General features: G+C 39.7%; 2 protein-coding genes across 5 annotated transcripts; one reads left to right on the forward strand and one right to left on the reverse strand.

Moving 5' to 3' along the window:
* Positions 1–15639: 15639 nt before the first annotated feature.
* On the reverse strand, positions 15640–77584 carry MOSPD2 (motile sperm domain containing 2). The gene is made up of 15 exons (XM_060087879.1): positions 77482–77584; positions 77249–77318; positions 61975–62130; positions 60254–60340; positions 58458–58612; positions 55035–55095; positions 52751–52789; positions 46900–47024; positions 35731–35907; positions 31100–31212; positions 28514–28610; positions 27629–27725; positions 26873–27002; positions 18634–18736; positions 15640–18031 (listed from the first exon to the last, which is right to left on the reverse strand). The coding sequence occupies exons 1-15, from the start codon at positions 77488–77490 to the stop codon at positions 17894–17896; spliced, it is 1557 nt and encodes a 518-aa protein (XP_059943862.1). The 5' UTR covers positions 77491–77584; the 3' UTR covers positions 15640–17893.
* Positions 77585–77980: 396 nt separating this feature from the next.
* On the forward strand, positions 77981–119432 carry FANCB (FA complementation group B). Of its 4 annotated transcripts, XM_060087613.1 has the most exons (10): positions 77981–78056; positions 85271–86323; positions 95410–95562; positions 96409–96495; positions 101881–102009; positions 104374–104540; positions 105011–105453; positions 105575–105812; positions 106484–106805; positions 119352–119432. In XM_060087613.1, exons 2-10 carry the CDS (start codon positions 85388–85390, stop codon positions 119367–119369), a joined length of 2493 nt encoding a protein of 830 aa, XP_059943596.1. In that variant the 5' UTR covers positions 77981–78056; positions 85271–85387; the 3' UTR covers positions 119370–119432. The 4 variants fall into 4 exon arrangements, with proteins under 4 accessions (XP_059943596.1, XP_059943594.1, XP_059943597.1 ...); XM_060087611.1 differs by lacking the exon at positions 119352–119432 and having other exon boundaries at positions 106484–109209; XM_060087614.1 differs by lacking the exon at positions 119352–119432 and having other exon boundaries at positions 105575–105666; positions 106484–106616.
* The last annotated feature ends 24747 nt before the right edge of the window (positions 119433–144179 follow it).

Here is a 144179-nt window from a genome sequence, read left to right on the forward strand (position 1 = left end):
ACGAACCCATGTCCCCTGCACCGGCAGGTGGACTCTCAACCACCGCACCACCAGGGAAGCCCTGCTGTCTTGTTTTGAACAGTTCAAAACTATTCTGAGGATTTATGGGAGGTGCCTGGATTTGCACAGAACTATGTGAACTTCAAAGGTCCTGTATTTCCTAACGTGGAGAGACACGTCCCCCACATAATATCCTGAACATCCCACCATCTACTCCAAGGGCTTTTTGAGCCAAGAGCCCTTTCCAGTACAACCAAGCACTTTCCTCACTTGGGAAGAAGGAATCTAATCCTTGTGTTGGCAGCGAAGCCTGCGAGTTGCTACTTTTGTTCAGTGGCTATTTGTAGAACCTATTCGTAGATGCAGACTTGCCCTTTTACTCTCCCCTTACGAGTGACAGGCAGGGTTGCTATAGTGTGCACAACAACTCTTCTTTCCCCATCTGCCTTCCAGTGACATTTCTTGGCTCTAATCATAATTTAAAAGCCCTGCCTTTCTCTCCAGTCCTGGCAATACTTGGTAGCTAGCCCTAGATTCAGGAATCCCTCCCTTTTAAAAAACATTTATTCTTTATTTATTTATTTTTGGGGTCTTAGTTGCAGCTCAGGTCTTAGTTGCGGCACGCAGGGTCTTCGTTGAGGCGCGTGGCTTTCTCTCTCGTTGTGGCGTGCGGGTTTTCTCTTCACTAGTTGTGGCGGGAGAGCTCCAGGGCACATGGGCTCTATAGCCGTGGCACGCGAGCTTAGTTGCCCTGAAGCATGTGGGATCTTAGTCTCCCGACGAGGTATCGAGCCTGCATCCCCTTCATTGGAAGGTGGATTCTTTACCACTGGACCACCAGGAAAGTCCCTGGGAATCCCTTTTTGATATAAAGAAAATAAAGGAGACAAAGTAGTGGAGTCACGGGTTATCTAAAGGAGCTAAATAAGAAAGGGAGTAATTTCACAGATCCGGGAAAGCAAAAATCCATTTAATTAGCACCCAAAGGAAACATACTTAATAGGAGCGATTGCCAGGAGAGGATTCGGTTAGTATTTTCTGTTTCCGAGGACCATCTTAGAGGGTAGAAAGTTGTTAATGGCACCTGTTAAGGTGTCTCTTTTATAGGTGCTTTGGAGAGCCTCAGAATGTTGAATAATGGTCCCCAGAATAAACTCTGTTTAGCTCATGGGTTTCGAACATTAGACGAATCCATTAATTCTCAGTGGAGCATTAAACATCTGAATTCGTTTTGCAAAGCTGAATATCAAAGTAATTTTTGAAATGAGAATAAACCTAGAGCCATTTATTACTAGTGATTACACCAGCAGTTCTAACAACTAGACCCAACCAAATAGAGGTCAGGCCATACCCTGCCTTTTTCTCTTTTTTTTGGCGGTACGCGGGCCTCTCACTGTTGTGGCCTCTCCCGTTGCGGAGCACAGGCTCCGGACGCGCAGGCTCAGCGGCCATGGCTCACGGGCCCAGCCGCTCCGTGGCATGTGGGATCTTCCCGGACCAGGGCACGAACCTGTGTCCCCTGCATCGGCAGGCGGACTCGCAACCACTACGCCACCAGGGAAGCCCCCCTGCCTGTTTTTTTTTTTTTTACTGTGCAAGGTGAACCCTGCACAAGGGGTATGCTTCCACCAGTGTGGAAGAGGGTAATCATTAATTGCCTCAAGACCAGTGCAGAGATGTGTTATGGTTAGTGTTCTAAGCTCTTTCCCCTAAGGCAGATTTACATTTTCATTCATTCAGCAAATATTTATTGAATGCCTCCCCTGCTTCAGATGCTACATTTCCAGGATGAGTTTTGTTAGAATAAGGTCAACTCTTCTCCACATAAGTCTTTTAGAAATTTGCCTCTCCTGTCCTTCTGCTTCTGAAAAGCCCACACTCTCTAAGCAGTGTGCTTCATTAGCCAGCTCCCAGCATGACACAGCTGTATAAGTGGGAAGGAAAGAGTTAACAGCTGATCTGCAATCCAGCTTTTCCCACCTTGGGGTCACACCAGGGGAAAATGACCTGAGTAAATCTTGTAGATTTGGACTTCATGGTGGTATTTGGACTTCATGATGGTATTTGCTAATGGGGAGTCCTTACCTATGGAATGTTTTTGTCAGGATATACCAGGTTTGTATAGGATTACTTATGGTAAATGTACCTGGAATGTGTGGATTTCAGGGCCAGCTGGAAAATGTCAGTGTCATCCTTTTAATTATCAGAGCATACAATGAATAAGTTTCTTGACAAAAATGGCTCCTTTTGTGTAAGTGATACCCCATATGTTAAACCTGGGCCAGGGCCACCCCATCCGAAGGCTGTGATTCCCTGAGGATATAGAGCCCATGTTTTATTCCTCTTTGTAACACTGTGCACAGCACAGTACCCAGTACCTAGAGAACAGTCAATAAATGCTTAACTTATTTTAAAGAATATACATACGTAGCCCACTTATAAATGGCCGCAAACGATTTAGCTAGCAAAATCCATAAAAAGAGCATAACAGCTTCTAACCAAAACTGTTGCAGCCAAGGGAATGATGGAAAGTCAAATAAACTGGGAAGGCCCTTAGGAAAAAGGACTTTGGAGCAAAAGGAAGGAGTTGTTTAGATCAGTGTTCTTTAAACTTTAATGTGCATATGAACCACCTGAGATGGTGTCTATATGCAATTTTTTTAACATCTTTATTGGAGTATAATTGCTTTACAATGGTGTGTTAGTTTCTGCTTTATAACAAAGTGAATCAGTTATACATATACATATGTTCCCATATCTTTTCCCTCTTGCGTCTCCCTCCCTCCCACCCTCCCTATCCCACCACCCCTCTAGGTGGTCACAAAGCACCGAGCTGATCTCCCTGTGCTATGCAGCTGCTTCCCACTAGCTATCTACCTTACGTTTGGTAGTGTATATATGTCCATGCCTCTCTCTCGCTTCGTCACAGCTTACCCTTCCCCCTCCCCGTATCCTCAAGTCCATTCTCTAGTAGGTCTGTGTCTTCATAGGTTCTTTTTTTTTTTTTTTTTTTTTTTTTTTTGCGGTATGCGGGCCTCTCACTGTTGTGGCCTCCCCCGTTGCGGAGCACAGGCTCCGGACGCGCAGGCTCAGCGGCCATGGCTCATGGGCCCAGCCGCTCCGCAGCATATGGGATCCTCCCAGACCGGGGCACGAACCCGTATCCCCTGCATCGGCAGGCGGACTCTCAACCACTTGCGCCACCAGGGAGGCCCTTCATAGGTTCTTGATTCCTTCGAACTCACTCTTTGAAAAGGGCCAAGGACTCTCTATTGTGCTTGCTGTCTCTGTCTCTCTCTGTCTCTCTGTCTCTGTCTCTCAGGTTACCAGGTCCTTCTTGAGAAGTGATATTTTCTTTGGTGCCTCTATAGCTCCTTCATAATTGATTGGCTTTTCCAAGCCTACGTTTGAGGGGCAACAAAGCAGATTTCTATCTCTTGGAACTTCCTGAAACTGTAAAACTTTGAACTTGCAGTCCATTTGATTCAAGCCGTGTTTGTTTAGGGGCTGCCTGGCAAACAGTCTAGTACTATTATGCATGCTCTTTACTGGAGGACAGGCAAATCCAATATTGAATAAAATGAGTCCTGTGGGCAAGGAAATTTCACCTATAATTGAGTCAAAGAACAGTAGATTCAACAGCTAGAGAAAAATGTACCTGGAGTAAATAAAATGCATTTGTATTTAGGTACCTCACAGGAGTCAGTCACCTTTTTATTCTCCCCTGAACCTTGATCAAAAAATGTATACTGATTTTTGTTTTTTTACATATTTATTTATTTTGGCTGAGTTAGGTCTTCGTTGCTGCACACGGGCTTTCTCTAGCTGCGGCGAGCGGGGGCTACTCTTCGTTGCAGTGCGCAGGCTTATTGCAGTGGCTTCTCTTGTTGCGGAGCGTGGGCTCTAGGTGCGTGGGCTTCAGTAGCTGTGGCACATGAGCCTAGTTGCTCCGCGGCATGTGGGATCCTCCTGGACCAGGGCTCGAACCTATGTCCCCTGCATTGGCAGGCAGACTCCCAACCACTGCACCACCAGGGAAGCCCCTGTATACTGATTTTTAAGCCATGAAATGGAAGGGTTAATAGGTATAAGTAGCCAAAGATCAGTGCCAGAACCTTTGAAATTCAAAGATGTAAGTGAAGAAGAAACTACTACTGGCATGAAGTGAAGTACTCAGTAGAATTTCTGTCTTCAGAGAAACATCAAGATGGAAAAGAAGACTCAAAAAGGAAATGCCATTAACACAGGGAGAGGCAGGCTGAGATGATAGGATTATATGCAGTTATATCCAAGTCTGTCAATACTTAGAAAATGCCATTAACTTGAAACATACTTACATTTAATGGCTGTAATGAAATCCCCTAAATTAGGATTCTCATAATGGCCTTGAGGTCTATTTGGATTTGCCTTTAGTGAAGGAAAGCCAACAAAAGCGGGTGTGTTTCCCGGAGGTAATAGCTGCCTATGGGCTATGAGCTGGGGCCCAAAGTCATGCATGGGTTGGCTGAAATCCTGCCGAGCAGAGAGCAACAATGGCTGCCATTCATGGTAAGCTTCCATCTAAGGGAGTCAGAAACACGTTTCACATATTTGATCCACAGAAAGGTAGCAGACAAATATTGGTCCAGATAGGGTTAGGAAGGAAGGGAGAGTCAGACATAGGCAGTCTGGTCATGACTAAAATATAAACTAGCTATAGGGGGGAAAGTGGACATCGAAATGCAAATCCACAGGAAGGTCTTGGAGCGTGCAGGTAGCATTGAGTTAAAATAGACTTTCTGCCGTATTCAGTTACTTTTACAAATGGAATTTAGAAAATGAGAGTCTGAAGAGCTATACCAGGCTGAGCAGTATAGATCTTTATATTTACATGGGTCATGGCATTTTAACTTGGAAGCATCACCTTTGGCTCTGACAAATTTCTGTTGCAGGCTGGGCTTACAGGCATACAGGATCCCTTCAACATGAGTTAATACTCCTAACACAATGTTTTCCCAAGTGTATTCTTAGGATACTTAGTCCCAAAATATATTGCTTGAAAAGAGGATTCCACGGTTATAAAAATTGAGGAAATACATAATATTCTCAGAGATTTGTCAGGCACATTAGTACACTAAAGAGACTGAGAAAGTTTATGGGGGAGAACTTCAGTTTTGTTTAATACAGTGTTTCTCAAAATTGTATGACGATGGAAGCCTTTTGGCCCAGAGTAAACTGTAGAATTAGTATTCTAAGGGATCTCCTTGGGGGGAAATGCAGGCCTATGGAGAGAGAAAGCAGCACTTAAGAAACTGCTTGGGCATGATATTAATGAAGCTATAGTCATTTCTGCTGAGATGCGAGTAAGGTAAGAAAAGCTGGGGGAAGCTTCCTGCTCACTCAACATCTGGGTGAGCCTGAACACTGTCCGGCCCTAGTGAGCCCATGACGCATGACGGAAGGAATTCCATCATTGTGAGGCTTGGAAAGACAATGGCCTTGCTGACCCATAATTCCCCTCAGGGCTGCAAACCAGCTATTCTAGGTTCTTTGAGAACAGCCACTGTCTCTTTTACTTGATATTTTTCCTACGCCACCAAGTTACATGCTTTGCCTAAAGCTGTGCTTGGTAAATGTTAATTAATTGACATTAATAATTAATTAATTCTTAATTAACAAAAGCTAGAAACGAGGAAGGGGAAGGCTAACCTTGAACTTCAGAAGAGTCTATTTTTTAAAACTAAGGAATTAATTCCTTCATTAAGTAGGCTCCACCCGTGTGGCAGGTATGTGCTAGGTGCTAGGGACTCGATGGTGAATGTCATCCCTTCCCCTTGTGGAGTTTATAGTCTAATGGGGAGAAAGGCATTAATAAATGTCACACAAGCAACAACATGGATGGACCTAGGGATTATCATATTAAGTGAAATAAATGAGAGAAAGACAAATATACGATATCACTTATATGTGGAATCTAAAAATATGATACAAATGAACTTATTTACCAAACAGAAATGGATTCACAGACATAGAAAACAAATTTATGGTTACCAAAGTGGTGGGGGGGAGATAAATTAGGAGTTTGGGGTTAACATATACACAGTACTATAGGGTTTCCCTAGTGGTGCAGTGGTTAAGAATCTGCCTGCCAAAGCAGGGGACAAGGGTTCGAGCCCTGGTCCGGGAAGATCCCACATGCCATGGAGCAACTAAGCCCATGCGCCACAACTACTGAGCCTGCGTTCTAGAGCCCGCGAGCCACGACTACTGAAGCCCAAGTGCCTGGAGCCCGTGCTCCGCAACAAGAGAAGCCACTGCACTGAGAAGCCTGCGCACCGCAACGAAGAGCAGCCCCCTCTTGCGGCAACTAGAAGAAAGCCCGCGCGCAGCAACGAAGGCCCAAAACAGCCAAAAATTTAAAAAAACAAAAAAAAATATACACACTAATATATATAAAATAGATACACAACGAGGACCTACTGTATAGCACAGGGAACTATACTCAGTATCTTGTAATAACCTATAGAAAAGAATCTGAAAAAGAATATATATATGTGCATATATATATGTATAACTGAATCACTTTGCTGTACATTTGAAACTAACATAGCATTGTAAATTAAATATACTTCAATTAAAAAAAAGTCACATAAATATCTAAATATAAGCAGCAATAAGTGCTATGAAGAAAACATGGTGGTATCATGGGAACATCTGATAGTGGAAACTGATCAACCATGTCCTTGGAAAGAGAGAGGCCTTTTCTTTTTGAGATATCATTGATATAGAACATTATATTAGTTTTAGGTGTAAAACATAAGGATTCAATATTGATATATATTGCAAAATGATCACAACAAATCTAGTTAACATCTATCACCACATGTAGTTACAGAATTTTTTTTTCTTGTGTTGAGAACTTTAAAGATCAACTCTCTTAGCAACTTTCAAATATCCAGTACAGTATTATTGACTGTAGTCACCATGTTGTACATTACATCCCCAGAACTTATTTATTTTATAACTAGAACTTTGTACCTTTTGACCCCTGCACCCATTTCGCCCACCCTCCACCTCCATGCTCTGTAGCTATGAGCTCATTTTTTGGTGATTCTTTTTAAGAGTCCAGAAATAAGTGAGATCATATGGTATTTGTCTTTCTCTATCTGATTTATTTCACTTAGCATAATGTCCTCAAGGTCCATCCATGTTGGCATTAATAGCAAGATTTCTTATTTTTTATGGTTAAATAATATTCTGTTGTGTATATATTGTGTATTTATCCATTCATCCATCAGTGGACACAGGTTGTTTCCATGTCTTGGCTATTGTAAATAATGCTGCAGTGAACATGGGGGTGCATATATCTTTTTGAATTAGTATTTTTGTTCTCTTTGGATAAATACCCAGGAGAGGAATTGCTGGATCATATGGTAGTTCTGTTTTTAGTCTTTTTTTTTTTTTTTTTTCGGTACCCGGGCCTCTCACTCTTGTGGCCTCTCCCGTTGTGGAGCACAGGCTCCGGATGTGCAGGCTCAGCGGCCATGGCTCATGGGCCTAGCCGCTCTGCGGCATGTGGGATCTTCCCAGACCAGGGCACGAACCCATGTCCCCTGCATTGGCAGGTGGACTCTCAACCACTGCGCCACCAGGGAAGCCCTGTTTTTAGTCTTTTTGAGGAACCTCCGTACTGTTTTCCGTAGTGGTTGCACTAATTTACATTCCCACCAACAGTGCACAAGTGTTCTCTTTTCTGTACATCCTCGCTAACACTTGTTATTACTTGTCTTTTTGGTGATAGCCATTCTGACAAGTGTGCGGTGATATCTCATTGTGGTTTTGATTTGCATGTCCCTGATGATTAGTGATGTTGATCATCTTTTCATGTGCCTTATACAGTTGACCTAAGGTACCTTGCTTACTGGCCATCTGTATGTCATCTTTGAAAAAATGTCTCTTCAGATCTGCCTATTTTTTAACTGTATTGTTTTGTTTGTTTGTTTGCTATTGAGTTGTATGAGTTCTTTATGTATTTTGGATATTAGCCCCTTATCAGATATATGATTTGCAAATATTTTCTCCCATTCTGCTAGTTGCCTTTTTTGTTATTGTTGTCTGTGCAGAAGCTTTTTAGCTTGATGTTGTCCCACTTGCTTATTTTTACTTTTATTGCCTTTGATTCTTGGTGTTAAATCCAAAAAATCATAGGCAAGACCACTGTCAAGGAGCTTACCCTCATGTATTCTAAGAGTTTTATGATTTCAGGTCTTACATTCAAGTCTTTCAGGTCTTACATTCAATTTGGAGTTAACTTTTGTGTATGGTGTAAGGTAGTGGTCCAGTTTCAGTCTTTTGCATGTGCCTATCTAATTTTTCCAACACAGTCTACTCAAGAGACTATCCTTTTCCCATTACATATTCTTGGCTTCTTTGTCATAAATTAATTGACCATATATGCATGGTTTTTTTTCTAGGCTCTCTATTCTTTTCCATTGATCTATATGTCTGTTTTTATGCCAATACCATACCGTTTTGATTACTATAGCTTTATAGTAGAGTTTGAAATCGGGAAGCATGATGCCTCCGCTTTTTTCTTCATTCTCAGGATTGCTTTGGCTACTCAGGGTCTTTGTGGTTCCATACAAATTTTAGGATTGCTTGTTCAATTTCTGTGAAAAAATGGATGGGAATTTTGGTAGGGATTACATTGAATCTGTAGGTTGCTTTGGGCAATATGGACCATTTTAACAGTATTAATTCTTCTAATCCATGAGCAGAGAATATCTTTTCATTTATTTGTGTCTTCTTCAGTTTCTTTCACTAATATTGCTTCACTGTACATGTCTTTCACCTCCTTGGTTAAACTTGTTCCTTGGTATTTTATTCTTTTTGATGCACTTGTGTATGAGATTATTTTCTTAATTTCTCTGATAGTTCATTATTAGTGTATAGAAATGCAACATATTTTTGTATATTGATTTTGTATCCTGCCAGTTTATTGAATTCATATGTTAGTTCTAACAGTTTTTGGTGGGGTCTTTAGGGTTTTCTATATATAATATCATGTCATCTGACAGTTTTATTCTTCATTTACAACTTGGCTGCCTTTTATTTTATTTGTTTTTTTGCCTAATTGCTCTGGCTAGGACTTCCAATACCATGTTGAAGAAGAGTGGTGAGGGTGTGCAGAGAGGTACCTTTTATGAACAAATGAGGAGCTGAGAGCCACCTTGAAGGTGGGAGGTTGGGATGGGGGGAAGTTCCAGGCATAGAGATGGAACCAGACTATTTAGAGGGAGAGAGAGGGGGGAAATGAGGCTGGGAAGGTCGGCCTTCAGCAGCTTGCAGGCCAAGTTAGGAAATTTAATCATGGGCTGAGAGCCATGGAAGACACTTAAGGTTTTAACCTGGGGAGTGATATGATAGGATGTGCATTTTCAAAGAGTCCTCAATGTCCCTGACTACAGTATGAAAGAATGACTGCAGAGAGTCAGAGGGGAGGCCCGGACACTGCCTGAGATTGTTGCAGAAGTCCAGGTGAGAGATGCTGTGGATTGAAGAAGGGGGATGGCAGTGGAGAGGGGAGGAACCCTGTACGGTCAGTGATGAAGGTCAGGTTTCTAGCTGGTGTAAATGTGTTACTGAACCAAACTGGGTTCTGCTCGCTCACGTGCAGTAAAGCCGATCTATTGACACTGGGCTGTGGTGAAGGAAAGTGCAGCATTTATTGCAAGGCCAAGCAGGGAGTATGGGTGGCTAAGGCTCAAAAGACCTGTTGGCTTTCAGGGAAAGGGTTTTAAAGATGAGGTGAGGGAGAAGGTTCTAGGGTATGTGATCAGCTTGTGGACATTCTTCTGATTGGTCGGTGGTGAGGTAATTGGGACTCAGCATCATCAACCTTCTGGTTCCAATTGGTCTAGGGTCTATGTGCTTGTGGCTAACATGCAGTTAACTTCTTCCACCTGGTGGGAGTTTCAGTATTTGCAAAACAGCTCAAGGATATGGCTCAGAATATTATCTGTAGTCCTTGAGGAGGAACTAAATTTGTTCCGTAGCTAAACTATTGTTATTTTGTCTTGCTTGTTTTCCTTTGTTTCTGCTTTTTCTCACTCCTCTGATTAAATTTGCTCTTTTTAACTCGGGGAAGGCCTAAAAGGGTAAAGTTTTTCTATAAACAGGAGGCAGGCAGAGGACCTGGCAGGGGGAAGGTCTGTCCCAGGAAGGCCCCATAGGGTCCTGCTTGATTACCATCCTCCCTTTTCCTTGATAGTCCTAAATCTTGAGGGGGAATAGGTGTGGAACAAGAAAGGGAATAAAGTTTTGGATAGAGAGGTTAATCAGAAACTCAGCAGAGGAACTCAGTTTTAGGGGTACTTGGTTTTACATGGATGGAGGGTGGTACCATCCATTGAGATAGGAACTGGAAAACTAGGTCTGGGGGAGGATCATGAGTTGTTTTTGACATTTTGTGATGGACACATGGGACTGCTGAGTTGATGGTGGATACATATATCTAGACCTAGAACAGGAGGTACGGTTAGAATATCGAAGGGTCAGTGGCTTGCTGGTGCTAATTGCAGCCCTGGGTGTAGAGGAGATCACCTATGGAGAGAAAGGAAAGAGAGCCCAGTTCTAACTTTAACGTCTTGAAGACCTGGTGGAGGAAGGTGAGCCAGTAAAGGACAGTAAAGTGGGAGAAAAGAAAAGCAGGAGTTTGTTGTCTCAGAAACCTAGTGGTTGATACAGCCAAATGCTGCTGCAAGAACTCACTTCAGATTCAGGCTGAAGCAAGTCCAATGGAAGAAGTGATACGGAGGTCGTTGCTGGACCTTAGCAAGTACTGTTTTGCTAGAATGATGGAAGTAGACACTAGAATGGAGTGGGACAGCAGGGAGCAAGGTGGAAGTGGAGACGTGGTGAGGATCCTTCTTAAAGAGGTTTGTCTAAGAGGAAGCCCCTATTTTACTTCTGATTTTGGCCTTAACTGTGTGAGCAACCTCACTTATATCTGGCTCTCAACTCTTAGAATCAAAATGGTCTATTGCACTGTACATAGAATGGTAAATGTGAATGTTTTCCTTTCATTCATTCCCAATTCTCTTGTGTCTCTTAAGAGAATCTTGCTGACGGTGATTCTAGTTTTAAAGACAATACATATATTTATTATACTACATGACCCCCCCCAATACATATATTTATTATACTACATGACCCCCCCCACACACACACTCTATGAAGCAAACCAAATGCTTTATCTGGTGTTAGAAAGGTTTGGACTCACCAAGATATGGTTACTATATCCATCTCTATTTTGGCACCTTCCCAGTGAATTTAGGAAAGAAAATTCTGACTATACTCAATTCTGCCCTAAGCACTGAGTTTAGGATATAATTCCTCTATAAGATACACCTCCACCTTTAAAGACTAAGATCTTAAGTGGTTTAGGAGATCTCAGAGCAGTAAATACTGGGTTTACAAGGAAGCTTTGCTTTTTACATCAGTTTCCTTTTAAGCAACGTATTAGTTCAGCCACATGAAAAAAATTTAAATTTTGGTAGACTGCATCATACTATTGTTATTCCCCCTAATTATAACCTTCTCCCTCTCCACCCCTGCAAAAGGAAGTAGCTGGAGTCACGGAGTATTGGAAAAGTACCTAAAACACATTTTTGACATTTAGTTTATGACTGAGAACAGTGATTTGGTATTTGACTCAAGCACATTTGCCTGTTAGTGGGTGAAAGCAGTTCAGGGCAAATTTAACTGCAAATAGTAAGTTCTACTGAATGAATCTGTATGACAATATTAGGGTGAGGGTTTGCTGCAGAAAAGAGAGAGGAATATTGGCATGGGAAAGACAAATGATTCACGTCTTAGTTTGTTATAGTCCCAGATCCTGCAAAAGGGGACAGTCATAATATTAGTAGTTTTAAAGTTTCTTGCAGTCAGAAACAAACATACATAGAAGGTAAAATCAAGTTTGAATTCATGGGGCAATAGCAAATCCATGCAGAAGGAGTTTTGGGTGACTTAAAAAAGCTAGTGACATTTTCAACACACATATACATACACTGCTCTATAATGACCTGAAAATTTGCAGGGGACTTTTTGGAATAATAGAATTCAAGGCACTGGACTTTGATACAAAGTAAATTAGATGGAAAATATGCTGGGAATCATGATGCAAGTCTCCATAAGAAAAGGATTTTTTTCCTTTCTTAGTTTTAATCTTTTCTCATAGCTACCTTAACAGAGCATATGTATGTCCGAGAACACTAATTTAAATAAACTAACTGAAATGGATTATTCAGAAAAAAAAAAGGAAAGTTAAAAAAGACTAATTGTTTTTCACTACAGCTTCGTTTACAAAGGCACACAATTACTGGAAGTGCTCTTTGCCCTAGCACATTAACTCATCATGAGAATGTTTCTTGAGTGTTTATGATTGAATCAATGTTTAAAATAGTGGAGACATACTTTCCCTTAACAAATGACTTATAAAAGTTTGAGTATTTGTGTGCACTGAAGTTATGAGACTGGAGAAAGCCAACCGGGATAGAGACATACTGTCCTCCGCGACTCTCATTTGATGCCTAACACAGAAGTTCTAGTCTATTTCTTTTCATGTGAGGACACCTGTGAATTCAAAGCAATCAGTCAGACTGGGTAAGATTGGGTTCAGCTTTCTGACCCTCTGTCTCCTGGTCTGCAAAGTGAGGGGACCAGATTGGATGAGCTTGCAGGTTCTACCCAATACACACTCTGTATAACCCTTTCCCTTGAGTGGGGGCTGGGGCTAGTGAATGTGATGGGATAACACTCCCATGATTTAGGTAAGCTTACACAGCAGGAGGGATTTGTCAGATGTAAAGTTTCTAAAGAGTTATCTTTGAGTTCATCAGAAGGGAGATTTGTCCTGGGTGGATCTGATCTAATCAGGTGAGCCCTTGGAAGTGGATCTTTATCCAGTTGAGCCCCCACGGAGGATGCCATTGGCTGACAGTGTTGTGAGACCTTGACCAGAGAACCCAGCCATGCGGTACCAGACTCAGCCCACACAAACTATGAAATAATTTGGGTGGTTTTAAGATGCTCACTTTGTGGTAATTTGTTACGTGGCAATAGAAAACTTCTATGATCTGATTGTATTAAACACATGACTCCTTGAGGTGACTAGACTATGGCTGAGACAACTAGCAGCTGCACACCCTACTAGGTGCCCTTCTGCAGAGTGATGGATAAACCTCTCAGAAGGTTGATGCTGCACAACACAGCCCTCCATCAAAGTAAACAGTACATTAACCTGTAGGTTTCAAACCTTTCACAAAGTAAGTTCTGTCTGTAGCTTAGAATTCCAAGTAAGTTTCCAACCAAGGGTCTTGAGTGGTTATTTGTGTTTTGTCACCTCTGCTTCTCAAGTATTCCATCTTCTCTTTTGCCTCTCCTGCTGTTTAGGGTAGGTAAAGTTCTCAGAGCTGTCCTTTCAACATTGTAACCTGTTACTCAGATGTGGCAGTTCTGAGTGGTTGTAACAAGCAGTGGACTTGGGAGACTAGTTCAACTCTTGGCTCTGAAACCAATTAGCCTGTGACCTTGGGAAAAAGAATTATTTCTCAGGCTCTTGGTTTCCTTATCTGTAAAGCACAAGGTCTTATCATGTATTCTCACATTGTTCAGACAAAGGAACACGAACAACTGGTATTTGCAAGGATCACTCACATTCTCTAGAAAGACCTGAAAGTGTGCATGATCTTGTTCCTATGGGTCAGAGAGATGTTCCTCTGTATTCTTGCCAGTTGAACCAGTTGTCTCAAATATTTTAACACGTGCAAGAGACTGGCTTTACTTTGCATGGCAGGGGACATGAGTAGGGTAGGGAAGAGAATCTTTGGACATTAGAGGGAAGTAATTATATTCAGTGTTAAGAATGAAATTGTTATGAAGATGTGAAAGATCCTATGTGATATTTTTATGGAATTGTTAAAAATGTAAGGGGAAACTGTTATGAGTGGAATATTGCAAGATGAATTCCAGGTGTGGGTGTGCTGTTATGACGGGGTGTGGGTGCAATGGTGGAAGGAAGCATCAAACCAAGTCTTCCTCAGACTGGTAAGGGATACTCCTTTACAGGATTCAAGGCAGTTGATCATCACTGGCCATCTACATGCGTCCCTTGACCTGGGCACCAGAATTCAGAGTGAAGTACCAAGAAGGCAAGGATGGGAGTACAAAGCAGGGAAAAGTTTGGAGAACTGACATTTGGCTTTGAGTGAGATGGGATATTCAGGATATCAACCCAAGTGTGAAAAGTTCTAGGGAGCTGGAATGGAAGGTGGTGGAGGCAACATCAGGAAAGCCAGGCTAGCCTCTCCGGGGCTGCTTTTAAATGCAAGATTTCCTCTCACTCTCACACTCATCCTGGGAAGTTGTACTTTGATATCAGAGGCACTTAGGGATGAGGAAACTGAGGCTGAAAGAGGTTAATTAACATTCCTGGGTCACACAGGTAGCAAATGTCAGAGAGGGGACTGGAACCCGGGCATTCTTTGTTCAGAGCCCTCACTCCTGACCACCACTCCCTCAGCTGGGACAAATGGGAGGACTTCCATTCCGTGCCCTTGGGCCAGGAAGAAAAGGGGAGCCCTATGCTTCTGGGGACCCATGTTGTTCTGACATCAAGAAACCTCAAGTTGCTGGTAAAATTTAGAGAAGAGCTGAGTTGCTGTAAAGTTAACTGATCCTTTTCTAGCTGGAGCTTTCCCCACACAGGAGCTCTTTCCTAGAAAATTGCATCTTTGGGGAAAGGAGGCCACACCCTCAGAGGCCTGGGTAGGTGTGGGGCTCCTTTGTAGGTTACCGGTCTGTCTCTGTGGCTCTGTTTTGAATTTCTCCCATGGTTTTGTATCTCAACCTCTTTTGCAGTTTAGAAGATGGACCTGTCCTTTTCGTTCTATTTTATGGAGCTGCACTTGGGAGTTGTGTCTTCCAGTGGCAAGGGGAACCACACAAACAATCCCCAGGGCCTTTGCCATCACTATCCGGGGCCGCCCCTCCTGAACCACATACACGTCCCGTGCTCTGGTGCCTTCTCGCCGGGACCACCTGCCATGCGCCCAGCAGCCAGGTAGGACTTCTTGTCAGCCTGCTTCCTGCAGGTTCCTGTCGGCAGGCAGGTGTATAGGTACTAGGATTGAGGGATGTAGGGCAATTCTGACATGTGTGGCCACTCTAGTGATAGGTTCTGTGATGGAGCCCCCAGCTGTGACAGTGAGGCCAATGCTAAGTTGGGAAAATGGAGAGCTCCCCTGAAGAGCAGTCAGACCCTGACCCAAGGGCGAGGAGAAACGGGACACACTAAGGACGGGTTCACCTGATGACACAATTGTGTCTTTGGAAGTTTGTGGTGCCGTCCTTATAAAAAGGTAAGTAGGTCCAGAAGAAATTAATGCGATCTTTGAAAGGTCAGAGTGAACCCTGAGCATTGATTTTTAAGATGCTTTATCAATTAGAGACCAGAGGTTTTTCCTGATGATATTTATTGCATAAATGTAATTATTTTTCTAAAACATATTAAAATAGAAAACATGTTCTTTTGATCAATTTATACAAAGAAAATACCAATATAGTAATAAAAATACTGAAAATATATGAAAAGCACCAGAACATTAGAGAAATTACACCGGCAACAATTCTAGGAATATATTTTTTTTTGCAGTTGTACAATAAAGTGCTATTAAATCCAGTCAAAATTAGTGGCAAGATATAAAAACCGTTATGGTATATTATGAAATTTGAGGCTAGGTTTACCAGCAATTTTATTTTTAGTCTACTTGCCTATAATGATATTTCATTAATGTTTTCATGGAAACTCTATGAATTTCCATTCCAAGTGAAGATAATTTAAATCTGAACGTTGGTCCTTGGTAATTTGGTCATGAACAGGTAATGACATATTAAAAAATAAAATTATTAATTATAGCATACTCAGTCATACAAACATGATTAAATAAAATCAAACGAAGACACAATAAAATCAAATGTAAATATACGTGATCAATTAAGACAAGTACAAAAGTTTAGATGCCTTTGATTTTATGGTTAATTTTCAGTAAATTTTGCTTAGTCACATTTAATAGACACACAAATGTTAACAAGAAATGTTATTATATTCAACTGGCCAGACATCAGGGAAAAACATTTTAGTGAGTCAATGTAATTTTCATGTGAAACATTAAAGGGACACCGTCAGGACAATACATTTCCAATTTTGACTATTTCCTCGCTTATTTGCTGAAGAACAAAACACATACAGATACTTCGGGATTAGATTATAACAAAGCCAGGAATCTAACATATAAGGGGAAATCGCTGTGCACACACACAGGGACATACTATGGACAGTACTTAGGGTGGGCTGCAGTCACTTTAATATCTGAAGGTGGGAAACTGAAACAGAAAAACCCAAATTAAGACAAAGTATCAGACCAGTGTCCATTTAAGGTTTTATTTCCTAGGCCAATTTTGAAGGAACTCTATTTTTTCATTCTTCATAACGCCATTTTGGAATCATCACGTTCTCAAGATGAAAGCCGCCAACACTACAACCTCAGAATAAAACATTCTGCAAACATGGCTCAATCAAAACTCAAAATTTATTTTACAGGCAGACTATTTTTTTCTTTCATATAAAGTATTTATATGTGAACCAACATGGACCAAACCTGTTTATATTAAATGAGAAAACAAACTACTTTCATTAGGCCCTGCTCGCGCGAGGTGTATCACGTTACGAATTGAGGAACCGTCCTCAGTATTGCTGTGACAAAGGCAGAATATATCAGGTGAGTCAGTTAACCCTGGTCTGAAGTTTTTACAGTATTTTTCACTCTTAAACGGAGAAGTGACACTTTGGATTTATTTTTTTCACCCCTACCGATACTCCAGTCTTTCGTCAAGTTCCCTTCTCATGGCTGATTTTAGCAAGGAATTGAAAGGTAAATGAATTATACTGCTATGCATCTCAAAAACTAACTTTTCAAAAAAATTTTATCTAACTCCTTTCATTTAGAAAGGAGGGTGAAGATGGTCCACTGGAGGATCAGGCCTTTAAAATAAGTGAAGCAAAAGGGTCCGTGTCCAGCCAGAGAGAGCAACGTGACACTGTGTAAAAAAAAGACTGGAGAGGTTCTTCTTCTGGACGTTACTGACTGACAGAATTTAGAGAAAATCCAACCAGACTTAGTTCCCCAAATCCTAGCTAAATGAGAGTGTGAGTGTTCATTAAAAAGTCTGAGAGTAATAAAAGGCAGGCAGGCCGTTACGGAAGACGGATAAGAAACAAAGGCTAAAGGTAGTTTGGCATTAAGTAGTTGTACATTCCAAAAGAACATCGACTAGCATCTGTTAGTAGTTCTCAAAATTACAAAGTCATGGTTACAGAAATTACTCTGTATGTTTTTTCAATATACATGTTCTTCTATATACATAGAATAGAAAAGCTAATAAGTGGGCTCAGTTATAATAATTCTGTCCAAAAAAAAGCAGATGACAGTTTTTGGCTGCAACAAAGCATGTTACTTTTCCGTTCAGCTAACATATATACACGATAAAACAAGCTTTAAAAGTATTAAAAGGGAAAAATAAATTATCTCTATTAAGTCACACAACAGATACACCTTTACTTACTTGACTAACTACCTATAGTCTCTTATAATCATTATCTTCAGCGTTTCCTTATTCTAACAGTTTATTTTCAAGACATGTTTCAGTTCCCCCCGAATGCCATACATGTCCTTGGAGGAAGGAAGCACAGATGTGCACCCCTTTCCGCACGGTGGAGAAGTTCCGGGTTCCGGGTGTTACTTCTTCCAACTAATGAACGGAAAAGCCGTGTTTCCTACCGAGCACCACTGCTTTAACTGTACAACAGATAGAAGAAAGAGATGACCAAAGCAAGCGAGAGCACTGTTAAGGAAAGCAGCCACTGCTGGAACCAGATACAACGCTGAACTTGGTCTTCAAGCTTCCTGTTGCTTTCTAGTAAACGATTGAGCTAAAGAGGGGAAACAAGGACGAAAGGTTTGTATCAATAAAACAGTACAATAATCACGTGCGTGACAAACAGGAATACGAGAAATCCCACAAACGTTTATGGGATACAGCCCATCTACTCTGAAAGGCTGGGAGCTGGAAACACAATGCAGAATTAGGTTTGGTTGGTGAACGGATGTGTATCTGTTTCTTCTCATTCTGAAAAGGTCTAATCCTCTTGTTGAGAAAGGAACAAAGCAATCATTTCCTGGAGGTACTGAAACCAGCTATTCAGAAAGAGAGCCCCTGTACCTTTTTCAAATTTAAATGCACTACATGGTACCTTTTCCATGAGATCAAGTTCTTCGATACCCCCCAAAGCACCATGCGCTTTGCTATAAGGTCCCTAGTCCAAATTGAAATAGCCGGAGCTTTCAGAAAGTTAGTTAGAAGATCTCCAGAAGTAACTCACCACTTACCATTTCCGATCTGGCTTCCCTTCACAAAGAAGAGCGCATTCCTGTCGTGTCTATGCCAAAGGTTTGCTTTATGTCAGTGGGGAAAAATGGATTTCTAATATTGATTAACATTAAAGACTTTTAGTTAGGAAGAAAGAACACTTACTTGTAGATAGAGATCTTCACTGGTTTTATCTGACATGTTAAAGGCATGGTCTTTTAATGTAAGAGTGGTTGGCTTAGTGCTCTCAACAATATGGCATCTTAACCTATGAAAGTACAAAGGAAACATAACTTCTTAAAGTTTTTAATGAATTTTTGAAAAAAAAAATGAAAACAGCTAAACACAGAAGTGTATGTAACAGAGGTGAAAGTACTCATTCCTCTCCCCAGATATATCTAAGGGAGCAGCTAGCTCAATGTGTGTTTATCTTTGAAGGCGAGCAGAATTTGCCACCCCAAAACGTGCCTCTGTGGCACAAGGTTTATCTTGAGCTGGTTATTTTTTTAAGAAAAAGCAGACAGAAGTGGAAACCTTTTTCACTTTTCAGTAAAAGCTCTGAAAAGTGAATAGAAGTTACCTTTTTGTGAGACATGCACAGTTACAAGGGAAATTTCCATCTGTAAGGGTATCTCCCTCTCTGCCAGGTAGAGGAGGATGACTTTGTGTCTCTAGAAACTCTTATCAATGGAGAAGGCAGAGACTTAAATCCGCAGGACAACCTTAGCCATGTATGTTGTACTTTTCCCACCATCCTCCCAGAACTGGCTCCCTCACCACCAACATCATCTTTTCCCTTTAGCTGGGGTGGTATTTAAGGTGGTGTCATGGGCCATTGCGGGAAGTTTTACTGTTTTCCTGGGTCTCTCAAGTATACAGGAGGTATACATGCTATTAAACTTCTGTTTTTTTCCTGTTTTCTTCTGTTCATCTGTCTATGATTACGGGGGTATGGCGGGGCGGGGGGATCTTAGCCAAGAACATAGAAAAATAAAGGGAAAATTATTTTTCCTCTCCTATAGTTTGGCAACCTACCATGGGAGCTGCTGAGATGCCATACTCACTTGGGAGCCTGCAGATGGGATTCTGGAAAACTGGCAGAAGCCCGAGAAGGGTAAGAATTCTTACCAAAGTCAGCTCTCCTGGATCTCAGTCTGGTGCAGTTGAGAGAGGAAGGTAAAAATTTCACCTTGTCCCTTCTTTTCCAAATTGAGATTAGCAGGAGAAAATATTTGTGTCAGCCAGTTCCTTAGGTATTGTGACTTTGGTAGAGATTATTGTTACGAGTATTTTTGTCTTCTACTGGTCCTCTTTCCTCCCAGAGATGGTCACTGTTTTCTGTCTTTTGTGTTGCCATAAGGAGAACCATAGGACAGGTGAGATTTTCCTTTTGTTTTATCCTGTCTTGGGAGCTTGGCTTTATGACCAGTGAGAATAGTCTCTCTGGTCTCTGCCGGCTGGATGATGCATATGTCTGCATCCATCTGGCGACCACCTGAATAGGCTGGGGATCCGAGACACTAACTGGGAAGCAGCATTCTCTGATGGTACCGGCCCTCGTGGGCATCTGTCATAAGGGCCCCTTGTCGTCTCAAACTTGTCGTCTTATTTAGGGCTGGAAAAGTCCTATTCCACTAGTGCTTACCCAGTGTCGCAGGTTTGTAACTGAAGGCATATCACATTCTTAGGGGAAACTGGAGACACTTTTCACGACCCCATTCTTACCACCTGTGACAATGAAGGTCTTTGCTTTCTTAGGCTAACGCTGGGAGTGAGCTTTCTGAATCGTGTGAGGGCTGCATCTTTTGCACCCCCTTTCGGGATGCCTCTTGCATCCATGGTTAAGCCATAAAAAGGCTTATAAGTTTGAGTTGCTATTGAGATTAATATAAGATCCTACTACTCATCAATGGCCAAGTGGTGGATCTTTTGAATTGGAAAAATTTCTGTGTTTAAACATTTTTTAGAGAGCTCTCAGCCTAAACAATTATCTTGGTATCTATGGAAAGACCAACTTGAAAGGAGGACATGAAGGAGTATGGTGGCCAGCCTTAGGGACGTCCTTAGTAAGATGAAATTACAAAGCTCTTTTTACCTCCACTTTCAGAAGATATCTACCAGATTTAGAGAAGAGTTAAAAAGATTAGTGGCCAATCAGTTCCCCACTCATAGGGACCTTGATTGGCTGCTAAGGGGTGTTCTTCACACCCATGATTCTACTGTAGTTATCAGACAAGCCAGATGGCCCCCTAGGGAAAACAGGCACACTCACACGGGCAGCATGACCAGAATTCCTCCCAAATATCAGGAAATGGATCAGCTGAAGGCCAATATTCAGGGGCTGACAGAAGCAATAGTAGGGGCTTTTTCCCCCTAAAGGTGAATTGGTCCAAGGTTGAACTGTGCACTCAGAAAAAGGAGAACATTCAAAGGCCTTTGTTGAACGCTTTGTACAGACTTTGTAAAGGCATGCTGCATTAAGCCCTGAAACTCCAGAACACAGAAATCATTGGATTTCCATCTTAATTGGAAATCTCCCTGATATAAAGCAAATTGAAGAAAATGTAGTTGGATGGGTAGGTCAGTCCCTTGATGCCATTCAGGCTGCAATCCAATTTTTTGAGGAATTAACAGCAACTGTCTTTGTCTTGCAAATCTTCACAAAACCAGAAATTCGGCTCTAGAAGCAATTCAAAGTTCACCTATTCTAGCCATTCCAAAACCTGCCCTATTTATCTCAAAATTACTTGTAGGTATTATAAATACCTGCCCTATTTATCTCAAAATTACTTGTAGGTATTATAAATAGACCAGGTCACTGGAAACAGAACTGTCCTGTACTTAGAAAAGTAAGACAAAATTTAAATGGTAATTACTCTAAACCTCTGATAATAGGTAAAGTACCCCCAAAACGCCAGGAAAAAAACTTACTTTCTCTGTCCCTTTGAGGTGTAAATTTTCTACCCCACCTTCTCTAGGACCTGGTAGCCAGCTCTTAGAAATGCAAACTTTAGGAAAATGAAGCTCATCAGAAGTTAAAGAAAAGGAACTATTTTGAAATTGGGCAAATGAAAAAAGCAAAACAACACCCCCACACACGAATATTAGTTTTTTTAAAAAAAAGCTTTAGCACTCTGAGCAGGTAAACCAGAAACACAGTTCAGATCCAACTGTTCTTTTATAAGCTAGTGAGTTTTGTGTCATTGTACCTAATTCATGGCTAAAATATTGGAACCAGAGCTATAAGGTCTCTGGTTTGCATCTGTATGTTTACATGTGTGTATATATGTATGTTATAAATGTGTGATATTTTTCTACCTCTGAATGGTACTGCCAAGATTAATTCATAAAAACTATTCAACTGGCTTAAAGAAAAATAAGCGCTTTTCAAATTGAATATTCCTAAAACTCTCAGAAATATAGAAACTAACCCCCAATTTTTTTCATGTTCACACGATCTGGGATAACCTTTCGTAAATAAAAGCTAGGTTAAATCAAGACAGTATGGTACTGGCACAAAAACAGAAATAGGGATAGAAAGCCCAGAAATAAACCCACGCACATATGGTCACCTTGTCTTTGATAAAGGAGGCAAGACTATACAACGGAGAAAAGACAGCCTCTTCAATAAGTGGTGCTGGGAAAACTGGACAGCTCCATGTAAAAGAATGAAATTAGAACACTCCCTAACACCATACACAAAAATAAACTCCAAATGGATTAGAGACCTAAATGTAAGGCCAGACACTGTAGAACTCTTAGAGGAAAACATAGGCAGAACACTCTTATGACAAAATCACAGCAAGGTCCTTTTTGACCCACCTCCTAGAGAAACAAAAATAAAAACAAACAAATGGGACCTAATGAAACTTTTGCACAGCAAAGGAAACCATAAACAAGATGAAAAGACAACCCTCAGAATGCAAGAAAATATTTGCAAACGAAGCAACTGACAAAGACAATCTCCAAAATTTACAAGCAGCTCAATATCAAAAAAACAACCCAATCCAAAAATGGGCAGAAGACCTAAATAGACATTTCTCCAAAGAAGACATACAGATTGCCAACAAACACATGAAAGGATCCTCAACATCCTTAATCATTAGAGAAATGCAAATCAAAACTACAATGAGATATCATCTCACACCAGTCAGAATGGCCATCATCAAAAAAAAAAAAATCTACAAACAGTAAATGCTGGAGAGGGTGTGGAGAAAAGGGAACCCTCTTGCACTGTTGGTGGGAATGTAAATTGATACAGCCACTATAGAGAACAGTATGGGGGTTCCTTAAAAAACTAAAAATAGAACTACCAAACGACCCAGCAGTCCCACTACTGGGCATATACCCTGAGAAAACCATAATTCAAAAAGAGTCATGTACCACAATGTTCATTGCAGCTCTATTTACAATAGCCAGGACATGGAAGCAACCTAAGTGTCCATCAACAGATGAATGGATAAAGATGTGGCACATATATACAACGGAATATTCTTCAGCCATAAAAAGAAATGAAATTGAGTTATTTGTAGTGAGGTGGATGGACCTAGAGTCTGTCATACAGAGTGAAGTAAGTCAGAAAGAGAAAAACAAATACCGTATGCTAACACATATATATGGCATCTAAAAAAAAATGGTTCTGAAGAACATAGGGGCAGGACAGGAATAAAGATGCAGATGTAGAGAATGGACTTGAGGACACGGGGAAGGGCAAGCTGGGACGAAGTGAGAGTGGCATGGACATATATACACTACCAAACGTAAAATCGATAGCTAGTGGGAAGCACCCGCATAGCACAGGGAGATCAGCTCGGTGCTGGGTGACCACCTAGAGGGGTGGGATAGGGAGGGTGGGAGGGAGACGCAAGAGGGAGGGGATATGGGGATATATGTATATGTGTAGCTGATTCACTTTGTTATACAGCAGAAACTAACACACCATTGTAAAGCAATTATACTCCAATAAAGATGTTGTTAAAAAAATAAATAAGATACAAGGATGTAATGTATAGCACAGAGAATACAAGCATTATTTGATATTAACTTTAAATGGAGTATAATCTATAAAAATATCAAATCACTATGTTGAATACCTGAAACTAATATAATGGAGTATAATCTATAAAAATATCAAATCACTATGTTGAATACCTGAAACTAATATAATGTAATCAATTATACTTCAATAGAAAACAAACAAACTGGGTTAACTGGCAGGTCTTCAGAGTTAGCAACATTAGATATAATAGAGACATGCAACCTTTATTCTACCTGGGCTTACTATTCAAATAAGTTCATGTTATCTCTGTTACAAAATCTGTCAGCAAGAAGAACACCTTGGCATGATGGCTGATTTTGTGTAATGTCTCCTGGCATTTGTATGAAGAGTCTAAACAATTGTTGGTAGCAAGCGATTTAGATAAATGTCAGTGAGATAAACGTTAGGTGAACTTATCAGCAATGAGTATATTTGTATGAAGAGTCTAAACAATTGTTGGTAGCAAGCGATTTAGATAAATGTCAGTGAGATAAACGTTAGGTGAACTTATCAGCAATGAGTATATTTTATGGTATATCTCTTACAAAGAGTTTTCCAAATGTCTTTGGTAACTTGAAACTTTAGAGTTTTGCTAAGTTAAATGATAGGAAATTCACTGAATATCTAGATCATTTCCAAATAAGATAAAATACTGAAACAAAATTCACTGAATATCTAGATCATTTCCAAATAAGATAAAATACTGAAACATTAATTACTACACATAGGTTTATCTACTTCTGGCTTCTTATTACAGGATGAAAGATACTTGGGTATATTAGTAAACATATCTTGTGCCACAATGAAAAACTATACTGTGAGGAAGTATCTATTTCTAGAAATTATGAAGTATATCCATAAATTTGCCAATCTAAAGAATGCTGGTGTAACAGACTGCAAGTGCTTATTTATTAGTTTTCACTAGAAAGTAAGGTTTCTAAGGATTATTAAAATGACTAGATAAGTATATCAACCCTATACATAAGAATTAGGATATGTTTTTGGGCAAGAGAAGTAGGGAGGTGCATTTTTGTTAAGGGAAGTGAAAGTGATTTTATCCTAAAGTAAAGCTATAGTTATTTCAGAGTAGCAAGTAGGAGAATAAAGGACAAACCAAAAAGAAAGAAAAACACCCCATAATTTTGAGGTACTGTTTGATAAGAACTTCAAAAGTAGGCCCTCCTGAAACGTAACTTGAAAGTTTAAACGTCTACAAACATGTCACAACTGCCACGAGCCTTATCTAGATCTGTGTTCCTTCTAACTTCCTCAGGAATTTCACTGTCAATGGTTTATTGTGTAAGGTCAGCCTCTCCTTCTGAAATGGTCCTTACTGTGGTTTTAAACAACGCTCAAATATCTCCAATTACAAAATCCCACACAACCCCTTCTCAACACAGTCTTCCTTCCAACTGTGACGCTGGTCCCTCCCCAGCAAGCCATACCTCCAGAAGTCTTACTACCTCGGTTTCTTTGGCATCTGGCTCCTACCAACTGAAAGTGTTCCCCGTGAGGTCATCAATTACCTCCATCACGTCACCAGCACCGGCCACCTCTCACACCTCATCCCTGACCGACATGGGCAGCACTTGGCTCCTCTTTTGTGAAACACACTCTAACCTGGGCCTTACTGACACAGCTCACCGACTGCTTTCCCTCCCGACTCCCTGTATTGTCCTCCTTCATTTGGCTACTAAATATTCCTCTGAGCTGTGCCTAACTTTCACCCTCTCTCGCTGGGTACAAGTTAGACCTAGCCTAGAGGAAATAAAGCTCGTCTTCCCAGGCCCATTCTTATTCTTCTTGTTCTCCTACCCTCTCCGAATTGCCCACAAAGGGTAATCGTTCTCCCAGTGGTTTTACAATGGTACCCAAGCTGCTCCTCTGGGCGCTGTCTGCCCCCAACATTCTTTCTTACCATGGATCCTCTCACACTCTGTTCCAGCCACATCTGTATTCTTTCAACTCCTTATTTGAAGATGCAACTTAACCACAACCCTTACTAGGTTTCTCAGCTTCTCATCTACAAAATGGGGAGAATAACTACCTATGACCTAGGGTTGTTTTAGTGACTAAATAAATAAATGAGAGTAACACACTTAAATGGAACTTGCTACATGCCAGTACTAGTCTAAGTGTTGTTAACTCACTATCACTCTTTCACCTATGTCTGCCCACAGTCTACTTTTCTACAAAGCCTCCCAGAGTAATCCTTTAAAAAAAAAACAAGCTGGTCACCTCATGGCTCTGCTCAGCACCAACTAATGGTTTCTCCTCTCAGAATCAGAAGTTCTCACTATGGCAATGATCTGGCATCCCTTACTGGATTCAGGCTCCACTGATCTCCTTGCTGTTCCTCACCCAGGCCAAGCACACATCTTTCTCATTTATGGTTCCCTCTACCTGCAAAGCTCTTTTCCCCGTTATCTAGGTGGCCTTCTCTCATTTCCTTCAGGTCCTACTCAAATGTCATCAGTGTGGCCATCCTTAACTACCCTCAACGGAGCTTTCTCAATCTTGATACCACTGACATTTTGGGCTGGATCATTCTTCGTCATGGGGCGCTGTCCTGTGCATGGTGGGACATGCAGTAGCATCCCTGGTCTCTACCTACTAGAAGCCCACGGCACCCCACTGTCCAGTTATGACAACCAACAACGTCTCCAGGTACTGACAACCGTCCCTTGGGGGGCAAAACTGGACACACTCCGAAAAAAACCCACAATCAACCTTCTTCTCTATTCTCCTCCTCTTTTCTATACATCTTTTTTGCACACATGCACAGACATACATGTATGTGCCTATATAGTCACAGGGTTTTCTCTTAAATAGGATAATTGTCATACATATTTTTCTGTGAGTAGGTTTTTTTCTTTTCCTAATAGTATATCACAGATGTCTTTTTCCTGTATCAGAAAAAACAGATGTACTACACTCTTTTGAATGGCTTCAGAGTACTCCTTCGCAAATGCATTTCACTATTACTTTACTGATGAACATTTACATTCTTTTCCATTTTTCACTACTGCAAACAATTTCTGTGAAAGTGTTTCACTGCAGCAAACATTCTAGTACATAAGGTGAGCATTCCTACAAAGGTAACTGCTGTAAGAGAAAATCTGTGTTTGTAATTTTGACACATCCAGATTCTTGCATTGGCCAGCAAGCAAATCTCTGCTATTAGCAATCTCCTAGAGAAACTCCAGGTCTTGTACCCCAGAGCCTTGTAGGGGTTGGGGCCCAGAGTGTAAGCCTAGATGTCTGCCAAATGCCAGGAGGAAAGGATGCCTACTTACCCATGTAGGCGCATTCCTCTTTGGGATTTTTCCCATTGCAATTTGAGAGCCTGTAAGGGAAAAAGCATACCTATGCTCCATTACTTTGTTTCTGGGAACTTCTTTCCAGAACTGAGTCAATTCTGCTGGGCCTGTGCCAGATGACTGTTCCATTTCTGCAGCCATGATCAGAAAACGGTCTTGGGCAGAGACTGTTAAACCTGCATTCCAAAAGGGTAACTTATTATATAATAAACAGGAACCTTTACAAAGGGACAAAGGGTTGGCTATGTGGCTTAAGCATTATTCTAGAAAACAACACTAAGGAAAAAGAATAATATGGAACTTTTTTTTTTTTTTTCCCTGGTACGCAGGCCTTTCACTGTTGTGGCCTCTCCCGTTGCGGAACACAGGCTCCGGACGCGCAAGCTCAGCGGCCATGGCTCATGGGCCCAGCCGCTCCACGGCATGTGGGATCTTCCCGGACCGGGGCACGAACCCATGTCCCCTGCATCGGCAGGCAGACTCTCAACCACTGGACCACCAGGGAAGCCCGGAATGATCTTAAAAAAGGAAAAAGTTCTCCTAAAGATGAAGCATTTTTTTGTTTGAAATTCAATTTTAACTGGCATCAGTTTAAACAATTTTACTTCTTAAAAAATTTTTGTTTTAATGGGAGCCATTCACCCGTCTCATTTTACAGGTGAGAAAACAGATGCCCAGAGTGTGGTGAGGTGACTTGCTGATACCCTGCTAATTTCTAGATTCCAGTCCAGCTTTGCTGAGTCATCACCCAGCCCCAGGCCCCCCATAACACCCCACTGTGGCCAGCCAGGTGACAACTCACCCCCATGGGGAGACACAACTATATCAACTGATGCACCCGGATCACAACTGCTGTTGCTTGGCTTGACTCTGTACTTTTCTGGAGCAGTTGTCCTCACCTGTTTACAAAAAACAGTAGTCATATAACCTTTATGCTCTTTGGGGGGAAATGGCTTTAAAATGACTTAAAAATCATTAATAAAGTGTATAAAACAATCTTGGTGGTTATGTATAGAATATATCTTTTCCCATCTGCAGGAAAAAAGCATCTCAATCTACTAGAAAAAAACACTCATCAGTCTATTACTTAGCCTTCCTCTTAAATTAAAAAAAGAAATCCAACCATTAAATATTTATCCTGTTAATCACCTGAATTTAATAAATCATGTTCAAAAAACAACACACGTTAGAACACATTACAATAGTGTCCAGAAATTTAAAAGCAGTAATCAAAGGACATCTAGGAAGTAGATGATTTAAGGAAGTAATACCCTACAATAGGGGGCGCAGTGGTGGACTCAGTCCTGTTATACTTAATGCTCAGTGTCAGGTTAGTATCCAGTATAAACTATACTCCAGAATATACCACATATGGGGGAAAATGCACTTTAGATTTTATAGTTTTATTTTTTCACTCTCTCTATGAATTAAATTATTCATACAATGGAAAGTGATTGTCTTTTTTTTTTTTTTAAACAAACAAACCCTGGGACTAATTTGGACTACCCTATTACTGCACATTAAAGACTAAGATACAGACCTCAGGGAAAATTTTAGATAAGCTGTGACACACAGTTAGAGATAGAAGGCAGTATAACAAGCCTAAAAGTAGAAACAAAAACACTGTGCAAGTTCAAAATTATCAATCTTTCAATTTTCACATAATTTATATCTTTCAGATATTTACCTTAAATGCCACTATGTTTTTCGTTACATTTGTCAACATTATTAAAGCTTTCTTCTCTTCAGATTCTGTACTTCCAAAATACAGTTCTTCCGCTGGGCTAGGTGGCAACAAAAGCATAAGACAACGGTATTGCTCAGAATAAATGACAATCTAATCATCAGCTTGAAGAAAAACATTTGGTTAATATTTTACACTCATTTGTATAAAGAGATTTCATCAAAGAAGATTACAAAACAATACCTAATATATTTTGTATTTTAATCTTACTGATTCAATGCACACTAAAAAGTCCTATGGTTTCCCCCAAGATCTAAAAGCAAAATAGGAAAGAACAGGAGCGAATTAGGAAGATTCTGAATTAGTCCTATAATCAGCACCATCTTAAGGTTTATTTTATTAAAACTCTTTGGTAGGTGATAGATAAAAATCAAGAGAAGAAATTGCTGCTTCAACTTTACCTAATTACAAACATTAGAATGGGGCACATTTTTATACATCAACAGAAAAGAGTATAACTTAAAATGATCATCAGGGATATATTTAAGTAACAGAATAAGTCCTGACTATAGAAAGGTGTTTTCTAAATAATATGGAAGGAGAAAAACACAAAATATGGGGCGGGAACTACAGGAAAAAACTGTCAAAAAAATCAGTGAGGCTCAAAATGCAAATTTTACTATTATTGGCCACTGTATTTTAAAAATAAAAAGACTCAAGCAAAGTTCGTGTAGTTTAATTACATGAGCCAAATCAGGTGCCTCCAAATGATGCAATGGACTGTGATTTTTATTTATTTATTTACTTTTAAAAAAATCTATTTTTATTTTTGGCTGCATTGGGTCTTTGTTGCTGCACATGGGCTTTTCTCTAGTTGCAGCAAGCTGGGGCTACTCTTTGTTGTGGTGCATGGGCTTCTCATTGGGTGGCTTCTCTTGTTGCAGAGCAGGGGCTCTAGGTCCACGGGCTCAGTAGTTGTGGCTCTCGGGCTCTAGAGCGCAGGCCCAGTAGTTGTGGCGCATGGGCTTAGTTGCTCCGCAGCATGTGGGATCTTACCAGAGCAGGGCTTGAACCCGTGTCCCCTGCATCGGCAGGCGGATTCTTAACCACTGCGCCACCAAGGAAGCCTGGACTGTGATTTTTAGATAAAAAGGTGAATTCTTCAGATAGCCCTTGACTTTGAGCTCCACCTTTAAATAGATTCATTTTATATCAGGAATATCTGCATATCAGAGATATTTATTCATGTAAAGAACACACATGTTAAAATAAGCGCTCTCCCAGGAGAGCTGTGCCCAGCTTTGGACAAGACATAAATTAGCATGGTTGCTGGCATCTTTTTAAAACCCAATCTGAAATATAACACAGAAAAGACAGGAAGGTTATGGATCTCAGAACTGCTCTCAGTATCCAGCACAAAAACCATGAAAAGCTCTAGGGAGACAGAGGTTGGGAGAGACAGAGAAAGAGAGACAGACAGAGAGAGAGAGAGAGAGAGAGAGAGAGAGAGAGAGAGAGAGAGAGAGAGAGAGAGAGAGAGAGTGTGTGTATGTGTGTGCGCGCGCGCACGTGTGTGTAGGATAAGCACTGATGTTCTGGAGAGATGGGTGGGCATTGCAGAGTTGGCTTTCTCCCTACCCGGATCTTCTAGCCATACCTTGATAGTTACAAGCCAGGACCTATGGTTTTGACAGGCCTCCAGAGAAAAAACAGTAACTTCCAAACTACTAGAGGGAAAAATGGGAAACAAACAAATTCCAAAGTGGGGGAAACGACAAAGAAAAACCACAGAAAAGAACATGCACATGTGTTTCCCTCCTTCCCTCTCACACACAGACTCACGCAGATGGTGAAGATAAATCTAGATACAACAGTATTCAAAATATATGTAAACAAACCAATCTTGTCAGACAATTTCAGATTTGATGTTTAAAATGTCTGGCTCTATTGTTAATGAGTCTTTAACAGTTACATAGAAAGGTTTCAAGTAAAGGGATAGAAAATGATACAGTAGGCCATTACTAAATAAAGTTGGTAAAGCAGTATTAACATAAGGCTGTATAGATTTACCAACCAAAAGCATCATTAGTAAGAAAGGTCTTTACATAAGGATAAGGAAACAATACTGAATTTTTTGGATTGAACAACCTAGAAAGAAAAACAGATGTGCTGAAATTTGGATTTGGTAAAAACCCTATTATTCTGGTTAAGCTTTAGCTTTTGGAAGGTCAAATTGATAAATGGCTACTTCAGTGTCATTTCTGGCAACTTCAAACTTGTGCAAGTCAAACACTATCAGTAAAATGAGAAAAATGTATGTCATTCAGATTTGTTGTTAATATATGAATATTCACTCTTATTACCTGATGTGGGATAAAGGCTCTTTAAACACACTCAACAGAATAAATAACAAAAAGGTAGCTACAAATATCCACTATATCTGGAAACCAAGGAGAGTCTTCAGATAACCCTTAATTTTATATTTCCACAGTTTCAAAAACAGGCCAGAACTTTTCTTAATTTTGCAGTTCCCTCAAAATGATCAAGATATATTATGAAAGCATAGCTAATAAAATCTTGAACTAGTACCTGATGTGTAATAAGGGCCCTTTAAACACACTCAGTGGTTTCTTGAAAGCTTTCATTTTGGAATCAACTTTTTCATTCTCTTCTGCTTTGGAAGTAGGTTCCGTTATGTTAACCTAAAGACAAAAAATATATATATATATATATGAGGAAAGAAAGATAAATTGAATTTCACACTGACAGGCAGTTCATTAGGTCAAAAAGTAAGCATTACAGTGACTCAATCCAAATTACAATCTTTAACATAGGTTTATTATATCTAAATTATATACTTGACATATAGTAACCTGATGATTGACCTATATTTGAGTGCCTACTATGTAAATAGGCCCCTTTGCAAAATGTAACATGGTCATTCCCTTAAGAGTTTTTATTTTTATTTTTTATTTTTTTGGCCGCCCCACATGGCTTGTGGGACCTTAGTTCCCCAGCCAGGGATTGAACCCAGGCTCTCAGCAGTGAGAGCGCAGAGTCCTAACCACTTGACCACCCGGGAATTCCCCTCCCTTTTAAGCATTTTAAAATCTGTTCTACATTGCAATATATTTATCCCTCTACCAAGTCCCTGATATCTCATAAAAACATAACTGTTCTTTAAAAATGAAAGAGAGAAAGTAGATCAAGGTAATGTTCTGAGTTAATTACTTTTATTTATTTTAGATACATAAAAAATATTTTAGATAAAAGGATTTTTTTTAAGATGTGTTTAGCCAATTTTTATACAAAAGCATGGAATCAACCTTTTCTATACTGTAGCACACTACCAGTCAACTAGTGCCATGCTTCCTCTTTCCTTTGACGTACAAAGATGTAGAAGGGCAGCAAGTTGAGTGAATTACCTAAAATTACACAGCCAGCTAGTGGGAGAACTGGGGCTACGTCACAGCTTTTGTCTCAATTTCATTTTTTTTGTGAAAATTAACTTTTTCAGGGGAAATCGACAGTAACACAATCATAGTCGGGGACTTTAACACCCCACTTTCACCAATGGACAGATCATCCAAAAACAACAGAATACACATTTTTCTCATGTGCTCATGGAACATTCTCCAGGATAGATCATATCTTGGGTCACAAATCAAGCCTTGGTAAATTTAAGAAAATTGAAATCGTACCAAGTATCTTTTCCGACCACAACGCTATGAGACTAGATATCAATTACAGGAAAAGATCTGTAAAAAATACAAACACATGGAGGCTAAACAATACACTACTTAATAACCAAGTGATCACTGAAGAAATCAAAGAGGAAATCAAAAAATACCTAGAAACAAATGACAATGGAGACACGACGACCCAAAACCTGTGGGACGCACCAAAAGCAGTTCTAAGGGGGAAGTTTATAGCAATACAATCCCACCATAAGAAACAGGAAACATCTCGAGTAAACAACCTGACCCTGCACCTAAAGCAATTAGAGAAAGAAGAACAAAAAAACCCCAAAGTTAGCAGAAGGAAAGAAATCATAAAGATCAGATCAGAAATAAATGAAAAAGAAATGAAGGAAACGATAGCAAAGATCAATAAAACTAAAAGCTGGTTCTTTGAGAAGATAAACAAAATTGATAAACCATTAGCCAGACTCATCAAGAAAAAAAAGAGAAGACTCAAATCAATAGAATTAGAAATGAAAAAGGAGAAGTAGCAACTGACACTGCAGAAATACAAAAGATCATGAGAGATTACTACAAGAAACTCTATGCCAATAAAATGGACAACCTGAAAGAAATGGACAAATTCTTACAAATGCACAACCTGCCAAGACTGAATCAGGAAGAAATGCGAAGTATGAATAGACCAATCACAAGCACTGAAATTGAAACTGTGATTAAAAATCTTCCAACAAACAAAAGCCCAGGACCAGATGGCTTCACAGGCGAATTCTATCAAACATTTAGAGAAGAGCTAACACCTATCTTTCTCAAACTCTTCCAAAATACAGCAGAGGGAGGAACACTCCCAAACTCATTCTACAAGGTCACCATCACCTTGATACCAAAACCAGGCAAGGATGTCACAAAGAAAGAAAACTACAGGCCAATATCACTGATGAACATAGATGCAAAAATCCTCAACAAAATACTAGCAAACAGAATCCAACAGCACATTAAAAGGATCATACACCATGATCAAGTGGGGTTTATCCCAGGAATGCAAGGATTCTTCAATATACTCAAATCAGTCAATGTGATACACCATATTAACAAATTGAAGGAGGAAAATCATATAATTATCTCAATAGATGCAGAGAAAGCTTTCAACAAAGTTCAACACCCATTTATAATAAAAACCCTCCAGAAAGTAGGCATAGAGGGAACTTTCCTCAACATAATAAAGGCCATACATGACAAACCCACAGCCAACATCATACTCAGTGGTGAAAAACTGCAACCATTCCCACTAAGATCAAGACAAGGTTGCCCACTCTCACCACTATTATTCAACACAGTTTTGGAAGTTTTAGCCACAGCAGTCAGAGAAGAAAAAGAAAGAAAAGGAATCCAAATCGGAAAAGAAGAAGTAAAGCTGTCAGTATTTGCAGATGACATGATACTCTACATAGAGAATCCTAAAGATGCTACCAGAAAACTACTAGAGCTAATCAATGAATTTGGTAAAGTAGCAGGATTCAAAATTAGTGCACAGAAATCTCTGGCATTCCTATACACTAGTGATGAAAAATCTGAAAGTGAAATTACGAAAACACTCCCATTTACCATTGCAACAAAAAGAATAAAATATTTAGGAATAAACCTACCTAAGGAGAAAAAAGACCTGTATGCAGAAAATTGTAAGACACTGATGAACGAAATTAAAGATGATACAAATAGAGGGAGAGATATACCATGTTCTTGGATGGGAAGAATCAACATTGTGAAAATGACTCTACTACCCAAAGCAATCTACAGATTCAATGCAATCCCTATCAAACTACCACTGGCATTTTTCACAGAACTAGAACAAAAAATTTCACAATTTGTATGGAAACACAAAAGACCCCGAATAGCCGAAGCAATCTTGAGAAAGAAAAATGGAGCTAGAGGAATCAGGCTCCCTGACTTCAGACTACACTACAAAGCTACAGTAATCAAGACAGTATGGTACTGGCACCAAAACAGAAATATAGATCAATGGAACAGGATAGAAAGCCCAGAGATAAACCCACGCACATATGGTCACCTTATCTTTGATAAAGGAGGCAAGAATATACAGTGGAGAAAAGACAGCCTCTTCAATAAGTGGTGCTGGGAAAACTGGACAGGTACATGTATAAGTATGAAATTAGATCACTCCCTAACACCATACACAAAAATAAACTCAAAATGGATTAAAGACCTAAAAGTAAGGCCAGACACTATCAAACTCCTAGAGAAAAACATAGGCAGAACACTCTATGACATAAATCGCAGCAAGATCCTTTTTGACCCACCTCCTAGAGAAATGGAAATAAAAGCAAAAATAAACAAATGGGACCTAATGAAACTTCAAAGCTTTTGCACAGCAAAGGAAACCATAAATAAGACCAAAAGACAACCCTCAGAATGGGAGAAAATATTTGCAAATGAAGCAACTGACAAAGGATTAATCTCCAAAATTTACAAGCAGCTCATGCAGCTCAATAACAAAAAAAACAAACAACCCAATCCAAAAATGGGCAGAAGACCTAAACAGACATTTCTCCAAAGAAGATATACAGATTGCCAACAAACACATGAAAGAATGCTCAACATCATTAATCATTAGAGAAATGCAAATCAAAACTACAATGAGATATCATCTCACACCAGTCAGAATGGCCATCATCAAAAAATCTAGAAACAATAAATGCTGGAGAGGGTGTGGAGAAAAGGGAACCCTCTTGCACTGTTGGTGGGAATGTAAATTGATACAGCCACTATGGAGAACAGTATGGAGGCTCCTTAAAAAACTAAAAATAGAAGTACCATACGACCCAGCAATCTCACTACTCAGCATATACTCTGAGATACCATAATTCAAAAAGTCATGTACCACAATGTTCAATGCAGCTCTATTTACAATAGCCAGGATATGGAAGCAACCTAAGTGCCCATCAACGTATGAATGGATAAAGAAGATGTGGCACATATATACAATGGAATATTATTCAGCCATAAAAAGAAATGAAATTGAGTTATTTGTAGTGAGGTGGATAGACCTAAGTCTGTCATACAGAGTGAAGCAAGTCAGAAAGAGAAAAACAAATACCGTATGCTAACACATATATATGGAATCTAAGAAGAAAAAAAAAGGTCATGAAGAACCTAGGGGTAAGATGGGAATAAAGACACAAACCTAGTAGAGAATGGACTTGAGGATATGGGGAGGGGGAAGGGTAAGCTGTGACAAAGTGAGAGAGTGGCATGGACATATATACATTATCAAACGTAAAACAGATAGCTAGTGGGAAGCAGTTGCACAGCACAGGGAAATCAGCTCGGTGGTTTGTGACCACCTAGAGGGGTGGGATAGGGAGCATGGGAGGGAGGGAGACGAAAGAGGGAAGAGATATGGGAACATATGTATGTGTATAACTGATTCACTCTGTTATAAAGCAGAAACTAACACACCATTGTAAACCAATTATACTCCAATAAAGATGTTAAAAAAATTACCTTTTTAAGAAGAGCTGTTTGTTCTTCATTACAAATTGTTTCCAAGGTTTCTTTGCCATCACTTTCTATATCTTCTTTACTTGAAGCTTCATCCTCACTGGCAATAGGCCCATTTTCACACAAAGGTGTCTGGAAGTCATCATCTACAAGTGGTGGATAGCTATACTTGAAAGGATCCTGAGAGAAAAGAATTTTGCATCAGCTTGCTAAGAGGTTGGTGGAGAAATAATTCTCTTAGTAAAGTGAAAATCCATTCCTCTGGCCAAGAAAACAGAGTTGATTAGATAGTGAAATTTAAAACAAAGCAAGCATTTCGAAACAGCAAGGGAAAAAGCAGGATGTGGTGTGGGACAACTGGCCAGCCATCTGTAAAAGAACCAAATTGGATCTTCAGCTCATTCTTTTTTTTTTTTTTAATTTACTTTTTGTTTTTTTGGCTATGTCAGGTCTTAGTTGTGGCATGTGGGACCTTTCATTGCAGCACACGGACTTCTCTCTAGTTGTGGCATGTGGGTTTTCTCTCTCCAGCTGTGGTGCACGGGCTCCAGGGTGCATGGGCTCTGCAGTTGTGGTGCGCTGGCTCCAGAGTGCATGGGCTGTGTAGTTTGCGGCATGTGGGCTCTCTCATCAAGGCACACGAGCTCAGTAGTTGTGGCGCGTGGTCTTAGATGCCCTGCAGCACGTGGGATCTTAGTCCCCCGACCAGGGATTGAACCTGTATCCTCTGCACTGGAAGGCAGATTCTTTACCACTGGACCACCAGGGAAGTCCCTAGCTCATTCTTTATACCAAAAAGAATTTCAGATGAATAAAAGCTTTAAATGTATGTGTATATCTTTAAAAAATGACATAAGCTCCAGAACAACACATAGGAGGATTAAAAAAACAACAAGAAAACCCCAAAAACACAAAACTTAAGTAAGGGAAGCCCTTTTCTAAGTAAAACATGAAACCTAGAAGGCATAAAAATGTTGACAAAAATTGAGCACGCCAAAATGAAACATTTCTGATTGAGGGCAGAGACAAGATGGTAGAGTAGAAGGACATGAGCTCACCTCCTCTCATGAAAACACCAAAATCACAACTAACTGCTAAACAAACATTGACAAAATAAAACAGTGGAACCTACCAAAAAAGATATTCTACATCCAAAGACAAGAAGCCATAACGAGACGATAGAAGGGTTGCAATCATGATAAAAATCAAATTCCATACTTGCTGGGTGGGCTACCCACAAACTGGAAAATAATTAGATGGCAGAAGTTCTCCCACAGGAATGAAAGTCCCGAGCCCCACAACAGGCTGCCAGCCTGAGGGTCTGGCATCAGGAGGAGCCCCCAAGAGCATCTGGCTTTGAAGGCCAACAGGGTTTGATCACAGAATTCCACAGGACTGGGGGAAACAGAAACTCCACTCTTGGAGGATGCACATAAGGTCTGATGAGCACCAGGACCCACAGGAAAAAGCAGTGACCTCATAGGAGCCTGGGCCAGACCTACCTGCTAGTATTGGAGGGTCTCCTTATGAGGTGGGGGGAGCTGTGGCTCACTGTGAGGACAAACACACAACTGGTGGTAGTTCTTGGATGCGCTCATTGGCGTGAGCTCTCCTGGAGGCTGCCATTTTCTCACCAAGACCTGGCCCCACCCAACACCCTGCAGGCTCCAGTGCTGGAATGCCTCGGGCCACACAACCAACACAGTGGGAACACAGCCCCACCCATCAGCAGACATTCTGCCTGAAGTCTTCCTGAGCCCACAGCTGCTCACCAGAGGGACAAGACCCAGCTCCGTATACCAATGGGCAGGAACTAGTACCTCCCACCAGGAAACCTGCACAAGCCTCTTAAATAAATGGTTTTTTGTTTTTGGCCACACCGTGTGGCTTGAAAGATCTTAGTTTCCCCAACCAGGGACTGAATGTGGACCCTCAGCAGTGAAAGCATGGACTCCTAACCACCGGACCGCCAGGGAATTCCGTGAAAAAGCCTCTTAGAGTGGCCTCATCCACCAGGGGGCAGACAGCAGAAGCAAGAAGAACTACAACCCTGTAGGCTGCGGAACAGAAACCACAATTACAGCATGTTAGACAAAATGAGACCAGCAGAGGATTATGTCCCAGATGAAGGAACAAGATAACAACCCCAGAAGAACAACTACATGAAGTGCAGATAGGCAATCTACCCGAAAAAGAATGCAGAGTAATGATAGTAAAGTTGATCTAAGATCTCGGAAAAAGAATGGAAGCACAGACCGAGAAGATACAAGAAATGTTTAATAAAGAGCTAGAAGATCTAAAGAAAAAACAAACACAGATGAACAATATGATAACTGGAATGAAAAATACACTAGAAGGAATCAAGAGCAGAATGAGGCAGAAGAACAGATGAGCTGGAAGACAGATGGTGGAAATCACTGCCACGAAACAGAATAGAGAAAAAAGAACAAAAAGAATTGAGGACAGTCTAAGAGACCTCTGTGACAACATTAAATGACCAACATTCACATTAAAGGGGTGCCAGAAGGACGAGAGAGAAAGGACCTAAGAAAATGTTTGAAGAGATAATAGCTGAAAACTTCCCTAACATGGGAAAGGAAATAGTCACCCATGTCCAGGAAGTGCAGAGAGTCCCATGCAGGATAAACCCAAGGAGGAACACCCCGAGACACATATTAATCAAGCTGACAAAAATTAAACACAAAGAAAAAATATTAAAAGCAATGAATAACATACAAGGGAACTCCCAGAAGGTTATCAGCTGATTTTTCAGCAGAAACTCTGCAGACCAGAAGGGAGTGGCACAATATATTTAAAGAGATGAAAGGGAAAAACCTACAACCAAGATTACTCTATCCAGCAAGGATCTCATTCAGATTCAATGGAGAAATCAAAAGCATTACAGACAAGCAAAAGCTAAGAGAATTCTGCACCAGCAGACCAGCTTTGCAACAAATGCTAAAGGAACTTCTCTAGATGGGGGTAAAAAGGCCACGACTAGAAACAAGAAAAATATGAATGGAAAAGCTCACTGGTAAAGGCAAACTAACAGTAAAGGTAGGAAATAATCCACACACAAATACGCTATCAAAACCATCAATCATGAGAAGAGGGAAGTACAAATGCAGGATATTGGAAATGCATTTGAAATTAAAAGACCAGCAACTTAAAACAATCTTATTTGTATATAGACTGCTATATCAAAACATGGTAACCGCAAACCAAAAATCTGCAATAGACACACAAAAAGGAATCCAAACACACACTAAAGTAAGTCATCATATCACAAGAGAACAAAAGAGGAAGGGGAGAAAAAAGACATACAAATGGAAAAAACAATTAAAATGGCATTAAGGAGGGAATTCCCTGATGGTCGAGTGCATAGGACTTGGTGCTTTCACTGCCATGGCCTGGGTTCAAACCCTGGTTGGGGAACTAAGATCCTGCAAGTCATGCAGCATGGCCAAAAAAATAAAATAAAAAATGGCAATAAGAACATACATACAGATAATTACCTTAAATGTAAATGGATTAAATGCTCAAACCAAAACACATAGACTGGCTGAATGGATACAAACCCATATATATGCTGTCTACAAGAGACCCACTTCAGGGCTTCCCTGGTAGTGCAGTGGTTGAGAGTCCGCCTGCCGATGCAGGGGACACGGGTTCGTGCCCCAGTCCGGGAAGATCCCACATGCCACGGAGCAGCTGGGCCCGTGAGCCATGGCCGCTGAGCCTGCACGTCCGGAGCCTGTGCTCCGCAATGGGAGAGGCCACAACAGTGAGAGGCCCGCGTACCACAAAAAAAAAAAAAAAAAAAAAAAAAAGACCCACTTCAAATCTAGGGACATACAGACTGAAAGTGAGGGGACTGAAAAAGGTATTCCATGCAAATGGAAGTCAAAAGAAAGCTGGAGTTCCAATGCTCATATCAGACAAAATAGACTTTAAACTAAAGACTGTTACAAGACACAAAGAAGGACACTACATAATGATCAATGGATCAATCAAAGAAGAAGATATAACAATTGTAAATATATATGCACCCAACTTAGGAGCACCTCAATACATAAGGCAAATGTTAACAGATATAAAAGGAGAAATTGACAGTAACACAATAATCGTGGGGGACTTTTAACACCTCACATCAATGGACAGATCATCCAGACAGAAAATCAATAAGGAAACACAGGCCTTAAATGACAGATTAGACCAGATAGACTTAACTGATATTTATAGAGCATTCCATCCAAAAGCAGCAGAATACACATTCTTCTCAAGTACACGGGAAACATTCTCCAGGACTGATCACATGCTGGACCACAAAGTGAGCCTTGGTAAATTTAAGAAAACTGAAATCATATCAACAATCTTCTCCAACCACAATGCTATGAGACAGACATCAACTACAAGAAAAAAACCATAAAAAACACAAACACGTGGAAGTTGAACAATATGCTAATAAACCACCAATGGATCACTGAATTAATCAACGAGGAAACCAAAAAATACCTAGAGACAATGACAATGGAAACACAAAGATCCAAAACCTATGGGAAGCGGCAAAGCAATTCTAAGAGGGAAGTTCACAGCAATACAATCTTACCTTAATGAAGCAAGAAAAATCTCAAAGGAACAACCTAACCTTACCCCTAAAGCAACTAGAAAGAGAAGAACAAACAAAACCCAAAGCTAATAGAAGGAAACAAATCATAAAGATCAGAGCAGAAATAAATGAAATAGAGATGAAGACAACAATAGAAAAGATCAATGAAACTAAAAGATGGTTCTTTGAGAAAATAAACAAAATTGATAAATAAAATTAGAAATGAAAAAGGAGAAATTACAACAAACACCACAGAAATACAAAGGATCACAAGAGACTATTACAAGCAACTATATGCCAATAAAATGGACAACCTAGAAGAAATGGACAAATTCTTAGAAATGTACAATCTCCAAAGAATGAACCAGGAAGAAATAGAAAATATAAACAGACCAATCACAAGTACTGAAATGGAAACTGTGATTTAAAAATTCCCAAGAAACAAAACTCCAGGACCAGATGGCTTCATAGGTGAATTCTATAAAACATTTAGAGAAGAGTTAAACCTATCCTTCTGAAACTATTCCAAAATATTGCACAGGAAGAAACACTCCCAAACTCATTCTATGAGGCCACCATCACCCTAGTACCAAAACCAGACAAAGATATCAAAAAAAGAAAATTACAGGCCAATATCACTGATGAACATTGATGTAAAAATCCTCAACAAAATACTAGGAAACTGAATCCAGCAATACATTAAAAGGATCATACACCAAGATCAAGTAGGATTTATCCAAAGGGATGCAAGGATTTTTAATATCCACAAATCAATAAGTGTGATACACCAAATTGACAAACCAAAGAATAAAAACCATATGATCATCTCAATAGATGCACAAAAAGCTTTTGACAAAATTCAACACCCATTTATGATAAAAAAACTCTCCAGAAGGTGGGCATAAAGGGAACATACCTCAACATAATAAAAGGCCTTTATGACAAACCTACAGCTAACATCATACTCATTGGTGAAAAGCTGAAAGCATTACCTCTAAGATCAGGAACAAGACAAGGGTGTGCACTCTCACCACTTTTATACAACACTGCTGTGTATAGGACTTCCAAAACTATCAGAGAAGATATAAAAGGAATCCAAAATGGAAAAGAAGTAAAACTGTCACTGTTTGCAGATGACATGATACTATACATAGAAAATCCTAAACGTGCTACTAGAAAACTTACTAGAGCTCATCCATGAATCCAGTAAAGGTGCAGGATACAAAATTAATACACAGAAATGTCTTGCATCCCTATACAGTAACAATGAAAGATCAGAAAGAGAAATTAAGGAAACAATCCCATTTACCATTACATCAAAAAGAATACCTAGGAATAAACCTATGTAAGGAAGCAAAAGACGTGTACTCTGAAAACTATAAGACGCTAATAAAAGAAACTGAAGATGACACAAACAGATGGAAAGATATACCATGTTTTTGGACTGGAAGAATCAATATTGTCAAAATGACTTACACTACTCAAGGCAATCTACAGATTCAATGCAATTCATATCAAATTACCAATGGCATTTTCCACAGAAGTAGAACAAAAAATTTAAAAATTTGAATGGATACACAAAAGACCCCAAATATCCAAAGCAATCTGGAGACTATACTACAAAGCTACAGTAATCAAAACATTATGGCACTGGCACAAAAACAGAAATATAGATCAATGCAATAGGATAGGAAGTCCAGAAGTAAACACACCAACCTATGGTCAACTAAACTAGGACAAAGGAGGCAAGACAGTCTCTTGAGTAAATGGTGCTGGGAAAACTGGACAGCTACATGTAAAAGAACGAAATTAGAACACTCTCTAACACCATACACAAAAGTAAACTCAAAATGGATCAAAGACCTAAATGTAAGACCAGATACCATAAAACTCTTAGAAGAAAACATAGGCTGAACACTCTCTGACATAAACTGCAGCGATATCTTTTTTGTTCCACCACCTAGAGTAATAAAAATGAAAATAAAAATAAAGAAATGGGACCTGCTTAAACTTACAAGCTTTTGCACAGCAAAGGAAACCATAAACAAAACAGACAACCCACAGATTGGGAGTAAATATTTGTAAACAAAGCGACCAACAAAGGATTAATGTGCAAAATATACAAACAGTTCATGCAGTTAAAACAAAACAAAACAACCAATCAAAAACTGGGCAGAAGATCTAAATAGACATTTCTCCAAAGAAAATATACACATGGCCAAGAAGTACATTAAAAGATGCTCAACATAACTAATTATTAGAGAAATGCAAATCAAAACTACAATGAGGGGGCTTCCCTGGTGGCGCAGTGGTTGAGAGTCTGCCTGCCGATGCAGGGGACACGGGTTCGTGCCCTGGTCCGGGAAGATCCCACATGCCGCGGAGCAGCTGTGCCCGTGAGCCATGGCCGTTGAGCCTGCGCGTCCGGAGCCTGTGCTCCGCAAGTGGAGAGGCCCACATACCGCAAAAAAACCCCAAAAAACAAAAACAAAAAACAAAAAAAAAAACAACCTAACCTTGCACCTAAAGCAATTAGAGAAAGAAGAACAAAAACACCCCAAAGTTAGCAGAAGGAAAGAAATTATAAAAATCACATCGGAGATAAATGAAAAAGAAATGAAGGAAATGATAGCAAAGATCAGTAAAACTAAAAGCTGGTTCTTTGAGAAGACAAACAAAATTGATAAACCATTAGGCAGACTCATCAAGAAAAAAAGGGAGAAGACTCAAATCGATAGAATTAGAAATGAAAAAGGAGAAGTAATAACTGACACTGCAGAAATACAAAAGATCATGAGAGATTACTACAAGCAACTCTATGCCAATAAAATGGACAACCTGGAAGAAATGGACAAATTCTTAGAAATGCACAATCTGCCAAGACTGAAACAGGAAGAAATAGAAAATATGAACAGACCAATCACAAGCACTGAAATTGAAACTGTGATAAAAAATCTTCCAAGAAACAAAAGCCCAGGAACAGATGGCTTCACAGGCGAATTCTATCAAACATTTAGAGAAGAGCTAACACCTATCCTTCTCAAACTCTTCCAAAATATAGCAGAGGGAGGAACACTACCAAACTCATTCTATGAGGCCACCATCACCTTGATACCAAAACCAGGCAAGGATGTCACAAAGAAAGAAAACTACAGGCCAATATCACTGATGAACATAGATGCAAAAATCCTCAACAAAATACTAGCAAACAGAATCCAACAGCACATTAAAAGGATCATACACCATGATCAAGTGGGGTTTATTCCAGGAATGCAAGGATTCTTCAATATACGCAAATCAATCAACGGGATAAACCATATTAACAAACTGAAGGAGAAAAACCATATGATCATCTCAATAGACGCAGAGAAAGCTTTCGACAAAATTCAACACCCATTTATGATAAAAACCCTGCAGAAAGTAGGCATAGAGGGAACTTTCCTCAACATAATAAAGGCCATATATGACAAACCCACAGCCAACATTGTCCTCAATGGTGAAAAATTGAAACCATTTCCACTAAGATCAGGAACAAGAGAAGGTTGCCCACTCTCACCAGTCTTATTCAACATAGTCTTGGACGTTTTAGCCACAGCAATCAGAGAAGAAAAGGAAATAAAAGGAATCCAAATCGGAAAAGAAGAAGTAAAGCTGTCACTGTTTGCAGATGACATGATACTCTACATTGAGAATCCTAAAGATGCTACCAGAAAACTACTAGAGCTAATCAATGAATTTGGTAAAGTAGCAGGATACAAAATTAATGCACAGAAATCTCTGGCATTCCTATACACTAGTGATGAAAAATCTGAAAGTGAAATCAAGGAAACACTCCCATTTACCATTGCAACAAAAAGAATAAAATATCTAGGAATAAACCTACCTAAGGAGACAAAAGACCTGTATGCAGAAAATTATAAGACACTGATGAACGAAATTAAAGATGATACAAATAGATGGAGAGATATACCATGTTCCTGGATTGGAAGAATCAATATTGTGAAAATGACTCTACTACCCAAAGCAATCTACAGATTCAATGCAATCCCTATCAAACTACCACTGGCATTTTTCACAGAACTAGAACAAAAAATTTCACAATTTGTATGGAAATACAAAAGACCCCGAATAGCCAAAGCAATCTTGAGAACGAAAAATGGAGCTGGAGGAATCAGCCTCCCTGACTTCAGACTATACTACAAAGCTACAGTAATCAAGACAGTATGGTACTGGCACAAAAACAGAAAGATAGATGAATGGAACAGGATAGAAAGCCCAGAGATAAACCCACGCACATATGGTCACCTTATCTTTGATAAAGGAGGCCGGAATGTACAGTGGTGAAAGGACAGCCTCTTCCATAAGTGGTGCTTGGAAAACTGGGCAGGGACATGTAAAAGTATGAGATTAGATCATTCCCTAACACCATACACCAAAATAAGCTCAAAATGGATTAAAGACCTAAATGTAAGGCGAGAAACTATCAAACTCTTAGAGGAAAACATAGGCAGAACACTCTATGACATAAACCACAGCAAGATCCTTTTTGACCCACCTCCTAGAGAAATGGAAATAAAGACAAAAATAAACACATGGGACCTAATGAAACTTCAAAGCTTTTGAACAGCAAAGGAAACCATAAACAAGACCAAAAGACAACCCTCAGAATGGGAGAAAATATTTGCAAATGAAGCAACTGACAAAGGATTAATCTCCAAAATTTATAAGCAGCTCATGCAGCTCAATAACAAAAACACAAACAACCCAATCCAAAAATGGGCAGAAGACCTAAATAGACATTTCTCCACAGAAGATATACAGACTGCCAACAAACACATGAAAGAATGCTCAGCATCTTTAATCATTAGAGAAATGCAAATCAAAACTACAATGAGATATCATCTCACACCAGTCAGAATGGCCATCATCAAAAAATCTAGAAACAATAAATGCTTGAGAGGGTGTGGATAAAAGGGAACCCTCTTGCACTGCTGGTGGGAACATGAATTGGTACAGCCACTATGGAGAACAGTATGGAGGTTCCTGAAAAAACTACAAATAGAACTACCATATGACCCAGCAATCCCACTACTGGGCATATACCCTGAGAAAACCATAATTTAAAATGAGTCATGTACCAAAATGTTCATTGCAGTCCTATTTACAATAGCTCGGAGATGGAAACAACCTAAGTGTCCATCATCTGATGAATGGATAAAGTAGATGTGGCACATATATACAATGGAATATTACTCAGCCATAAAAAGAGATGAAATTGAGCTATTTGTAATGAGGTGGATAGACCTAGAGTCTGTCATACAGAGTGAAGCAAGTCAGAAAGAGAAAGACAAATACCGTATGCTAACACATATATATGGAATTTAAAAAGAAAAAAAATGTCATGAAGAACCTAGCAGTAAGATAGGAATAAAGACAAAGACCTAGTAGAGAATGGACTTGAGGATATGGGGAGGGGGAAGGGTAAGCTGTGACAAAGCGAAAGAGAAGCATGGACATATATACACTACCAAACGTAAGGTAGATAGCTAGTGGGAAGCAGCCGCATAGCACAGGGAGATCAGCTCGGTGCTTTGTGACCGCCTGGAGGGGTGGGATAGGGAGGGTGGGAGGGAGACGCAAGAGGGAGGGGATATGGGAACATATGTGTATGTATAACTGATTCACTTTGTTATAAAGCAGAAACTAACACACCATTGTTAAGCAATTATACTCCAATAAAGATGTAAAAACAACACCAAAAAACAAAAAAAACAAATATGTTTCATTGTTATGGAGTATTAAAAATTTAACACATAACTACTTACTCCTGGTCTCTTACTTCTAAGTAGTAAGATCATTTCCAAAAAATGGAAATGACAGTATATATTACCTTTTAAATTAAAAACTGTTCAACAGCAAACAACTGGAAGCAAACTAAAGACACATCAAAAGGAAATTAAATAACTTATTGTTATTTCTTAAACAATTTATGGTTCATCTCTAGACACTGGAATACTATGCAGCCATAAACAAGAGTTAGACAGCTTATCACATATTGATTTAGAATGATCTGTAAGTCGTGAAGAAAAAAGCAGGATACACAATAGTGTATAAACACACTACTTTTTTAAAAGAGATGGGAGGGAGAAAGAATTACATATATACTATAGTTGCTTATATATGTATTGCATATTTACTATAGTTGCTTATATAGGTAACAAAGATCCCTGGAAAGAAAAATAATAAATGAAACTACGGAGGGGAACAGTGTGGTTGGCATAGCAGTCCAAAGACTTTTTACTGAATACCTGTTTCTGAATACTTTTACTCCATAGGTTTCAGTTTAGAACCATGTAAAGACATGAACTATTCACAAATAAAAATTTAACAACTTGAAAACTTAAATAAAAAATATCTGTAACACTGCTTGCTATTTTAGGATATCTATGATTTTTCTTAGGATGGTAAGATATTGCTTTTCCTTTTTCCTTGAGGAAAGAATACAGCCTCATGTGCCATGACCCAGTCTTATTTTAGAAACAGGTTTCAAGTACTGTACTTACAGTTCCGCCCATGTGAAGAGGCAGGTATTCTACACTGACATAGTCTTGGACGTCATTTTTACTTGTAAACTTCAACAAACTCACTGCTTCTGGACCAAGCCAGGATTTCACAATTTTGAAAGCAGCTGAAGAAAAAACAGTCACTTCATTAAATTCCTTTCATTCTCTTTCTCGATTTACTTACTGTATGTGCTAACCCACGTCCTCTGAAATTAGTTCAGGCTAAAATCTATTAATATGCATTTTTCCATGGCACAGTACTTAATTCACATTCTCTAATCTCTGTAGGCATCTACATTTTGACTGTCCCTTGTGGGTTTCAAATGTTCCAGGAAGATTCAGGAAGATTAAATTATCCTGATGCTCATTAATAAACCTATCAGGGTTTTGGCCTCTGTACAAATCCATCAATGATCCCAACTACTAAGATTTCCAGACAATGAATCAAACAGCACTGTGATTCACTAATATGTACAATAGTATGAGAAGAGTCGTTTCCCTTATGCCTCTGTGATAAACCCCCACCTGAAAAACCTTCTCAACTGAGAAGTCAGGAAGAGAAAAAAGCAGGCTTCCTCATTATGCATAAGCCAGACCCAGACTTTCCATCCTAAGCCTGTACTTCTGTGCCTTTCTCCCAAGCCCTGCAGCTTAGAACTGTGACGATTTTATAGAATCTGAAAAAATAAACTGTTATCAAACACAGCTGTTTATTAATTACAATTTTGTTCTGTCATGCCATTCTGATTTATACTTAAACTTTTTTTTTTTTTTTTTTTTTTTTTTGCGGTACGCGGGCCTCTCACTGTTGTGGCCGCTCCCGTTGCGGAGCACAGGCTCCAGACGCGCAGGCTCAGGGGCCATGGATCACGGGCCCAGCCGCTCCACGGCATGTGGGATCTTCCCGGACCGGGGCACGAACCCGTGTCCCCTGCATCGGCAGGCGGACTCTCAAGCACTGCGCCACCAGGGAAGTCCTATACTTAAACTTTTAAACCTCATTTCCATCATGACTTTCTAAGCACATTTTAAAGGAATTAAAAGAGAAATCCAGCATTAAATTTTCAAAAGCGTCAATGAAAAAAAAATCAGGAAATAAAACAGCATGATAAAGATTAAACAGTAGTTCAGAAAACTGCATTTTTACTTTGGCTAATTATGCTTAAAATTTTTTTACATAACATTTTCATTAATTTCAATTTAAAAAGTCTGAGTTGACATGTTTGAAGCTATGCTACTTGAATTAACTGAAGTGCAAAATCTGACTTTTTTTTTTTTTTTTTTTTTTTTTTGCGGTATGCGGGCCTCTCACTGTTGTGGCCTCCCCCGTTGCGGAGCACAGGCTCCGGACGCGCAGGCTCAGCGGCCATGGCTCACGGGCCCAGCCGCTCCGCGGCATATGGGATCCTCCCAGACCGGGGCACGAACCCGTATCCCCTGCATCGGCAGGCGGACTCTCAACCACTTGCGCCACCAGGGAGGCCCAAAATCTGACTTTTTATAACAGCTTTATGGAGATAAAACTTACATACCATAAAATTCACCCTTTTAAAGTATACACATCAATGTTTTTTATTTAGTATATTCACAGAGTTGTGTAACCCATCACCACTATCTAATTTTAGAACACTGTCATCACACCAAAAAGGAATCTGCACCCACTGGCAATCTCTCCTTATCCTCCTTTCTCCTATTCCCTGGCAACCACTAATCTAGTTTCTGTCTTTATGGATTTGCCCATTTTGTATAAATGGAATCATGCAACGTGTTTTTTTTCATACTGGCTTTGTTCACTCAGCATGTTGAGGTTCATCTGTGATGTAGCATGTATCAGTATTTAATTCCTTTTTATGGCTGAATAACTTTCCATTTTATGGATATGTAACATTTGTTTATCCATTTATCAATTGATAAACTTTGGATTATTTCCACTTTTCACTACTATGAATAATGCTACCATGAACATTTGTGTACAACTCTTTGTGTAGACATGTTTTCAATTCCCTTGGGGATATACCTAGGAGTGGAATTGCCGGGTCATATGGTAATTCTAGGTTTAATGTTTTCAGGAACTGCCAAACTGTTTTTCCACAGTGGCTGCACCATTTAACATTCTCACCAGCAACGTACGAGGGTTCTAATTTCTCCACATCATTATCAACACTTGTTACTTTAGTCTTTTTGATTACAGCCATCCTAGTAGGTGTGAAGTAGTATCTCATTTGGTTTTTACTTGCATTTCTCTAATGACTAATGATGTTGATCATCTTTTATGTATTTATTGCCCATTTGCATATCTTCTTTGGAAAAATGTCTATTAAAATCTTTCACCATTTTTAATTTGGCCATTTGTCATTTTATTGTTGCATTATAAAAGTTATTTATGTATTCTAGACCTAAGTCCCTCATCAGATGTCTTATTTGTAAATATTTTCTTCCATTCTGAGAGTTTTCTTTTTACCTTCTTGATGGTGTCCCTTGAGGTACAAAAGTTTTCAATTTTAATGAAGTACAATATATCTATTCTTCTGTTGCTTGTGCTTTCTTGGTGTCGTACCTAAGAAACCACTGCCTACTCCAAAGTCATATAGATTTACTCCTATGTTTTTTTCTAAGAGTTTTATAATTTTAACTCTGACCCATTTTAAGTTAATTTTTGTATATGATGGAAAGTAGAGGTCCAACTTCATTCTTTTGAATGTGGATATTCAGTTGTCCCAGTACCATTTATTAAAAAGACTAATCTTTCTCCACCTAATTGTCTGGGCACCATTGTTAACAAATCAATCATAAATGTTAGGGTTTATTTCTGGACTTTCAATTCTGTTTTACTGATCTATGTGTCTATTCTGATGTCCACACCACAACATCTTAATTATTATAGCTTTGTAGTCAGTTTTAAAACCAAGAGGTACAGGACCTCCCTGGTGGTCCAGTCGTTAAGAACCTATATTGCAATGCAAGGGACGCTGGTTCAACCCCTGTTTAGGGAACTAAGATCCCACATGCTGTGGGGCGACTAAGCCCACACATCACAACTAGAGAGCCTGTATGCTGCAACTACAAAGCCCATGAGCTCTGGAGCCGGCATGCCACAACTAGAGAGAAGCCCGTGCACTCCAACAAAGAGCCCGTGCACTGCAATGAGAATAAAAGATCCTGTGTGCCTCAACTAAGACCCAATCCAGCCAAAAAAAAAAAAAAAAATCAAGAGGTGTGAGTCCTTCCATTTCACTGTTTTTTTTCAAGATTATTTTTACTACTCTGGGTCTCTTGCATTTCCATATGAATTTAAGGACAAACTTGACAATTTCTGTAAAAAAAAAAAAAAGTGGGGGAGGCAGCTGGGATTTTGACAGGGACTGCATTGAATCTTAGCAATATTAGGTCTTCTAATCTATGAACAAGAGATGAGTATTTACTTAGGTCTTGAATTTCCTTCGATGGTGTTTTGTAGTTTTCAGCATGAGTCTTCAACTTTTTTTATTATTTCTGAGTATTTTGTTCTTTGTGATGCTATTATAGATGGAATTGTTTAATTTCATTTTTGTATTATTGATTGCCAGTGTACAGAAATACAACTGGTTTTGTGTATTGACTTTGTATCATGCCACCTTGCTGAACTCATTTATTAGTTCTAATAGGCTTGTGTGTGTGTATATTCCTTAAAATTTTCCATATAGAAGATGTCACCTGCATATATAGATAGTATGACTTCTTCTTTTCCCATCTGGATGCTTTTTATTTATTTTTCTTGCCAAAGTGTCCTGGCAATGTAAGTGGTAAAAGCTGACAACCTTGTCTTGTTCCCGACCTTAGGGGGGAAAATATTCATTCTTTTACTGCTAAGTGTGATGTTAGCCGTGGGTTTTCATAGATGTTGGTTTTACATAGATGCCCTTTATTGGGGTGAGGAAATTCTCTTCTGTGGTGAGGAAATTCTCTTCTGTGAAAAATTAACTTTACCCAAAGAAAGGTCTAGCCTTTACCCTCAGCTTCTGGAGGTAACCTTCATGCCTGTTGGAGTGTCTTTGTTTGCCTAGGGAGCCTGAGTCATACTGGAACAATACAATTTAGGGTGGGGGCTTTGGGTCACACAGTATCTGTAGACCTCTGGAGAGACTGGAGACTGAGATGAACCATGTGATAAACTGGTCAGGCCTAGGAAATGGAGCCCCAATAAAAACTCTGAACACTGAGGTTTGGGTGAGCTTCCCTGTTTGAAAATACTTCATGAGCATTGTCACATATTGATGACGGGAAAGTAACACACTCCACATTTGGTACTTCCCTGGATTCTACCATATGTTTTTTTGTTTTTTTTTTTTTACCCTTGGCTGATTTTAATCTGAATTGTTTCCTGGTAATAAACCATCACTGTGAGTACAATAGCTTTCAGTGAGCTCTGTGAATGATTCCAGTAAACCTGAGGGTAGTTTTGGAAAACCCTTGAACTTACAATTAGTGTCATAAGTGAGGGTAGTCTTGTGTGAACTACTGTGATCCGACTAACTTTGCAGTTGTCCCAACTCTTTGAACCTTCTATTCCTAGTTGCTTGGGTGCTTTTATCAGGAGAGTGTAGTGGATTTTGTCAAATACTTTTTGTGTCTATTAAGATGATCATGTGGTTTTTTTTCTTTAGTCTATTAATATGTTGGATAACTGGTTGATTTTCATATGTTGAACCAACTTTGCATTTCTGAGATAACTCCCACTTGATCATAGTATATAATCCTTTTTATATGCTGGTAGATTCAGTTTGTTACTTTATTGAGGGGCTGGTCCATTTATATTCATAAAGGATATTAGTCTGATATTAGTTTTCTTTTCCTGTGATGTTTGTTATTAGGGATATACTTGCCTCATAAAATGAGTTGGGAAGTGTTTTCTATTTTTTGGAAGAGTTTGAGAAGAATTGGTGTTGATTCTTCTTTATATGTTTAGTAGAATTTACTAGTGAAGCCATTTGGGGTCTTAGCTTTTCTTTGTGAGAAATTTTTTGATTACTAATTCAATTTCTTTTGTTATACTTCTATTCAGAATCTTGAGTCCATTTCGATAGTTTGTGTCTTTCTAGAAACTTGCCCATTTCATCTAGGCTATCTAATTTCTTGGCACACAACTGTTCACAGTATTCCCTTATAATCCTTTACATTTCTGTAAGGTCAGTAGTAATGTCTCTTATTTTATTCCTGATTTTAATAATTTGAGTCTTTTTTTCTTCATTAGTTTAGCTAAAGTTTTGTCAGTTTTGTTGAACTTTTCAAAGAACCGAGTTTTGATTTCATTGGTTTTCTCTACTGCTTTCTATGTAACAACTGATTGGCAAACACAAATGAAAATGCACATTCTGAAAATAACATTAAATTTACAACCACATCCAAGTTGGTAAAGAATGTTTTTCAATGGTTTAAATCTTTTTTTGCCAAAAAAATATACCATGACTGTCCTAAGGATTATGTGACTATAGAGATTTGGACTAAATTTTAGACTCATCCCATTTTCTTCCTCAACACCTGAAGCCCATGAGAGAACCTAGCCAAGGTCTGCATTCTGTGACATATCCCATCTGTAGATGACAAATAGGCTTCTGGCTATAGTTTTACCTGAATGACTGAACATTTTAAAACTGTTTTTAGACAAGACTAATGGGTATCCCCAGAGCCTGGGGGTACAATGTTAGCCCAGTTTGCTTAGTAACAGCCTTTGCGTGTTCTAGCTCCAGCCTCTTAAAATTACACACCAAACACAGTAACATTCTTTTTTAAACAACCACAGAAATATGGCTAAATTGGCAAAGAAAAAAAAATCAGACGTTTTATGTTAGGAAAGTATAAGTAATATACTCACCGTTCATTATCCAAGGCATATCAAAGATCACCATTTTTGCTGAAAGATGAAAAAAAATTCATTGTCTGTGACTTAGTACCACAATAGTAGTCACTTATACCTGGCCTAAAATAAACGAGTGATCTAAATGTATCTAAAAACTGAGATGGATGACTCAGTTTTAATTCCATAAAGTGTGAGTGGTGCTAGAACTAAACTGACTTCTCACAATGGTGAGGGGCTCACCTAGGAGGATGGCTTGTGTGAAATGAATAATGTACTATCACTGCCCTTTGGCAAATAGCGTGTTCTTTTATTCATTTATTGTTTTTGCTGTTTGCAGAAAGGTACCAAAAAATAGTAAGTGGGTAAGTGGAAACTCTGGATGTGGCATGTCATATTAGTGCTAAAGTCCACTGAGCTTTAAAATGATTTCAATGTCTAATTTATGGCTTCAATTCTAGTTTTCTAGATATTATATTGTTAAACCCACTCTGACAGTTGCCCCATTTTTAATAAATCATTATGTTTTAAGAAACAAAAATTATTTCAACTTTTCTTAATATTATGAGCCTCAGGAAGCCAATAATTCCAAAGTATACAGGAATTTTATTTGTATACTTAGGTGAAGATATTAAGCAGCCCTATTAACAACTGTGAGAAAGAATCAGAACCCACAGAGGGGATTTTTGATAACAAATTCATTCTTCTATTCCAGATGAATCAAAACATAATTTCATTCTTCCCTGAACAGAGAACTTCCTAGAATGATTATAGGACAAATAATGCACAGGTAAGGAACAAGGTACTTGCAAAGAGGTATCCTGGTGCTCAGTACCTCACTCTTCATCTGAGATATGCCTAAAAAGATTTTGACTCAAGATTTTAAGAATATTATATTTCATGACAAATTGTGAAACATAATCAACTTAAGATTCTATAAGATTCAATGTCTGCAAAACATTATGTAGCTAGAATAAATACATTATCTCTAGTTATTTGGAATGACAGTGTTCAATTCATCTTTATACAGACCAATGAATTTATTAATAGTTTTCTCAAAAGACTCTTAGATGTGTTTTATAAAGTAATAGTAATATTTATGCTCTTTATAAACAGCTCTTCACAAACCCCTTTCGATATTTCAATAAACAAGTGGATATTTTCATTTTGTACATGAAAGAAAAAATCTAATAATACAGGGCAGTGATTCCCTACTGACCAATGACTGGCACCACTCAGCAAGTCTTAATGAATCAGGGTATATGCCAGATCCAGGAAGAATTCAGAAGGAACAGCAGATCCTACAGGTTCCCCAAACTAGACATTCCTTTTACCTAAAAATGTTCATGAACACTCTCTCTGAAGACACAAGAGCACAGGGCTAGGAGTGGCAATGATCCTCGATATCCACCATGCTTTCTGTCTGTTTCTCACATCACATTAACACTAATGTGAAAGCACATCAAAATAAAATGACTTAGGCATTTCATGCTTTAGTGTCACCTGAGTCACAAGTCCCCAAAGACGCTAATTGTGGTATTTGCCCGGGGTGTGCCCAGGCAGACCTGTGAGTTTCCATTTCTGATGTCCCTGTTGCCTCTCTTCTGTCTCTTCACTTTCAACCCACTGGGGTTTTAAAAAATATTTGACTGTTTATGTGGAATGGCATCTTGATTTCCCTAGGGGGAAGCCATCATGTAAATCTATCAAGTCAAAAATGAATATATAAGATTTAGGAGTTCTTCATTCAGGCAATTAATAGAAGAGTCACAATTAAAAGCAAACTCCAAATGCCAGATTCAAATGTCATGCACACTAGTCAAGTGTTTTCTTAATGACAATTTAAAAATAGCAACTAGAAACACAATGTACTTTATGTATGGGTATTGCTTATCACACAGTATACTTTACTTACCAATATTGCTCATCTGTTTCTTGCATGTAAGAAGTTCCAAATAATATTTAAAATTAATTTCTCAATAGAAACATTAGTAAAAATGGGATAATCTTGGAAATAAATGTATGTTTTTACGTCTCTCTGTGTGTGTGTGTGATAGGATGGCATATACACAGATTATAGCTTGAACTCTTAAAACTAACTGTAAAGGACAATGATTATTTATGAAAAATTTCTCCTGTACCTACTAGGATATGTACTTCAACTTCTAGAACATATTTAAGCTCTTCACCAGAAAACAATGTCTCAGGTATTAAAGTCTAAAATAATACGAAGCTCCACAATTCTTAGACACTGTCTACGGTTTCACTATATTGTATTTTTATAAAGGAGGAAGTTACTTACAGAGGTATTTAGGGTAATAAACCTTAAAGCAGTTGATGATGAAGCGTACAAAGTCCATGTCCTAAAAGAAAGATTATACATTTAAATCTTTAAGACTGTCCACATTAGAGAATTTTAGATTGCATATATCTAAAGGTGATAAATTATTAAATATAAATGAGGTAATTATTAAATTCTCTAAAAAATAGCTCATAAATAAATATTTATGTTCCCGGGAGTTAGTTTTTAAGTCATTAAGCTACTTATAATAATCAGTCCTAAAACTGAGTTAAAGAAATTAGCTTAAACATCATTCATGTTACCCCAGACTAGTTAAGATACTTCACGCTGCTAAGGTAATGTGGCATTATAAAACGGATCTAAAGAGGAACCCCCATAAAGAAATTCTAAACATCTGTTGAACAATTAAAGAATTATTAGAACAAGTATATAGTTTTCAACCTGACTACTTGGAATGACAATATATATGCATGTTAATTCTGATATGTTTGTTTTTTAAACCTAATTTCTATACCTAATAGTCAATAAAATATATTTTATTAATCTTTTATACAACAGTTAATCTGATCATATTGGCCTGCTGTATCTACTTCACTTCTAGCTTCTTTCCTCTTGTGTAGGAGCCTAGAATAAGAATTAGAGTTTTTTCGTTTATATTTAAATGTTGTTCATTGACTTCAATTTCTAGGAGACACAGCTGACTATTGGTTCTACTGCACTGAACACAGCAACATGAAACTAGATTATTAGGGTTACTATTCACATGGATCATTTCATTCCATATGTTTCCACTGGCCACAGGCTGACTTACTGATCAGCCATCTTATAAGGACTGTAGGATGAAAGATACAACCAGGCAAACTTAAATCCATCTGTTACTCAAAGGTGAGCTGCCCTAGAGATCTGAGTCTATAAAGTTATTCCTAGCATGTGAGTTGTAGCATCTTTAACGCTAATAAACTGAAAATAAGCATCCATAACTATATTACGTATTTATTATGGGATAAATCCTAGCATATAATACCTTTATAACTAATCATTATATCCACAGTGCACAGAGTTGAATAATTTGTAGTTAAGTAAGAGTCAAAGAAGATATCTCAAAATAACTAGTTATGTAAAGATTTGGTTACCTAGTGTATGATCTGTGGCCTCCAGACTTTGCCCCAAAAGTCTCTGTCCAATATTCTTTTCATCTTTAATTGAATAACCTTGCTTATAAAATCCCAAATTACTGCTAATTCAAGTCGATTTGATAGGATGCCACTGGTGTACGTGTATTAGTGGGCACTACATAAAGAAGCTCCATGAAACCCATTGCTCTGCATTCTGTGAGGATGTTTTCAAGGATGCTATTCATTATCTTGTAAAATGTCTTCCCTTTGAAGACCCGTGAAAGACTTTTCTGGACTTCCCTGGTTGTTCAACGATTAAGACTCCACGCTTCCAATGCAGGGGGTGTGGGTTTGATCCCTGGTGGGGGAACAAAGATTCCACATGCGTGCAGCCAAAAAATAATAAATAAATAAATAAATAAATAAATAAAAATTTTTTAAATTAAAGAATAAAACTTGAAAAAAAAAAAAGAAAGACTTTTCTTCTGGTTCAAGTATCAGCAATAGATACACTTCTCCTAAGATGCTGGTTTTAAAGTATGTCCACTGACTTATTTTATTTTATTTGTTTTATCTTTACTGGAGTATAACTGCTTTACGATGTTGTGTTCACTGAGTAATTTTAAATGATTCCATTTCTTTCAGGCAAGCTTAAAGCCAAATTAGTGGCCTAACTCTAGTAAATAATTTAAATTTTGACTTGCAATTATGTATACATCTTTAAAGGCTGACTTAAATCTTTTCTGAATTACGAGGGTCATGTATAAACGTAATTCAGTAAGATTCTAGTATTTGAAAACATTAATGATTTAACTACTTAGTAATGCAAATAAACTTTATAAATTAAAGATAATGAAATAGTATATAAGTAGCTTGAAAAATAATCAGCTCAATTCCTTGCCCCTGTATTTGTCAATAAAAAACATTAACATTTATTTTTTATGATTCTGGGTTAATAATTAGAAAACTATCATACATAAAGGATAACAGAATCATAATTTGTTATTATGCAATATTTATCTAGGCATTTTGATTTAGATTTTGGGTATAAAATGGTTTACTCTGTAATCTAGAATTCATTGACATGGAAACTAGATTGAAAAAAAACTTGTAGTCCCACTGCCTAAAAAAACTCTAGCCTGTTTTTTTGTTTGTTTGTTTAATGTCTAAGGCTTCCCTTTTGGGGGCTATATATCACTATGATATAACCCTGTCGCCCTTTTCTCTCAAAAAAAAAAAAGCTATTTTCCAGTATTACTACAAATTCTTTACAGACACCATTTTACATAGCTACGCATACTCCATCAATTAGATACACCATAATTCACTCCACTGTGTCGACATTTACATTTTTTCTAATTTTTCACCATTTTAAATGACACTCTGAAAGAACATTTTGAGGTACACTTTTTCTATACTCAGGTTCATTTCTTTAGAATAGATTTCCAGAAGTTAGTTACCAGGTAAAGAGTATGAATACGAACACTTCAGGGATATTAACATACTTTGCCAACTGGATTTTGAAAAAGATTTCAACACTGCCCCAGGCATGTCTCCGAACGCCACTTCACTGCTACCAGAATTAGCCCAGCTTTGAGTGTTAGAGACAACAGCTCTAATAAATGCGCCAACAAATCCCCATCGCTGCTGAAGTGTTTGTAGTTAGCACTAAGGTCACAAGGGCCCAAATTAAAGACCGGTAGGTTTTATTTATTTTTTAAGCTTGGCAAAATCACCTGAAGAAAACTGGTTTCCAAAGCTAACCAAATCAAACAGAAAGTGAACCTAAACGAGCAAACAAAAAACCTCAAGAAAATCACAAAGTGCTGGATGTGCAAAAATGCAGGTGAACATCTCGCCACTGCAAAACACGGCATGTGGGTAATGGTACGCTGGAGAGCATACATTACTGTACTCCACATTTCTTGAGTGCATTACTCTGCGCCAGGCACAGGGGAGGTGCTGTATAGGGTGTTATTAGCTCTGATAGAAAAGTTCACTGTTACCACATATACTCATTACCCTGCCAGCCTCGACGTCTTCCTTCCATATCCTGTGTATCAGACAAGGAACATTTCTAGGAAATCTACAGTTTCAATGCCAAATACTGAAGCATATTTAATTTTTTGCAAATCCTATTCCACACTTGACTTCACTCACAATGCAGGGGGTGGAAATAAATCCCAAACATGACTTGGTTAGCTCTGTTTTACAGGACTACTTGGTCAAGGGGGTAGTGGCAGGGAGGACGGGAGAGAGGGAGGATGCCATGATAAACAATGATTTAGAATTAATGAAAAATGCTTACTATGCTATTTATTCCAGTCTCTGACAGGTCAAACATCACTGTTACAGGTTTCCCATTTTCTCTCTTAGCATACCGCTCCAACCAGAATGCAATAAGCTTCTTTTTGTCCAATATGGTCTTATGGTCTTTTATATGATACTTCACCCTGATCCAGACTTTAAGCAGGTCATAAGATAAAAATAAGAAAAAATATTTATGGCATTATCATATTATTTATGCATATATTATATCATTCCTTTTCCTTGACATTTGTCTTTATTTTGTTTCTCAGATTAAAAACATCTCTTCGAAATAGTATATACTTGGGAACCTTAAAGAGTAGCAGAAAGGTAAACTATTTTCCCCCCTTAGAAAATACACTGCCCCCCTTAGTAAGTAAGGGAAAAAACAATATTTGGCAATAACCTAGAAGTACTCTATACTGTGCTTAACAAAAAACAGAGTACTAGAAAAATGTTCCGTCCAGAGGAAAAGCCCAGATGGAAGCACGATGGCAGCATGAGCGGGTGTCGTGTGTGGGGACGGAGCCTGGCAACCATTCAGAGTGGTGGCAGCTAGGACAAAATGTGACGAGCGGTGAGAGGAGCAGCTAAACAGAGAGACAGGCGGGGCTTGAAGGACTCTGCATGAAATGCTAAGGGGGTAGGGGTTGGGAGTGAACTGAGGAAGTGCTACTGAAATCGGAGGAGGGGCTAAAGTAAAGCTCTATGTCGAGGAAGAGCCAATGGCTGTGGGGCCGAGCTGGGAGTACAGGGAGGGTGGGTGGTGGCATGCATGTGGTTCAGCTGTGTGTTGTATTGAAGGGGTGGGCAGCTGAATGTGTACATGCATGTGGCCTGGGGACAACCTGGGGTCACCGCTGTTGGGGGGAAGGCCGCTGAAGGTGCCAAGGTACTTGAGATCACCCAAGGAGACTGCATCAGCTGGAAAGGAAGAGGCCAAGAAAGGAACAAAGGCTGGGAAGCACATGTGAGGTACAGGTGGAATAAGAGGAATGGGAAAGGAAGGTTGAGGGGGAGCCAGCAAGGGGAGGAAAACGCTACGAGAGCACTGTTCCAACAGGAGCCAACCACGGGCCACACATAGGGCGTGCAAGGCGGGCACGACCGTGCAGGAAACTGCCTTGGCAGGACATCTGCTCAGGATGGGGCTCTGACACGCCTGCTGAGTCCCAGCATTGGTACAAACCAAGTTATTCGGGCTTCCCTGGTGGCGCAGTGGTTGAGAGTCCGCCTGCCGATGCAGGGGACGCGGGTTCGTGCCCCGGTCTGGGAGGATCCCACATGCCGCGGAGCGGCTGGGCCCGTGAGCCATGGCCGCTGGGCCTGCGCATCCGGAGCCTGTGCTCCGCAACGGGAGAGGCCACAACAGTGAGAGGCCCGCGTACCGCAAAAAGAAAAAAAAAAAAAAAACCAAGTTATTCCTCTATCCCCTTTGCCCAAAATTCGGCTTGGCCCATTTAGCCACCCTTAGTGACTATCAAAAAGATTTTCCATAAAGATACTGGGTTGAATTTTAACATCAGTAAATTAGAAAGAAGATAATGACTCCGAGTTACATCATTTTGGCTGTGTGATGGGATGTGGCATTTGCCTTTACAGCCTACTTTATTATAATGCAAACGGTACATTCAACTGCTAAGTATCTGACGCTTGGTCCAGCTGGCCCTAACAATCCCTATTGTAGGAAACCTGACGTGTGGTACATAAGTAGGAAGCTCTGCCTATTATTAATTCAGTTGAGATGGGTGGCTACATCTCAAACTCCTGAGAAGCCAGTACATACATTATACTTACACAACTTGTTGCCTTCTTTGTCATAACCGTGGAGATAAATACCACCAATTTCCAATAACCACCTGGGAATGGAGGCTTCAGTCAGGTCTAAAAAGTGATAAAGTTTGATGAGTAATTGTAACTTAGAGGCCTTTTAAAAAGAAAACTTACAACATATAGGTTACTGTTAATATAGTAGCTCTGATATAAAAAAAAGATAAACTTATTAAAAAAAGAAAAAGCTTATGCAAACATATGGAAAGAACCTCCGACGATAAAAAATGGTGTTTCTTACTAAGTAGAAAAAAAACTACATAAAGACACAAATGACAGAAATGGAAAAAATCCATTTCCTTTGACATATCAGCCATTATGATGTGGACACATCTCCATGTTCTAGTTGTATTTCACATAATGACTTGCAAACAAATATTATCACGATTGGACAATTTCAAAAGAACATGGCAGTAAATATCCACGTTATAGCCTCAGAAGTGGTATTAGAAATCAAAGTTTGATAACCAGTAGACTCTAATACATTTATAATCTTGGGGCAGGTGGGAAATACTTCAAGAAAAATGCTAGATCCTTCAGCATGAGGTCCACTCTCTAGTGAGGCCGAGAACCAACGCAGCAAGGCACCAAATGTCAAGGCTTTTGTGTCATTCATCAGTACTTCTCCGAGAACTCTCAAAGATTTCTTTATCTTTCCCCACCCACCTTTCATCATCTCTCTGCTGTCTGCCATTGGAAACTAGCAATTCTATGTAAGAGAAAACTATTGTTGAGTTTAAAGGTTTATTCTGTACTTAAATAATTTAGAAACATCAGGTTTACATTTCTTTGCTTGACTAATAAATGCTTCACTGTTGAAATTACCTACACTTTTTATATTTCCAATCAAATTATTTTTTAAATACTCTCCTTCTGATAGATTCCTTCTCCAAGTAGGATGACTGGGGAGAGTATCTGCTCTGGATTTATTTGTTGACTATTTTGTATTAAGTCTCCAGACTCAGTCACTCCAGAGTTTATAATCCTCAAGGTCAGGAAATCCTTCTTTATACCTCATTGAAACTAGTAGTTGTGCCAGTTCCTTCCTGTTAAATTTTTTAGGAGGAGAGAGATAACGGGTAACCTTTCCTGAAAAGAGTTTTCCATTTACTTGAACACTATTATAAAATCCCCTCTAAGATTTAAAACTCCTTTTTTGGGGAGGTGGGGAATTTCAATCTAGAATTGGGCCTTGAAATCAAGAAGTTAAGAGGAGGCTGCTATAGGCATCCTTGGGGATAAGCTTGCTTTTTGGGGACTCCCATTCGTATAGTAATTCCACATGGAGCACCTATTAGCACAAGGAATTCTGGGAATAGAGACAGACACCAGGCAACAACTGAGAAAAATAGGCAAATAGTATCCCCTTATTTCTAGGCCTAGTAGTGAAGATGCTGTCTTGCTATCTTAATGGTTCTAAACCAAATAGACAGAATAGGAGACTCTGCTGTGAGTGAAGAATCTGACTGTGATTCTGCTCCTTGGTGATCTGATTTCCTTATGAATAATCCTATTTTAAGGTTTATTCATAAGATGCTCCTTTCAAATGTTACTGGGTCTTTATAAAACATTATATTCTGATATTTCTGATGACTGCCAAGAATATTTGCAAATACGCTGTAAGTGTAAAATAGTAACATTTATGCAGGGGATACAGTACACAGTCAAGGTTAAACTGAACAGCTTACCATTGACAGACATTTCTTTCCTCCACTGAAAACTCTCATCAAGCATCTTCAGTGTTTCATCTACAACATTATGCCTCCAACATAAGTAACTTTCAACCCAGTTATCATCTTGTTGTAGTCTTTCAACATCACGTGGATCATACTTATCTGACTTATCTAAGGGAAAAACAGTAATAAATATCCAAGTCAGATAAATTCAGCAGTGAATGATAACCAACACTAATACCAAAGGAGAAGAAAGACCTGGAAGATAAAGCTAAGCTACTTCAAGATAGACACAGGGATGCAGTTCAGATGAAAATGCAATTTAAAGGACTGATGGAATTTCTAAGTGTGACTAGAATAAAGTTATCTAAAAATTGCAGCTTTATTTTAAGACAAGCCACCACAGACTTAAAAAATAAGACCATAGTAAAATATTTTGCATAACCCTCTAAAACCATAAACCAACATCTAGGAGGATCAATTATGTTATGTGAACTTAAAATAGTCACCCTAGTCAATGAAAAATGAACTTTTATGTATAAAGAAAGAACTAGGTTGTACTTATTAAAAAGACATGTATTTGCCAAGTGTCTTTTTTGAAAATGAACTAAATACAAAATGGAAAACTATGTATGTAGCAGTCAACATTTCCCATAATTCATTGGAATAACTGTTGCCAATAACTTCTCATTATCCACCTACACACAAGCTGTGTTGTCACCAACCTCTACATACCTCTATATCCTCCTTCCACACCCCGCTCTATTTTTCTGTAACTGAATTTTCCTTGTCTCCTCACAACCACCTTTGCACATCCAAATTCTACCATTCTGCAAGACTCCTTTCAAATGCTTCCTCTTCCATAAAAATTTTCCCTGGACCTAGAAGTAATTCCTTCCCTCCCGTGAATAGCTAAAGGACCTAAACTACGCACTTAGCACCCTTGAATCAGAGTTACTCGTGTTTATGCCATATCTTCCCATATAGAGATCATAACAGCACAGTCTACATACATCCTAAGAAGCCCCCAAAGCAGATTACATAGTGCCAATGAAAAGGCCTTCAGGAAGCATTTGTTGATTGAATCTATTCCTTCTCTATTTTTTATTTTCTCTGTCAATGGTACCCTCCCAGGGACCCAAGGAAGAAACTTCAGAAAATTGCCTGGCTCCTTCATCTTTTTTTTTTTTTTTGCCCCTAGTTAGTTGCCAAATTGTATAGATTCTCTCTCCTCTCCAGTAGTTCTGAGTTATTTCAGGCCCTCAGCGATAATAGCTGAAAGGGTGGGGAAATATAAAAAGCATCTGTGGAATTATCTTCAAGTCCCAATTTCCTTATCTTTAAACTATTTTAGATACTCACAGGGTTGTGTGAGGATCAGAGAAAAATGTATATATGAAAGTACTTGAAAGTTTCAAGCACTATAAAATATAAGATGAGGCCATAAATCATGTATTTGTAGAGTGTTACCTTGGATATGGCTTTCAATATCTGGGCTGTATTTTTCTAACCTTTACAATGAGTGGTTCTGTTGTAGGTAAACCTTGGAAAATGGTATTTTAGCTCTGTCTATAAAAGTTCATCAGTATTCAAAGGACAACTTTTCTTTAATTATGATTTATAAACATGAGTTGAGATATAAAAAAATTTATATACTGTTTAGCAGCAAAAAGGACCCTGGGAGCACCTGCCCCTAAAGTCAGATCATCCAGTTTGGCCACTGGACAGCTCTCTCCACTGGACCAATATAGTGTTTTCCTTGAAATTACTGTCTGACTTCAAGAAAATTTCTCCCAAATACCCCAGTCTGAATAATCATAGTTTACTTAACAGTTGTTCTTTCAAATAAAAATGGCGGTCCATGAAAAATGTGACTAATTTAGCTAGCAACTCAAATATGCATAAGTACTTAATGTGTACTTCCTGATTTTGTTACCCAGAACATTTAAAGTCCATGTACTCAAGGGTCGAGATTTAATAAAATTTACTGCTTCATCAGGGGCTTTCTACAATAAAATTGACTTAAAAAAAAAGTTGTAACTGAGAGTGCTGACAATGAAGACTATAATGGCCATCTGCCTTGTTTCGGGCCAAGAAGGCAGCAGTTTTGCCCACCATTGCTTCCGTGTAATCAGAGCAAACGAAAAAGGGAAAAAAGCTGCTCAGCATCACTGTGAAAACAGCTTTGACCTCATGGGCTCCTGAAAAGTCCTGGGCATCTCCAAGGGTCCGCAGACTACTACTTCCCCAGGACAACATGTGGCCAGTGGTAAAAACTCAAAAAATAGGGCTTCTCTGGTGGTGCAGTGGTTGAGAGTCCGCCTGCTGATGCAGGGGACACAGGTTTGTGCCCCGGTCCGGGAAGATCCCACATGCCGCGGAGCGGCTGGGCCCGTGAGCCATGGCCGCTGGGCCTGCGCGTCCGGAGCCTGTGCTCTGCAACGGGAGAGGCCACAGCAGTGAGAGGCCTGCGTACCGCAAAAAAAAAAAAAAAAAAACCTCAAAAAATATTAGCCATAAGAAGAAGAATCAAACATTATTGTTGTTATTATTATTACTCCTACCACTGCTGATATTACCACTACGGACGCCATAAACAAGACAGTGCCCATTACCAAGGAATGTAAAGCTTATTGCTCTTGGATAGCTTTTAGGGATGCAGATCTTTGAAATTAGAAATCTCCATTTAGATTAAAATGATTAATTATTTTTATTAATAGGACATGTACTTACATATGAGACACCTCTTGTTAAACATTTACCCCTAGAGACAGGTAGAGATGGAAGCAGCTAGAAAAGACAGAGCAAGAGAGGATGGGGGAGGAGGTTATGTAGGAGTGGAGGGAGAGAGGCTGGAGAAAAGTAGGGGCACAAGAGGACAGAGAAGAGGGCTGAGGGGAGGAGAAGGAGAGACAGACGGACACACAGGGAGAAACAGAGAGAAAACTGAGCATTCAAGGTAAGGAAAACTTGGCCTGGGACCACAAGGCCAAGTGTAATAATAACTGCTTATGACAACACAATTTGCTGCTTTCAAACACAGCTCCCAGACAACTGAACTGAGGGGAAGCAAACTACACAGCCCCAAACATACCTCTTTGGCATCCTGATTATTTTAGACTGATATTTTTAACAAACAGCACACACAGGAATCGTTAAAGTGAGTAAAAGTCACCCTTTTATAAGAAACATTTACATGTATAAAGGAAGTCTCCATTTGTAAGTGCCTCCCTCTCTGTAACAGGAAGAGGGGAATGACTGGAAATCTCCAGAAACTCTTATCAATGGGAAAGGCAAGGACATAAATCTGCACAACCATACCCTTGTTTACTGAGCTTTTCTTGGTCACTTCTAATAACTGACTCCCCACCCTAGCATCTTCTATCTTTAGCTAGAGATGGTATTGAAGGTGGTGGCTTGGGCCACTTCGGAGAGTTACTCAGTTCTCCTGGGTCTCTCCCACGTATACAAGGGATACACATGTTAAACTTTTGTTTTTATCCGGTTCATCTGTCTTATATCAATTTAGTTATTAGGCCAGTCTAAGAACCTAGAAGGGTAAAAGGAAAATGTTTTCCCCTCCACAGAACCCTCAAGTGTTAGGGAGTTTTCTGAAAACAAGTCCTTCAGTAAATCCAGATGTTACGGGAAGAAGCTAAACATGTACACTCAAAAGGTATCTGAAGATATCAAAACACACATGTGCGCACACCCCTCCCCACCACCTAAGACACTTTGAAAGACTTTACCTCTCAGTGATTAAAGCATAGAGATGAGGAAGAGATTTGCCTTATACACAGATATATATATGTGTATACTCTCATAATACCTTGTCCTTATTACTTTCATCTTGCTGAAGACCAGTGAAAACTTCATCACAAACCAACATTAATCTCAAGTGGCGGACTTTTAAGCCTCATCCTTACATTTGTTCAAAATAGCTCAAAGCTCATTTTTGGCCACTCCTCTGTTGTTAGACAGGACTAAATGTTCCAGGGTAAAGATGACCTCTCAGCTTTTTGTTTCTTCCTCTCTTCCCTGCATGTGCATGCTCACCTCCTTCATGCTCTCTCTCACATACACAATTTTAAGTGCTGCAGGATAAACAGAATACAGTGCTTACTCATAAAACAGAGAATTCCATTATTAACTTTTCTTTTTCTCTCTTGCATTTGTTGGCTGGTGAAATTACCAACCAGCCAGAAACTGTGTTTTAGGGTTAACAAGTGTGAAAAAAAATTCATAGCTTGATTCAGGATACCGGGCAGAGTGATGAAATCAGAAGACCCCTGCTACTAACTATGTCCAGGGAGACTGAGCAAGTCACTCTGGGCTTGATTTTCTTCTCTGTAAAATGGAGATAAGGTCTGTTTATCTATCCACAGTCTAATGAAGATCAAGGGCACTTTGAAAATTTTAAACACAATACCAATGAATTTTTATTAACATAAGGTAGAATGCTCCCTATGAAAAGATTAAATTCTAATTGACCTATTAGTCAGTTGAGAAAATCTTGAAAGTATATTATAGTTATTATAAATGTGCCTAGAATTCATACAGAAAGGTTGAAAAAATACAAAAGTATTCTGATAATGAAAACTAGAAAATAGTTATTAAGTGGGTGTCATACTGTTCAAAAGCAGCAAATATACAACTATCAAACATCAACAATAGTTTAAAACCTCTTAGCATCTGTTATTTCTCCAAGGACTCTGAGCACTGATCCACTTAAAGTCCTGGTGGGACCCCGGAAGAGCATTTGCACTGGATGGACCACTTCTATTGGCTGGACCATGTAAATGTCAACAATGGGAGTGATCAGGCTGAAATAATGAAATATTCCCTTTAGGGCATCCTCTGCTGGTTGGCCACAACCTACCCTTAATCTCCTCTTTCCTGTGAAGCTAGCTGATGAGAGACTGAGAAGCAGGTGATCATCTACGATGGGATTAAGCCATTGGCCTATAGCGGCAATTCTCAAACTTTAGCACCTCTCAGAGTCAGCAGGAAGGCTTGTTAAAACGGGGATAACTGGGCCCCACCTCTAGAGTGTCTAATTCATGGGTGGGATCCCAGAATCTGCACTTACAGCAAATTCCTACAGGATGCTGCTGCTGCTCCAGGGACCACACTTTGAGAACTACGGGCCTATTACAGGGGTTGGCAAAATTGTTCAGTAAAGGGCCAGATGGTAAACATCTAAGTATCTTAGCCTTTGAAGCCACATATGGGCTCTGCTGCCGATTCGTCTTTTTTTTTTTTTTTTTTTAGCAACACTTTAAAAATACAAAAAATATTCTTAGCTCAGGGGCTATTAAAAAACAACAACAACGACAACAGGACTTTGCTGACCTCTGGTCTGTTCTAGAGAGGGGAGGTGCTTTGTGCTTCAGCTCCTATCCTTGAAGAGCTGAATTCATATGCTGGATATGTACGAGATATTATATCTTGGATGACTTATCTCCCTTTTGATCTATTGTTTTCAATGTTCTTTAATAATACTTTATAATTTTCTCCATAAAAGAAAAAAGTTGTATATTTCTTCCATCGATTATTAAGCAGTCTAGAGATTTTTGTGTTGCTACCATAAGCCAATAATGACAAGACTGGCAAACGTTATACCTCTTATATTCCTTGCCATATTGATAACTAGGTTATTTTATATCCAGTAGAATTACAGAAATAATATTGTAGATCACTGTCTATTTCCTGACACCCTGGGAATCATTTTGAAGGTTCATAATTAACCATGACCTTTGCTGTAGAATTTTAGAAGGCACACTTCAGAACTAAGAAAGTTTCTTGTTTGGTAAAAGTGTTGTTTGTTTTTCATAAAGGTGAATTATAGCCAGTGTGGTTTCTGTCTTTACTGAAATAAACATTTTCCCTCATTTAATCTGGTTACTGCAAATGTTTGTATTTGCTTAAACAAATATAGAAAAAAGAAACAGAAAACAAATATGGCTAGCTAAAGAAGGAAGACGAAGAGGGAGTGAAGAGGCACAAGAGGTGTAAGATACTTTGCAATGTGTACCTTTTTATAGTTTGGGTTGTGAACTGTGCCCGTTCAAAAATTTCACTGAGAAGCATTTTGTTAACGTGGTAAATTCCTCTGCTGCATTTTCTGATTATGAATTACCTTTGTATTCCTGGAGCTAACAAAAGACCTTGGGCCTTCTGTGTATGTGTGTGCCTTTGTGATGGTGGGGTGGGAAGAGTGGTAGAGGTCTGTGACTACCAATTCAATGTCTTTAATAGTCATTGATGTATTTAGGTTTTTTTACTTCTCATTGAGACAATTTTAGATGATTTTTCTTTTCTCCAGAAAGTTTTCCACTTAATCTAAGTTTTCTAACTTACTGTGATAAAGCTGGTCATTGAATTCTTATGATTTTTAAAATCTCTACCACATTTATAATTCTGTTTTTTGTTCCTAGTGTATGTGTTTGCCTTCTCCCTGTCTTCTTAATCAGTCATTCGAGGTTTATTTTACTAGTTCTTTCAAAAGGCCAACTTAGGTTTATTATACCTACTATCTTTCCTATACCATGAATATCTGCTCTTTTTTCCTTCTACTTTCTCTAATTTACTCGTGTTCATTTTTTAGCTCCTTGAATTGAATCTTTAGCTGATTTTTATTGGGCCTTGTTTTCTAATAAATGAAAGTGAGACCACAGATATTCTCTTGCTCAGCTTTTAAGTATTTTGTAATTTCCATTGTGATATCCTCTTTACCCTACGAGTTATTTAGCAGAAGTAAGAATTACACATTGCAGGAAAGTTGTTAACCCGTGGGTTATTTAGAGGTGTTATTTTAGTTTCCTAACATTTGATTTCTTTTTAAGTACCTTACCTCTCATTTAGTTGCTTAATGGGATGAGAATATGGTCTGTATGATCTAGCTGCTTTGGAATTTCTGAGACTTCCTTTATGACTTAATATGTGGTGAATGTTTGCAAAAGTTCCGAGAGCACAAATATATATTCTACCCACATAAAGTTACAACATCATATTATACTCTCTATTATCAGAGGCTTGATATTTTTAGACATGTATTAAGGACAAAACTTGATAAACGCTTAACACATCTTTTCCTCTTCTTGTGATCATGAGAACTTTAAAAGGCTGACCTGGAGAATGCTGGAGTAGAATTTAAGGAAATCCAAGTGCCTGTGTGTGTGTGTCTATCTATCTGTCTACCTACCTATCTTCTAAAGGCTTCCTCTCTTGGGGATGATACATAATTCATTAGCTATGAGGACTAATTTATTATCACCCACCATATGTTAGCTCAAAAGAGAGCTAGGAATTGCAGACGCAAAGATGAATAAAGCCTGAGCTGACCCCTTGGATGGTTCATAATCTAGAGAGTTTACGTAAAATGTCCAGGAGTGTAGTTCCACTTTGTTTTTTTTTAAACATTTTTACTGGAATATAATTGCTTTACAATGGTGTGTTAGTTTCTGCTTTATAACAAAGTCAATCAGCTATACTAGTTCCACTTTAAATGCCATTTTCCTTACACCCTTCCTTTCCAGAGAGGGCAGTTGATAAGAACAATCCCGTTTTTATGTACCTTTACGTACAGAGCTTCCTTCTATTCACTGCTAATCTTCCTGTCCTTGAAATTCTCCTCAGAGATCATCTATGATACTAACATTTCCTAGTTCTTCTACTTCTCTAACTACTTTGCCTCCCTCAGCCTAATAAGACAAAGGCATTCTGCAAGGTTAACTGCATAATTTAAAGAAAACAGAGAAAATAAAGACATTTTCAAAATTAAGTTTACCACCAAGACCTCACCAAGGGAAAATCTAAAGGTTATACTTAAGATGAAACAATAATGATACCAGATAAAAGATCTGAAACTTAAGGAATGATAGATAAAGATATTGGCAAATACATGGTATGTAAGCAACCACTAATATATAAAACAACAATAATCAATTTGAGGAGGGGTGATTTATGGGAAACCAGGTTAGAACTCCACAATGACCATACCTTTTAGGGAGTAGAAAAGAGGAAACACTGCTAACTCATTTTATGAAGGTTGCATAATTTTAATGTCAAAGTCACACAAGAAAAGTGCAAGAAAAGAAATTTACAGGCCAATTTTTCAATACAGATGCAAAACGCCCAAACAAAATATCAGCTAACCGACTACAGCAATATATTTTAAAAACCTGATTAATATAATCTACCATATTAACAGATGAAAAGCAAAAAACCAAGTGAACATTTCATCAGATACAATGTGTTCAACAGATGAAGAAAATGCATTTAGTAAAATTCAACCCTCAACTGTGATGGGAACAAAACAACAAACAAAACCCCAAAACTAGCAAAGCAGGAACAGAGGAAACTTCTTCATTTTGATAAAAGATATCTACAGAGATCGTGTTCGGGGGTATCTCTCTAAGACCGGAAATAAGACAAGTAGGCTTTTATCAATGCTTCAATTCAACAGTGTTCTAAATGTTCCAGTGAGTATAAAACAGAAGCACTTAAAGCTCTAAAAATTGGAAAGTTAGAAAGAAAACTATCATTATTTCAAGGTGATATTATTGTCTACATAGAAATACAACTTATCTAGAGATAAATTACTGAAATTAATAAGAAGTAAGGTTGAGTCCAATATTAATGTAAAAAAGTCAAATGTACTTTCTATAAACCAGCAACAATCATTTAGAAAATAAATTCTGAAGAGATACTGTTTAAACCACCACAAAATAAACTGAACAAAAATGGGTTAACCTTTATGGAGAAAATTATAAATCCTTCAAGAAGGAAGAGTTCAGCAGATAGGTATACCAGGTTCTTAGAAAATGTAACCATGATGATGTCAAGTCCCCCAAAACTGATCTTCTGATTTCACATGATTCCACTCAAAATCCCAAAAGAGGTTTTGTTTTGGGGTTTTTTTTTGCAAAAACATGATAAACTGATTCTAAAATTTACATGGAGGAACAAAGGGCCAAGAAGAGCCTGAAAAAGTGATTTTCATAAGCAGAAAACAAATGGCCCAGAAAGATATGAAGAGATGCTCAAACTTACTGGTACTTAAAGAAATGCAAATTAAAACCACAATGAGATATCCCAACACCCCCATCAGATGGGCAAAAATTTAAAAAACCACTAACAATGCCAGATTTCAGGATGTAGAAAAACAAGGACACTCAAAAAGTGCTGGTTAAAATGAAAACAGATGCAATCAGTTTGGAAACTAGTTTGGCATTATCTAGTAAAGTGGACCGTGTGCCTATTCTACTACCCACCCATTTCACCGCTGGCTACAAACTAGAGCAGCAGTTCTCAAACTTCTTGGTCTCCAGACCCCTTTTACACTTTTTTTTTTTTTTGCGGTATGCGGGCCTCTCACTGTTGTGGCCTCCCCCGTTGCGGAGCGCAGGCTCCGGACGCGCAGGCTCAGCGGCCATGGCTCACGGGCCCAGCCGCTCCGCGGCATATGGGATTCTCCCAGACCGGGGCACGAACCCGTATCCCCTGCATCGGCAGGCGGACTCTCAACCACTTGCGCCACCAGGGAGGCCCCCCTTTTACACTTTTAAAAATAACTGAGGGCTCTAGGGGGCTTCCCTGGTGACGCAGTGGTTGAGAATCTGCCTGCTAATGCAGGGGACATGGGTTCGAGCCCTGGTCTGGGAAGATTCCACATGCCGCAGAGCAACTAAGCCCGTGAGCCACAGCTACTGAGCCTGCGCGTCTGGAGCCTGTGCTCCGCAACGAGAGGCTGCGACAGTGAGAGGCCCGCGCACCGCGAGGAAGAGTGGCCCCCGCTCGCCGCAACTAGAGAAAGCCCTCGCACAGAAATGAAGACCCAACGCAGCCAAAAGTAAAATAAATAAATAAATAAATATATATATATATATATAAAATAACTGAGAGCTCTAAAGAATTTGTTTGTTTATATGGGTTATATTTACTGGTAGTTACTATATTAGGTATTATAACAGAAAACAATTAAATATAAGAACACACGAGCACACATTCTATCATCTGTCAGAGCAATATCATCACATACCATGTAACCTCTGGGAAACGCCACTGTATGCTTGTGAGAGAATGCCAGTGAAAAAGGAAAATGATGTCTCAGTGTTATTATGAAAATAGTTTTGGAGTCTCAAGCCCCTTGAAATGGGCTCAAGGAACTATAATTCCTAGACCAACTCTGACAACCACTGCCCTAGAGAAAGTCTAGGCACTAGGTATATCTAAGAATGTTTATAGCAGCATTGTACATAATAGTAAAATCTAGAAAGAACCCCAAATCCATCAACTGGTATTTTCATTCTGTGAGCTACAACACAGCTATAAAAAGGAATCAACCACAGTATGAATGACTCTTGAGCAACAGAAGCAAGTCATGGAAAAAGAATATTTAGCTTTTATTGATATTTCAAGTTCAAAAAAGAGGTAAACTTAATAGAGTACTGGTGAGGAATACATCACAGGTGGTAAAGCTAATGAAAAGCAAGAGAATGAGTAACGGCAAATGTAGGATAAGCAGCTGCCCTGTGAATGGCCGGGTTGAGGATACCCACAAAGTTCTTTTTCTTTTGTTGAATAGTGAGTACATGGGTGTTTATTTCATTCATGTTTTATACATTTTGTACATAAAAGATATTTCAAAATTAAAAATAAGAGGCCAAGACAAAACAAAAAGACTAGAAAAAGTTATTGGAAGAGAGTCAATTATTAAACTTAACAGCAATGGGAGAAACCACAAAGGAATGGATAAGTCTGAATACATTCAAAAAAGGAAAAAAGTCAAAGTGACATAAACAAGAAAAGCCCAAACCAATTTTAAAAGCCATGGTAAAGAAAAAAATTTTTTTAACTACAAATGGATGTAAACATATGAAAAGAAGTTTATTCTCATTAGTAATCAAATGCAAACAAAGAAGCATGAGTTAAGAAATGATCCTAAGGCTGCGGTGAGACTAACACTTTCATATGTGCTGGTGGCAATGAATCGTGGGGCAACTTGTATGGAGGAGAATTAAGCAAACATATGAAGTATCTTAAAATATTCACACTCTTCAAACCAACAATTCTACTTCTACACATGACTCTTAAGGAAAAAATCTGAACTACTGTGCAAAATATTGTATTAACAAAAAACTGGAAAGAATCTAAATGTCCAAAAGGGACTACTTCAGATAAAAGATAAGAAAATTCTCTTTTATTTATATAACTGAATATTAAGTAGTAATGTAAAACGTGGCTTACTTCATAATAGGGGGAAATAAGATCATGTCAATAAAAAAATGCAACACAGAAAAACTACATACAGAATGACCTTTTAACTATTTTTTTAATGTATAGAAAAAAAGGCCAGAAAAAAATGCACCCACTGTTAGAAGAGCTATCTCTGGATGATAAGCTTATGGGAGATTCTCCAGACTGTTTCTGGTATCACCCAAATTTATTTAAATGAATTCATATACTTATAGAGTCAGAAAACAAACCTAAAATTACAAAACCCACAAACCTCTCAGTTGCTCTTCAAACTCAATAAAGTACAAACGCATCGCTTTGGTGGCCAAGGCCCTCTACGCTATAGACCCACTGTTTTTACGCAGGTGTGCTCACCCTCCTTAAGGCTCATCAAAGCGGACTTCCTATGGCTTCCCGAACAAGCCCCACACCTTCTCAATTAAGCATCTCAGCTTGGACTATTTGAGCCACCTGGATCACATTCTCTACCTAGATGAATTCTAGCATCTTCCAAAGTTCTTGAGAAACACCACCTTTTCTTTTTTTTGTTTGGTTTTTTTGTTTGTTTGTTTTTGTTGCAGTACGCGGGCCTCTCACTGCTGTGACCTCTCCCGTTGCGGAGCGCAGGCTCCGGACGCGCAGGCTCAGCGGCCATGGCTCACGGGCCCAGCCGCTCCGCGGCATGTGGGATCCTCCCGGACCGGGGCACGAAAACACATCCCCCACATCGGCAGGCGGACCCCCAACCACTGCGCCACCAGGGAAGCCCGAAACACCCCACCTTTTCTAAGAAGTTTTTTCTAACTCGGTGCTAACCCAGTCACCCCCACTAAATGTGATTTTTTTCCTGCTCTTTGACTCCTACAGAAATGATTTTAGCACTCATTCCTCTTGATAGAGCTCTGTTTTAATGACTCTACTAGATTGTAGTAGTTCAGGAAGGGGCTCTATCCTTCTTTCGCTCTTTCTCTAATATTGACACACTGTTTCCCAGAATTAGGCACATAGTAAATATGTGAGGAACTGAATACATTGTTGCCACAAGGGATTAATCTCTTTCCTTGGCCACAAGGAGGAAGAGAGAAGGGAAAATGTTTCTCATTCAAGACTCAGCATGAAATTTCTTACAGAAACAATGAGGACAGAAGCAGTAGTAGTGCTACAACAATTATGGACTTAGATTTTATTCTTTTTGCAGCTACAAATCTATCCATAATTGGTAACTTAATTTCTGTGGAAACAAAAACATGCTCGGAATTCCCAAGAACCTACCCCCCAAAGAGGTGTTGGAGTACAGCCAGTGTGTAAGGCAACATACTTGCAAATAATAAATATTTTCCTTTAGGAAAAACATCATGTTTGCTTAAGCCTGCCTTAAGCCTCTTCTGAAACAAAATATTTTTAACAATAAGAGAAAGGGGAAAATGAAAGAGGAAGGAGGAAAGTGGATGTTCTCAACACCTAACTTCTAAAAAGTAAACTTGAAAGGGAGAACACAGGCAAATCAAAAAACCCTTTTCACCACTTTCCTACTCTACTTTTACCCAGTGCTGTATTTCAGCAAACAACTGAAACTTTAAGGGGAGAAAGTCTTTAAAGAATTTTTATTTTCCTTTCCAACGCAAGTCTTTAAATTAATTAAATTAATATTTGCAATGGCTATGCAGATAACTCACCCACATACATTCACACATACCCAGGTGTGACAAAACCCTCCCTATACTTAACGCCAGACAGTGCTTTACTTTGAAATAACACTGGTCTTTAGGAGACATTTTGTGAGGGCTGCTCTTTGCCAGATTTTGGTGGGGGAGGGGAGACGGTCAGGACAGCTCTTAACATAGGCTTGGACTCATCTTCATATGTATGTATTTAAGCATTGCTATATTCAATCAATGACTATGTATTCAGAGCTGTGATAAGTATACAGAGGCGAGTCAGACCCTGCCCTCAAGGCCCACAGGCTGCCCCAGACCCACAGACATTCTCCTGAAGGAAATGAACAATAAGGAAACAAATGAACAGGGAATTACAGGTTATGGTAAGAGCCGTAAAGGAGACAAGACAGGGAGGCTACTTAATAATTGGCAAAGGCCTCTCAGATACATGTAAACCAAGATGGAAAAGAAAAGAAGAACGTAGCCATGCTCACTCCCTATAAAGAGCCTTCCAGGCAGAGAGAAGTGGAAAGGTCCCAAGATGGAAACAGACTCAGTCCATCTGAAGTGCATAAAAGCAGCAGTGTGGCTGGTCATGTTATTCAAACTGTGGGTCACATTTGTAGGTTGAGATGTCAATTTTGTGGGTCATTGTATCAGGGAGTCATAGGTTTTCAGCATAAGTATTCTTTAATGAACTTTTGCTTGAGTTATGTGTGTGCGTGTGTACTAAGTTACAATGTATAATACGTTTCTTACTGTGGGCAGTGGTGAAATCTGTACTAAGCAAGAGGAGTAGTAACAGATGAGAATGGAACTCATCCAGCTCGTGCATACATGGCCTCACAGTGTAGGCCACCATAAAGAATTGGGGTCTATGCTAAACACAGCAGAAAGGTACTGAAGGGTTTCAAGCTGGGGAGTGCCATGATCTAATTAGACATGATGGTGTTGCCAAAAGATCACTAGAGTGAATTCAGAAGACCCGAGCACCAGCCCCGGCCTAGCTACTAACGCTAGGGCGGTTGAGCAAATCACTTCATCTCTCTAGAGCTCACTTTCTTCACCATAAAAATGAGAAGGTTGGACCAAGATGACCTTCAAGATCTTATCTAACGCTAAATTCCATGACTATATCCTGCTTCCTCCCTCGGGCCTAAGTAAATGACCATTAGGGAGCACTAGCTCATTAGGTCAAGTTCTGGGTTACTTCTTACAATGTTATAAACCATGTAGCTCTAAGAGTTACATTTCTACAGAAAGCAATTTTAGAATTCTCTCTTTACTGGAACCAGCTATCTTATTAGAAATGAGATCTCTGGGCTAAAAGTGAATCAAGTGCTTTTGCAGCTCTCTGGTACAAAGTTTGGAATGTGAAGAAAACTGACAGGGAGGGATGAAAAGATTTACTGACTAGGTTATTCCGAACATATTTCTTTATTTGTTCTAGGTCATTAACTGACATACCATCTAGGGCAGTCTAAAGCTGTAGGGAACCTCCACTCAGCACTAAAGTCAAGATGTAGAAGCTGAACTCCTTTCACATAACCAAAAAGACTACTGAGGAAAAATATTGAGAGCCTACTATATGCTAACCCCATGCTACACAGTTTGATATATGCCTTTTCATTTAATTCTCCTAACCTAATTATTCACATTTCACACCTATGGAATCAGGGGCTCAGAGAAGACAAGCAAGCTAGTAAGTGGCAGGGTCTGGATTAGACTACTTATTCCATATTTATAATACATTACCCTGCAGGCTTCTGAAAATTACTGTACAAAGATTAAATCATCAGTTAAATACTGGACAACTCAAGTTATCTGTGACATCTGGACACAAAACTTTCACCCAATAAATCAATTCTGGACTCACAGGTACTTTGCTACGTACAGTGTGGGATGAAAAGATAAGAACTTGCTCCAGCACGAGAGGGCCTACTTCGTGGGGAGCCTGCTGGGTTGTAGGAAGTGGAATTAGGCAAAATGGCCGAGGAATTCAGATCTCCAATTAAGCACACGTGAGTAGTATTACAGCTGTTTCCAGGTTCGTTTTCTCGATTGTTGCTGATGAAAGCTCATCAGAGGTACAGTGTCACCTGAGCCGGGGGCCTAACAAGTGTCCTGCAAGTTCCATAAACTCGAGACGCTCAAAACACTTCCAACTTACGTTAACCCTTTAGGAAGCAATGGACGCATCACTTGCCCAATTGGAGCAGTGTCCTTGCCATATTACGGAGAGTAAAACCTGGGAAACGTGGAGGGCACGGTCCCTAACCCCGTGAGGATCGAAATGGTCCCTAATGCCTCCCACATAGACTCCCGCAAACACCCCAGCAAAGTTGGGGACGCTCATTGCACACCTGCCTCAACACCGAGATTGCGGTACCCACCTGTCACATACTCAGCTTCGAACCTCCGCCGGACGTCAGAGATGAGCTTGGCTTTATTCTGGGCTTGATACTATAAGGGAGACACGAAGGGACGCTTAGTTAGACATTACGCGCTCCATCCCACTTCCCCGCAGCCCAGCCCACCTGCACCTGGGCGCGCGGCCCCCGGGCCTCAGAGGCGGCTTCGGGGTCCGAGTTGGAGGGGCTCGGCAGCGGTGCGGTCGGCTCCTCACCTCGGCCATGGTCGCGGTCGTGGACGTGATTGCAGTTGCCGTCGCCACTTCCACGACTGCGGTCCGACTATCTCATCACAGGCCAAGCCGGCCCGGAGGTAAAGAGGGGAAGGGCGGGAGGTGGAGGCGGTCGCGTGACAACGCAAGGCGGGCAGCAGCGCCGCAGCGCCGCCCAATCCGGTGCGGCCGCCTGGGAATGGAGGCGGGACCAGGCCCTCAACCTGGCTTCCCATTCACTTCTCGTTCGGGCCCCGCCCCCGACGTCTCCTGCACTGCGGACCCGCCCCCGCCAGCCGGCGGATCGCGGGCGCTTCCCTCTTCAAGCTCAGCCCTGTTAGCTCCTCCTGCCATTCGCTTTCACCACATTCCCCGGAGGCCCCGCCTCCTCAGCCTCCCTTGGCAACCGGGTTCTGGCCGCTAGGCAGGCTCCGCCTTCTCTGCGCTGGACGCAGCGTCCGGCCTGGGCCTCCCAAGATGCAGCGCGCGGGCGGGAGGTTTGGAGCCGCCTGGCTCTGAGCGGGTTTGCGGCGTTGGGGACGTGGCGGCTGCGGTGTGCTAGAGCCTCACACGCTGAGGTAGGGCCGGCGGCGTGGTCCCTGACCCAGCCTTCGCCGAGGGGGTGGCGGCGGCGCAGGGTTTTGCTCCCCTAGTCCCTTTATTGTGGAAGAGCGCGAAGGAAGTGGGCTTCCCGGGGCCTGTGCCCACCCTTCTCTGGAAGGATAACTAGATTATTCCAAGTGCTTACTCTATTCGGGGATTATTTCGCTTGACACTTTCTTCACCTCTGCAGCATCTTTCTCACTTGGAGGATGAAATACTTAGCAGAGGATATATCTTTGACATCTTTAAAACAGGTATATAGAGTTAAAAGATGTAAAGCGTCTTAACGGTTTATTTTAAGGTAGTTCTCAGCGAGGTCAATTTTGCCCCCCCCCGGGAGACATTTGACGATGTCTGGAGACATTTTTGGTTTTCGCAATAGAAGACTACCAAGAAATTGTAAGAACGGTCCCCATATTCCCACCAGCCATAGTCAACCACGATGGACACTCTTTTGCCCCAAACTTTGTTTATATCTTCACTTTTTTTTAATGGGGGAAAAATGAACACTGTTTAAAAAGTATTTGAATACGTCCTTGAAATAGTATTTCAGATATGGCTGAAGTCTCTCTGGCTCCACTCCCCTACTCTGATATTCCTCTTCTCCAAAATCAACAGTCATTGGGATTTGGCGTGAATCTTTGCACCTTTGCTTTTTTTGCTTTGGACCAGGCTGCCTAGGTTTGAATCCTGGGTCTATCACTTCCTATCTGTAAGCCTTAAACTCCATGCCTCAGTTTCCCCATCTGTAGAATGGGATAATACTGCCTACAGCATAAGGATGTCATGAGGAATGAGTTAGTCCAAAGTGCTTAGAACAGTGCCTGGCATAGAGAGAGCAGTCAGGGAATACAGCCATTGCAGGTAAACAAAATATATCATGCTGTTTTATGTGTTTTGATTTTGATACATAATGTACACAGTATACATTTTTCTTCAACTTAATTTTTTTCGTTTAACTTTTGGAGTCTAGCCACAATGATAGACATCTAATTCATTCCTTTTGACTGTAGTATGCTATTCCATCTGTATTCATTCCCCTATTGGTGGTCATTGAAGTTTTTGCTTTTTTAAAAAATAATTGCAAATAACGGCAAAGTGAACATTCTAGAGCAATGTCTTTGTGCATTATTATGTAGGATTATTTCTCTGGGTTCATATCTAGAAATGAAATTGCTGGGTATATGCATTTCTGTTTACTGCCAAATTGCCTCCCAAAGTCTCCCTTTAATTAAGTAAGTACTTGTAATGATTTCCTAACTGATGGCTCCTCCTCCAATCTCAATTCACTCCCCATCTTCAACACTGTCACCAGGATCTTTATTATTCAGAAGTACAATCCTGTGATTTCTATTTTTGAAATCTTTCAGTGATTTATCATTGCTTAGAGAAAGCTAGAATTCCTTACTATGGTATCAAGAACCTTTAATCTTTCCTGATTCTCTTAGTGGGTCACCAGCCCCCCACATTCATCTACATTTCAGGTACACTGAGTGTTGTTGGGAAAGGGAAAGGGGAGACTGATTCTGGGCAAGCCCCAACAAATGACCTAGGTATATAGGTAGAAAAAGTTTTAACAGTGGACCCATTCTGTAGCCACGTTAATTTACTTAGGTAAACAATGTCCTATATGTTGGAAAAATGATATCTATGGGTATTACGCTCATAAGTTTATGTTTAATATTATTAGGTGAAGTTTTTAGTTGGGAGTCTTAATTCTATCTTTCTTCCAAAGGTAGAATTCCAAAGACACTTTCCATTGGTCGCAATCTATCGATTGGTTTCTTAGAGTTTTATAGCTTTCACCGGCAGATAATATAGTGTCTTTTAGGATCTTCCTGAACCAGACTTGTAGTTTATTTAAGAGTTCTGAAAGTTATAATGCCAAATGTTATTATTAGCATTGAACGGGAGCATTGTTTATTTGGTGGGAGGCTGGGAGAGAAGGGTGATAATTCGTTGCCCATCTACTATATTTAGGTTAGCATGTATTGTTTTTCTAGTATACTCACACATCTGTTTTCATTTTGTATGTGAAATATATACAGTCAACTTTGATGTGTGGTAATACAGACAGGAAAAGCTCAAATTAAGTACCTAGTATTTTACAAATAATCTGCATCCAAATCTCCCCTCCCGCCTTCCCTCTCCCACCCTCCTCCAGAGCTGAAACAGGAGGTAAAACTTAACGGGTTTGAGTTACCTGTTTTATTCTGCGGCCAGTGTTATAAGAGTACCAAGTAAAAAGTCGAGTGACTAATACGCTGGAATACTAAGCCTGGTGTCCTGATTTGATTAATCAAGGCTTGTTTATATTGGTTTAAGAACCTCTAAATTGAACCTGGGTTTGTTTCCAGATTATTTCTATCTGAAAAAAGAACATTACCACTTATTCCATAGCCTTAAAGGTTTGTCTTATGAACATATACTGAGAACTTTTACTTTTAAAAAAGATGTTGCAGGGCTTCCCTGGTGGCGCAGTGGTTGGGAGTCCGCCTGCCAATGCAGGGGACATGGGTTCGTGTCCCGGTCCGGGAGGATCCCGCGTGCCGCGGAGCGGCTGGGCCCGTGAGCCATGGCCACTGGGCCTGCGCGTCCGGAGCCTGTGTTCCGCACCGGGAGAGGCCACAGCGGTGAGAGGCCCGTGTACCGCAAAAAAAAAAAAAAAAAAAAAAGATGTTGCATAGTATAAAATAAAAGAGGTATTCACAGATATGTGAATTCAGTAAGCCTTGAGAGTACAGAAAGTTTGAGGAAAAAATTTATCTTTATAAATATATTATAGTTTCTAATTTTTAACCCTGAAGATGGTCCATTTAGAATAAGTTATCTTAAAAATGTGCATGTTTTTGCAGTAGTATTTAAAAATAAAAAACTAATGACCTTTTATGTAACAGTTATGTTTTTTAAATCTATTTGAGTCTAAGTCCATGAGAAGAACTTTGCTTTTTGCCTAGAGCTCATCCTAAAAGCATGTTGGGTTAGGATTATAATAGGGCTTTGAATGCCATGCCAAGCCTTTTAGCAGTGGCTTGCACCCTTTTATCTGTATGTCATTCATACGTTCAATACACTGTTTCGCATCTGTCTTTCCAGGTAGTAGTTTAGGGATCATAGACCGTAGATCTGGGGGGTGCGGGGGAGTGGCGGTAAGTGCATGCAAAGCTTTTAAATTAAGGGGACAGTTACCCAGTCAAGTTTGTGTTTTAGAACAATAACTGAGGTAGCATGAATGAATGGATATATTGGAGTGGAGAGAGACTAGATTAAGGAAGACTGACTAAAGGGCTTTTTTTTTTTTTTTTTTTTTTTTTGCGGTACGCGGGCCTCTCACTGTTGTGGCCTCTCCCGTTGCAGAGCACAGGCTCCGGACGCGTAGGCTCAGCGGCCATGGCTCACGGGCCCAGCCGCTCCGCGGCATATGGGATCTTCCCGGACCGGGGCACGAACTCGCGTCCCCTGCATCGGCAGGCAAACTCTCAACCACTGCGCCACCAGGGAAGCCCTGATTAAAGGGCTTTTATCGCAACCTAAATGAGAGATGAAAGCCTGAATCATCGTAGTGGCAGTTGGATCAGAGAATTGGAAGAAAGAAATTTCTAAGTTAAGGAACTTGGTGATAGCATTAAAAGAATAGAATGTAAGGGGCCTGATTTTCCTAACTCATTACTTTATGAAGGTGCAACAATACATACTCCAAAGATTTTTGAAGGGGGCGGTTCTGTGACCTTTTACTTAGTGGTCTTACCACTAAGATCCTCCTTACTCCTGTCACACTTGGGTGTTGGTGAACAAGAGCATTGTGTTGATGACACATTAGTTGTGACATTTAATATTAAAATAACAAAATCCTTTCCTGGACAGACGGTAGTTTTGGTTGTTTTTAGTATTAAGAAATCTGAACACCTTTTGAAGTGAGTAGGTAGTAAAAGACAATGAGTTTTTAGATCTTTACCTCAGAATATATAATTTATATTTATAATATATAATGCTAAAAAAAGAATATATCATTTAGTGCTAAAAAAGGAAACTTTCTTAGAAGTCTTCTAAGAGGTCTGAGATGTCTGTGAGAAATTTGAAATAAATTAGTAGTCATACGTTTTGATGTAATATAACCAATATGTGTATTTCCTTTCAAGTAAAACGTAGTTTCATAAGTAAAAGCCACACCTTTGGTTACCCTGCCTGTCTTCTTTACTGATGAAGCTGAAACTACTCTGGGGTACCTATTGTCCCAGATATTCACATGAATTGCTTAACAACAAGCCAGGAAACTGGCTTCTGCTAGTTTGTATTATGATCTAGTATCTCCAGTTATTTCACTAATACTTCTTGAAATTCTCAAAAGCAATATCATCAATTTGATTTGAAAAAAAACCCCAAATGCCATAGAGGAATGTATTTATCTGTTGCTGCATAACAAATTACTCCCAAATTGAGCAGCACAAAACAACAAACATTTATTAACTTAAAATTTCTGAGGACCAGGAATTTGGGAGCCACTTAGCTGGGGTGGTTCTGCTCAGGAAAGCTTGACTGGAGCTGGGAGATGGGATCCCTGGAAGGCTCACTCACATGGCTCTTGGCAAAAGGCCTCAGTCCGTTGCTGGCTGTTGGCAGGAAGCCACAGTTCCTTGCCACGTGTACATGTCCGCGGGGCTGCCCGAGTGTCTTAATGATACGGCAGGTGGCTTTCCCCAGTGCAAGTGAGCCAAGGAAGAGGTCACTGAGGAAACCACCATGCTCTGTCACCCAGTCTTCTGCTGTATTCTGTTGGCTGGAAGTGAGTCATAATGACCAGGCCTCACTGAAGGGGAGGAGAGTTCCTTCTTGATGGAATTTCAAAGAAATTTGTGAGCATATTTTATTTTATTTTTATTTTTTGGCTGCATTGGGTCTTCGTTGCTGCGCGCGGGCTTTCTCTGGTTGCGGCGAGCTGGGGCTACGCTTTGTTGCAGTGCGTGGGCTTCTCATTGCAGTGGCTTCTCTTGCTGCGGAGCACGGGCTCTAGGTGCGTGGGCTTCAGTAGTCGCAGCACGTGGGCTCTAGAGCGCAGGCTCAGTAGTTGTAGCACATGGGCTTAGTTGCTGTGAGCGTATTTTAAAACCACATGTATTTGGAAGTTAGACAATAAGGTGCAGCATCTCCAATTCAAATGTAGATGCTGACTAATCTAGTCTGCTTTTAAGTAGAATTGCCTCTAAATCAAGTCATTTCAATAAAATGCAGGCTATAATAAGTTAAATTTATAGATTAATGGTTCAGTGATATTTTTTTCTAATTGGACTACTGGTAGATTTTTATATTAAAAGAACAAAATCTAAGCCTTTGGAGTTTGCTTCTCATTTGAAAGAAGAAAACAATTTTACTTCCTTGTACATGACCTAGTTTTCATTTATTTCTAAAGTACTTTATTTTCCTGGTGTAAGTGATCCACAAATAAGAGAAAAGAGAGAGTATGAGTTAGAGTTACTTATAGTGAGTGACGAGAGACATTTCAGCATTCACAGACCATTAGGTATGCAACTATTCTGATGTTTCTAAGATTAGGTACTGTATGAACCAGAGCCAGCCATGATGATAAGAATGATAGTAGCTAGCCTTTATTAGCACTTTCTATGTGCCAGCTTCTATTTCAAGTGAGTTATATTAGCTAATTCCAGCACCTTGTGGGGTAGATACTGTTACTACACCCCATTACATAGATGTGGATGTGAGGCACGAAGGGGTTAAGTAACTTGCCATAGATCACACATCTAGTAAAAGGCAGGCCCAACATTCAGAGGGTGTTCTAAAGGTGCACGGTTCTTAGCATATGCTAAGCATTTGGTAACTGTTACAGGAGTGACTCAGCATATATAGCCACTGGATAAAGAGACATCAACATCTTTTTCTTACATGTTTTGTTACATGTGTTCAGTGGAGGGGGGGTTCCTTTGTTCTGTATTCTACTTTACTAATTCTCTCAAGTTGCCTTTCTTATAACCAGTGTTCAGAGTAAGGGAATGTGTGCCAGGACAGTGTAGTGGTTAAAAGTGTAGGTTCAGGGCTTCCCTGGTGGCGCAGTGGTTGAGAGTCCACCTGCTGATGCAGGGGACACGGGTTCGTGCCCCGGTCCGGTAAGATCCCACATGCCGCGGAGCGGCTGGGCCCGTGAGCCATGGCCACTGAGCCTGCGCGTCCGGAGCCTGTGCTCCGCACCGGGAGAGGCCACAACAGTGAGAGGCCCGCGTACCACACACACACACACAAAAAAGTGTAGGTTCAGGAGGCATTGGGCCCCTCTTCCAAATCTAGTGCCATTGCTGATTAGCTCTGTAAGCTTGGAAGAATTTTCTGACCTTTGTTAGACTACGGTTTTCTTGTTTATAAGATGGGATAATAAGAATACTTACTTTAAAAGAGTAGTTGTGAGCTTTAAGTGAAATAATGCATGTATTGTACCTGGCATATAATAAGCATTAATAATTATAGCTATTATTTAATTCTGTGTTCATTGTAATAATGATACTCTATTTTAATCCTCTTTTTTATAGAGGATCCTCTATTTTATAGATCCTCTATAATCTCTATTTTCTTCTACTTTGAATGAGGATAGTGACTTCCTTAGGGTGTAAAACTGCACTGTTTTTGCAAAGTAAGATTTAAGATTTATTTCTATTACTCTTATGGAGATTTTTTAAAGCCATGTTACAACATCTCCTGTTTTTCTTTCTGGGCTTTCATTTTGGCCATCGAGTCCGTTGGAACTCCTTTCTCAGGGAAGCAGGAACCCAAGTGCCTGGGCTGTGGGAGTGCCCTAATTTGAATCCTTGACTGACTGAGTTGTCATTGTAGAGGGAAGGGACTAAGGCCGAGAGGGAGAAACCAGATTAGGTCGGTAGGTTTGAGAGACAGAAGTAGCACCCTTAAGAAATTCCCTGAGCCAGAGAGAACGTGTGCAGTTCCTTATAATAGAGCACCCACACCTTTTAATAGATGCTGTTAACACATTCGGTTATCTTTTGTGGTGTGGTTATTTGCATTCTTTGCAAACTGTGTTTTTTAACGGCTGTACAGAAATAATATTTGGGATACAGTTTTTTGATAAGCGTGACATTGTTAAAATAGCATAAAAAGCTTAAAAATGTCAAAGTTTATATTTACCTATGTGATAGTTCTCTAACAAAAACATGTGTTTTCTTTTCAGCTCTGCCTACTGGATGGCAGTTTCCCTCATTTCATTTTTAGGTTTAGAAGCATCAACTGGAATCGATTTACATTTGAAAATTGGACTTGATACTGTGGCTTTACTAGCAAACGAGCAATGTCATCTAATGAACAAGAAAGGCTCTTCTGTTATAATGGAGAAGTCCTTGTTTTTCGTTTGTCTAAAGGAAATTTTGTAGATGAAGGGCCTACAAAAACACCTGTGTTACTACATGTCAGAAGAATGGTATTTGACAGAGGAACAGGAGTATTTGTTCAGAAATCCACTGGATTCTTTAGCATAAAAGAAGAATACTCTCATTTAAAAATTATGGGTTGCGACTGTGTTTCAGATTTCAGAACTGGAATTAATCTGCCTTATATTATGATACAGTGCATTAAAGAGAGTAACATTTTCAGATATTTTCTACTATTTCTTCACAGTACCAATAAATTTGAAAAGCGTTTGAGTTTTGAACTACACTGTGAGTTGAAGGACAGCATAAGGGTCCTTAATGGCCCTTTAGTTTTATGGAGATGTGTCCAAACATTCTTTTATATCTCTTCCCAAACTGGCAAAGTTGTTACTATGTCCATTAAGTTTTCCTCTATTGAGTGGACAGGGGAGATTGAAAATGTAGGTATGGTTTTGTTAGGACGAAAGCGATGTTACTTATCTGAGGAAGGATGTAACCCACAGCCTTCAAAATCAGATTATGCAACTTGGAATACTCAATTTTGTGTATACTCCCTTGAAAGGGGAGAAGTAATAAGTGATACATACATTATCCCTCCTGCTTATACCAGTGTGATAACATGTGTGCATGTCTATGCAACTGAGATTGTCAACAACCAGTTAAGAATGTCTCTGATTGCTCTTACTCAAAAGAATCAGCTGATTTCATTCCAAAATGGGACTCCTAAAAGTGTGTGCCAGCTTCCATTTGAAGATCCTTGTGCAGTTCAACTTATGGATTCAGGTGGAGGAGACCTCCTTTTCGTCATATCCTTTAGGGCCAGTGATGCTTGTGCTGTTTGGGAAAAGAACTTTCAGGTATGGTACTTTTTTCTTTTTTTTTTTTTTTTTTTGCGGTACACGGGCCTCTCACTGTTGCGGCCTCTTCCGCTGCGGAGCACAGGCTCCGGACGCGCAGGCCCAGCGGCCATGGCTCAGGGGCCCAGCCGCTCCGCAGCATGTGGGATCCTCCCGGACTGGGGCATGAACCCGTGTCCCCTGCATCGGCAGGCGGACTCCCAACCACTGCGCCACCAGGGAAGCCCTTTTTTTTTTTTTTTTTTTTGAAGATGTTGGGGGTAGGAGTTTATTAATTAATTAATTTATTTTTGCTGTGTTGGGTCTTCGTTTCTGTGCGAGGGCTTTCTCTAGTTGTGCCAAGTGGGGGCCACTCTTCATCGCAGTGCACGGGCCTCTCACTATCGCGGTCTCTCTTGTTGCGGAGCACGGGCTCCAGATGCGCAGGCTCAGTAGTTGTGGCTCATGGGCCTAGTTGCTCCGTGGCATGTGGGATCCTCCCAGACCAGGGCTCGAACCCGTGTCCCCAGCATTAGCAGGCATTTCTCAACCACTGAGCCACCAGGGAAGCCCCAGTTATGGTACTTTTAATCATTCAGTTGGCATAGTCTTAGACCTACTAAGCATCCCTGTGCTTCATAGGATTCATCCTGGAGTCTTATTATCCAAATCAATTTTTAGTGCTGCACTAAAAAGAAAATCATATATGTTACATCAGTCTTTTTTCTTAAAATTATCTGAATATTACTTGGTAAGGATTTTGCCTTGCGATTTTGAGTCATAAAACCCTTGAGTTGAGTTCCGGCAGAGAGCGCGCTAAGAAGCGGATCGCGGCCTTCTAGCCCGGGGCCCTCCAGGCCCTCCGGCCTCTGGTCGGCAGGTGAACTGGGGGGCCGCCGGGACAGGCTCAGGCTGTGTCTTGCCGAGCCCCAGAGCCCTCGCCGCGGCCGCCCACTGGCAGGGCCCGAGCCCGGAAGCAACGAACTGCTCCCGCACCACCACCTCCGCGACCTGATGGCGGCGGCCCCTCGGAGCCCAGATCCCACCTACCGCCGGGTCTCTTGACCTCACGCTGCAGGGGTTAGGCGAAGCCTCTGGCAGGCCACCGAGGACGTGGCGCCTTTGGGCGTCGGGCGTGGCAGGGCGAGAAGATTGGCGGCCACTGGAACACCACCGAGGGCCGTTAGAGCCTCGAGGGCCCGGGAAGAGGGGTCTACGTGGACGCCAGCTCAGCCACACTTAGGCTTTCGAGCCCGCGCGGATCTGGGACCTGAGGTGACCTCTCTGTCCCAGCTGGACGAGACCTCACCTCGTCCGGACAATGATGGACAAAGGCCTTAACGGGCCCGGAAAGTGAGCGGAGCCCCGGTCAACGACAACGGGTGGAACGTTAGCGGGTCATCGGGCGGTTGGTCGTCGTTCTATCAAGACCTCAATGTCGGAAGATGGAAATGGTAGAATAACGTACCACATGCGGCCAATAGGAAGTGCCCGCCACCCTTTGGGAAGATTTACTGGCCGTTTATAGAAGGCCTGTGTATATAATATGAAAAAGCTGCTCTCAACTTTCCCCCCAACCTTTCGAAAGAAAACTTTTCGCTGCATATAGGCCTTCTAGATGTGAAGAGGTTGCCGACGTATGATAGAGTTAAAGTCACATGTCTTGTAAATGCCCATTTGTTTCTTTAAAAAAACCGTAGAAAAGAAATGTCTTCTGGAAATGACTTTTCGAAATGGAGTTGTTTGACCACCTCTAGAGGCGACATCAGGAGCTACAGAGGTCAACGTTTGTTCAGTGGGTTAGAGGACATGGAATGGAAGACGTTGAGGAGGAAGAAGAGAAGGTTCTGTGCCAGACTGGTCACAGTTAGAAGACATTTGCATATTAGAACCATTGTTTTGTGTGTGCATTTTACTCCTTACTACTGTGTATGTAGTTGACAATAAGTACTTTTTTGAAATATCTAGTCTTTCTAGATGTTCTAAAGTGCCTGATATATGTTCAAAGTAGAGGTAGTAAAAAGACATTTTGTAAATATCTTTTTGTTAAAATTCGTATGAAATGTTTTTTGGGGGGAGGGGTGGCCAAACCACCTTTTTGAACAGTACGCAGTATGCACTGTGTTTGTGCACTGGTTCAAGGTCATGGGGAGGAGAAGGAAGTGCAAAGAGCTCTGTGCCAGTGTGTTTGTCGTGAGGCAAGATTAACCATTGTCTTTTTTATGTTCCTGCATTTTGTTTCACTTTGCTGTGTATATAGTGTATATAATGGACAAATGAGTCCTAATTTACAACACCTAGTCCTTCTAGATGTTAAAGACGTTGCCAGTGTATGACAAAAATAGAGTTAGTAAATAATACATTTTGTACATTTTGTGTTAAAATTTCTAGGAAAGATTGTCTTCCGAAAATTTGAGCATGATAGCCCTCTGGGTTGGTGGAGGGGGGAGAGAGAGAAGGGGGTTGGTCTTAGAATGGCTAGAATGCTGGTATTTTGAAGACACTTTCAGATTATAACTGTTACATGTGTGCAGTTCATTCAGTACTGCTCTGTATATAGTGGACAAATTAAGTCCTTATTTGAAACATCTAGTCCATCTAGATGTTTAGAAGTGCCCAACGTATGTTAAATGTAGAGGTAGTAAAATATCACTTCGTAAATATCTTTTTGCTAAAATTCAGAGGAAGTACTGTCTTTGGGATTGTTAAATGTTAAACCACCTCTCTGAGCAGTATGCTATTGTCTATACTTGTTCAGTGGTTTGGAGGAGGGAGGGGCAGAATTGCAAAAGGTAATATGCTAGTGTGTTCATACCTGGACATTTTCAGACAAAACCATTTTTTGTATGTTCATTTTGTTTTGCTGTGTATATAGTGTACATAATGGACAAATTGAGTCCTAGTTTTGCAACATCTAGTCTCTAGATGTTAAAGGGGTTGCCAGTGTATGACAAAGTAGTAAAATGAGCACATTTTGTATACTTTATTGAAATTCATAGGAAAGCTTGTCTTCTGTAAATGACTTTTGGATATGAATTTGTTCAACCACCTCTAAGCATTACACATGTATGTACTTGTCCACTGGATTGGCAGTGGAGAGAAGGAAGTGAGGGAGAAAATGGTTCAGGCCAAAATGGTCATATTTAGAAGATACCTCAGATTATAACCATTGTTACATGTGTACAATTTTATTTAACAGTGCTGTGTACATAGTGGACAAGTAAGTTCTTATATGAAATATCTATTCTTTCTAGATGTTTAGAAGTGCTCGATGTATTTAAAAGTAGTTTTAGTAGAATAATGCTTCTTGTAAATAGCTTTTAAAAACTGATGGGAAATAGTCTTTGGAAATGGAATTGTTAAACCCCCTCTCTGAACGGTGTACTCTGTGCTTGTTCATTGGGTTTAGGGAGGTGGGAGGGAAGATTGCAAAAGATGTTTTGCTAGCAGGTACTGGAACATTTCAGCTTATCCATTGCTCTATATGTTACATGCATTTTGTTTAACTTTATATATTTTGTATATACTGGACCAATGGGTCCCGATTTTATAATATCTAGTCTCTAGATATTAAAGAGTTTGCCAATGTATGACAAAAGTAGAGTTAGTAAACTAACACATTTTGTACACTTTGTGTTAAAAGTCATTGAAAGGCCGTCTTCTGAAAAGGGCCTTTGCAAGTGAAATTGTAAATCACATCTAAGTGACACCTGTGCCTGTACTTGCCCAATGTTGGATGGATGGCAGAAAGGAGGTACTGGGAGAAACGAAGTGTTCTAGATTAGAATGTTCCTATGTAGAAGACACTTTCGGATCTAACCATTGTTACGTGTGTGTAGTTTATTCAACACTACTGTGTATATAGTGGACAAACTTAAGTCCTTATTTGAAACATCTCGTCTTTCTAGATGTTTAGAAGTGCACAAAGTATGTTAAAAGTAGAGGTAGTGAAGTAACATATTTTGTAGATATATCCTTTTGTTAAAATTCATGTGAAATACTGTCTTTTAGAAATGGAGTGATCAAAATGATCAAACCACCTCTCCGAGCAGTACACATTATTTTATTTGTGCTGGCTCAGGGAGAAAGAAGAAAGTATAAAGGGCTTTATACAAAGACTAACCATTGTCTGGTGTGTCTCTGCGTTTTGTTTTACTTGGCTGTGTACATTACATAAAGGACAGAGGGTCCAAATTTACAACATCTAGTCTTCCTATATGTTAAAGAGGTTGCCAGTGTATGACAAAAATAGCTGATAAATACATTGTGTACACTTTGTGTTAAAATTCATAGGAAAGACTTCTGAAAACAACTGGAGGAAGTAAAATTGTTAAAATCCCCTCTAAGCATTACAGATGCTTATTATTCTTGTCCACTGGGGTGATAGAGATGAGAAGGGGAAGCTTCTAGGCCAGAGTGTTCCTGTTTAGGAGACACTTTGTGACTATAGCCTTTGTGTGCAGTTTCTTCAGTGCTACTGCGTGTATACATAGTGGACAAACTTAAATCTGTATTTGAAACATCTAATCTTTCTAGATGTGTAAAAGTGCACAACATATGTTGAAAATAGAGAGTTAAAAGTAACACCTTTTTTTTTTTTTTTGCGGTACGCGGGCCTCTCACTGTTGTGGCCTCTCCCGTTGCGGAGCACAGGCTCCGGACGCGCAGGCTCAGCGGCCATGGCTCACGGGCCCAGCCGCTCTGCGGCATGTGGGATCCTCCTAGACCGGGGCACAAACCCGCGTCCCCTGCATTGGTAGGCAGACTCTCAACCACTGCGCCACCAGGGAAGCCCAAAGTAACACCTTTTACGTATTTTTTTTCTGTTAATTCACAGGAATGGTTGTATTGGGGGAGTGGAAATTGTTAAACTTGAGTCTTGGAGAGTAAGCTGACTATTCACTGGGTGGTGGGGAGGCGGGAAGCGGACAGGGAAGGAAGTACAGAGAAGGGATCTGTGCCCATGAGTCTTTAGACAAGTTCCGATTGTCTAACCATTGTTCTATTTGTGTGTTTTAGTTAATATTGCTGTGTATTAAAGAATAAGCAAGTCCTAATGCCCAAAGTATATTAAAAGTAGGGGTAATAAAATAACCCCTTAATAAATGCCCTTTCGTTGGTTTTTAGGAAGGGCTGTGTCTTCTGGGAGCATCTATGTTAATCCACCTCTTGGAGCTAGATATAGTCCTGTACTTAGTCGCTGATATGCTGGAGGAGGAGGGTGAAGGGAAGGGCTCTTAGCTAATATCTCCATATCTAGAAGACAGTTTTAGGTTATAACCATAGGTCTAAATGTGCATTTTTGTAAAGAACCAGTGCTTATTATGGACAAGGTTCATTCATTATTATGCAACATCTAGGCTTTTTAGGAGTCCTGAGGTCACAGTGTATGATAAAAAGTAGAGCTAGTGAATTAACCAATTTGTAAATATCTTTGTTATAATTGGTAAAAAAAAAAGTAGCATCTTGGACATGGAATTGTTAAACCATCTGAGAAATGTACACCAGGACTTGTTCATTAGGTTGGCAGCAGAGAGGCAGAAGGCAGTATAAAAGGGAGGGAAGTATGTGGATGTGTTCCTTTTTATATTTTGATGATAACCATTGATGTGTGTGCATCTCTTAGCTGTACTATAGGAATACATTGTTAAGTAATTCAGTGGAAACATACCTCCTTGCTAATACTTTAATAGTTCAGATCAGATAATGAATCCTCTTAAAAGCATTATACTTTGGGTACTGTGTTGCTTTATGTCTCATTTTTAATTGAACGTTAAGGGAATGTAGTATTTTCTGCCAATATCTTTATCTAGAGGCCTGTTGCCATTTTTGTCTTTTCTGAAGTTTTTGTCGCCAAGAAAGGATTACATTTTTTTTCCTTCCAGATTGAGTTGGTGTAGTGTATTTTTGGTTATCAAAATACTCATAGCTTTGGGACTTTCAAATGGTAAATATTCATGATGTGTGAAAAAGCATGATACATAACTCTATGATCTTAATTACATAAAAATGGATGCTTGGGGCTTCCCTGGTGGCGCAGTGGTTGAGAGTCCGCCTGCCGATGCAGGGGACACCGGTTCATGCCCCGGTCCAGGAGGATCCCACATGCCGCGGAGCGGCTGGGCCCGTGAGCCAGTGCCGCTGAGCCTGAGCGTCTGGAGTCTGTGCTCCGCAACGGGAGAGGCCACAACAGTGAGAGGCCCGCGTACCGCAAAAAAAAAAAAAAAAAAAAAGGATGCTTAGTTGTGTTTAAATACACAAACGAGACCTAGAAGGACACATCAAATGGTAAACTGCTTGTGATGATGGATGACTTTGTTTTTTGCTTCTTGTGTTCTTTGGTTTCCTATTATGCACATGTTAACTTTTAAGAAATAAATGTTATTTTGAAAACCTTAAAAAAACAAAACAACAACAAAAAAAACCTTGAGTTTTTGGAAATACATAAATACATAACTACAATTATTATCTATTTGTCTTTTACTATAACTTTCTAATTTTCATTAATTGGTAATAATTGGCTTTGTATTTTTACTTAGAATAAGATCATAAACCTTTCTAGAAAAATCAGTTGTTGAGGTTTTTAAAAGTTGGTCATTATCGTTTTAAACTTAAAATGAAATCTAGAGGAATTCCTTGAAATCTATCATTGTCCCTTTAGAGACAAATAATTGTTCTCCAGAGAAAAGTGATGTGTTAATTTTTCTAAAAAAAACGTTGCTTAGAGAATTTCATTATGTTACATTTTGAAACTCAGAGTTGTCCTTTGAGCAAGCATTCACATTTTATCTACATGTAGTCATGTCTCTTAATGTAAGGTTGGGAAATTGCTTTAAAATACTCACTGGTATTGAGCATTCAATAACAAGTACAAAGGTGCAGAAAATGAAAAGGAAATTGGAGGATTGTAACTGTGTGTCTCCGATAATATTTCTCTGACCCTGGTGTTTTGTTAACATTGTGTCCTCCTGGCTTAAGATGTTTATCAGCACATTCATTTATGTGATATGAAGTGTTTATAGTTTAAGATCTTCCAAAGTAGTTTTTTTAGTACATTATACAATCTTTTAAGTTCTTGTGCTGCTTTGGGAAAAAAAGCAGATACTGCCTTATTTGATGTGCCCTGTCAATTTAATTAGAAGCTCAATTAAAATTTCTATCACAGGACTTCCCTGGTGGTCCAGTGGGTAAGACTCCGTGCTCCCAATGCGGGGGCGGGGGGGGGGGGAGGGGGGGAGTGGCCCAGGTTGGATCCCTGGTCAGGGAACTAGATCCCGCATGCTGCAACTAAAGATACCACATGCCACAACTAAGAAATTGTCTCTGCAAGTTTTGACACGTATCTATGTAGCATGCATTTCAAAATTGAGATCATTGTCAAGTATATGTGAAACAGATAGTGGTGTGTTGTAGATAGAAAGAGGCTAATATGTTCTAGAGGTGCGATGTTTGATACGGTAGCCACTAGCCCCAGGTGGCGATTCAACATTTGAAATGTGGCTGGTGTGAATTAGAATGTGCTGTCCATGTCAAATACACACCAGATTTCAAAGGCTTAGTAAAAAATGGAAATAAAAGATCTCTTTAATAATTTTTATTGATTATATTGAATTGAAATAATATTTTAGGTAGATTAAATAAAATAAGTTTCACATTTTTACTGCTACTAGAGAACTTTCTTTTATTGGCTACTGGAAAATTTAAAGTTATATATGTGCCTTGCATTTGTGGCTCACGTATATTTCTTTTGGATGGTGCTATTCTAGAGCTAGAGATTGCAAGCGTGTGTGTGGATGCATGCGTGCACAGCTCTATGGTGTTTGCGTGCTGAGCACATTCTTATTACCAGTGTCTCTTCACGTGGTTCATTATAGTCCATGCTATTCATGGTGGGGCAGTGGGAGGAAGGGGGGATATGAGTTTACAGCTTTCTCCCTGCATGAGTGAAAGAAATATCACTGCTTTGGAATTAACCTTATAGGTGAAAGATTGATATTTCATTATATAGATTGAAAGTCTTATGTTCTTGCTCTAATGCAGGCTACCCTCCACCTAGAGGATGATGTATCCATGCGGGATTCTACGTGGGAGTTTCAGCTTTTCTGCCTGAGGGAGAAGGGATTTCTGATCCCCATGGTGTTAGTTTTCTAGGGAACCAATCTGGAAGGTTTCAGCTTTATGGATCTTTAAGAAGTTGTCTTCTCTTTTATTTATTTATTTTTTATTTATTTTTTTTTTTCCGGTATGCGGGCCTCTCACTGTTGTGGCCTCTCCCGTTGCGGAGCACAGGCTCCGGACGCGCAGGCTCCGGACGCGCAGGCTCAGCGGCCATGGCTCACGGGCCCAGCCGCTCCGCGGCATATGGGATCCTCCCAGACCGGGGCACGAACCCGTATCCCCTGCATCGGCAGGCGGACTCTCAACCACTGCGCCACCAGGGAGGCCCATGTCTTCTCTTTTAAACTTGGGATCTCACGTTCTTGTATAAACTTAAGAAATCATTTCATTAGGCTAGGATGATTCTAGGTGCCCTACGATTAGGTTCCCTCCCCTTCTGTGCCCCTCATAATGACTATGTTCTGTCCTACCAGAGTTTAGGGTATTAATTAATTTCATATGGACTCTTAAACGTTTTTCTGCTTTGAGAGCTCTTAAAGCGTTTGCTAGTACCGTCTAGTTACCTAATGCCACTGAATTGCTTGTTTAATTGGTTTGATCATAAATACATATCCACTAAGGCTTATGGGAGTGAGGGTCATCCTTAAATTAACCGGTTAGAGAAAGAATCTTCACTAGAGTTAGTCATGAGAAGTGTTAGAATTTATAAATTATAAAATTTTAATATGGAAATCAAGAACGTGACAGTCCCTGGACAAATGTTGATAAAGAAATTTCAGTACCTTGCTATTTATAAATTGTTGACTCCTTATGTCTTCTCGTCTCCCAATATCTTTATTTTAGTTTAGTTTTCAGTGTTTACCCTACCATTTTCATTGCTTGTTTGTAAGATTGAAGATGACAAATTAGAGCTACGTGCAACAAAAGGATTTAGCTTACTTCACATCTGATTTTTTTCTTTCTCTATTCCTTCTTTAACACTCTTTCAGGTTGCTGCTAAGTGGGAGAAAGTTAGCTCAGTGCTGATAGATGACTTTCTTGGAACTGGAACTGGACAAGTACTGCTACTTTTTAAGGACCCCTTGAATTCAGATTGCCTCAGTTCCTTTAAAATAACAGACCTGGACAACTTAAACTATTCAGTAAGTTCTGTTTACTTTTTATGCATTACTTAAGAACATTTTAGAAAATTTGAGCACTTTAAAGCTTTTGACTTACCCTTTAAATATTTTTGATTTCATACTTAAAGTAAGCTTTTAGAACTTGAAAAATGCATACATTGAATCTTTTACATAGTACATTGACTCTTCTTTCAACAAATGTTATACAAATTGACTTCTTAAAAATATTTATTTATTTTTATACAGCAGGTTCTTATTAGTTATCTATTTTATACATATTAGTGTAGATGTTTTTGTTATAAATTTGGAATATAGTATATCTGGTATTCACTCAAGTGACAATAATACTGTAAATTAACTTTATCGTTGCTTCTGAAAAGCACATTTTATACTAATAAACATGATAATATTGGATTAATTAAGGAACAAAATAAAGCGAAACTGCTTTACTGAAAGAAGTAACCGTTCATAATATCTTAATATTTTAAGCATAAGGAAAATAATACTCTGGAAGTTTCAGATCTATATAAAACATCTCTGAGCCTCAGTTTTTTTTTTCTGTTTTTTTTTCCCATTAGTAAAATGAGAATAATTCTTATTTTCTCTAGTTATGGGATTTTATAAAAGCCTAGTAAGCTGATACTTTTTGAAGCAGTATACAAATGTTAGGTGGGTGGTAATAGTGGAAATAATAATTTTTTTCTAGTTATGAGAAGATGAGGGGGAAAATATGTATCTTATCTTTTATATAACAATGTGTATTGTGGCACACTGCCTTTTGGATAAACTTTAATTGTATTTTGTTAATCTTAAAAATGTTCAATTTGTTTCAAAATTTCAGTTTTAGTGTATTGTTTTATTTATTAGAGTGAAACATTGGATTACAATGAAGATGACTTATTTGACGGCAAAAAGAATTATTTGGTGGTTCCACCTCTGGAAAGAAGATTGAAAGTTAGTGTCTGTTTGCTTTCTGCTTTTGCTTTTCTGGATTAGTGCTGTTCTAAATGAAGGAAAGAACATTGAAAGAAAGGTCCTTAAAGTATAAGAAACTGAGTGATTGGGAGGGAAAATATGGTACAGGTATCCCCTGCTTTTTGAAAGTTCGCTTTACGCCGCTTTGCTTTATGCCACTTTGCTTTTACGAAAGACCTGCGTTAGCACCTGTTTTTGCTAACGGAAAGAAATCCAAAGAGGACTTTCGCTTTTATGAAAAAAGGCGAAAGCGAAAATAGCGTTCAGCGTTTGTTTTGCGACGAGCCGTTACACCGCGCATCCCGAGAAGCGAGAGTAGCCCCGCCAAGCTCCTTCCTGGGGACTGAGCTCGGCCTCTCAGCATCCAGCTGCCATAGCTTTGACCTGTGTCTGTGAGCACCCGTGATTTATCTCCCATTTATTGTGTGCATCCCTTAGCAAGATATGTCCTAAGGTAATTGCTTCTTTGCTTTACATCATTTCATAATGGCTTTCAAAAGGTTTCATAGGCATGCTCTACTTTTGGGTAGTGGGGAAACCTGTATTTCAAAGGATCTATTTCCTTTTTTGGTACCTCTGTAAAAGCTATTATGACATTACTTATAAATGTGTCATCTAAACATGATACCTTTTTGTCATAAGATTATGTAAATTTAATAAGCCTTATAAGATAAAATAGAGGCTGACTTTTGAAAACACATTCTTCCTGGTTTTTAGGATCAGTATACCATAAAGGAGCAGCAGGTGTGATGAATCATGACATGTTCTAAACATGATCAGTTTACCTTCAAGTTTTCCATACAAAGCTCTCTAAAAAAGTTTTTGATTTTTTTTTCCAAATGTACGAAGGTAACACACATTCCCTGTAAAATACTCAGACTCTGCCAAGAAATATTCAAGAGACACTAACAATTACCTATGGTTCCACTACTGTGATATAACCAATTTTAACACTCTGACTTGCATATTCTTGTTGATGTTTTTAATGAATATATGCAAGTTTACATGGAAATGTGATTATAAGATGCCTGTTCTTATGTAACCTGCCTTTTTTCATTCATAAAAATTTTCCAATATACAGAAAATTCATAGAATAAAACAGTGATTATCTCTAGTCCCCATGTAGATTCAACTATTGTTACTTTATAAAAAATCACATTTGCCTCATCTGCTTCTGCTTCTGTGTGTGTGTATGTACATGTATTTGTACATTTTTGCAGAACCATTTGAAAGTTGCAAATATTCTAATACTTCACTCCTATGTGTTTTAGCAGGAATCTCCTAAAAATAAAGACATTCTCCTATGTAACCCCGATACCATTATTCACTTAGAAAGTTAGTATAATAATCTCTTAATCTTATTTACTATTCAGTCCATATTCAAATGGCTTCAATTGCCGCAAAAATGTTTTATATGGCTGCTTTTTTCAGGATCCAATCAGTTTACACTTGCACTTGATTATTATATGTCTCATTGGTCTTTTCATCTAGAATTTTGCCCTCTCCCCGTTTTGAAAAAAGTGACACTAATGAGGAGGCCAGGCCAGTTGTCCCTCCTTTCTGATTTGTCTGTTTCCTTGTGTTGTCATTTATCTTTTTCCTTTATCCCTGGCAAACTTTTTTGGTGAAGGGCCAGATAGTAAATATTTGTACTTTTCAGGCCCTTTAAAAGTTTTTTTTGCAAGTATTTTAATATTGAAGTGAATTCAGTAAATGCTTAGTGAACACATATTAGATGTGAATGTGAACAGTAGATAAATCAAACATAATGGACATAGAACCATAAAGGAAAAGCTTGATTACATTAAAAACTTCTGTGCTCCAAACAAAGTAGAATAAATAAAAAGACAAATTATATAAAAAGAAATTGGAACATATTTGACAAAGGATTAATTTTCTTAATATAAATAGGCATTCTAAAACAGTATTTTTTTTTGTTTGTTTGTTTGGTTTTTTTGCGGTACGCAGGCCTCTCACTGTTGTGGCCTCTCCCGTTGCGGAGCACAAGCTCCGGACGCGCAGGCTCAGTGGCCATGGCTCACGGGCCCAGCCGCTCCGCGGCATGTGGGATCTTCCCGGACCGGGGCACGAACCCGTGTCCCCTGCATTGGCAGGTGGACTCTCAACCACTGTGCCACCAGGGAAGCCCTAAAACAGTACTGTTGAGTATGTAAAGTGGTCCAACCTCCTCAGAAGGAAACTTGTTATAGCTATTAAAATGTGAATTGCACATGTCTTTTTACTCTTGCAGTTTCACTTGTAGAAATCTGTTCTAAACGTATACTTATACATGTAAGCAAAGCTGATTTTACAGGAACGTTTAAGTAGTATTAATAAACAAAGTTCAATCAAAATCTAAATATCCATCATTAGGAGTATGGTAAATAAATTATGATATAACTGAACCATGGAATAGTATGCAGCTGTCAGAAAGATTAAGGTACCTCTTTATACTGATTTTTAAATGATGCCAAAATAATTTAATTTATGAAAGCATGACTTTTAGAAATTCCACTTCTGGTAATATGTCATTTAATTTATTTGGATCAACTCTGATGATAAAAACAACTTAAAATGATAGATGGAATATGTTTTTAAAATCTTCTTAAAAGCTTCAAAAAGCTGAAAATATAAGAATAAATTAGCAGGCCAAACTCTAAAGGCTGGAACCCAGGGAGACAAGCAGAACGCTGATGCTACTATCGCCCTGGGAGCATTTGTATTTAACATAAAGCAAGAGTGCCCTAGTCACCTGGCAGAAACAACATAAAATCCTCTCTAGGAATACACATTTATCCTAGGTCTCTTCTGAATCTCACAAGTCATTTTTTAAAGAAAATGAGCCACCTACAGAATAACTAAGCACGTGAAGAAACAAGGCATCATGATTAATTATTCACAGAAAATAACCATTTCTATAAACTAAAAATAAATTGAAATTAAAAAAAACAGATGAGTTTAACAGTTGACTCAGAGATGTGGAGCAAATAAGCAAACTAGACTGTTAGAAAAATTATCTAGAAGGTATCAACAGAGACAAAGAAGGAAAATATGAAAGAAACAGAGAGGGAAGGCAGGGACATTCGAAGGCAGGGACTAAGAGATAGCTGAGCGTCCATGTTGTTTCAAGTATCCACATGTTACCCCTAGCTCTCAACGTGGCTCAAAACATTTCTAAGCGCTGGAAGGCCTTTTAGAGATGAACAAATCTACCCTCTCCGCCATTTTGCATGCAAGGAAGCAGATGGAGAGCCAGAAATGTGAGGTGGCTTGCAGAGCTAGAGCTAGAGTTCAGCTCACTCTTCTTTCCCCTATGCATTTTATTTTCCAGCCACTTGTTGGAGGGGATAAGGAGAGGCCAGGACCTTGGAGACACTTGTGCATATGTACAGGAATGTTCACAGCAGCATTGTTTGTAATGCTCCACAGCTGGGCATAACCCAGCTGTCCATCAGCGGGAGGAAGGAGAGGGGAACTGGTGTAGTGAGCCGATGGGATGCTACAGAGCAGTGAAAGGCATGAGCTACAGCTACTAGCGACAAACAGATGACTCGAAAAGCGATTACATACAGAACGATTCCACTTATAAAAGTTCAGAAGCAGAACACGCACACAAACTAAACATATTCTTAGGAGTTCATATGAGGATGGTAAAATGATGAAGACCAACAAGGAAGTTATCCTGAAAGGCCAGGGTAGTGTTGCCTCCGGCAGAGAGAGGTTCTCTATTGGGGAGGGCCCGTGGCCTGCTCCTAAAGTGCTGCTTTTTTGACCTGGGTGTGGTTGCAGGGGTATCTACTTCATCATTAGTCTATGAACTGCTTTTTTGTCTTGCACACTCTTCTGCACGTATGAAAGGGATCACAATAAGAACAGGAAAGCAAGATTCGGTGTCACGCAGTGCAGTGTGCTCCTCTATTTGGTTTGGGGTAGCTTTTGTTTATGGGGAGGAGAATGAAAGCATACCTTAACATATACATGGAAAAGTTCTGGAAAGGTAAGCAATCTTTTGGCTGTGCAAATGGGATTGAGGGTCTAGGAAGGAAGGTGAGATGTCTTTTTATGTTGTTTAAATTTGTTATCATGGGCTTCTTTTCATAATTTTATAACAAAACTGGTAACAACATAGAATATTTAAGTAGTCTAATGACACACGGTTTATTCCTGGAGTGGGGGTCATGTTGAAGAGAGTGGGGAAGAGAGGCCACGGGTAATTTCTGAGGGTGCCCTCATTGTCAGTCTGCCCGTGTAGCCTCCTCTCCCACTCCCTGCCCCTCCAGCAGCCTCAGACTTGGCTCTCCACCCCAGACAGGTACATCTCACGGCCCCACAGTCGTGAGTTACTCGGCCAATGAATGAAGGAACGTGAATGACGTGGAGCCCTCAGAACTAGGCTAACAGATGAAGTTTTAAAACGTTAGGTAGACACTTTACATACTTTGTGCACCGAGGGAAGATAGAATTCAGTCTTTACTCTCCAACTTCTATTCATTGATTAAAGGAAAAAGAATTTATCTGCCTTAAAATGTAATTTAAAAGAAAGGCAAATACAGGCTGCATCTTGTTTTTTTTCAGTCTAGAAGAACATGTTATATTAAAAGCTGAATTAATACTTAAACAGTCTCAGATATCCATCTGAAATGAAACAGCTTCTAAATGTTCAGTGACGTGACTCTTTAAATTTTCAGGAGTAAAATATATTTCATGAATGTTTCATCCTTAGTCCTGAAATCTATTTATCTGGTATAATAAAAGGAACGGTTTGCTATATGCCCAGTTCAGAGCCAGTTTTTACCCCCGGTAGTTAAGACTGGACCCGAGCACCGAGTTTATTTGCACAATTAACGTGTGACAGTTTGGGATCTGTTAACATGTTACCTTTAAAATTTTGCTATAAAGGTCATATGAACAGAGGATTTCAAGCAGTATCGAATCAAAAGTAAGCATTTCTGTTCATAATGATACATCTTGCTTTTTGAAGCAGAAATTATTTCAACAAGAAAAACAGTTTTCTTGTTGGAGTAGGAGTGTTGGTAGGCCTTGCTTTTTATTAATATTGATTGGACTTATTCATATTCGTATTGAGTCATTACTTAACTCAGTAGTGAAGCAGATGCAAATACATTGGCATTCTCTCAATTTGATATATAAACTATTATAATTACTTGCTGTGTTTATTTTCCTTTGTAATTAGAGACTCAAAATTTGTAAATAAAATAATTTTGCTCTGAGACGTATTCTTTATTTGTCTATAGAAAAATGAATTAATAAGCAAATTTGGAGAATATACTTACTGAATTATTGGTATGTTCGGTTTCATTTGAAATTATATCTCTGGCAATGATTTTTCTTTATACTCTACAGGTTGGTTTGGTTTCTGTTCAGGAATTACAGCAGCATCTCTTGCTTAAGGAAAAAATTATTTCAAAATCTTACAAGGCTTTAATGAACCTGTTTCAAGGGAAAGATGATAGTACATCAAGTGCACAGGAGGTAAAGTTGATCATGTGACGGTTTTATCATTTTATGAATTGAAAACCTATAAGCTATTGAAGAGTTCTTTAAATTAGAATATTGGAATATATTAGAAAATGCTGCACAATGGATCAAGAAGCAAAGTGGCAGTGATTATGTAATGGTGGGCTTTTATGACATTGAAAATTATTTGGTTAAAAAGCCAATATTTTACCACTTTGCAAATTATTCTGTAGGATATTAAAATCTCATTTATCAGGAACCTCGGAGAACAAGTCCTTTTGTTTAAACAAGGTTTAAATATTAAACTGTTTTATTTGTATAGTTTGAATAGAAATTACTCCTAAGTGAATTACAGCTAACCCTTGAACAACATGGGGGTCAGGGGCACCGACCCTACACGCAGTGAAAATCCACAAGTAACTTTACTGTGGGCCATCTGTATCCCTGGTTCCCCATCTGCAGATTCACCCAACTGGGGATCGAGTAGTACTGTAGTATTTACTATTGAAGTAAATCCACATATAAGTGGACCTGCGCAGTTCAAACTCCTTTTGTTCAAGGGACAATTGTATATGTTTTCTGACTTCTTAAACAGAATATACTGAGTATTATTTTACCTTGTATTAATGGCGACATAATTTCATCATTAATATAATTATTCTTTTAGTCTGTTGCGTGGTTCATTTCTAAGGATATTTATTCCTCTACTTAATGTCCCTAAATTGCTATGCTCTTCTAGTCCTCATATCTGCTTTTTATAATTTTACTCTCGTTTCCCTTGTAGTTGACCATCGTAAGAACCTCTTCAGGTACCTTGCAGTTACTTATGCCAGTATAGTAATGTAGAAAGTGAGCAAAAACTGCTTTGACTTCATAAAAAATAGGATTTATGCACATTCATTCCCTACAGAGAAAGATAGCATAACAGAGTTACAGATAAATCAAGAAAAGCTGGACATAGATACACTTGAAGTTGCATTTTCTTCCCTGAAGTCACTTTAGTGCCTTGCTTTGACTTCCTTTAAGATTTACTGTTCTTGTAATGCTCTTTGCCTTGTGTCTGTATTTCGGTCTTAGCCATATGATGATTTTGGCCCAAAATATGATTCCATTAACGTAAAAAACAAAAGCACATCGTCTTGCATTTCTGTATTACTGTTCTCATCTCCTGGGAAACCTCATGCGAGTCCTTGTAGAAAGTCACTGTTCAAAGTCTTCCCATTTCCCTTCCCCACTTGACCCCGGTGATTTTGCCAGTGTTAGAAAAGGGGAAGAAATGTTAGAAATTAATGCACTGAAGCCACTGCGTGCAAGGCACTGTTTTGGGCCCTTTACATTGTTAACTTTAAGAGCAATTCTGGCAGGTAATAAAAATTTCTGCAGGTTTCAGGTGAATAGCCTGCCTCAAATCTCACAACTACTGGCAGAAGTGTCAGATTCCTAGGAACATGTTTTGTTCACTGTAATGTAAGTGTCCGTATCTTTTTTCAGTAATTACCACATAGAGGGGCAGTATAGAGTAATGGTTAATGTGCAACATGGGCTCTGGAAGCAGTTGCCTCTGGTTCAGATTCCAGCTCTGAGTCTTGCTAACTGGGTGACCTGGGGCAAGGTACCTGACCTCCCTGTGCCTCAAGTTTCCTTATCTGGAAAATGTAGATAATAATACTACCGACCTAGGGTACTAGAGTTATTGTGATGGTTAAACAAATTGACGCATGAATGGCATTTAGAACAGTGCCTAACATATAGCAAGCATTCAGAAAGTGTTGTGTATTATTATTATGATTACTCCTCCTCCTATTTCCATTTCTATTATAAATCCATATGTGTGCAGAAATAAGTGAGTGTGGCCTGGACCTTAAGAAGAAAATTTTAACATCAACTATACTAGAATTTTTTTTAAAAAAGGAAAAATAAAAGAAGAAAATTTTAGCAATAATCGATCAGCTGTCCTAAGATAGTTTAATCACTGTTATTCATACAAAAGTTTCCAGTTACAGTTTAGAGTTCGTCACTGCTAAAATAAAGATTGGATTGTTCTCAGCATGCCTTGAGCACATATTGTGAGATTAGTGTTCAAAATGGACTCCAGGTTTACATCCCTGCTGGCTCTGTGTTGGGTACCCAGAGCCCTGTTTACAGTCAGGCCATGCTTCTTAATCCAAGTAGATGGTTAATTATATGTTTTATAAGTTTTATTTTAGTGAATTATGTATAACCTATAATATATTATTGATGATAATTTATTTTAAAATATGTAAGCCATAAGGCCCAGCCAAAAGCTGGTTTACATTATTTTTTTAGTTTTGCTACATTTGGCAGGTTGTTTTTTTGTTGTTGTTGTTGTAATCAGTTATTTAAACATTTTTCCATAAGGAATGTCTTGCCACTCTTTGTGGTGAAGAAGAAAATCCTGTCTATACCTTTGATGAAAAGTTATCAGATAATTTTCAAGATTCAGAACAGCTAGTAGAGAACATATGGTATCGTGTAATAGAAGATAGCTTGGTTGTTGGAGTGAAAACCACATCTTCTTTGAAGGTGTAAGTAAATTCTAACATGATAACATTATCTTGATGCTCTACAACAGCACTGTCCAACAGAAATATAGTGCATGGAGGTATTTCATTCTAAATAATTGCCAAAATCGACTCTTTTAAAAACTTAGTCGGTTTTTTTTTTTCTTGTTTAAGAGGAAAGGAGAAAAATCTACCTCAGAAATAAAATACAAGCATTACTTTACCTTTCCTTTCTCCTAAAAAAATTACTTCCTTAAGTCCAGCATACTTATAATGTCTTTGCTTTCCTATTTCAAGAGAAGTGCTATTACAGAATCTTTAAAAATATGTTTGGCTTTTACACTTAATTTTCTGATATATTTTACATTTGAAATGATGTTTCCTAGGAAAGGAGAGAATAAAACTTTTTGGTTGTTGTTTGTATGGCATTTAATCATCTGTTTGATTTTAAAGAATGAGCTTTTAGAGTAAACAGAGCTCTGTATTTTTTACAGGTCCCTGAATCATGTGACTTTATCGCTGTCAATGGATCAAGCCCCTAACTCCAGCTTTCTGCTCATTAAGTGTCAAAGTAGGGTGATCAAGTTGAGTAGGAAATGTTCGCCAGTACCAAGCTCAGTGCCATATGAAATAGGATCAGAGGTAAAAAAAATCAAGTTGAGTGTTGATAGTGAGGAAGAAGAAGGGAAAGAGGAAAGCATTGTTTGTGTACAACCATCTGAGAAAGAGTGTGTGCAGATGATTACTGCTGTAACATCTCTTTCGCCACTTTTAGCATTCAGTAATTTTTGCTGCATTGTGCTGCTACAAATTAGAGAGAGAGAGAATGATAACCGTTCTGCAGCTCGTTATGTTCAGTGTGGCAGAATTTTTTTAAGTCTAGAAGATCTTTCAAGTGGGAAATACCTGCTGACATTTCCAAAGAAGAAACCTATAGGTAATTTTTGTGGGTCCTTTTTTAATCATATACCTAATTGAATCAGAAAATTTTAAGAACTCCCTTTATGTGATAATGGGCCGAGTTTAATAACAGCACTTGTGACATGTTTTTGCCGTAGAACACATGGAAGATCTCTTTGCGCTTCTCACGGCCTGGCAGAGAACTTGTTTTCAAATCATATCACCCAGCTATGCTCTGAATTCAATGAAGGTATGGCTCTTAGAACACATGGAATGTGAAGTTATCAAAGAATTTCCAGAAATTTGCTTTTGCAAAAGGCCAGGAAGCTTCTATGGGACACTCTTCAACTGGAAACAAAGAACACCATTTGAAGGGATTTTAATAGTCTATTCCAGGTAATGCACATCAAATTGGAATTGGTCCAGGGAAGTGTGTGTGTGTGTCAACAGGGATCCCCGTGGTAGTGTTCTGTACCATTATGGGACATGTCCAGGTCATCGCCTGGTACAACGTGAATGAACAGGTGGTCTCATTTAGAAACTGAAGCCGTTTTGATTTTATGTTTGTTTTTGGCTTTTTGGTGGGGTTGATTAGGGCCTAATAATGACTTTAAGATTTCCCCTTACTGCTCCCCCACAATGAAGTTTTAAAAATATAATTTTGATCTTATTACTCAGAGAAAGAACTTTAATCAGGATAACCTGATTAATACTAACTGAGTTGGTTTAGGATATGTATACGGCTGTTCCTCTGTATCCATGGAGGATTGGTTCCAGGACCCCAGTGGACACAAAAATCCACGGATGCTCGAGTCCTAGAGGACGGCGTAGTATGGTCCGCCCTCCATACCCATGGGTTCCACATCTGCGATTCAACCAACCACGGGGCTGACCGTATTTTATTGCTACAGTCTGAATTATGTCAGTGACCACATGAATGCATTATTGGTTCTGATGATTACTAGAGAGTTTAGAAATGAATATTAATTGATTACTACAGTATGTTGTACATGACCATTTTGCACTGTACTAAGTTGTGTAATATTGTGTTTGGTTTTTTATTCCAGGAATCAAACAGTTTTGTTCCAGTGCCTTCATAATCTCAGCAGAGTTCTCCCTATAAACAGTTTCTTCAAAAATCTAAAATTAGGAAGTGAGGATTTCCTACTTGGTCATTTAGCATTAGCTTTGGAGAAGGAATTGGTTACCCTTGGTTCTTTTTCTTCTGCCTTAGTTAAGGTTGAAAGCAACTTGGTGCAGAATTGTGAAGCAAGCAGTGAAAAGAGTAGTGGTGATGTGGCTGCCTTATCAGACACAGAGGAAAGCATCCATCGATACAGAAAAGAACTTCAGAGAGAAAAGAAGCAAATGTTGGGGACGAACCTAAAAGTGAGTGGTGCCCTTTACAGAGAAATGACTTTGAAATTAGCTGAGATTCAGCTGAAATCAGACCTTGCTGCCCAGAAAGTGACTGATTTATAAATACAATCTCAGCTTGGTTATATTTTAGAATATTTTTCCCTGCCAGAATGTTTTGGTCCTACTTGTTTTCATCTTACATTATATGCCTTCTCTGTAAAGATTAAGATTGAGGCTTACTGTAGAATCTTTGGTTTTGAAGATACACAAAATAGCATGCCTTAGAGCAGCACTTCTCACCTGGGCTCATTTTGCCTCCCAGGGGTGTTTGGCTATGTCTGGAGATATTTTTTGGTTGTCAGAAGTAGTGGCAGGTGGGGAGGGCAAGAGAGGAGTGCTATTCAGATCTAGTAGGTTGAGGCGAGGGATGCGGCTAAACTTCCTACACAGCACAGCGCAGCCCCTGACGAGGGAGGGCCCAGCCCACATGTGAGTAATGCCCGGGGTGGAGAAATCCTGCCTTAGCGTTTCCACTTAAGACATAGGTGATGGAACAATATTTTGTTCTAAATCTTAAAAAAACCTTAAATAGCCCTTTTATTATACTCTGCTTAGTAAAACCTAGCATATAAAAATGAGCTTCAAACAGATAAACAAGGTTGTCACGATTCAGAAGTTTCTGTAAACATCAAGCCCCTGTGGAAATTTAAATGGCAGAGTGTCTAGGTGAGACCATTATGGTGGAAACCCTTATTAAATTAAATTTTCTTAGAAAGCCTCTATGAAATTGCATAAGTCTATAGGCATGTGAAAATTTGGGGGCATTTCTTTGAAAAGCATCTCTCTTTCAAAAGGCTAAGCATACCTCACAGGCCACTATTTTTTAAAAATTGAAATTGCCTTTAAGCCATCTGAAATTCCAACTCTAGGCAAAGCTAAAATGTAAAATCCTAACTAAAGTAACTTAAAGAGTATGGCACTCCTTAGGGACTGAGAAGTTTAAAAATAAGTGAAAATTAATTTCAGTTAAGTGATTTTTCAGGGGTCCAGTGAGGCATTTCAAAGGGATAAAAATTCAACCTATTCTCTTTTCTTTTTGGAAAAAATAAGAATTCTGAAGTAATAAGAGAATGTCAGGAGAAGGGAAAAGACACAAAAGGATATGGGCCAAAAGGAATGTTTCTGATCCTTTTTGCTCTAAAATCCGTGAGATGGAAGTTTCTGTCTCAGTTGAAAGACATAAAGATGATTATAGAAAGCGGCATTTCACACTTGCAGCGGTGAAGTGCTAATCCCCCCCACCTCGTGCCTCAGAAGTGCTTGTCCCTAATGATCTGGTGACACAAGTGGGTTTTTAAGAAGCTAAGTTATTACTATCTTGTCTCGGTTTTTATGGTTGTCCATATAATATGCTACCTCTTTTTTTAGTAATCCATTGCAAATTGAGTTCTATAACTCTATAGCTCGATTTCTATGAAATTTCAATGAAAAATATTTCAGACTTTCTGGAAATGAAAATGTGATAATTTCAGGATTAATTGTGGAAGTCTGAAAGCAATGTGTGTCAGTAGATGTAGTGAAACCTCGCAAGGCATGTTCTGAAAGGACAACCAGGTGGAAAATATAGGAACTAAGTTGTAAAATGGAGGCTGTCAAAAAACTAAACAGAATTTGATTGTAATAGTTTAATAGTTTATCTATAGAAAAGCTAGGATAGTAAAAAAAATAACATATTTCTTATTTTTTATTTGTAAAAGCAAACAAAATGTATTAATCTGTATGTACCAAATAACCTCTTTACAAGTGAACTTTGTACCCCAGTATAATTTTTTTTCTTTTTCTTTTTTCACACACACACACACTGTATTTTATTTTTACAAGAGATAAATAAACTGACACCAAGCACTGTAAATGGATGGCTACAACAAAAGTAACAATGATTGCAATTACCAAACATGAAACACATTCATACTATGTCATAATATTGACATTCAGTCCAGTAATCCTCCACTGTAACAGCTCCTTTACTTTGCAGTGAAAATTGATTTGTATATTTTTTGCCTCTGAGTCCTTGTGGGATTTTTTTTTTATTCAAACAGAAAGTCACAAAAATTATAATCATCCTCATCAGTTCACTCAGTCCCATGTAATTAATTTTTTTTTCATCTTGATCTTTTGTTAGCACTTTTATGAATTCATCAGTTTTCCATTAGAGTTCTGAAAATGCTTATTCATTCAGTTCAGCAGTATAGTCAGTTACCAGAAACCTGTACTTGTCAGAGTCTTTTCCATGAATTCCTTGAAGATGAAACCCTTTTTATAGGAACATTTTTGCAAAAGCATCACAGTACACCCAGAACTGTCTGTAAATGACAAAAGACTTAAAAATGACCACGGTCAAAGATCTGATGAAAGTTCATAATAATGCAATTGACAAGGAAATTTAGTTTTTTCTGATATATACATTTTAAAGTAATAACTAGAATTATGACTTATAACATTATACCAGAACATATAAGATGTTTAGAAATTTCATGTAATGTCTGAAACATTTATATTAACATATTTCAATACAAATAACCCAAAGAAAGTTTAGTATTAGTTGTTTTTTTATTTGTTTGTTTGTTTGTTTATACTGCAGGTTCTTATTAGTCATTAATTTTATACACATCAGTGTATACATGTCAATCCCAATCACCCAATTCAGCACACCACCATTCCCACCCCACCGCGATTTCCCCCCTTGGTATCCATACGTTTGTTCTCTCCATCTGTGTCTCAACTTCTGCCCTGCAAACCGGATCACGTGTACCATTTTTCTAGGTTCCACATACGTGCGTTAATATACGATATTTGTTTTTCTCTTTCTGACTTACTTCACTCTGTATGACAGTCTCTAGATCCATCCACGTCTCAACAAATGACTCAATTTCGTTCCTTTTTATGGCTGAGTAATATTCCATTGTGTATATGTATCACAACTTCTTTTTCCATTCATCTGTCGATGGGCATTTAGGTTGCTTCCATGACCTGGCTATTGTAAATAGTGCTGCAATGAACATTGGAGTGCATGTGTCTTTGAATTATGATTTTCTCTGGGTATATGCCCAGTAGAGGGATTGCTAGGTCATATGGTAGTTCTATTTTTTTTAAGGAACCTCCATACTGTTCTCCATAGTGGCTGTATCAATTTACATTCCCACCAACAGTGCAAGAGGGTTCCCTTTTCTCCACACCCTCTCCAGCACTTGTTGTTTGTAGATTTTCTGATGATGCTCATTCTAACTGGTGTGAGGTAATACCTCATTGTGGTTTTGATTTGCATTTCTCTAATAATTAGTGATGTTGAGCAGCTTTTCATGTGCTTCTTGGCCATCTGTATGTCTTCTTTGGAGAAATGTCTATTTAGGTCTTCTGCCCAGTTTTGGATTGGGTTGTTTGTTTCTTTAATATTGAGCTGCCTGAGCTGTTTATATATTTTGGAGATTAATCCTTTGTCCACTGATCGGTTTGCAAATATTTTCTCCCATTGTGAGAGTTGTCTTTTCGTCTTGTTTATGGTTTCCTTTGCTGTGCAAAAGCTTTGAAGTTTCATTAGGTCCCATTTGTTTATTTTTGTTTTTATTTCCATTACTCTAGGAGGTGGATCAAAAAAGATCTTGATGTGATTTATGTCAGAGTGTTCTTCCTATGTTTTCCTCTAACACTTTTATAGTGTCCAGTCTTACATTTAGGTCTCAAATCCATTTTGAGTTTATTTTTGTATATGGTGTTAGGGAGTGTTCTAATTTCCTTCTTTTACATGTAGCTGTCCCGTTTTCCCAGCACCCCTTATTGAAGAGACTGTCTTTTCTCCATTGTATATCTCTGCCTCCTTTGTCATAGATTAGTTGACCATAGGTGTGTGGGTTTATCTCTGGGCTTTCTATCTTGTTCCATTGAAACTTTGAGACAAAACAGTTACCCTTCAGTTATTTGAGAACGTTTTCCAGATGCTCATGGAATTCTGAGTACTTAAGAGCTATAAAAAGAAACGAAATTGAGTTATTTGTAGTGAGGTGGATGGACCTAGAGTCTGTCATACAGAGTGAAGTAAGTCAGAAAGAGAAAAACAAATATTGTATGCTAACACATATATATGGAATCAAAAAAAAAAGGTCAGAAGAACCTAGGGGAAAGACGGGAATAAAGATGCAGACCTACTAGAGAATGGACTTGAGGATACGGGAAGGGGGAACTGTGACAAAGTGAGAGAGTGGCATGGACATATATACATTACCAAATGTATAATAGATAGCTTGTGGGAAGCAGCCGCATAGCACAGGGAGATCAACTTGGTGCTTTGTGGCCACGTAGAGGGGTGGGATAGGGAGGGTGGTGGGGAGGGAGATGCAAGAGGGAAGAGATATGGGGATGTATGTATATGTATAACTGATTCACTTTGTTATAAAGCAGAAACTGACACCATTGTAAAGCAAGTGTACTCTAATAAAGATGTTTAAAACAAAACTGCTTATAGAAAATAACAGCCTAGAATTCTAGGTGTAGCAAAAATATGCTTCAAAAATGAGGATAAGGGCTTCCCTGGTGGCGCAGTGGTTGAGAGTCTGCCTGCCGATGCAGGGGACACAGGTTCATGCCTCGTTCTGGGAAGATCCCACATGCCGCGGAGCAGCTGGGCCCGTGAGCCATGGCCACTGAGCCTGCGTATCCAGAGCCTGTGCTCCGCAACGAGAGAGGCCACATCAGTGAGAGGCCCACATACCGCAAAAAAAAAAAAAAAAAAAAAAAAAAGAAGATAAAATACATACATTTTCAGACAAAGACTAAAGGATTTCATTGCCAGCAGGCCTGCTCTAGAAGAAATATTAAAGGGATTTCTCCAGGCAGGAACAAAATAATGCTATATGGAAACATGAAAATTGCAGGAGGGAATGAAGAATGTGTTAAAAGATAAATAGTAAATATATATGCATAAATATTGTACAAAACAATAATTGTCATGTTGAGTTTAAATTATATGTACAATTAAAATGCATGACAACAGAAGAGTGGCATTGCCAAGATTGCAGCAGGACACCCAAGCCTCTGTCTCCCTACAAAGAACTACAATTAGCAATCCACAAAGAAAAATAGCTCTGGGAGTGCTCAAGAGTCCACTTAAGAAGCTTCAGCAACTCAGTGGGCCACAAACCTTAGAATAACTGTATAAAACAAGAGTAGGAAGAACAGTTTCATTTTGCCTGCATCATCCCAGTACCAAGTCAACACTGCTCAGTGCCAAGAGGGAGCTGCCTGGTCCAAAATAGTTCCCTTTGCTGGGAAAAGGAGAAAGGAATGAGTGATCAGCTTACCCAGGCTTTCAGGGCACTGCACAAAAGACTTGCTTGATTTCATCCTACCCAGAGACTGGCATAGCTGAGACATCTAGAGATGGCTAGGAATAAGGAAGAATGGCAGGGGCTACCAGTATCAGCCATGCAGTGGGAGTGAACGTGGTTCCCAGTGGCCTTCTCTGCAGAGGACCCCAGTAGCCTTTGCCACTGAGGACCACAACAGCTTTCAGGATGCTGCAGAACCCCTACAGCTTTCATCATTGAGGACCTCATCACAGACCTCAGCAGACCTCTCCACAGATGATCCCAACAGCTTTCGATGTTGAGGGAACCAATAGCCAGCACAGCCACTGTGGACCCCCTACAGCGTCTGTTACTGAGGGCCCCACAGGATTTTGCACTTGCAGACAGCAGCTGCCTGAGTCCCTTCCTGTTTTCCCCTACCTTCTCCTGGTGACCTTGCTGCAGGATGCACAGGACCCGGGATCTGCACTGGCAACTAGCCATGGTCTTTGTGACTGTGTGGGTGTGTAATGCCAGCTTAGGTCCATGCATTACCACCATGTGCATACCTGCAGCTAGCCCTAGTAGATGCATGAGTGCATGCCAAAGCCCAGGCACCACAGCTCCTTGTATGCCTGGAGCTGGCCTTGCATCCTTTCACTGAACCTTACCACCATGCATGTACCTGCAGTTAGCCCCTGCAGCCACACAAGGGCACATTATATAGCCTGGAACCCTGCAGATACTTGTGTGTCCACTGATGGCCCCAGCCCCTGACATTGGCCCTTATCACTGCATGTGTACCGGCAACTGGCCTCTGCCCCCACAAAGTCACCTACAGCCAGTTCCCATAGTCAAACATGCACACCACCAGCTCTGGCCAGAACTATTACCAGTCCCACACCTCTGGATCTGGAGGCATCACTAAGGACCCCAACATCCATTGCAGCCACCAGATACCCTGCAGCTCTCACCACAAAGGATCCTGGAGTTGTCAACATTGTGATAAACAGCTGCTTGAGCCAATGAGACACTATGTACCCTCCAGACCCAGAGATACCACATGCCCCCACACTTGGAACCTCACACCACTAGACCAAGGACCACAGCATGCACCAGCATGCCCTGACTCACAGGTGAAGTTTTTACCTTACTAAAATCAGTCCATAAAATCTGAAAGAGGTGACTCCTTCAGAGGCACAGACACATAACAACACAAGGTTACACAGATCACGATGAGTTGGGAAACATGACACCACCAAAGGAATAAGTAAACTTCCAGTAACTGATCCCAAAGAAATGGAGATCCACAAACTGCCTGACAAAGAATCCAAAATAACTGTTCTAAAGTTCAGAGAGCTACAAGAGGACACAGATTGACAATTTAACAAAATCAAGAAAATGATGCAAGAACAAAATGAGAAGTTCAACAGAGAGAGAAAACATTAAAAAGACCAAACACATTTTGGAGCTGAGGAATATAATGACTGAAATTTAAAAATGCAATAGCTTCAACAGCAGACTTAGGCAAGAGAAGAGAGAATCAGTGAATTAGAAGACAGTTCATTTGAAATTATCTGGTCAGAGGAGAAAAAAGAATGAAAAGGAATGAAGAAAGCCTACAGGACAACATCAAGCCAAATGATATTCACATTATAGAAATCATAGAAGGAAAAGAGAGAAAGGAACAGAATGCTTATTTAAAGAAATAATGGCCAAAAACCTCCCAAATCTGGGGAAAGATATGGATGTCCAGGTACATAAAGGTCAAAAGTCCTCAATCAGGTTCAACCCAACTAAGATTTCACTGAGACACATTGTAATAATACTGTCAAAATCAAAGACAAAGAGAGCATCTTTCTAGAGAAAGGACGATCAGCAAGAGAAAATAAGCTCATTACATACAAGAGAAACCACATCCCCACTCCCACCCCCCAACATAAGTAGATTTCTCAGCAGAAATCTTGCAGGCCAGGAAAGAGTGGGATGATATATTCAAATTGCTAAAAGAAAAAAAAATGCCAGCTGAAAATACTTTGCCCAGCAAAGTTGAACTTCAGGAATGAAGGAGAGAGAATTACACTCTTAGGCAAACAAAAGCTGAAGGAGTTCATCACAACTAGACATACTTTACAAGAAAGCTAAAGGAAGTTCTTCAAGTTGAAAAGAAAGAGTGCTAAGTAGTAACATGAAATCATATGAAAGTATAAAACTTACCAGTCAGGTAAATATATAGTCAAATTCAGAACACACTAGTATTGTAATAGTGGTGTATAGATCACTTATAACTTTAGTGTAAAGGTTAAATTACAAAAATATTAAAAAATATAGCTACTATAATTTGTTATTGGATACACAATATAAAAAGGTGTAAATTGTGACAGCAAAAATATAAATTGGAAGAGCAGTGTACTCTTGGTGGGAATGTAAATTGGTACAGCCACTATGGAAGACAGTATGGAGTTTCCTCAAAAAATTCAAAATGGAAATTAAATTTAATTAATGAAAAATTCTTACCCCTCAATTCTCACTTCTGGGTATATATTCAAAGGACATAAAATCCGTATCTTGAAGAAACATCTGCAATCCCATGTTCATTTCAGCATTATTCACAGCAGGCAAGATATGTCCACTGATAGATGAATGAATAAAGAAAATGTGTTATTTATACATAGTTGAATATTATTCACCCTTAAAAAAGAAGGAAATCCTGCCAGTTGTGACAACATGGATAACCTGGAGGACATTATGCTAAGTGAAATAAGCAAGACAGAGAAAGACAAATATCACATGATCTAACTTATATGTAAAATCTAAAAAAAAAAAAAGAAGGAAAAAAAATTGAACTGGTAGTGCAAGAGAGTAGATTGGTGTGTACCAGAGGCTGGGGGGTGGAGGAAAAGAAGTAATTGATCAAAGGGTACAAACTTTCAATTATAAGACGGATAAGTTCTGGGAACCTAGTGTACAACGTGGTGAATGTAGTTAATGTATGCTTGAAGTTTGCTAAAACAGTAGATCTGAAGTATTCTCATCACAAAAAAAAGTAACTATGGGAGGCGATGGGTATGTTAATTAGATTGTGGTAGTCATTTCACAGTATATCAAAATATATTGTGCACCTTAAAATATACGATTTTTATTTGTCAAAAATAAGTAAATAAATTATTAAAATACTAATATAAAATGCATGGCAACAATTACAAAGCAGGTTCTAAACATACCAGGAAAATGAAAAAATAATAGTTTGTATTAAGCTGTAGTAAGCCAAAAAAGCGTTGTAATCTGTAAGTTAAACACTAAAGGTTAATAGATGTTTGGATGGCTTAGAAAGTCCACTCCTAGGTACTTACTCAAAATAAATTTAAAAATAGGGTTTCCCTGGTGGCGCAGTGGTTGAGGGTCCACCTGTCGATGCAGGGGACGCAGGTTCGTGCCCCGGTCCGGGAAGATCCCACATGCCGGAGCGGCTGGGCCCGTGAGCCATGGCCGCTGAGCCTGCGCGTCCGGAGCCTGTGCTCCGCAACGGGAGAGGCCACAGCGGTGAGAGGCCCGCGTACCGCAAAAAAAAAAAAAAAAAAAAAAAAAAAAAACGCAAAAAAATATATATCCCTCAAAAGTCTTGTATACCAATGTTTATGTGGCTTTATTTTAATAACCGCTGAAGGAAAGAACTCACATGTCCTTCAATAGGAAAACAGGTAAACAAATTGTGGTATAATATCCCTACTATGGAATACTACTCAGAAATAATAGTGTTTCTTAGCCTGGTGGAATAGTAACTAAACTATTAAATTAAGGGCACTGGTAATAAATAGCCTTTGTTATGGTACAAATCCAGTTAGACCTAGATTTTACCTTCTTGAAGTTTAAATCTAAAAAGATAACTGAGAAAGATAGATGGCAATAACCTCAGCTGTCTAAAACTTTATACAAAAATAGTATTTTATTATTAAAATGCATTTTATTATAGTTATGCAAGATGTTAGCATAAGGAGAAGTTTGGGGAGTAGTATACAAGAACTCTATATAGGAACTCAAATTTAAAAGTTTTTAAAAATGCTTTTTTGTATACATTCTTTCCTTAGCTATGTAATCCCCTTCAAAAAAAATGAATTCCACAGATATGTCAAGACAAAAGAGATGAGAACCTGAACATTTTTCAAAGTAAATACTGATATAGAAATTCAGATATATATTTGGAGTGCCTAAAATATTCTCCTCATTGCTTTACTAAAAGTATAATGATTTTGGACTGTTACAAATTTCTTTTATTTCTATAAAGATAAAAGCGTATATAGAAAATTGATATTTTTACCATAAACAGCTTTGATTCTCAAAATTCCATAATGCCTACAATGGCTAAAATATTATTTTTAGGTAAGAAACTGCCACATCAATTTTGTTGAAATACACTACCGTTGTACCACAGTTCAGTAATAGGTTACAAGTCTCAATTACAGAAAACCCTTGACAGAGAAAAAAAATATCCCATGAAAAGTGAAGCCCCATGCTGAGGGCATAAGCTTGATAAAAGCCAGTAAAGCAGGAAAAAAGGCATCTATCTAATTTCATGTTTTCATTATATTTTAAAATATGTATTCAGAAAATGTTGCCCTCTAACAAATTAACCCTCTGTCATACGGATGACAAATGGTTATGACATAGGACATAGAACATAAAATAGAATAAAACATTTAATGTGATTTATGATATACATAACCTAATTATTTAAACAGATTATTTTTCCAGAAGGTTCTCTTTTAATCTGCTACAAATTCATATAGTCATGTAACCAGGCCATGTTAAGCTAATGTAAAGTGATATTAAATGGTGCTTTTCTTATTGTCTGAGGGGTCCCATGAAGCCCTCAGAGCTGAGGCCAATGGGTGTCACGTGTCTAGTCATTCTAAAGACAGGTGATGACTTAATCACCCAAGTGATTGGTTCAGTGCCCACCACCTCTGCCAGCTTATTCAGGAGAAACCCAGAGAGACTTATTAGAAAGATTAGAAGAGAGGTGATTTCTCAAAGTGAAAAGAAATGAGAACATCCTGGTATTTTTGTTTTCTTCCTCGTGGGGTCATTCTCTCCTCCTTCAAACTTAGGTCAAGGGGGTCAAGGAGGCAACAAGAAACTCCTTTGGGGAGATGGGAGGATAGGACTAGGAAAGAAGGGAAGGGACTGGTAAGCAGTGGTGGAGGCAGAGGAAGACGACATGTAAAGCTGAAGAAGTATGTAGATCACAACGGTCTTGTAAAATCATGTTAAGGGGTTCACTAGAAGGCCAATGGGAAACATCTGACTTGTTTTGAACAAGGAAGTGACATGATCTGGTTCGTGTTTCCAAAGGGTCTTCTGCTTACTGTTTGGAGAATGGATTAGAACAGAGCAATACAAAGCAGGCAACGTTAGGAAGCCGCCACCCTAATCCAGGTGAAAGATGTGGCCTGAACAAGGTGGTGGTGAGGCAAATGAATGGAATTGAGAAACATTTTGGCATTCAAAAGGGCAGAACTTTGTGGTTGCTTGTGTAATAGATTGCCTGTTAAGGCAGATATTGAATGGAATGCCCATGGTGGGTGGTATCCTTGAAATGATCTTCATTGTTCTATAAAAGTTACAGAATTCCTTTGGTGATGTAAATATAAGATGGGAAGGCACCCATTATTCAGTGTGGGATAATATGTGAGAACTCCGTACCTGCTTCCCAAGATTCAAAGTTAGGAAGACCTGTAAACTTAGGCTAGAAAGACCTCTTCTGAGAACCAGTGGCAGAGACAGACAATGAAATCCTGTAAATGCAATGACTGAGGAAAGGGGGCTTGTGAACAGGGACCAAGACAGGGGTTTTGGAGTTTGTGGTGTGACATGCCTCGCAGCCTGAGATGGGCTCTGGAATAGACTTTCCAGCAGCAGTCACTGTACAGAACTTGTTTAAAACACAAAATTGTGGGAGAACTCTGTCAGATAGCAGTCCTCTAGTTGGTTCTCCAGTGGGTGTTTGTATGAAGAACCCAGCCTTTGTGTCCTGATCGAACTCCTGGGATTGAGTAAGGCCTTGGAGGCCGCGGTCAATTACGGGGAGGTGCGATATACAAGGAGGAAATGGACTTGCTGCTACTGGCAGGGGTGGAGCCTTCAATGTATAATTGTTCATGCCTGTATTGTCCTTAGTGATGGTGAAACAGGTGACACTGGTTCTAATTGGGTGTTAGAAGTGAAAGAGAAGGAGGAATCAAGGATGTTTCTCAGGATTTTGTTTTGGAATCTGGATCAACAATGGCACCATTCCCAGACATGTGGAATTTGCTTCCTATCCATGTCTTATACTTGGCTAGGTTTTTATGTCTCTATCCAGACACCAGACAGTAACGAATATTTGCATAGTGCTTTACCATTTGTCAGGGGCTTTCACATATATTACCATATGTTATGCTTTCCAATGCCCTGAGAAGTTCACTAGGCAGTCTACTATTTCTCTTTATTATGATAAGGAAATTAAAGCTCAGAAGGGTGGAATGAATTGCTCTAGGTAGTAAGAATTCTGGCTCTGAATCCAGTTCTTCTTTTTTTAAATAAATAAATAAATAAATAAATAATTTGTCTGCGTTGGGTCTTGGTTGCTGTGCGCAGGCTTTCTCTAGTTGTGGCGAGCGGGGGCTACTCTTTGTTGCAGTGGGCGGGCTTCTCATTGCGGTGGCTTCTCGTTACGGAGCGCGGGCTCTAAGCAGGGGGGCTTCAGTAGTTGTGGCTCATGGGCTCTAGAGCGCAGGCTCAGTAATTGTGGTGCACAGGCCTAGTTGCTCTGCGACATGTGAGATCTTCCTGGACCAGGGCTCGAACCCGTGTCCCTTGCATTGGCAGGCGGATTCTTAACCACTGCACCACCAGGGAAGTCCTCAATCCAGTTCTTCTAATTCATTTGCTTGTTCATTTATATATCCATGCTTTATTTCTTACACAAATATTTACTGGGTGCTTCCTAGACGTTACTGGGGTAACCTCTGGAGATACAAAGACGTGAATGAGAGTCCTTCCCTGAAGGTCTGGTGCAGTCAGATGCATTCACACATAAGAAAAACACAAGTAGATTTCTCCAAAAGAGTAGAGATTTTGGAAGGGCACAGAGGAGTCCACATCAATGATGTGTAGGAGATGTCAGATGGAGGGGGAAGAAAGACACCCCAGGCAGCTGCTTTTTCTTACTGCAGGTTCCATGGTTCTCTGATTTCAGAATCTTGAATGTCACTGAGAGAAGTGTGAAGTTAATGAGACTGAATTCTACCTTTTATGAAAAATTTGGAAAGAAGTAAGGACTGAATTGAGGTACGGCATTGTTTTATGCACACTGTTAGATTTAATGAATAAATTGTTCCTTTAAAGGTCTTTTTTTTAAAGTCAACTATGCAATTAAAGGAATTATGTTTCCAAGATGGGTAATTTTCTCTATTGTATCTCACAGCTTGAACCCAGAATACTAAACGTTCCTCCAAATTACAAAGCAGGCAAAATAGAATTTTCATAATTAACCAATGTAAAATCATAATTGTTCACCAGGGTGGGATAGAAATCTGTGTTCCAGCAAGTGAAACTATGGTGACCCCTTTGAGCCTTAAGGGAAAATGTTATGACATTTCTATGGAAAGAGAAGTTACAAAGTTAGACCTTTCCATCCCAAGTCAATTTGAGCACTACTCCTTTCCGAAGTTAAATGGTATAATGTGTCATCAGTTCATATTGAACGGAACGTCTTCTGAATTTTCTTGCATCATAATTTGTCTTTTCTATACCTCCACACCCATCTTTTTGTATCAGCTAATGGATGGGAGACCAACACCTACTTCCCTCTCCAAAGCCCTGTGCTGCCTCCACACCATCACTACTGTAAAGGAGAAGACTTCTCCCTCATGCCAACTCTACACAGCCCCATCTTTTCTTTTCCCTTTAAAACGTGAATCTAACTACTTTGCTCTTGGTGGTAAAAGTAAGATCTTCCTTGACGAGCATTCTTAGAAATGGCAAATGAAACGTCAAGGGAAAAGAACACGATTTAGACTGACCCACCTCCAAGGCCAGAACCTCGCCAGTGACACCGTGCATGACTCCTGCTCTGTTGTGGTGTAGGACAGAGACCCTGCTGCGGGCAGAGGCCATCGGGGATTCAGTCCTGGCTGTGACCCTAGCAGGGCACTCTTCCAGGGTGGCCCACCTCACTTGTATCTAGAATGAGAACACCTAGACCTTTCTCTCAGTAAATGTTGGTCAAGTGAATGAGGCCCTGGAGCAGACCCCTAACCTCTCTGGTTCAGTCACTTTGTATATTGGAAACATTCCTCAGAAGGCTTCTCTGTCCCTGGAAATGTATTATCCCTGAGGTGGCCCATGTCTTCTCACTCGCCATACCTCCCTGGGTGATCTCACTCATTCAAATGGTTTGATCTATCTTCTATTTACTGGTAAATCCTAAATTTAGAATTTATAGCCTCTCCCTCTGTCTCCTCACCTCTCCACTGTTCCCTCCTCTCCTCTCTTCAGCTCTTGTCCATAATAATAGACCCTTTGCATTCCCAAGTGTTGAACCTGAAGAATCCATGAACTCCTGGAAACCGCTATGCACATACAAGAGAGAATAGAGAAAAAACAAACACAAAACAAAACCCCAAACAAAACACAAAACAAGCCAACAAAAACCAGGTCCCTCTGACGTCTTCAACCAGTGGCTCTACTTACATGTCCCACCCATTCTTCAGTCTTGTCAGTTCTTCTATCCAACAAACAGCCTCTCGGATCATCAACTCCCCCTCATTCCTCCTTCCCACCTGCAGTTCCAGTCCTTGTTATTTCACATTCTACTTATTACAGTTAACTGTCCATTGGTCTTCCTGACTTTGCTTTTTTTCTGTATCCTGTTGCTGATTAGTCTCCCTAGAAATCTGTTTTTGTCTTGATATCTCCTTTCTTCTTGGCAGGTAGGACAGGGTGGCACCGTTTCGTGTACTAGCTCATATGCAGAGTCTCCCTCCAGGCACTCGGAGTCAGCCATCCAAGGGCTGCATGTCACCTGGCCATCCTGCTTCCCACCCCTGACACCCACTTCCAGACCTGTGCAGCCTAATGCGTAGCCACTTTTTATTTAATTTTAATTGACTGGCTTTTAAATTTAAGAACTGAAGCACCTTTGTCAATGTGGATGCAAATATTAACAGAAAATTATTTTTAGTATTTGATTCAGTTACAGGGAAACTTTCTTTTTTTTTTAAATTTTATTTATTTATTTATTTATTTATTTATGGCTGTGTCAGGTCTTTGTTACTGCGCGTGGGCTTTCTCTAGTTGCAGCAAGCGGGGGCTACTCTTTGTTGCAGTGTGTGGGCTTCTCATTGCAGTGGCTTCTCTTGTTGCAGAGCATGGGCTCTAGGTGTGCAGGCTTCAATAGTTGTGGCACGCGAGCTCAGTAGTTATGGCACATGGGCTTAGTTGCTCCGCAGCATGTGGGATATTCCCGGACCTGGGCTCGAACCCATGTCCCCTGCATTGGCAGGCGGATTCTTAACCACTGCACCACCAGGGAAGCCCCAGGGAAAGTTTTATGTATAAATATTTGGAACAACTTGGGTAAACGAGTTCATCTTTTCAATTGTAAATTTTACAATACCTAAATGTAGGTTAATTATTTCAGATGAATTTAACATTCAAATTGAGATATGCTGTAAGTGTGAAATGCACATTAAATTTCTGAGACTTAGTGTGAGTAAAAGAATGTAAAATATCACATTAATAATTTTTATATAGAGAGTACATATTGAAATAACATTTTAGATATATTGAATTAGATAAAATATATTTTAAAAGTGAATTTAATCTGTTGATTTTTGCTTTTTTAAATAGAAAATTTTAAATTACATGTGTAGCATGTATTACATTTCTATCAGGCAGTGCTCTTCTAGAATAATTGGGCCATTTTCCTTATTCTCTCCTCCCTTCAACTTAGATTTTCCAGGGCAGGCTAAATTTTTAATATTTCCTATAACCACCCCCTCCATCTTCATAAATAATTCATAATGGTTAGATAACCTGTTCGAACGAATGGTTTAGAAAATGTGATCTAGGCTTCCACCCCCTTCTAGTGTTTTCTGTCATTGTTCTTTGCATCTGGAACATCCTTGTTTTCTTTTCCAAAGTCTACATTGCCTCTGGGTCCAACTCAGATGACCTGTCCCATCCCACCCCTGTGCCATCCTTGACCAAATGCCATGGGTTGATGTCTCCTATTTCTTAATTCCCAGAGCACACAGAGTTAGTTTCTACATGTGCAGATTCGTTGCCACACTCTGTACCACTTTTCATTGTTCTGACTTCTTACATGTAAATCTTCCCTTCCCTTCTAGAAAGTTCAGTCACTGAGTCAAGCATCATGCTTTCTGGGAATGTAAATTAATACAGCCACTATTCAGTATGGAGTTTCCTTAAAAAACTAGAAATAGAGATACACCAGAAATACAGCTACACCTGGAACAACTCCTACAGAACACCTACTAAACACTGGCAGAAGACCTCAGACCACCCAAAAGGCAAGAAACTCCCCACGTACCTGGGTAGGGCAAAGCGGAGAGATTCCCGCACAGAGGATCGGTGCCAACTGGCACTCACCAGCCCGAGAGGCTTGTCTGCTCTCCCGCCAGGGCGGGCGGCGCTGGGAGCTGAGGCTCGGGCTTCAGTCGGAGTGCAGGGAGAGGACTGGGGCTGGCGGCGTGAACACAGCCTGAAGGGCCTAATGCGCCACAGCTAGCCGGGAGGGAGTCCGGGAAAAAGTCTGGACCTGCCAAAGAGGCAAGAGACTTTTTCTTCCCTCTTTGTTTCCTGGTGCGCAAGGAGAGGGGATTAAGAGTGCTGCTTAAAGGAGCTCCAGAGACGGGTGCGAGCCACGGCTGTAAGCGCGGACGCCAGAGACGGGCGTGGGACGCTGTGGCTGCTGCCGCCGCCAAGAGGCCTGTGTGTGAGCGCAGGGCACTGTCCACGACCCCCTTCTGGGGAGCCTGTGCAGCCCGTCACTGCCGGGGTCCCAGGATCCAGGGACGGCTTCCCTGGGAGAACGCACGGCACGCCTCGGGCTGGTGCAACATCACGCCAGCCTCTGCCGCAGCAGGCTCGTCCCGCACTCCGTGCCCCTCCCTCTCTCGTGGCCTGAGTGAGCCAGAGTCCCCAAAGCGGCTGCTCTTTTAACCCTGTCCTGTCTAAGCAAAGAACAGACGACCTGTGGCGACCTACACGCAGAGGCAGGGCCAAATCCAAAGCTGAGCCCCGAGAGCTGTGAGAACAAAGAACAGAAAGGGAAATCTCTCCCAGCAGCCTCAGAAGCAGCGGATTAAAGCTCCACAATCAACTTGATGTAACCTGCATCTGTGGAATACATGAATAGACAACGAATCATCCCAAATTGAGGAGCCAGGAGTCAGTGCTGTGCCTCTGAGGTGGGAGAGCCAACTTCAGGATACTGGTCCACAAGAGACCGCCCAGCTCCACATAATATCAAACGGCGAAAATCTTCCAGAGATCCCCATCTCAACACCAGCACCCAGCTTCACTCAACGACCAGCAAGCTACAGTGCTGGACACCCTATGCCAAACAACTAGCAAGACAGGAACACAATGCCACCCATTAGCAGAGAGGCTGCCTAAAATCATAAAAAGTCCACAGACACCCCAAAACACACCACCAGACGTGGACCTGCCCACCAGAAAGACAAGATCCAGCCTCATCCACCAGAACACAGGCACTAGTCCCCTCCACCAGGAAGCCTACACAACCCACTGAACCAACTTTAGCCACTGGGGACAGACACCAAAAACAACAGGAACTACGAACCTGCAGCCTGCAAAAAGGAGACCCCAAACACAGTAAGATAAGCAAAATGAGAAGACAGAAAAACACACAGCAGGATAAGGAGCAAGATAAAAACCCACCAGACCTAACAAATGAAATAGGCATTCTACCTGAAAAAGAATTCAGAATAATGATAGTAAAGATGATCCAAAATCTTGGAAATAGAATAGACAAAATGCAAGAAACAGTTAACAAGGACCTAGAAGAACTAAAGATGAATCAAGCAATGATTCAAAACACAATAAATGAAATGAAAAATACTCTAGATGGGATCAATAGCAGAATAACTGAGGCAGAAGATCGGATAAGAGACGTGGAAGATAAAATAGTGGAAATAACTACTACAGAGCAGAAGAAAGAAAAAAGAATGAAAAGAACTGAGGACAGTCTCAGAGACCTCTGGGACAACAATAAACGCACCAACATTTGAATTATAGGGGTCCCAGAAGAAGAAGAGAAAAAGAAAGGAACTGAGAAAATAGTTGAAGAGATTATCGTTCAAAATGTCCCTAATATGGGAAAGGAAATAGTCAGTCAAGTCCAGGAGGCACAGAGAGTCCCATACAGGATAAATCCAAGGAGAAATATGCCAAGACACATATTTTTTTTTTTCCAAGACACATATTAATTAAACTGTCAAAATTTAAATACAAAGAAAACATATTAAAAGCAGCAAGGGAAAAACAACAAATAACACACAAGGGAATCCCCATAAGGTTAACAGCTGATCTTTCAGCAGAAACTGTGAAAACCAGAAGGTACTGGCCGGACATATTTAAATTGATGAAGGAGAAAAACCTACAACCAAGATTACTCTACCCAGCAAGGATCTCATTCAGATTTGATGGAGAAATTTAAAAGTTTACAGACAAGCAAAAGCTGAGAGAGTACAGCACCACCAAACCAGCTTTACAACAAATGCTAAAGGAACTTCTCTAGTCAAGAAACACAACAGAAAGAAAAGACCTACAATAACGAACCCGAAACAATTAAGAAAATGAGAATAGGAACATACATATCGATAATTACCTTAAATGTAAATGGACTAAATGCTCCCACCAAAAGACACAGGTTGGCTGAATGGATACAAAAACAAGACCCATATATATGCTGTCTACAAGAGACCCACTTCAGACCTAGGAACACATACAGACTGAAAGTAAGGGGAGGGAAAAAGATATTCCATGCAAATGGAAACCAAAAGAAAGCTGGAGTAGCAATTCTCGTATCAGACAAAATAGACGTTTAAAATAAAGACTCTTACAGGAGACAAAGAAGGACACTACATAATGATCAAGGGATCAATCCAAGAAGAAGATATAACAATTGTAAATATTTATGCACCCAACATAGGAGCACCTCAATACATAAGGCAAATACTAACAGCCATAAAAGGGGAAGTTGACAGTAACACATTCATAGTAGGGGACTTTAACACCCCACTTTCACCAATGGACAGATCATCCAAAATGAAAATAAATAAGGAAACACAAGCTTTAAATGATACACTAAAAAAGATGGACTTAATTGATAGTTATAGGGCATTCCATCCAAAAACAACAGAATACACATTTTTCTCAAGTGCTCATGGAACATTCTCCAGGAGAGATCATATCTTGGGTCACAAATCAAGCCTTGGTAATTTTAAGAAAATTGAAATTGTATCAAGTATCTTTTCCGACCACAATGCTATGAGACGAGATATCAATTATAGGAAAAGATCTGTAAAACATACAAACACATGGAGGCTAAACAATACACTACTTAATAACGAAGTGATCACTGAAGAAATCAAAGAGGAAATTAAAAAATACCTAGAAACAAATGACAGTGGAGACATGACAACCCAAAACCTATGGGATGCAGCAAAAGCAGTTTTAAGAGGGAAGTTAATAGCAGTACAATCCCACCTTAAGAAACAGGAAACATCTCAAATAAACAACCTAACCTTGCACCTAAATCAATTAGAGAAAGAAGAACAAAAACACCCCAAAGTTAGCAGAGGGAAAGAAATCATAAAAATCAGATCAGAAATAAATGAAAAAGAAATGAAGGAAACAATAGCAAAGATCAATAAAACTAAAAGCTGGTTCTTTGAGAAGATAAACAAAATTGATAAACCATTAGCCGGACTCATCAAGAAAAAAAAGGGAGAAGACTCAAATCAATAGAATTAGAAATGAAAAAGGAGAAGTAACAACTGACACTGCAGAAATACAAAAGATTATGAGAGATTACTACAAGCAACTCTATGCCAATAAAATGGACAACCTGGAAGAAATGGACAAATTCTTAGAAATGCACAACCTGCCAAGACTGAATCAGGAAGAAATAGAAAATATGAATAGACCAATCACAAGCACTGAAATTGAAACTGTGATAAAAAAACTTCCAACAAACAAAAGCCCAGGACCAGATGGCTTCACAGGCGAATTCTATCAAACACTTAGAGAAGAGCTAACACCTATCCTTCTCAAACTCTTCCAAAATATAGCAGAGGGAGGAACACTCCCAAACTCATTCTACGAGGCCACCATCACCTTGATACCAAAACCAGGCAAGGATGTCACAAAGAAAGAAAACTACAGGCCAATATCACTGACAAACATAGATGCAAAAATCCTCAACAAAATACTAGCAAACAGAATCCAACAGCACATTTAAAGGATCATACAGCATGATCAAGTGGGGTTTATTCCAGGAATGCAAGGATTCTTCAATATATGCAAATCAATCAACATGATACACCATATTAACAAATTGAAGGAGAAAAACCATATGACCATCTCAGTAGATGCAGAGAAAGCTTCCGACAAAATTCAACACCGATTTATATTAAAAACCCTGCAGAAAGTAGGCACAGAGGGAACTTTCCTCAACATAATAAAGGCCATATATGACAAACCCACAGCCAACGTCATCCTCAGTGGTGAAAAACTGAAAGCATTTCCACTAAGATCAGGAACAAGAGAAGGTTGCCCACTCTCACCACTCTTATTCAACATAGTTTTGGAAGTTTTAGCCACAGCAATCACAGAAGAAAAAGAAATAAAAGGAATCCAAATTGGAAAAGAAGAAGTAAAGCTGTCACTGTTTGCAGATGACATGATACTATACATAGAGAATCCTAAAGATGCTACCAGAAAACTACTAGAGCTAATCAATGAATTTGGTAAAGTAGCAGGATACAAAATTAATGCACAGAAATCTCTGGCATTCCTATACACTAATGATGAAAAATCTGAAAGTGAAATCAAGAAAACACTCCCATTTACCATTGCAACAAAAAGAATAAAATATCTAGGAATAAACCTACCTAAGGAGACAAAAGACCTGTATGCAGAAAATTATAAGACACTGATGAACGAAATTAAAGTTGATACAAATAGATGGAGAGATATACCATGTTCTTGGATTGGAAGAATCAACATTGTGAAAATGACTCTACTACCCAAAGCAATCTACAGATTCAATGCAATCCCTATCAAACTACCACTGGCATTTTTCACAGAACTAGAACAAAAAATTTCACAATTTGTATGGAAACACAAAAGACCCCGAATAGCCAAAGCAATCTTGAGAGTGAAAAATGGAGCTGGAGGAATCAGGCTCCCTGACTTCAGACTACACTACAGTAATCAAGACAGTATGGTACTGGCACAAAAACAGAAATATAGATCAATGGAACAGGATAGAAAGCCCAGAGATAAACCCACACACATATGGTCACCTTATCTTTGATAAAGGAGGCAGGAATGTACAGTGGAGAAAGGACAGTCTCTTCAATAAGTGGTGCTTGGAAAACTGGACAGGGACATGTAACAGTATGAGATTAGATCACTCCCTAACACCATACACAAAAATAAGCTCAAAATGGATTAAAGACCTAAATGTAAGGCCAGAAACTCTCAAACTCTTAGAGGAAAACACAGGCAGAACACTCTATGACATAAATCTCAAGATCCTTTTTGACCCACCTCCTAGAGAAATGGAAATAAAGACAAAAGTAAACACATGGGACCTAATGAAACTTCAAAGCTTTTGCACAGCAAAGGAAACCATAAACAAGCCAAAAGACAACCCTTAGAATGGGAGAAAATATTTGCAAATGAAGCAACTGACAAAGGACTAATCTCCAAAATTTATAAGCAGCTCATGCAGCTTAATAACAAAAAAACATACAACCCAATCCAAAAATGGGCAGAAGACCTAAATAGACATTTCTCCACAGAAGATATACAGACCGCCAACAAACACATGAAAGGATGCTCAACATCTTTACTCATTAGAGAAATGCAAATCAAAACTACAATGTGATATCATCTCACACCAGTCAGAATGGCCATCATCAAAAAATCTAGAAACAATAAATGCTGGAGAGGGTGTGGAAAAAAGGGAACACTCTTGCACTGCTGGTGGGAATGTGAATTGGTACAGCCACTATGGAGAACAGTATGGAGGTTCTTTAAAAAACTACAAATAGAACTACCATATGACCCAGCAATCCCACTCCTGGGCATATACCCTGAGAAAACCATAATTGAAAAAGAGTCATGTACCAAAATATTCATAGCAGCCCTATTTACAATAGCCCAGAGATGGAAACAACCTAAGTGTCCATCATCGGATGAATGGATAAAGAAGATGTGGCACATATATACAATGGAATATTACTCAGCCATAAAAAGAAACGAAATTGAGCTATTTGTAATGAGGTGGATGGACCTAGAGTCTGTCATACAGAGTGAAGTAAGTCAGAAAGAGAAAGACAAATACTGTATGCTGACACATATATATGGAATTGAAGAAAAAAAATGTCATGAAGAACATAGGGGTAAGACAGGAATAAAGACACAGACCTACTAGAGAATGGACTTGAGGATGTGGGGAGGGGGAAGGGTAAGCTGTGACAAAGTGAAAGAGAGGCATGGACATATATACACTACCAAACGTAAGGTAGATAGCTAGTGGGAAGCAGCCGCATAGCACAGGGAGATCAGCTTGGTGCTTTGTGACCACCTGGAGGGTTGGGATAGGGAAGGTGGGAGGGAGACGCAAGAGGGAGGGGATATGGGAACATATATATATGTATAACTGATTCACTTTGTTATAAAGCAGAAACTAACACACCATTGTTAAGCAATTATACTCCAATAAAGATGTGAAAAAAAAACCACTTAGCTCAGTGCCTGCCCCCATAGTAAGCATAATTAATTCAACTAATATTTATTGAGCATCTAAGTGGTAGGCATGGTTCTAGATGTTAGAAATATAGTACTTAATAAGAGAATCAAAAATCCCTGCCTATTTAAACTCACAATCTAGAAAAAAAAAAAAAACTAGAAATAGAATTACCATATGACTTAGCAATCCTACTACTGGGCATATACCCAGAGAAAACCATGATTCAAAAAGACACATGCACCCCAATGTTCATTGCAGCACTATTTACAATAGCCAGGTCATGGAAGCAACCTAAGTGCCCATTGAGAGACGAATGGATAAAGAAGATGTGGTACATATATACAATGGAATATTACTCAGCCATAAAAAGGAATGAAGCTGGGTCATTTGTAGAGACATAGATGGACCTAGAGACTGTCATACAGAGTGAAGTAAGTCAGAAAGAGAAAAACAAATATTGTATAATAACGTATATATGTGGAATCTAGAAAAATGGTACAGATGAACCAGTTTGCAAAGGCAGAAATAGAGACACAGATGTAGAGAGCAAATGTATGGACACCAAGGGGGGAAAGCGGGGGGTGGGTCGTGGTGGTGGTGTGATGAACTGGGAGATTGGGATTGACATATATACACCAATATGTATAAAATAGATAACTAATAAGAACCTGCTGTATAAAAAATTTAAAAATAAAATTTAAAAAAAAGCATCTGGGCTTCCCTGGTGGCTCAGTGGTTAAGAATCCACCTGCCACTGCAGGGGACATGGGTTCGAGCTCTGGTCTGGGAAGATCCCACATGCCGCAGAGCAACTAAGCCCGTGCACCACAAATACTGAGCGTGTGCTGTAGAGTCTGTGAGCCACAACTACTGAGCTCACGTGCCACAACTCCTGAAGCCCGTGGTCCTAGAGCCTGATCTCTGCAACAAGAGAAGACACTGCAATGAGAAGCCCGTGCACCGCAATGAAGAGTAGCCCCCACTCGCCCCAACTAGAGAAATCCCGTGCACAGCAACGAAGACCTAACGCAGCCGAAAATAAATAAATTTTTATAAAAAGCATCATGTTTTCTCCTTCATTTGAGACATCTACTGGATTTAAACTATGATTTTTTTTGAGCAACACAAAGGCTCAATAAGGACCAGTGCAAGAATATTCCATATAGTTGAATTGTACCCTTATTGAGTTGCCAAATATTAAACATGGCAATTTTAATTAATTAAAGAAATATATTTATATTTTTGAAGATGTGCTGTAGTGGAGAAAGAATTTGCCACGGAGTCAGCAAACTAAGATTTTAGTTCCATTCCTGCCTCTATGGGCAACCTGCCCTTGGACAAGTGCACTTCACCTTTCTGGAACTTTCTTCATCTAGAAAAGAGATTAGGTAAGCTCTAAGGTATATTACAAATCACATATTTTATAACTCTGTGTTGGAAATCTTTCTCAAATACCTTACATACTACTCTGAATTTTTTAAATAGAACATGCAGAACAGAAATTAGCATTTTTTTAAATGTCAGAGTCATTATTAGGGATGTCAATTATTATGCACTGACAGTGTAATGCAGCTAAGGGGTTATTGTGTTGTGAATGAGTGCTTACTCTCCAGAGCAGTGGTTTTTATTTTTTAATTAATGTCTGCCCTTTAATGTCCTCTTTTAATGTCAGACTGTCACCTGTCACTTATTGCTAACACTGGTCCTGCCTGTATTAATACCTTCCCTGTCCTCATCCCAAGTAATTTGGGACTCCTAAGCTAAGGTGACATGGGGAAACCCAGTAATGGGGAGCTTGTTTGACTTATGTCTGAAATTGGGCATGTAGTCCTTCAGCAACCATTTGCTGGGTGCCTGTACCTGTGTGACAGGCACAAGATGGTACAGGGGCTGAAAAAGAAATAATTTATAAACCATCTTAATAACCTTGGGAGACTGCACAGTGAGAAGTGTCTGAACTTCAGTGCAGAGCTTCTGCAGGCCTTTTTCTTCACTTCTCAGTTTCAAGCTTCTTTCCTGATGGCTGAGTTTCCCAGACAACTCACCAACAGATAATAGTGGGCTTAATGATAACGATGGTTAATCAGTACAGTGATGAACTCTCACAGAAGTACGCAAAGAGACAGAGCAGAACAGAAAGTCCAGAAACAGATTCCATGTATATATAGGAACTGGATGTATACAGAAGTAGTTTCCCAAAACAGAGAAAAGAATGGGTTATTTAGTGTCTTATTTAATTCTTACAGAAAGCTTGTGAACCAGGTAACATTTCTCCCCACTTTATAGATTAGGCAAAGAGAGGTTCAGAGATTTGCCTGAAGTCTCCGTGGTAGATCTGAGAGAAAGTATATTATATTTGGTCTATTTCTCCCCTTCTTCAGCAGTGGGTCCCACCATGTGTTAGATGACCCAAACACTTCTAGTGGTCAAAGGAAGCAAATAGAAAAGCAGTTCTCAACCAGGAGTAATTTTACCTCCCAGGGTAAAATGGGAAAGTTGCTCTTGGTATCTAGTGGGTCGAGACCAGGGATGCTGCTAAATATCCTGCAACACAGGACAGCTCCCAAGAATGGTCCAGCTCTAAAGGTAGATAATGCTGAGGATGAGGAACCGTACAATAGATAAAAGAAAACTTAGTCCTTCACTTGTATTGTGGATTGGATTAAAATGAATAATTATTTGAAGTCTATTTTTATCCTTTGTTTTCTTGGTCACACCATACTGAAGCAAGGAACAAGTAGCAGGAAGGTGGGAAAGAGCTTCTGATGCTTGAGAATACCTGAAAACATTTTTATTTTATATTTTCTATATGAATACAAGTAAAATCTAAAGATCTGCTACAGGGAATTCCCTGGTGGTCCAGTGGTTAAGACTCCGTGCTTCCACTCCAGGGGGCATGGGTTCGATCCCTAGTCAGGGAACTAAGATCCTGCAAGATGCATGGCACAGCCAAAAATGTAAATCAATCAGTCAATCATCTGCTACATATCTGTAGTAGACAATGCTAATATTTGCCCCCAATTTTTGTGGGTGGGGGTTGTGTTGAGTACATGCCTCTTGAAGTTAGGTGTGGTCATGTGACTGAAATGTGAATTATGAGTGGAAGCAAGTTCACGATCTTCCATGCTCTTGTCCTAGACCACAGCAACCATGGGAGTGTATGTTGGTATGGAGAAACCATATCATCTGAGTGATGTGGAAAACTGCACCAGTGGAGAACAGCAATCCTGCCCAGTCTCCCAGATCTGCTAGACTTTGCGTGAGTAAGAACCAATCTTTTGTTGTGCTATACTACTGAGAATTTTGGAATTATTATTGTAGTACATTCTAACTTATCCTGACTAATACATCCAAGTTAATTAGCAACTACTCTGGAATTCTTGAACCCCCAAATTTCTGGGCTGTTGCTTCTGCCTTGGGAATCAGGATATATTAATATTTCACATACATATTCACTCACACTGCTTTCTCAAATTCTGATTAGCATTGAGGTTCTAGAGAGATGTTAGTCTGTATAAAACTCCAGTGACTTGGCAGTTAGCAGCAAACGTTCTCTCATATAGTTTCTGGGCTGCGTGTGAAGGAATGTTTTTTTTAGGCTTAGGGAATGTAAATTCATACAGCCACTATGGAGAACAGTATGGAGGTTCCTTAAAAAACTACAAATAAAACTACCATATGACCCAGCAATCCCACTACTGGGCATATACCCTGAGAAAACCATAATTCAAAAAGCGTCATGTACCAAAATGTTCATTGCAGCTCTATTTACAATAGCCCAGAGATGGAAACAACCTAAGTGTCCATCATCGGATGAATGGATGGAGAAGATGTGGCACATATATACAATGGAATATTACTCAGCCATAAATAGGCTTTGGAAATACATTTTATGTCTGAAATTTCTGCTGACGTTAAAATATGTGCTGAATTGTGACATCTCAAGTTTGATGACTTTTACCTGCTCATTGTATAAATTCTGTTATGCAAGCTATAATGTAGACGTTATTTAGTTTCCTGAACTCTAGATTAGAGAGTGTGAAAATTTCTAGGACAGTGGTAATCAACCTCTCTCTCTTCTCATCCACACTCTTCACTCTCTCTTTGTCCCTAATTTGAATCAAAACTATGTCATCATTTCTCTGACCTGTTGGAAACAATTTACCTTTTTTGGTAAGTTAAGGCTTCAGAGACTGAAGACCAAACTTTTCTTTTGACCAATCTTTTCTTTTTAAGTTATCATCACTACTCTTGTAACATTACTTTATATCTACCATCCCATGTGCTTTTTACCAACCCCTTCTAAACATAAGCTCATCCTTTATAACTTATATCTAACATATTTATTATTGCATTTGTTTACTTACTCAAAAATGTTTATTTACTTCGTAGCAATCCTATATCTTTATTGCATGAGCTGTAACTGTAACACAAGGGTCAGCTGCCTGGAAATCCTCAGTTCTTTTCACCTTTGGGAGTTTCGTCTCCTTTTCCTCTCATGTCAAGTAAACTGCCCTGAGGTGCAGTCTCTCAGGTGGTAGAAAATCTAACATGCTGACGAAGATATCCGGGCCCATGCATCTGACTTTCTTGTGGTCTGTCCACACTGTGTCCGGGGGGTGTCACCTCTGGACCCCGGTGGCTGCTATTTTCTCTCCACACCAGCAGCACTCTCTCCAAGCGTACATCCCCTCTGTTAGAGCACTGCTCTGGGCTAGCACACAGGGCTATTGTAGCAGACTTTGATGGAAGGGTTAGGGGTACTGGAGGGGGACCGCAACTCAGAATAGTCAAGACAGGCCATATGACGTTGAATCACAGGCACGCCAGTTCTCTAGCATCCCATGGCCATCCCCATTACTGGGAATTGCTCGGTGGGTGTCTTTCTTTTCAGGAATAGCCTGTCACCGTGATACTGGGCTCTCTTTCATTTTCACACTCTCTAACATGTTCCCTGCCCTCCTTTCTCAGGGCTCTCCCTCCATCTCTCTCAAACTCTCTTCACCCCATTCCTTTGAAGCCCATAATCCCCCTTACTCAAGTATGTACCATACTTTGACTTTCCTGATCTTTAATTCAACCCTGGTCCTGCTTCTTTTATTTTATTTTAGTCTATTTTTAATTTTTTTAATTTTTGGCCACGCCATGGGGATTGCGGGATCTTAGTTCCCTGACCAGGGATTCAACCCATGCCCTTGGCAGTGAAAGTACTAACCACTGGACCACCGGGGAATTCCCCTGCTGCTTTATTTTATTTATTTATTTATTTATTTATTTATATTTATTTATTTTTTTTGCGGTATGCGGGCCTCTCACTGTTGTGGCCTCCCCCGTTGCGGAGCACAGGCTCCGGACGCGCAGGCTCCAGACGCGCAGGCTCAGCGGCCATGGCTCACGGGCCCAGCCGCTCCGCGGCATATGGGATCCTCCCAGACTGGGGCACGAACCCGTATCCCCTGCATCGGCAGGCGGACTCTCAACCACTTGCGCCACCAGGGAGGCCCCCTGCTGCTTTATTTTATAAACTTCAGCCAGACATTCTGCCAAACAAAGGCCATCTACTCTGGGTAGACACCCTTTGGAAACACATGCTTTCAGTTCAGCGTTTTCTTTAATCTGGCACATTGTTTGAAATGGGAGTTCCTAATTTCTAGAAAAAGGAGGAAGCAGTAGGAGGCATCGAGGCATTTGAGGAGCATGAGAAGGAGTAGAGAACTTTGTGGGGAGGAAGAGTAACATGTGAGAGCACAGGAGACTTGTTGAGCTGTAGCCGATGAGACTGGAGTGGTCAGAATGGCCTGTGTAATGGAGGCTCTTGGGAAGTATCATGCGGGCAGAATGAAGCTTTTGTTTTTGTTTTAAATTTAATTTTATTTATTTTTTTATACAGCAGGTTCTTATTAGTCATCAATTTTATACACATCAGTGTATACATGTCAATCCCAATCACCCAATTCATCACACCACCATCCCCACCCCCCTGCAGTTTTCCTCCCTTGGTGTCCATACGTTTGTTCTCTACATCTGTGTCTCAACGTCTGCCCTGCAAACCGGTTCATCTGTACCATTTTTCTAGGTTCCACATACGTGTGTTAATATACGATATTTGTTTTTCTCTTTCTGACTTACTTCACTCTGTATGACAGTCTGTAGATCCATCCACGTCTCAACAAATGACCCAATTTCTTTCCTTTTTATGGCTGAGTAATATTCCATTGTATATATGTACTACATCTTCTTTATCCATTCGTCTGTCAATGGGCACTTAGGTTGCTTCCATGACCTGGCTATTGTAAATAGTGCTGCAATGAACATTGGGGTGCATGTGTCTTTTTGAACTATGGTTTTCTCTGGGTATATGTCCAGTAGTGGGATTACTGGATCATATGGTAGTTCTATTTTTAGTTTTTTAAGGAACCTCCATACTGTTCTCCATAGGGGCTATATCAATTTACATTCCCACCAACAGTGCAAGAGGGTTCCCTTTTCTCCACACCCTCTCCAGCATTTATTCTTTGTAGATATTTTGATGATGGCCATTCTGACCGGTGTGAAATGATATCTCATTGTAGTTTTGATTTGCATTTCTCTAATGATTAATGATGTTGAGCATTCTTTCATGTGTTTGTTGGCAATCTGTATATCTTCTTTGGAGAAATGTCTGTTTAGGTCTTCTGCCCATTTTTGGATTGGGTTGTTTGTTTTTTTTGTTATTGAGCTCCATGAGCTGCTTGTAAATTTTGGAGATTAATCCTTTGTCAGTTGCTTCATTTGCAAATATTTTCTCCCATTCTTAGGGCTGTGTTTTCATCTTGTTTATGGTTTCCTTTGCTGTTCAAAAGCTGTGAAGTTTCATTAGGTCCCATTTGTTTATTTTTGTTTTTATTTCCATTTCTCTAGGAGGTGGGTCAAAAAGGATCTTGCTGTGATTTATATCATAGAGTGTTCTGCCTATGTTTTCCTCTAAGAGGTTGATAGTGTCTGGCCTTACATTTAGATCTTTAATCCATTTTGAGTTTATTTTTGTGTATGGTGTCAGGGAGTGTTCTAATTTCATTCTTTTACATGTACCTGTCCAGTTTTCCCAGCACCGCTTATTGAAGAGACTGTCTTTTCTCCATTGTATATCCTTGCCTCCTTTGTCATAGATTAGTTGACCATAGGTACGTGGGTTTATCTCTGGAGAGGAAGCTTTTGAAAGATGTAAAGGAGCAGAATGTCATGCTCAAAAGTACATTCTAGAAAGATCACTCTGGCTTGGGTCAGAGGGCCACAACATGGAGTCAGAGAGAACAGTTATAAGACTTTGACTGCAGAAGGAACTCTAAAATGTGTGGGCTAAGGCAGGACAAGGGGAGGGGCATGAAATGGATTTGAGAGCTATTGGGAAGGTGGGATCGAAGGGGCTCAGCAGCTGTGTGGGTAGGTTAGTCAGTGAGAGGATGGACCTGGCTTGAGCAGTGGAGGGGTGCTGGTGCCCTCTCTGAGATGAGGGAACATGGAAGGAGGAGCACTTTGCGGGGGGCGTGGGTGGAGGAAACCATGGATTCAGTTATGCCCATGGTTAGTTTGAGGTACCAATGCCACCCTCTCAAAGATGTTGAGTTGGCAGCTGTAGACCCCCAGATGCCGGCACCCACAGATTTAGTATGCTTGGTTTTGAATGTTCTTAAGGAGCATGACATTCCTGTAGCACAAATGTAAATCAGGAGGTGAAAAATTGGTGTTTAAGAATGAGTCATGTAGCCTATGAGTGAGACTCACATATCTACTTTTTGGGGGATCAGGAGAATTCAGGAAGGGTGGGTTCAAAGACAAAAGCCAGTAGTGGTGGCTAGTAGGGTGAAAAGAAGGAGACGATAAATACAACTTCAGCCTGTGGAGTTTGAGCGGACAGCGTGGCATAGAAAAGCCACCAAAAAGTCAGGACTGGAACTTGGGTGGTATCAGGACTGGAGCTGTAGTTTAGGGAAACAGAAGTTGAATCCATTTTGCCAAACTGTAGCTTTTGACTTCTTGATTTCTTAGCTCTGCTAAATGGCATGGAGCTGAGAAGCGGGCCCTAGCCTTTTGAGTTTGCTCTACTTTCTTCAAGGCACCCCCCCACCACTACTGGCAGAGACAGGTAGTTCTTTAACAATCTGCAAAGGGATTGAGGTGAGTAATGAACTTGGAAAAGAGGGTGAAATCTAACCCACATCAGCAGAACTATATCTGTTACCTCTGTGTGCTGAGGATGAACACCAAGCATGGTATTGGAAGCCAGAAACGTGCTAAATTTTTACTTCTGACACTTTTTCTTATTTTAACTTTACTGATAGCTACATGATGCTCCTTCTGCCCTCCTCCCCTCCCCCCCGGAAAAAAAAAAGAAGCTTGTCAGGTTGGCATGAGTTTCTTCTCCTCCCCAACACTCCTCCGCCCCACCCCACCCCTCCCCCCTGCCACACCTACACACACCCAGAGTTATTACTGGGTAATTTAACTCAGGCATTTCAAAATGCAATCTCTTCATCGGTGAGGAAACACATGGTGATCATTTAAAAATATTGAGTGGCGAAAAGAATTCCTGAGGTCTTTAAGATAACAGATTAAACTGGAGTCTTGTTCTGCAATAACATTTTCTGGCACCAAGTTTATTGCTGAAATCCAAGTAGCATGTCTGCTTTGCCTCAGCACCATCCATGCCTGTGGCTAATCGACGGACAGGTCTCGAAATCCCTGGGTGATCTGCACATTTGTCCCTAGGAATAAACGTTACTCCCTTTGGGAGAGCTCAAGGCTAAATGATTCAGAACCCAGTTCTTTTGGCATGTACAAAACAGTAGCTTTCTTGGAGTCAGAGACAAATTCGTGACTGACTCTTTTCCACCACTGCAAATGTCTTGACTCTCAAAATGAAGCTTGGTCTTCATATCCTGGAATGAAGAGAATTTATTCAAGTCTCAGTGGTACCTAGATCTGAAGATACCAGCATTGGGGCCCTAGTTTTTCCAGAATTTCTTGTATTCAGTGCATGCTGAATCTTTTCTCCTTCTGAAGTACATTTGCAAAGACCATAGTAGAAACCACTGCCTGGTGACTTTAAAGGAAAGGGTTGTTTGACTTAAGGCCTATACATTTCTTGGGTTGTTTGATTGCATTTCAGCTTAGAAAACAAAAGAGGGTACCAGATTCAATTATCTAATATCCTAATTCATTTGGGTATCCTATATTCACATTAATTCAGTTTAGCCCAAACTGAATTTATCATCTGTGCCCAGTGTTTCTTCCTCTCCCACAATTCCTGTCCTAAAGAATAATACCACCACCCATGCAGACACCCAATCGAGAAGGATGGGAGTTGCCCAAGACTCCTCTTGCTTCTTCACCAGTCGCCAAGTTTTCTTGATTCTATCTCTTCAATCTCTTATTTCCGTTTTCTCCTCTGCCTTCCCACCACTGTGATGAAGGTCCCCATCACGTCTTACATGATCTATGGTAACAGGGTCCTATCAAACTTTCCTGCCTCCAAAAGCTTAGTGCCCCTGATCTCAGCAATCCGTCTTGGCATCCTTACACAGTGACCTTTCTGTGTTGCAAATCTGATTGTTTTATTACAACTTAAGACCCCTGGGTGGTTTTCCATGACTACAGGGTAATGCCTGAACTCTTTAGTATAACCACCAAGCCTTTCCCTCTATGACCTGCTCTCTGCCCTCCCTCCTTACGCTATGGTCTGACATTCTGCCCTGTGACCCAATGTTTCAGCCACGTCATACGATACCATGCCATCCTATGACATGCCTGACTCCATGGCCTCGCCTTCCTTTCACGTACCCTGCATATTCCATTCTCTGCCTGGAGGGTCCTTCCTCCTCTCCTCTGATAGGGAAACTCCTAGTTATCTTTTCAGAACATCTTATCCTTGGTAGCACCCTCAATAAAGCACTCACAGCATCACCTTACAATGGTACTATCTCAAACATCCTTCTTTGCTGTCAGTCCAGGAGCACCTTCAGGAGGAGCTGTGATCCATTTATCTTTGACTCTCTTGCCTAAATAGCCACAAGAAGAGAGGAAGACAGGTCATATGGCTACAGTCCCAAGGTTTCAAGGAAATCACAGAGCTCTTAAAGGAGAATAAGCCACAAGCTCTTCTTATTGTCCATTTTGCCCTTTTCTTTGTGCTTCCTAAGGCCTGGAGTCTTTGCAATTCATTTTTTTCCTAGCAGGCACCAGTGCTGTTGGCCTGGGGACATGGTGTTAATAAAAAGAAATGGAGGAGGGGTGGCTGTGTTAACGGTGCGAGGGGCTAGTGGTCCTTTAGACGGAAGGCAATCTGGGAATCATGATTATGCTTCGAGCTCTTTTTCAAACTTTTAAAAACATGATTCCCCCACCAGAAGGATATACGGTTTTGTTATGATCTAATACACATAAACACATACACAAACATGTGAAAAAACAAGTGAAAAAGAGGTTCATGAAATGGTTACCTTTCCTATATGGCAAGCATTCTGATATTTTCTATTCTAATTAGTCTATCCTGGTCTATTTTGCTTTTTAAAAATTCTGGTTATGACCTATCAAATGATTTTACAATTCACCAGTGGGTCATGATCCTTATTCTGAGGAATCCTGTTGCCATAGCGGCCTGTCTTTGACTCAGGTACATGCTTGTATGTAGATGGAGACAGCCACATTCCTAGAGGCCCTACTGAGAAACAGCCGTTTGTGGGAGGGAGCCACACATGGTTGGTGGCATCAGTATCAAGCTAAGGAGGAGAATTCCTTGCAGTTTTAAAGAACTGAAAGAAATGTGCAGTGCAGCTCAATTCTGACTCTTCCAAGAGCTGAATAACGTTGCCTGATTAACAGCGCATGAACTCGGAGACTGGAACAACCGCTGACTGACTCTGGTCCCAGCACCTTTGGTCATAGGGATTTGGAAGCCTGTGCTATGGCGCCACCAGTGGAGAATGCTTCCAGCAGCCACACCAATGTGGTTGTTCACTCTGCATACCAGACTGACTGCGTAAACAAAGAGTGTAAACAAAGTGTAAAAGGTGTAAACAAAGAGTGGCTGAGTGTGTAAACAAAGCCCAGGCAGAATTTAAATCACTTACTAATGAGCAGTGATATTTGTCAAGAGAACACTGTTGTTTATTCCATTGTATTCACATGCAAAAATCTTGTTTGGTATTTTCACAACAGCATGAGAGGGGGAAAAGGAAATTTGAGATCAAGGCAGAGGCAAACAGGGCAAAATGACAAGTAGTAGAACTTTCAAATATGTGTTAAGCCAAGTTTTAAATCAGTTAGTTATTTAGGTAATTTAATCTAATATAATTATTTATAAAACCAAAGCATTTATATGTTGTTCCATCAAGCAAGTACAGAATATATACAGATTCAGTGGAAGAGGAGATTTCAGCTCGTATCTATTTTCCATGCTTTCTGTATTCATCTCCTAGAGCTGTTGTATCAAAGTACCGCAAACCGGGTGGCTTAAAACAATAGAAATATATTCCCTCACATTCTGGAGGCTGGAAGTCTGAAATCAAGGTGTCAGCGAGGCCCTAGGGGAGGATCCTTTCTTGCCTCTTCCTAACATCTGGTTGTTTGCAGCAGTCCTTGACTTTACTTGGCTTGTAGATGCATCACTCCAGTCTCTGCCTCCATCTTCATGTGGCATTTTCCCTGTGTATCTCTGTCTTTACATGGTATTCTTCTCTCTGTCTCTCTCAGCCCAGGGTGACGGTGTTTTTGCTGGTATAAAATTCTCAAAAATATGTCAGTCTTCGGGTGAAATTCACAGGAGTCTGAGCCATTAGACATGAGGATCCTCCACAGATCCTTCCTGGATGACCCCCTCTCTGCTCCTGGCTTCTGCTGAGGTGGTTGATTGGATCCATAAATCATGTGTCCAATCTCCTTAACAAACTGTTGCCCAACCACACCCTTGGTGTTCTTGCCAGAGCACACTTTCTCATCTTTTGCTGCTATCTGAATAGGCTGAAAAATTTCCAAATCATCAACTGCTGGTCTCTTTTTGCTGATCAGTTCTTTCTCAATTTGTCCCTTTCCTTTAGCATTTTATCATAAGCAGCCAGGAGAACACCTTCCACACTTCGCTTGGATTATCTGCTCAGTCAAATATCCAAGTTCATCACTTACAAGTTCTACTTTCTATAGAACTCTAGGACACAATTCAACCAAGTTCTTTCCACTTTTTAACAAAAATGGTCTTTCCTCCAGTGTCCAATGACATTTTCCTCATTTCCATCTGAGGCCTCACTAGAGGCACCTTTAATGTTCATATTTCTACCAGCATTCTGTTCATGATGACACTATGTATTCTCGGAGATCATAGAAGCTTTCTCTACTGTGTTCCTCACTTCCATCTGAGCCTTCACCAGAATCAGCTTTAATGTCCACATTCCGACCAACCATCTCTTCAAGGCAATGTGGGCTTTTCCTGTCAAGCTCCTCAAAATTCCCCAATTCCAAACCATTTCCACATTTTCAGGTATTTGTTACAGCAGCACCCCACTTCCAAGTATCAAAATTTTTTATCAGTCAGGGATCTCCAGAGAAACAGAACTCATACTATATATACACATATGTTAATCTATATCTAAATATCTATATTTGTATCTATTTATTTATATCTCTCTGTCTATCTATCTATTTAGTTTGGCAGGATGGAAACTCAGGCAGGAGTTGACGTTACAATCTTGAGGCAGAATTTCTTCTTCTTCAAGAAACCTCAAGTTTTGCTCTTAAGACCTTCAATTGTTTAAATGAGACCCAACCACATTGTCAAGGGTAATCTCCTTAAAGTCAACTAATTATAGATGTTAGTCACACCTACAAATACCTTCACAGCAACATCTAAATTATTGTTTGATTAAATAACTGGTTACTATTGCCTAGCCAAGTTGATAAATAAAGCTAACCATCACATCCCCAAAGTCAGACTTGGTCACATTCTGTTATGAATTATCACTAAGTATCTGATCCTTTATAAACTCAAAGTATCACTTACTTATACTTTTATTTGTAAGTTTTAGGCTTCATACTTAACCAGAAGTCTCTTGTATTTGTTTTACTTTATAGCCTTGCTTTGTAGTACATATGATTTTGAAAATACTAGGTATTAAATGCCCTTCTCTTGAGTATCAGACCTCTATGTAAAATATACTGCTTTTTTTTTATTAAGAAAGCATTTTGATTATTTAAATATTTCCTTTAATGAAATTGAGTTCTTTATCAGAGGACGTTTTCACACCCACTGGCATGATATGGTGCAACACTGGGGCTGGTAAAGCGCAGATCACAGGGCTGTGTGCTTGCTGGCTAAGGACTTGTGTCTTCAGAGACACAAGAGTGGACGCAGATGATAGAGGGAACACCTGGCTGCCCATTAGAATCACCTGGCAATCTTTAAAAAAAAATCCCAGACTAGGGCTTCCCTGGTGGTGCAGTGGTTGAGAGTCCGCCTGCCGATGCAGGGGACACGGGTTCGTGCCCCAGTCTGGGAAGATCCTACATGCCGTGGAGCGGCTGGGCCCGTGAGCCATGGCCGCTGAGCCTGCGCGTCCGGAGCCTGTGCTCCGCAACGGGAGAGGCCACAACAGTGAGAGGCCTGCATACCGTAAAAAAAAAAAAAAAATTCCCAGACTAATTAAATCAGAAGGACTAGGGGCGGTAGGTAGCCAGCCAGGTGTCAGTATTTTTAAATGTGTCAGATTCAGTGGTTTAAAAATACACCCACACATTTTGTGATACTCCTTTCTTCAAGAGGTAAATCTTAATTCCTTCAGCTTATTGAGAGTGAGCTGGACTTAGTGACTTGCTTCTAACAAGAATATATGGAGGCAGTGACCATATGACTTGTAATACTAGGTCACTAAAGACTCTGAGGCTTCCTCCTGGCTTTCTCTCTTGAATAACATGCTTTGGGGGAAGCCAGCTACCATGGCCATGAGGACACTCAAGCAGCCCTAGAGAGGATCTCATGTTATAAGGACCTGAGGCCTCCTACCAACAGCCAGCGAGGAACTGAGGCCTTTGTGATGGTTTATTTTATGTGTCAGCTTGACTGGGCCATGGAGTGCTCAGACACTTGGACAAACATTATTCTGGGTTTGTCTGTGAGGGTGTTTCGGGATGACATTAACATTTGAATAGATAGACTGAGCAAAGCAGATTGGATGCGCCTAATGCAATCAACTGAAGACCTAAATAGAACAAAAAGACTAAGAGGGAACTCCTCTTGCCTAAGTCCTTGAGCTGGGACATCAGTCTTCCTGCCTTCAGACTTGAACTGAAACAGCTGCTCTTCTTGGGTCTCAAGCCTGCTGGCTTTGGGACTGGAACTGACACCATCAGCTCTCCTGGCTCTTGGGCTTTTGTACTTGGACTGGAACTACAACATTGGTTCTTGTGGGTCTCTAGCTTGCTGACTACAGATCTTGGGACTTCTCAGCCTCAGTAAGTGTGCAAGACAATTACTTTTTTTTTTTTTTTTGGCAGTATGCCGGCCTCTCACTGCTGTGGCCTCTCCCATTGCAGAGCACAGGCTCCAGACACGCAGGCTCAGCGGCCATGGCTCACGGGCCCAGCCGCTCCACGGCATGTGGGATCTTCCTGGACTGGGGCACGAACCCGTGTCCCCTGCATCAGCAGGCGGACTCTCAACCACTGCGCCACCAGGGAAGCCCCAATTACTTATTTTATATACATTTATATCCTGTTGGTTCCTCTCTGGATAACCTAGACTAATACAGCCTTCTGCCAATAGTCTTGTGAGTGTGCCATCTTGGAAACCCCAGTCAAGACTTCAGATGACTGCAGCCCAAGCTGATATCTTGCTGCAGCCTCATGAGAGATGCTGAGCCAGATCCCCCACCTAAGCTATTCCCAAATTCCTGATCCACAGAAACTGCATGGGGTAGTAAATGTTCTTTGTTTTAAGCTGCTAACTTTTGTGGTAATTTGTTATACAGC

This window comes from Mesoplodon densirostris, chromosome X, assembly GCF_025265405.1.
Source record: "Mesoplodon densirostris isolate mMesDen1 chromosome X, mMesDen1 primary haplotype, whole genome shotgun sequence".
Taxonomy (NCBI): Eukaryota; Metazoa; Chordata; class Mammalia; order Artiodactyla; family Ziphiidae; genus Mesoplodon; species Mesoplodon densirostris.

Bases quoted from the DNA above. Each gene is read 5' to 3' on its own strand.
- MOSPD2 (XM_060087879.1), bottom strand. The intron at 28,611-31,099 runs GTACTAGTTCAA...GTTGCCACCTAG, and splicing joins GGGCCCTTATTACACATCAG to CCCAGCGGAAGAACTGTATT. The intron at 18,032-18,633 runs GTAAGTGTTCTT...TCCCCTCTTTAG, and splicing joins GTGAAGATCTCTATCTACAA to CTCAATCGTTTACTAGAAAG.
- FANCB (XM_060087611.1), top strand. From the start codon at position 85,388: ATGTCATCTAATGAACAAGAAAGGCTCTTCTGTTATAATGGAGAAGTC. The intron at 96,496-101,880 runs GTTAGTGTCTGT...TATACTCTACAG, and splicing joins CTCTGGAAAGAAGATTGAAA to GTTGGTTTGGTTTCTGTTCA. The intron at 105,813-106,483 runs GTAATGCACATC...TTTTTATTCCAG, and splicing joins ATTTTAATAGTCTATTCCAG to GAATCAAACAGTTTTGTTCC.